Genomic DNA, 144,179 nt, shown 5'->3' with positions numbered 1-144,179 from the left:
AAAATGAAGGACGTCTCGTTAAAAATATATGCCTTAACCGCAAAATCACGGGTCTTCGAATAGAAACATCGATAATGATATCGTGTTAACCGACTATTATTGGCACATAAAGACCTACTTAAATTATAATACGGTTTGTGGGAGAATAGAAAGCAGGCGGTGGTTTGTTAGAAGAGCCAGACAGGTATTTTATGAATAGACAATAACCCAATATTGACCTATAATTTAAACACTTAATGACAACTACTTAAACCAGAAGATAAACTTATAAATATAGGTAAACTATAATAGTAATTGTTGATAATAGGTATATACCCAAAGATTTATAAATAAATCTCGTAAATATATGTTACCACAGTAATAATTCTTTGTGGTTTACGAATATTATAACCTTATTTAAAACTTATCTATATATTTTTTTGACAAGTGTGTGACAACATTGACAATCCATATTGTACATGAATTTGGTGTGTGACAAAGAATCATTAGTGAGAGCTCTTCAGATTCTAAAGCAGAAACGTCGTTCAGTAAGTGTCCACTTTCCACCATTTGTACGATTTCAAAATGAAAAAAAAATTAAAAAAAAAACAAATTTGTTATTCAGTTCTCTTAAATAAAATCACCATAATCAAACTCCTAAAAACTGAATTGAAATAATGAGGTTTAAAAAACAGGATTTAAAAAATAAAAGTCAATTTAAAGATAGTAAGTAGTACTTATGGAAGAAACTCAATCATATTCAAATCTAGAATGCCACCATATCCAAAGAATAAACATTCGACCAATGTGTACTACCAGTCATGACCTAAACATGCAAAACCTGGATACTTAAAATGGACATCATAAGGAAACTGCAAATCGCACAATGCTCAATGGAACGAAATATGCTGGGAGTAACCAAGAGAGACCATAAAATAATAGAGTCGATACGACAAAACACCCAAGTAGTAGATGTCATCCACAGAGTCAAATCCCTCAAATGGCAATGGGCAGGACACTATAAAAAGAAGATTTTTTGCTTAAATTTAAAGAACTACTGCATCTTTTCTAGGTTTTCTTCCTTTTAAATTTAATCTACTACCTATGTTATCAAGAAAATATGTTTTTTAAGAAACACCGATAACTGTATCTAATTTAATGCTCTATATTATCAATTGATCGACATATTATTGCAATGCATAATAATGTGTACATAAATCAGTGACAGTATGTAGCATATTGGGTTTATAAGAGAGACCAATAATTATTGTAATCGAAATTGTACAAAGTGTTAAAAGTGAATTCCATATTATCTGAAAATAGTAGACAATGAGAAGCAGAAATTTTCGTCATTCTACAAAGCGCTGGAGAAATCAATGGAAGAGCTTACCTACTCGTGAAAGTTCATCAACATATGTTCAGAGGGTTAAGTAACACTTAAAGCGCACATGAGCTCAAAAGTATCGTCGAAAGTCATCTGGGAATGCCTTGACAAACTTGAAACTCTAACAGAAAAGAATAGAATTTAAGTATTTAATACTCTTCTTTATGGCAGGCTTCTTCTTTTTAGGCAGGTACCTTTTCTTTATGGCAGGCCATAGCGCAAGCAGTAGTGTGTCGATCTGCGGTGCGAGGGATGGGATGGTACTGGGTTCGATCCTCAGCCAGTTCGGTCGCTTTATTTATTTAAAAAATAAAAATATTTATTTATGTAAATAGAGCGACCAGCGAGCCGCCACCTCAAGGAAGGCAATGACAAACCACCATGAGTATATTTGCCATGTACACCCTCTCAAATAGTGCCGTTCGGATTCGACGATAAACTGTAGGTCCCTGTATTTGTTAAACACTGATGACACACATCACAGGTACATGCGAGAGATAGCCGACGCTCTGTAGAGCAAGGCACTGTAAGAAGAATGTGCATGTATGTACATAGCGGCATGTACCGGCACACAAAGAAATTTCGACAAACCAGCAAAGGAAGAATCGTCGACAGCCTATCTAGGGGATAATGATACAGAACAAGTAATTTAAATACCCAAATATATGGACCATAGTGTAGTAAAATTCTGTATCAAGGAAAAGCAGATTCACTGGAGTAACAGAAAAGGGCACCGATATAGCAAACGAATTCCTGTGTCCTGTCTGTTTACCTAGTGGACGGTCACTTCATCTAAGAACCTAATTCTAAAACCACAAAAAAACTGAACATTTTTGCTGATGTTTTTTTTTTTAATAGAAAGTATATCTTGTGATCCAGAGGCCTGCAGTGATGTAAATATTATACGCCCTGCTCTTCCAGGATATTTTTCGCAGTCTGCAGACTCCTCTGATAGAAGTTGAGCCTTTTCAGGTAGCACTTGACAGCCATATTTCCTGTCAAAAGAACTGATATAATCTGCGCTTTATTTCTGCTGATCATTTCTTGCTGAACAGTTCTTTTGTGGTTTTAGAATTAGGTCTTTGAATGAAGCAGACCGTCCACTGGAGAATCAGGGCACAGGCATATGGCTTTGCTATGTCTTTGCGGAAAAAAAACCTTGAATAGCAGGGCATATATAATATTTATATTACTGCGAACTGGATTGTAAGCGATACTTCCTATTAAAGAAAAATAGAAAGATAGCTTGATTTCGAAAAAGGCCAATATCGACTCTAAAATTTAGCACAGGATTAGCAGCGCCTCAAAAGCGTTCTGGAAATTAAAGGAAAGGGTTTTCTACAATCGTGACTTGACCACAAAAACGAAACTTGCAGTGTACTGAGCAATAATACTCCCCACCATGTTATATGGAAGCGAAACTGGGTGCTGTACACATGAACGGATTAAACAGGTGGCAATAGAGACACCTTAGACAACTCTTAAGAATCAAATGGTTTGACCATGTGTCAAAGGTATTGGTCCTTGAAAAAGTTAGCTGCGAGAGAGCTGAAGTCATGATTACTAAATCCTCCTTAAGATCGGCTGGTCACCAAAATCTTTTTAGGTTAATAAAATTTGGTTACCAAAATATTCTCTTTACGATGAGCTTGTAGACGGTAAGAGGAAACCGGGTAGACAACTCAAAAGGTATAAGGATATTTTCCACAAAAACTTAAAGGGAATAAGTATATAGAATCAGTGGGAAGAAGCAGGTCTAACTTTTTAGCCAGCTAATAGCGACAACCAAAAAGTGAAGGGGCAATAAAGCAATGAGATTTTTGAAAGTCCGGAGTGCGGAAGAGAAACAACATCACGTATCGGGCTTTTCAGTCACAGAAAAGTTCATGAAAGGAAACGCCTTGCGTAACCATCTTCTGATGCGTGTCAAGCACTCGTCAGCGAGTAATAGCACTAGTAGTATTAAAAAATAGGAAAATGTTTCTGTTAGAGAAAGTAACCGAACTAAGCTCCTAATTTCTCAAGTACCTACACAAACTGGTGCGGGATACAGAATTAGGAGACTGGAAGCAGACATAGAAAAGGGGGACGAACACAATACTTAAATTCGGAAAAAAATAAAATTAAATAAAAAGAAGTTCAACTGGCAAATATAAAACGATTAATTAAATTTTGTAGCGTTTATTCTTACAAAAGAGCCATCGCTTTGTTATGAAAATACGACGAAAAGGAAAGCGGGTGTAATGTTTTAAAGTTTTCGTACGACTCGAGGGAAAATGTTCAAAGAAAAGGCCCTTTTTGATGTCAGATCCTCTGTTTATTGTGTAAATATCCATCGAACGGTCGAGAAAAACGACCGGGTTTGGTCCTAATTCCGTCCAATTATGCTCCGTTTATGGTCCTTGGACCCTTTGAAGTTTCGACGCCTTCAAAAGTCGGTCGTCATCGATCGGACGTCGTGTGGACACGCCAGTGTGTCAAAAGGTTACTCAGAAAACGTGGAGAAAACGCCCTGAAAATAATGTCACATGGCCCAGGAATTGTTCAGATATTGGAAATGAGAATAAAAAGTCTACAGTACTAAATCAAATCTATTAAATAAATTTGCATTTAATTTTTCAAAAAACTCCGAATTTTCAACTTTTTTTACGTGAAAAAAAACCTCATAGGCGTGTTTCTGGGATTGAGCTATACTACCAGTTAAAATACTTGCACTTATTTCTGGGACATCCTGTATAATTGTTTTTGGTCACTACCTGTTTCAGCGGAAATTACTACAACTTTTGAATTTGGAATGGCACGCTCGGTAAATTTTTACATTACTCTATAGAAACACACCTACATTATTCGATGCGCATATCGTATTTTTAATCACATCTCAATTTTTTCAAATAGAACAAGGATGGCTCATTAGCATATTTAGAAAAATTAATTTTTACGAATAATTTGGTACCACACACTTGGTATTTCGTTATGAACCGCATGTTACAATTTCAAATAAACCATATGCAAGAATGTCAAAAGTTGACATATGATAAATATGCTATTCAGAGTGCCATTTTATATCAATTAAGGTAAAAAAATACCGGAGGTGTGGTTTAAAAATCAAAAGTTTTATCAATTTCCGGTGAAACAGAAAGTGACCAAAAACAATTGAATACGTCAATCAATCCAAATTCATGTCATTTACTAACGTACCAAATTTCGTTTTTTATCTGATAAAATAAAAAAATTATAGGGATGAGCTACTTTTCAGACGCACCCGGTATATAATTATAAATATGATTATACCCCGTATGATCGAAGAAAACCGTGTCAGAAACGGTTGAGGTATGACAATCGATTCTAATTTGGGCGAAGTCAATTTCTAGACGTCATTTTCTAAAAATTGACAAAAAAACTTGTCAAAAATTAATACTAATTATAAAAAATTGAAAAAAGGATGGAACGTTTCTAGATACACAAATTTATTTCCAAAATATACATGTTTCTCAAAGTTTAAACTACACTATTTAAAAATTATCTCTGCTCTATCTAAAAAATAATTACAAATTTCTTAAGGTCAACTGGCAGTAAGAGACATTAAAAAATAAAGAAGAATACATGCCAAGTAAATGACGGCTAGGGCTTGCCCTCGCCAAAATGATCATCATTCTCCAGCCGTCTTTGACGTCGCTGTTTCTTTTCGATAGTATGGTATAATATGGTAGGCTCGTAATGAACACAAAAACTAATTGGTTATAATAAAAAATGTCAATAATTACTATGGTTTATTAAAGAAAACTTGGTAATCTGAAACTGAAACAGAAATATAAAAAGTAAAAACGTTGTTTTAAAGTTAGTCCAAACGGAAAGCAGATTGTCAGTGGATTTTTCACTAGTGTGAATTTAATACTCTTTTTTCGAAGAATTAACTGGAAAAAAACTCTACTCCAAACTATTAGTAATTTAAATTATTTTTCACTTAGAAAGTCTATTTTAATTAAACAGACTCAGTTTATTTTTGTTTAAAACTAGGTTAATTTTAAAGTCCTATTTTAATTAATAATCGGGACATAAATATTCTTCTAGTATATATTTTCGCCATGAAAACTATAACAGAATAAAAAGGAGCGCTACATGAAGTTGGCACCCTCCAGCGATATCTCCTGAATTTCTCAGTGCTCTCAACCGAGAAAAATCGATTTTCTTAGATTTAAGTAGGAACAATCTTAGGATTATCACGGGGTTTTATAACAGGACACTGTCTCCTCAGTGAACATCTCAGTAGATTGAAGCTAAGATAAAATGGCGAATGCAGATTCTGTGACAAAAATGGGAAAACGCCAAAACACTTCATCACTGAGTGCGCTGCGATTACAACCATTCATGCCACAAACTTTGATACGACTGATATCGGAGATGGAGAACTAACCTCTATAAAACCGTCCCAGATACTGGCTTTTGTCAAAGCCCTGAGACTGTATGATGAGTTACACCTCGTTATAACTCATGAAATGGGGACACAATAGCTCTATAAAGTCGCGGTGATTAATTCCCTCCTCCCATAAAATCCACAATCTATAATCTCCAATGTAGTGCAAAATAAAACACTAGTTCACCACAATACACCAAAATACTTTTCTCTTAACACTGGACGGGCTTTTTGCTTAGCATCGTCAGCAGACTATTAAACATTTTGAGACTTCAATTTAACAGTATCATCTGTTGATGATGCTAATAATTTTAATAAAGCTAATAATGCTAATAAAGATTGGTAAGTGCGCGATAATGTTCCAATTTTACTTTTTATAACTGAAGAAACCTCTATGATGCAAACCTTCTCTCTGGTACTATATTTAAGACATTTTTATAAAACCTCGTTAAAAAAACCGTTATATAAAGAATGAGAAAAATTATTACCTAATATATTTTTTTATAAAACATAATAAACGTTTAATGCACCACCATCATAAATCCAGGAAAGGTTTACTTGAAATATAAGTAATATTTTGGGTCATGGACGGAGATAGGCACCGACAAAATTTTCTACGGCCCTATATTAGACGCTAAAGTATTTTTAGCACAGAGTATGGTCGTAAAGAAGTGTTTCGGAAATTTATAGGGCGCAAAGGTCAGGCCGTTAGGGACATTTCCTTTGAAAGACAGAAGCGACCGTTTAGTAAAAGTAATAAGGCAATATACGTTGACAAATTTAAGATATTACCAGAAGATGATGCTTTAATTATATGTAGGTGTTGTTTCTATTTTGATTTTATTGACATATTTAGTTTTTTAGATAAAAAAGAATCAGTTAAAGTAACAACCAAGTATTAATCTGTAATATTATAGATATGGTAAAATTTCTTAAATATTAAGGTTTTATATATTGGTTCATTTAACGTCATATTACAAAAGTAATGATGATAACTGTATGGTGTCATTAAACTATTTCTGTATCCCAGAAGTAAACTATATTAAGTCACAAAACATAGTTTGTAGATGAGTTAAGTAGATTTGAGTTCTGTAGATTAGAAAAAAAAAACGTTATAGGACTTAACTTATATTAGCTTAATTTATATTAAGTCTCTATTTATTCCAAAATGAATAAAGCTAAAGTAAAGTAAGTCCAAATAAAAGTTTTTAGGAACGTTTAACAGGAAATTGAAAAACTGGTATGTAGTCATGTATGTAGCAATTTGGTACCAATTTACTATTTTTTTAAGTTTAAATTGACTACCCTATAATAGCAAAAGAGTCAAAATCAATTTTCGTCACAGTGGATCCGTGGACATAACATCCTAAACTAACCTAAATGTTTGTGCCAAACTGCGTTTACGTGACAACCTCATTTAGCGCTATGACTGACATCGGAATAAATTTTATTTTAAACAGACTTTATTTATTGGTACAGATAGTGTAATCAGGCACTCAAAAATTATTGAAACGGTTTTGTATTATGTAAATTACTCTGTTAGGAGTGTCTCCCTGGAGACATCTTTTTAGTTGATTTAAAGTTGGACATAAATTTACCTAACCATCTAAAAACACTTAACGGTTCAAAATATAACATCCCTTCAGACGGAAGTAATAAAGAAAAAATAAACGGTAGGTATATGGTGTGTGAACGATTAAACATATGTCACTATTAGGAGACGTTTAAAGTGTGCTTAAAATAGTTACCTTTTTATATCAACTCATTTTTTTTGTTTTTTTTACATTGTGAAAAAAAATTGATAAAAAATGAACACAAACTTACTCTTACTCTCTCTGAAGTAGTCTAGTGATTTTTAACAAATTAAAATTACATTTACACAGAGAATTACAACTTCTATGATATATATGGCATGAATAAGTTAGTATATTTAACAGACTTTGGTAATAATAAACACTAATATTGTCTGCTTAAGTATTCATAAACACGTTACTTCATTTTCATAGAGTCTAATATCATTAGTAATTTACGAGACATGTTACAGTAAATTATTTTCGAAAGTCTGATATTCAGGCAAAGCTTAACTGAATAATTCGGTGTAACTATCATATAAGTAAAAACCTTTTGTAATTTTAAAACGTTAATAATTTATCTGAATAGAGATAAGAGCCTATATATTAATAAGTTAAATTGAATCAAACATCTAGGATTTTATATGAATATATAAACAACAATTACACACTGACTGAAATAAGAGTGAGAATAGAACAAGCTAGGGCTGAGTTCAACACGAGTAAAGTGCTTTGTGGTAGAGAACTTTAACTGCCTCTGAGAATACGGTTATTAAAGAGTTATGTATTTTTGACCATGCTCTATGGAACTGAGTGTTGGACGTTGAATAAGAGTTGATGAAAAAATAGAAGCCTTCGAAATATGTTGTAACAGGAGAATTTTAAAAATATCATGGGTGGACAAAATTAGTAATATCAGAGTATTGGAGATGCTAAATACGAGTACGGTGGTTATAAAAAGCATAAAGGCCAGAAAACTGGAATACTTTGGACATCTTACGAGACAAGAGAAATACTATCTATTGCAGAACGTCATGCAATGCAAAATAGAAGGAAGACGCGCATCAGATGAAACAAGAAGGACGTCCTGGCTCAAGAACTAGCGGGAGTGGCACCGAGTAAATACCAACACGCTGTTTAGACGAGCCGTGAATAAAATACCTATAAAGTGTCATTGATGGTAGCCAACGTTCTCCGAGGACAGGGCACATAATACTGTCATTACTCGCTGAGGAATATTTGACACGCATCAGAAGATGGGTAAGCAAGGCGCTTTCTTTCATGAGCTTTTCTGTGACTGAAAAGCCTGATACGTAATGTTATCTCTCTTCCACACTCCGGACATTCAAAAATCTCATTACTTTGTTGCATCTTTACTTTTTGGTGGTCGCTGTTAACTCAATTTACAATTCTCCTCCATTGCGGTCTATTGTGCACCACTTCTTCCCACTCATTCTGCGTATTTATCCTCTTTAAAGACACATAAAGAAGAAAAAGGCATACTCTAGGTACATCAACTTTAGTAGCATAACAATAAAATAAAATAATAAAAGTGTACATAATAATAAATCCAATATACGTTATGGACCAAAAAGGACTACAAAATTTCTATAAGAACTCGATAGTAACAAAATTAAACAAGGGAATTAAAACCGCTAACAGCATTCCAGCTGTAAAACATTTGAGAGCCGATGCAAATCAGCCTCTGAAATCATACTTAATAGAATCTGGTAATATTGTGTTAGTAGCATGGAAATAGAATTTCAATTAGCACACTAGTATAGAACAGTATCATACGCATAATTTATTTGAACATGGTTTTGCATGAAAACAAACAATTTCTGAACGCTATATATCTGGTCTGTTTATCGAGATTATGTGGATATCCGATACTGTTTATTTAAAAACTAGCCAGAAACTCTGGAAATGGGTCTGGAAACTGACTATCAAATTTGTAATAAAATTTTAACAAGTCGAGTTTTTTATTTCAAATAACCAACTCCGCCTATTACAGGGTTGTTCACCGTATACGGCACGGGGTATTGTTGCTAAACGATTAGATTTTTACAAATTGTTTTGGGTGCGTTGAAGGACTATTAGAGCTACAATTTAAAAATATTTTTACGTAATACAGAGTGTCCCAAATAAGTAAAAACTATTATAGTTGTATGTATATTATTCTATTTTTGGATTCTACGATTGAAATAAAGGTAAATTTGATTAAGGTTTACCACATTTAAACTTTACCGTTTTTGAAATATTTTCAATTTTATGAAATTGCAGTAAAAATTTTATGGCTTCAAGGGTATCAAAGTTTTTAATACTAATACTAAATATTTACTGAAGTTTATTTATTGATCAGATATTGTGTTGAAATAATAAAAAAAATCACATCTAATCACCGTATAAGTGTAAAAAATGTGTTATAAAAAGTTTATATGATAGGTTAAAAATAATAGGTTCAGACTACATTTCATTAAACAGAAATATAAACCGCATAAAAAATACATTAATAAAAAACGACTGTCCACCATATTTTATTGACAAAACATTAAACGAAATACAAACCCCAAACCATAGACACAATGATAACAATACACAATATATACAACTCACAATTCCATACATACGAGGCGCTTCGGAAAAAATAAGGATAGGAAAACAATATAACATGAGGTGCCCGGTGGCGTAGAGGTACAGGCTCTCGTCTACCAATCTCAAGGTGTGGGTTCGATTCCCACACCCGGCATTTCATCAGCCGACTATTTTTATTAAAATAAAAATAGTTTGGGTACCTAGGTCGACTCAGCCTTAAATGAGTACTTGGGATTCACAATCCTGAGGTAATAATAGGCGGTTGAAGCGTAGTGCTAGCCACATTACCTTCCTTGTATACCGAACGGCTCTAGTATAGCAAGCTGTACCTTGCTACTCCCAAGGCGTCAAACGCTATATACGGGAGCTGTTATTATTATAAACAATATAACATACGAACATCTTTTAAAACACGAAATACACTTAAAAATAGATCCATTTTATCTTTACCTAACCTAACTAAACCAATGAATATACAGAACAAGAAACAAAAAATGTAATATATAAAATATCAGGCGAATGCGATAAATTTTACATTGGTGAAATATCTAGACCCTTAAATGTTCGAATTAAAGAACTTAAAGATTATTTAAGAAAGGGAAATTTTCACAAATCTAATATTCCTCAGCATTCATGGGACACAGGGCACAGAATAAATTTTAATAACGCCAAAATTATAATGAAAGAAGCGATAGCCTCTAAAAGAAAATTAAAAGAGGCTTTTTTACAACCTAATAAAAATAAATGTATTGCTTATGCATCTGTAGATATTAGTAATGTATGGCAATCGCTTCTTTAATTTTAAAGAACATAACATACGTAAAAATTAAAAATAATCATACAGAAAGTTTGGGAAAATTTGTATATCTGTAAACCTAACTTCTGACCAGTAGTTTCCGTTTGGATTAACGCAGAAGTGTTTACAAAAAATAACTATTTTATTTTGTAGATTTTCTTGCAGTGGCTAAATACCCATATATGATTTTTTGGAGAGATGAATCCGCCACATAGATATAGACATTTTCTAAATAATTACTTGTTTTAAACGGCAATAACTTTTTTAATTTAAACAGAACACACCCTGTATATTTTACGAGAATCAGATGCACAATTTAATTGTCTAGCAAATTGTTACCTATCTCTTCAAGTTTTCGTAGAAAATGCATTTTATTATAATTTAGCCATCAATTATCACTATACCCATGGAATATTGACATTTTAGATTTTTTTTAAAGCAACATATTATGTACAAAATGTACAAGTGGTAAAATTAACAATATTGTATTGAAAGCTAGTAATGGTATATCGAAAACAAAACGTCGGATCTGACATAGCATCAACATATAAAAAAACTGACAATGAAGTAATATTTATTTCAAAATATCCCTTCAAATAAAAAAAATATTCCTAACCAAACCAGAAAAAAACTATTTTACGATATTTCGAGTTTTCCGAATATCTTTGGAAGTACATGTTAATATTTGTTTTATATTCAAAAAGTAATTTTATTGGACATTAAATTTTGAAACTTCACTGTAATTTGATCCGAGATACCAATGGTGGTCATCTTCTAATTTAGGAGACTCTATAAGAATTTTGTCAATAACCGGATAGATAAGGCAACCGGAACATCATAAAACAATAATCTATTTCTTATAATATACCACAATAAAGCAATACACACGTTGTTTAAATCCTCTCTCAATCCAAAAATAATCATTTGTTAATTAATATTAGTTTTCCTAGATTAAAAAATCAGTTTTATTCAGATTTAAATGACAGGAGACCAGTGTAAATCAACCTAAACATTTAATTGAACTCAATAATGTTGTGTTGGTAGACTGTTTCAATTACCACATGATACAGTGCCAGCAGTGCCTAAAGTGCAAGCATAATCTATTTAAACACAGTGTTACACAGACCGTAGCATCGGACTGGTTGACTGAAACCGAATTATATTTGAACGAGAGCCGGTTCTGTTTATCAGGTGCCTATGTATTTTCAAAATTGCCTTTTCTAAACTGGACTGTTGCCTATGAAAATTTGAAAGCGATCAATGTCATCTGAACTATGGCTAGTTTTAGAACTATTCGAATATTCTAATCGAAATGTCGATGTTTGAGAAATTATTTACACTGTGGAATATCTGTTTCAAGGAAACTGTTTGAGTTTATTTATGAAATATTTTGTCGGCAATTAGGCTACAGTTTTAATTAAATCAGTGTGATATGAATTTATTTATATTAGCCAGTCCTTTGATATTTTTCTTGTGGTGCTCTTTTAGGCCCAAAAACTTAGTTTCAAAATGAATAATAAAAAAAGCAATAAAATCAAAATAAAAGAAACCGTACTATTTGGGATAGTTTTATATAAGCATATTGAATAGTTCACGCTTTAATAAAAATACCTAATATTTCCCCATATAAAAACAATAATTTATTTCAAAATTTTATTTTCATTGGACGATATACCGGGTGTTGCATCGTCGGACGGGACATAGGAAATACCATGTAATTTTTTATGGGGTCAATTATTGGCTTCCCTAATTATTTTAGAAAATAATTCTATTTAGGTTTATTGAAGAGCACTAAAACCCACATTCAAAAGAATAACTTTAGATATTTTTGATTAGCTCGTTTACGAGTTATCGCCGATTTCTTTTTAAATATTTCTTCATTCTTATGGCGCTGTATTTACTTATGAGCACCAGTCAAGGTAAAAGATAACTGTCAAATGAAGTAGTCATTTCAGAAATTTACCTATTTAGTGCTTTATTATTATTGAAAACTCATTCCTACATCGGAAATCTTAAAGATGTATTTATAAATACAAATTAATATAAATTAAAGTAAAATAAAGTAATCAATTACAAGGTTAATTATAGTATTATTACAATAATCAATAACTTATTAATTTAGGTACTATTAAATTGTTAGAACTTTAGGATTTAAGAAGATGTTCAAATATTCCTCCATCGACTGCTAGACAACAACCCAGGCGATCATAAAATTATCTCCTTACATTCGCTAGTTGGTAAACTGAAATTCTATTGCATTCAGCAGAAATAGCATCATTTTTTAACTCGTCTAGATTTGGGTAGTTTTTATCCTTGTATATCCTGTTTTTTGAATGGCCCCAGAGAAAGAAATCATTTGGCAAAATATCAGGAGACCTTGCTGACCAATTTACTGTATGATTTAGGCCAATAAAAACTAGACAATTTAGACAATAGTTTCCGTTAAAACTATTGTCTAAATATTCCCGAACAGCCAGTGTACTATGTGCCGGGCAGCCATCAATTAGGTACCAAACTTCCTGATTTTCCCTAGCGGCATCATGTAAAGCAGGTAAAATATGATTTTCGAGTAATTTCAAATAATATTCTGCATTTAAATTTCGTGTAAGAAATAATGGCCCAATAATATTGTGTCCGAATATCCCTGCCCAAACATTTACTTTCTGTGGATATTGCGTCCTAGTTTCGACAAACCTGTGTTGGTTTTCTTTGTTCCAATATCGATAATTTTGAACACTGGGTTCATTACATAAGGTAAACGTTATAAATACAAATTAATATAAATTAAAATAAAATAAAGTAATCAATTACAAGGTTAATTATAGTATTATTACAATAATCAATAACTTATTAATTTAGGTACTATTAAATTGTTAGAACTTTAGGATTTAAGAAGATGTTCAAATATTCCTCCATCGACTGCTAGACAACAACCCAGGCGATCATAAAATTATCTCCTTACATTCGCTAGTTGGTAAACTGAAATTCTATTGCATTCAGCAGAAATAGCATTTTTTAACTCGTCTAGATTTGGGTAGTTTTTATCCTTGTATATCCTGTTTTTTGAATGGCCCCAGAGAAAGAAATCATTTGGCAAAATATCAGGAGACCTTGCTGACCAATTTACTGTATGATTTAGGCCAATAAAAACTAGACAATTTAGACAATAGTTTCCGTTAAAACTATTGTCTAAATATTCCCGAACAGCCAGTGTACTATGTGCCGGGCAGCCATCAATTAGGTACCAAACTTCCTGATTTTCCCTAGCGGCATCATGTAAAGCAGGTAAAATATGATTTTCGAGTAATTTCAAATAATATTCTGCATTTAAATTTCGTGTAAGAAATAATGGCCAAATAATATTGTGTCCGAATATCCCTGCCCAAACATTTACTTTCTGTGGATATTGCGTCCTTGTTTCGACAAACCTGTGTTGGTTTTCTTTGTTCCAATATCGATAATTTTGAACACTGGGTTCATTACATAAGGTAAACGTGCATTCGTCAGTGAAACATATGTTTTTTAAAAATTCCCAATCCGTGTTTGCTCTTTCCATTATATCAAAACAAAACGCCTGCCGCCGTATTTCGTCCCCATCTCTTAGCTCTTGGTGCTTTTCATATTTGAAGAAACAGTATTTATGTCGTTTCAAAATTTGAAACACTGTTAAAAACTATTATTCCTATTTCATCCTCAAGTTTCCTTGTGCTGATCTTTCCATCGTTCTCTTCCACGCACAATAAAACTTCCAATTCGGTATCATTTCTTGCATCTTCTCTTTGTTCCTGCCTTGCTTCACATCTGCAGTTATTTATTAGGTTATATTTGTTCTCAAATCTATCGATATTCCTTGCGATTGTAGATTTTCCAGATATCGGTCTATTCGGATACAGAGCAGCAAACATGTCCGACACCTTTTGATAACTATTTCCTTTATAATACCATTTTAATCATCAATACTTTTTCTTCGGTAGTGTAATTCATGGCTAATATTTTCGATGTAGGTATGAGTTTTTAATAATTATAATAAAGCACTAAATAGATAAATTTCTGAAATGACATTGTTGCTTTAATCCTTCATTTGTTCTTCTGGTCCATATGTTGTCTATGTTCTTTCCCTACAAAAACCTTCATCAGTATTTTTCTCTACCAAATTTGTCTCTCCTCGAATTTTTCGTTGCATTGAACGTCCACGTTTCATTACCTTTCACTCACATGCATACAGCACTATTGGTCGTATCATTTTTTGGTATATTCTGATTTTTAAGCTTCTAGAGATGTTCTTACTCTTAATAATTTTCTGTAGTGCGCATCTATTTGCTGCCACACTTTCTTGCGACAATTTCCTGAGTTACATTTAGTTTCCTTCTAAATACGGTTTCTAGATATGTAAATGTATATCTACTTCCTCAAACTTGTATTATTTCCTTCTCTCAGAATCTATTTGTAGACATCTTCCTTTCTCAGCTTAACAGCTGTTGCAAAAAACTCAGCGCAACCTTATTAGAGCATTTTGAACTGGAAAGCGGTAATAATGGCCTTTTATGTCCCTTAAGTGCTGTTAAGGAAGTGAGTTCTGTTGTTGGGTTAAATAATAGCTGTTTATATCTGTATAACTAATTCATTTTTTTCCTAAAATATTTTGATTAAAAGAAACTATGTAAAAGTGGGCAACGCTATGACGCGACGGTCAAGCTTAATAACGTGACTAAAAGTTTATTATGATTGAAGCATCCATACTTGTTACCATCATGTCATATTTAATATTTAAATAAATGGCTAAAAATAGGTTTCTTTGACGAAATTTCAAAAAAATTAAAAATTAATTTTACGTAAGTTTAACTAAGGGAAATAATTATAATTCGCATTTTTTGCAAAAATAGCAGCCATTGCTCGAGGTAGAAGGAAAATAGCTGATAGTAATCCATGGCAGTAGTCAGCCAGATGTCTGTCTAGTTAAAAAAATAATTTATTGATACAGGGATAGACTTATTAATTAAATAATGGAATCAAAAATTGCTATTAATAAAAAAAATTAGAACAGATGCAAAATATGAATACATAACTTAGACATATAAATTATTCCTAAATATTTTTTAAAATAATAATAATCTTCTTTAAAAATTAGCCCTTCGATGGTAAAAATTAGTAAAAAATTAATTTAAAAATTAACCCGTTTTTACATTTCAAATTATAAAATTTGTCGAGAAACAATTTTTTAAGTTACTCATGAAATTGAGAATTGTTCAGTTATACATTCTGGAAACTTGCAATATATTAATGTCTTATTTTTGATAGCGTTCTTATCAATAATTGTATAAACATACATTCGTTTTATACGGTCATACATAGATAAAAAATGGGAGAATTATTGCATCACTTAAGTAATTTTGATAGACTAAATTTAAATTATCTCGAGAGCAAAATTATTTTATTTGAAAGGAAAAAAAACAAACGCCAAAGTCAAATTTCAACCACGTATTATTAAATATCAAATCTACTAGCAGAAACAAAGTCTCAAATATATTTTACCACCATAAATCTCGATCATTTTAAGTAATCAAACACCAATACCACCGCCTACAGAGCCACATACCAACATCAGAACCCCCCGCTAACTATAAATCACGCAATTTAAGAGCTCATTCCTGTCATCGGATTGCACCGAAAATATTAAATGTCGCCGAAGAAACGCAATCCCGAATATTTTCCAGTGGCTGCATCCTTTTCGGTAATGGGTACGTGTTTGTTTCTGTCGCCACGCATAGTGGCAACATGTGTTTGTAGATGCCGGTAGCAGATGTACGGCCGACAAGGACGGATCTTATTTTATTTGTTTCGGGAGGAGTTTTACGCCGATGGAATGTATTTAATTGGATGTTTACGAACATACGAGTAGAGAAAAATTATGTCCTCTTCGGTATGTTTTGTGTTCAGTTACACTCTTTCGCAATTCACAAGTTGATTAATGGTACACCGTAATGCCAACTTATTGAAAACTAAGCAAATTTAATTATAATCTATGTTATAATACAATCCAATAATAATAAATGAATTACTCATGCATCTGTACATGTTAGTAATGTATGGCAATCGCTTCTTTGATTTTAAAGAACATCAAATGAATAAACATAACATATGTAAAAATTTGTTTTACATTATTAAGTAATTTTTATCAGGTTTGATTCGTTGATATAATGTCATTTTAACAGAACGGTTTTTGTAGACGTATCTGTACAGAATTAGCAGCGCGCAGCGCCTCAATAGCATTCTGGAAATTAAAAGACAGGATTTTCTATAATCATGACTTGAATACAAAAACGAAACTTGCAGTGTACCAAGCAATAATAATCCCCACTAAGTCATATGGAAGCGAAACCTGGTTTCCGTAAAGCCGGTACATGAACGCATTAAACAAGTTACAACAGAGACACCTTAGACACTCTGAGACAACTCTTAAGAATCAAATTGTTCTATCATGTCTCAAACGTATCGTTTCTTTAAAAGACTATCTGCGAGAGCGCTGAAGTCATAATTACTAAATCCCCCTTAAGATAGGCTGATCAAATATGCAGTATGCAAGAAAACCGTCTACCAAAATCTCTGCTTTACGGTGAGCTTGTAGATGGTAAGAGGAAACCGGGTGGACAACTCAAAAGTTACAAGGGTATTTTCCACGAAAACTTAAAGGGGATAAATATGCAGAATGAGTGAGAAAAAGCAGCTCACATTAGAACGCAATGGAGAAGGATTGTAAACTGAGTTAGCAACGATAACCAAAAAGTAAAAAGGCATCAATGTAACAAGATATTTGAATTTTCGGAGTGAGGAAGAGAGAATCGCATATCGATGATGATTTTCAGTCTCAGAAAAGCTCATGAAAGTAAACGCCTTCCGTAACCATCTTTTGATGCGTGTAGAATACTCGTCAGGGAGTAATGGCGGTAGTAGTAATAGTAGTAATACATGTATGACCACCTGCATGCCGAAGCGTGGACATTGCTACGTATTTATTAAGTTGATTACTTACTCTAATGAAGACTCAGCGTACAGCTCCGAAGTTCGATTTGTAAACATATTTATGAAGTTTTACTTACAATAACAATAAAGGAAGACAAAGTTTTGTATTTTAAATAAACAGAGAACGCCAACACTAACTTTATATTAAAAATACATGCTACAGGTATACGCGGCATAAATTTTTGTGCGAGATATTGAAAAATGCTTGCGAGATTTTGAAAATTCACTTACACAGATTGTTGACTTTATGTCAATATGTCTTATTAGTCTTTATCAATCTGTCTTGCCTTATATAACAAAATAAAACACTAAATCACCACAATACACCTAAACACTTTTACTTTTACACTGACCGCGCGTTTCGCTAACCATGTTAGCATCATCAGCAGATGATTATAAACTGAGTTTATAATATAACTTTATAAGTTAGAAAAGAAGAAAAGTTTATAATATAACTAAATTTATAATATAATCTGAACTTGAATTTATAATCATCTGCTGATGATGTTAACATGGTTAGCGAAACGCGTGTTCAGTGTAAAAGTAAAAGTGTTTTGGTGTATTGTGGTGATTTAGTGTTTTATTTTGCTGTGTAACACCAAATGTTCCAACCCTCAACTGTAATATTTGTTTTATATACTCATTCAACGTAACAATAACATCATTGTCATCATCATCATCATGATACGTAACAATATCATCATCATTATCATCATCATACTCTCTTGTAGTTGGGCCCATTGTTGTCTATTGTTGACTATGCGGGCCCAAGCTATCTCTGCTAATTTCCTAATATCATGGTCCGATCTCAGATTCTATCTTCCTCTAAGTGTCCTCGTGGGTACCATGTTGTTATTTTTGTGGTCCATCTGTTGTACGTTCTTCTTGAAAGTGTCCTGCCTATTGCCATTTGAGGGATTTGACACTGTGGATAACATCTATTACCTGAGACTTTTGTCATATCCACTCTATTCTTTTACGGTCTCTCTTGGTTATTCCCAGCATATTTCGTTCCATTGAGCGTTGTGCGACCTGCAGTTTCCTTATGATGGGCGTTTTAAGTGTCGAGGCTTCGCATGCATAGGTCATGACTGGTAGTACACATTGGTCGAATGTTTTCTTCTTTAGGCAAAGTGGCATTCTAGATTTCAATATCATTCAGTTTCTTCCATAAGTACTCCATGCTAACTTAATTCTTCTGTTGATTTCTGGTGGTAGAGATCTCGAGCTGTGTTAGTTGTCCCAAATATATATATTCTTCTACTATTTCTAGTATTGTGTTATTTATTAGAATGTCTTTTCTTTCCACTAGTTCGTTGTACATTACTTTAGTTTTTGCTAAATACATTTTGAGGCCCAGTTTATTGCTGGCTGTATTTAGTTTATCAATTTGTGCTTGTAGTTCTTCAGGGCTATTGGCAATTAGCACTGTCATCAAACAATATACCTTTGAATTAATAGGGTTTAAACTATAACAACACTTAATCTGAAATTAATAAATTTCAAAACAAAATTAAACATAATCAATCTAACCCAGCCGAGAGTAGTAAAAACAATTTAAAGCGAGATGCACCAGCTTAATTTGTTTCAAAGTTAGCCTTACATTATTCTATTATATTGAAATAGTAAACAGTGCTAAACACACAGAACTAAAATTCCGAGACCAATTAAACAAGAATGGGATAAAACTTAGTACGTTAACAAATATCTGTTGGATATTAAGAAAGCTTGATTACAGAAATAAGAACTAAAACTCAAACTTTTCTAAGAAACTTGGGGCTTGTCAGAAATGAACAAAGACTACCGTCAAAACTAACTATAAAATCAAAGACTCCCGCAAGAAGAGCCCCAGGCTTGTTAGATTTCGCTTCGTTTAGTTATCGTTGAATTCAGAAATAATTCTTTGGTAGAAATTAAAATTCTTCTAGGTCAGATTGTTAATAATTGTCTATTATTATAATTTTATGTTAATTAAGCAGAGTTTTGTTTGGTAATTTCTAAGATAATTTCACAGAATATAATTTTGCATTTAATTCTTAAAAAAGTTAAAAACATTTTTAAACCAGGGATCTAGTTCTATATTATTTCGCCAGTAAAAAAAGTATACCCAGTGGCGCATCTAGGGATTAACTCTGGGATGGGTAGTGGTAATATTTAAGTAAATCAGTAGGTTAAATTAAATTTGCACTGAAAGATCTTGCGTCAGTGGAAATAAATTGGATTGGCATGGATTTTCTATTTTTATTGGTATTGTTAATTTCTTTGTTGCAATTTTATTTTATACGACATATTATTTAAAAAATCTTGTCTTTAATTCTAAAAAGGAGGACCATCTTATTTTGATTTAGACTGCATATAATTAAACAATGTAGAGAATGCACAAATTAGGGTCTAATTGAGTGGTTTATTTGTCCGACGCTCGAAGAATAAAAAGATCCAACTTTCTTGTTTAATTCTTTAGTTTAAAAAGTTGCAATCTTAAATAAAAACTTTTGAAGACTGAAGGAGAGTTGAAAAAACCAATTTAATATATAGTATAATTTAATTAACTCATTACGAGAAAAGAAAAAAAAAACATTAACATAAATTTTACTATCTATTATTATATGTGTTTTTTTTTAAACTAATACTACCTTATGGTTACAATAATTAATAATTGACATTCAACAAAATATATGTAAACGTTGCATATAGATTTAGTGTTTTTTATGTCCTCAAGTAGGCTATTTGGTTTCTTGTTATCCTGTTGGAGTTTGATTACAGAGGAGATATCAGTGACTTAGTAATTCTGGAAATATTGGGATTACCAAACAGTGAGAGAACGTTTTTACGCCCAATCTGTAGTTTTATCAATAGCACAATAGCAAATTATTAAATTACTTGATTGCCTTTAAATGTTTTAGAAATTTAAATTTTTGCTAGATGTGAGAAGTAAATTCGATTTGTAAATACGATTTAAAAGTTCTGATTAAAATAACGAGAAGGAAAACATTATTAGCAACCAAACCAAAACAAGGTCGCCACAACACCGAAAACGAACAAAGGACGCCCAAACTAAGTTTAAAATCCGAAAAAAGAAGCCGCAGGCTCTGTTAGCTGCATTTCTCCATCTCCCCACTTTTCTCGTTCGCTTCGTTTGGACCTTTTCAAAATCCAAATAAACCACCTTTTTCTGCGACTCCGTCGTTCGGAAGTCTATTGCATTAAAAAGTTTTCTTCTGAAATCATTAACTCTCCCTCGTTGCAGGCTAATTCAATTTAGCTGGCCGATTCGCGGAGCGGAGGGGATATGAAATTTCTTTCCGCTCTTAAAGAAAATTTCCACAAACGATTTCGAAGGAAAAAATCTTTCTACTTCGCCTTATTAGGGAATGCACAAATTAGGGTCTAATTGAGTGGTTTATTTGTCTGACGCTCGAAGTTAGATTTACACAAAAAGACCTAACTTTATTGTTTAAAAATTGTCTTTAGTTTACTTACAAATACGTTTAAAAAGTTCTGATTAAAATAACGAGAAGAAAAAAGTCTATTGCATTAAAAAAAGTTTTCTTGTGAAATCATTAACTCTCGCCCGTTGCGGGCTAATTTGATTTAACCGGCTGATTCGCGGAGTGGAGGGGGAACGAAAGTTCTCTCCGGCCTTAAAAAAATTTTCACAAATGATTTCGAAAGAAAAAATTCTTTCTTTTTCGCTTTATTAGGGAATGCACAAATTAGGTTCTAATTTACCTTTGACCGAAGTTAAGTTTACATAAAGTTCAAACTTTGTTTAATTCTTTAGTTTAAAAGTTAGAATTCTAAATAATAAGTTATGAATAGGGGTGAAAAATCTAAAAATATATATTATTATTATTTTATCACCAATTCAATCTATAGTATAAATTGACTCCTCGACTGACCCATTACTGTGGGGAAAAATGCCATATAAAGTTTACTAGCTATGATTATACATTTGTGTCCTTTTCAAAACAAATACTATTTCATGGGTAAAATTAAGAATTGACATTCAACAAAATGCGTGTAAAAGTTGCATATATATTTATAGTTTCTCATGTCGTCCTATAGGCTATTTGGTTTTTTGTTGGCCTGTTGGGGTTTGACATAAGAAGAGACATATTAATACTGGAAATGTTACCATTACTAAATGGTGAGAGAGTGTCCTTACTCCCAATCTATAGTTTTATTCATAATACCATAGCAAATTATCACATTACTTAATTGCCTTAAAAAGTTTAAGGAATTTAAATTTTTGTTGGTAGAGAAAAGCAAGTTCGACTTGAATACGTTTAAAAAGATTTGATTGAAATAACGAGAAGAAAAACATTTGCCAAAGTTTTGTCAACAAGGCCGTCACTACACTGAAAACGAACAAAGGACGCTCAAACTAAGTTTAAATTCCGAAAAAAAGAGAAGCCGCAGGCTCTGCTAGCTGCACTTCTCCATCTCCCACTTTTTCCCGTTCGCTTCGTTTGGACCTTTTGAAATCCAAATAAACCACCTTTTTCTGCGACTCCGTCGTTCGGAAGTCTATTGCATTAAAAAGCTTTCTTGTGAAATCATTAACTCTCCCTCGTTGCAGGCTAATTCATGTTTGTTGCAATTTTATTTTATACGACATATTATTTAAAAAATCTTGTCTTTAATTCTAAAAAGGAGGACCATCTTATTTTGATTTAGACTGCATATAATTAAACAATGTAGAGAATGCACAAATTAGGGTCTAATTGAGTGGTTTATTTGTCCGACGCTCGAAGAATAAAAAGATCCAACAAAGACTAAACTTTGTTGTTTAATTCTTTAGTTTAAAAAGTTGCACTTTTAATTAGAAGTTATGAATAGGGGTTTAAAAATCTAAAAATATATGTTATTATTATTTTATCTCCAATTCAATCTATAGTATAATTTGATAAACTCATTACTGTGAAGAAAAAATCATCCACATAAAGTTTACTATCTATTTTTATTTATTTGTGTCCTTTATAAACGAATACTATTTTATGGTCAAATTAATAATTGACATTCAACAAAATATATGTAAAAGTTGCATATAGATTTATAGTGTTTTTCATGTCCTTATGTAGGCTATTTGGTTTCTTGTTGGCCTATGGGGGTTTGATTACAGAGGAGATATCAGTGACATATTAATACTCCAAACCAAACCAAACAAAAAAATGAGAGAACGTTTTTTAGCCCAATCTACAATTTTATCGATAGCACAATAGCAAATTATCAAGATACTTGATTGCCTTAAAAGTTTTAAGAATTTAAATTTTTGTTAGTAGAGGAAAGCAAGTTCGACTTACAAATACGTTAAAAAAGTTCTGATTAAAATAACGAAAAGAAAAACATTTGCCAAAGTTTTGTCAACAAGGCCGTCACAAAATCGAAAACGAACAAAGAACGCTCAAACTAAGTTTAAAGTCCGAAAAAAAGAAGCCGCAGGTTCTGCTAGCTGCACTTCTCCATCTCTCCACATTTTCTCGTTCGTTTCGTTTGGACCTTTTCAAATCCAAATAAACCACCTTTTTCTGCGACTCTGCCGCGCCGCCGCCGTTCGGAAGTCTATTGCATTAAAAGTTTTTTCTTGTGAAATCATTAACTCTCCGCCGTTGCAGGCTAATTCGATTGGGCGATTCGCGGAGTGGAGAAGGTACGAAATTTCTTTCCGCTCTTAAAGAAAATTTCCACAAATGATTTCGAAAGAATTTTTTTCTCCTTCGCCTTATTAGGGAATGCACAAATTAGGGTCTAATTGAGTGGTTTATTTGTCCGATGATAGAAATTAGGTTTACAAAAAGACCCAACTTTGTTGTTTAATTCTTTAGTTTAAAAAGTTGGAGTAATAAATATGAAATTATGAATAGGGGTTTAGAAATCTAAAAATATATGTTATTATTATTTTATCTCAAATTCAATCTATGGTATAATTTGACTAACACCATAATTGTGGAAAAATAATCGATATAAAGTTTACTATCTATGATTATTCATTTGTGTCCTTTTCAAAATGATACTAACTTATAGGTAAAATTAAGAGTTGATATTCAACAAAATGCGTGTAAAAGCTGCATATAGATTTATAGTTTGTCATGTCCTCATGTAGACTATTTGGGTTCTTGTTGGCCTGTTGGGGTTTGATTACAGAAGAGATACCAATGCTATAGTAATACTGGAAATGTTGCGATTACCAAACAGTGAGAGAACGCTTTTGCTCCCAATCTATAGTTTTATCCAGAGCAAATTCTCAAGCTATTTAATTGGCTTAAAAAGTTAAGAATTTAAATTTTTGTTTGTAGAGGAAAGCAAGTTTCACTTGCAAATACGTTTAAAAAGTTCTGATAAAATAACGAGAAGAAAAACATTTGCCAAAGTTTTGTCAACAAGGCCGTCACTACACGGAAAACGAACAAAGGACGCTCAAACTAAGTTTAAATTCCGAAAAAAAAGAGAAGCCGCAGGCTCTGCTAGCTGCACTTCTCCATCTCCCACTTTTTCCCGTTCGCTTCGTTTGGACCTTTTGAAATCCAAATAAACCACCTTTTTCTGCGACTCCGCCGTTCGGAAGTCTATTGCATTAAAAAGTTTTCTTGTGAAATCATTAACTCTCCCCCGTTGCGAGCTAATTCGATTTAGCTGGGCGATTCGCGGAGTGGCGGGGGTACAAAATTTCTTTCCGCTCTTAAAGAAAATTTCCACAAATGATTTCGAAGGAAAAATTCTTTCTCCTTCGCCTTATTAGGGAATGCACAAATTAGGGTCTAATTGAGTGGTTTATTTGTCCGATGATAGAAGTTAGGTTTACAAAAAGAACCAACTTTGTTGTTTAATTCTTTAGTTTATAAAGTTGGAGTAATAAATATGAAATTATGAATAGGGGTTTAGAAATCTAAAAATATATGTTATTATTATTTTATCTCAAATTCAATCTATGGTATAATTTGACTAACACCATAATTGTGGAAAAATAATCGATATAATGTTTACTATCTATGATTATTCATTTGTGTCCTTTTCAAAATGATACTAACTTATAGGTAAAATTAAGAGTTGATATTCAACAAAATGCGTGTAAAAGCTGCATATAGATATAGATTTATAGTTTGTCATGTCCTCATGTAGACTATTTGGGTTCTTGTTGGCCTGTTGGGGTTTGATTACAGAAGAGATACCAATGCTATAGTAATACTGGAAATGTTGCGATTACCAAACAGTGAGAGAACGCTTTTGCTCCCAATCTATAGTTTTATCCAGAGCAAATTCTCAAGTTATTTAATTGCCTTAAAAAGTTAAGAATTTAAATTTTTGTTTGTAGAGGAAAGCAAGTTTGACTTGCAAATACGTTTAAAAAGATTTGATTAAAATAACGAGAAAAAAAAACATTTGCCAAAGTTTTGTCAACAAGGCCGCCACAACACCGAAAACGAACAAAGGACGCTCAAACTAAGTTTAAATTTCGAAAAAAAAAGAGAAGGCGCAGGCTCTGCTAACTGCACTTCTCCATCTCCCACTTTTTCCCGTTCGCTTCATTTGGACCATTTCAAATCCAAATAAACCACCTTTTTCTGCGACTCCGCCGTTCGGAAGTCTATTGCATTAAAAAGTTTTCTTGTGAAATCATTAACTCTCTCCCGTTGCAGGCTAATTCGATTTAGCTGGGCGATTCGCGGAGTGGAGAGGATACGAAAGTTCTTTCAGCCCTTAAAAAAAATTTTCACAAATGATTTCGAAGGAAAATTTATTTTTCCTTCGCCTTATTAGGGAATGCACAAATTAGGGTCTAATTGAGTGGTTTATTTGTCGGACGCTCCAAGTTAGGTTTACAAAAGGAATCCAACTTTTTTATTTAATTCTTTAGCTTTAAAAGTTATGAAAAAGAGTTGAAAAAAATCTAAAAATATATATTGTTATTATATTAACTCCATTTCAATCTATAGTAATTTGACTAACTTAACCTAACTCATAATATAATTTGACTACTTCATTACTGTGAAGAAGAGAAATCCATATAAAGTTTACTATCTATGATTATTCATTTGTGTCCTTTTTAAAACCTATACTACCTTATTGTTAAAATTAAGAGTTCACATTCAACAAAATGCAAGTAAAAGCTGCACATAGATTTATAGTTTGCCATGTCCTCGTGTAGGCTTATCGAAAAAAAAATAGTCAAACAAATTGTTGTGATGGTGAAATTACCAGATAAAATATCAACGAAAATTGAATTTAGTGCTATGGAGTAAGCTAATTAAATATTATTATTCAAGTAATTTATGTATTTTAACAACGGATTTTACTTTATGGATAAAATTAAGACTTGATGGTCAACAAAATGCGTGTAAAAGGTGCATGTAGATTTATAGTTTCTCATGTCCTTGTGTAGGCTATTTGGTTACTTGTTGTTATGTTGGGGCTTAATTTCAGAAGACAACTAGTTCCTTTATACAAACAAAATAGTTTTTTAATTACATATTTCTGATAAGAATTATTTGTATATTCAGATTATATCGTAATTTCAAAAATTCTTTATTTAAACACAGTGAAATAACATTAAAAATTGATAAAATTCTTATCAAAAATTCATCTTTCTGACTGTAATACTTTTCGCTAGTGACTAGTACCATATCCAAACAATTTTTCTTCCCAAAGCAATAAAATCCGTCCCTCCGGGTGAAAAATGGCGATCCCCGGCAAAGTCAATATTAATCCCATCGCAAGTCACTATAACTGACGCTATCTCTTTAAGACATTAACGGTCGACTACGGAATCCCATTAAAACACATGTTGGAAGCCGCTGCTGCTCCATAAGAAATATTTATTCCTCGGAGTCCCGATGAAAAATCGAATCTGCTTTGGTAACGTAAGCTTCTTTTCTGTACTTACTTCGAGTTTAGTAAGTGTGAAAATGATGCTTTTTAATAAAATATTTTTTGTTATTGAGTAAATAATAAAGGCTGATTGTTAAAAATTAATGATCTTTTGTCATTACGTGATATCTAGTCATATCCCAAAACAAAATAAAAAAAGAAACATAATATACAGTGTTCTAACTAACTTAAGAACTATAACTAAAGTGAATAAAAAAATTGAAGATTTACTATATTATTAAAGGAGAGGGTAAATAATAAATAAGGTAAATAATATTAAAAAGGGTTGTTTGAAATGTTGTAGTTTCGGAATAATTTTTCGTAATAAGAAATCTACTTTACTAATGAAGTAAAGAAAATGAACGTCAAATTCACGGATAGCCTTCCTTTTGATTTATCTTTTAAATTCATAAAGTTTCTCACTTGTTAAGTTAAAACTTATCACCTAGATAATGAATAGATAAAGAGAAACTAAGTTTACTGATTTGGTATTGGTTTTCTAAAATGTTAAAAAGCTATGAAAGATGTCATAGACAACAATAAAATGAGGGTTAATATGAATATATAATTTGAAGATAAATTCATTTGGAGTGATTGAAATGGATGATTAGGTAGAATGATAGTAAACTTCGAAAACACTAAAATATGATCTAAATCAAAATTATTAGAGATCAAAAAAGAACATGTACATTAGATTTAATATATCTTAACTAAAGTGAAAGAAAATACTAGAGAATTAACGAGATTATTAAAACTTGACGAGCCGAAATGTCCCAAGGAGTAACAGAATACCTGTTATGTGATTTCTTTTGGAAATTTTTAAGTACGATCGATTGAGTCTCGGCAAAGCGACGCAATGTAAGACTTAATAAAATAACTTTGGTGTAGATTGGAAAAGAATTTTAATGGGAAAGTATTTTACCTTTAAGAAGTGAAAATAGTTGCCCGAATTGTTGGCGAAACTAAATAAGATTGAAAGAATGAGTAAAATAGGATGGAACAAGTTTTGAGGAATTGTCATGGGAATGATTTTTGGAAGAAAAAATCGAATACTTTCGAATGAATTAGATGCTTTACGGCCCGATAAGAAATTGTAACTTGGTAGGGAAGTTGTTTGAGAAATTATACTTTTGCAATAATTCTTCGTACTACGAAATCGACTTTTTACTTATGAAGTAAAGGAAATAAACGTGGAATTTCTAGTTACACTTCTTTTTATTCTTTTAAATTCATTAAATTTGCTATTAGTTTGGAAGTTAAAACTTATCACCACGATAATAAATAGGTAAAGAGTATAAACTTATTAGATTACTGATTTGTAGATGTCTTATAAAAATGTGAAAGGTATTAAAGATGTATAGACTACGTTAAGATGAGTAAGTAATATGGATACATCATGCGAAGGGAAATCCATTCGGAGTGATTGAAAGGGCAGATCAGGGCGCAGATAGGGTAGAAGAATAATAAACTTCGAAAATACTGAAACATTTGTTAAATTCAAATTATTGTTATGATCTGCATGTTACAATTTCAAATAAACCATATGAGAAGATGTCAAAAGTTGACATATAATATGTCATTCTACTCAGAGTGTCATTTTCTATCGAATTAAGTTAAAAAAATGTGTTTGCATTATGTGCGCATATTTGAAGTGAAACTTCTTCTTACTTCCCACTGTCAGCAAAGTTTTGTGACATTTAGGGAACAGTTAAGTATCTTCGTTTTATTGCTTCATATTAAGCACAAGAACGGGCTGGTAACGTAACAACGACGTCACCTATAACACATTTCCCTTATTACATTCGGGTTCTTCTATCCACGTGTCGAGGTTGATTCCAATCGCCCCGTAATTAAGAGAAAAATCCTGATAATTTCGTCCATTTAGAGACATCGGTTCGAAACGTCGAGGGCGCCAACTTGTAGCCCGTCCCCAATTATGCCAAAATCGACCCACATTTTTCTTCAATATCAAATCCTTAGTCCCACCCTGATGAAGGTGTAAACGAAACGTAGGATCCAACTTTACAGAGTGGGACCGTGTGCTCCGTCACTCACATTGCCTACCCACCAAATTTGGCCTCGATCAGACGACATCCAATTTTGACGTTTCTTACATCAAAACTAACTGTCACAGTGACACGTATCGTACACGGTGAAGTTGGCCTTGGTCCAATCTATCAACATACCAAATTTTATTTAAAGCGGACGATTTTTTCTAACCTGCAGGCTGTTCTTACTACTTTTCCTCTCATGTGTCGTGTCACGGCTTTGAATTTTTACTCCCAGCACGCGTAAAAAACTTACACTTAAAAAAAACTTTAGTCCAACAAGTATTATTTAAACATGAATTCAGCTTTGTTAATTCAAATTATCTATCAACAATTAATTGATCCTTCAAAATGTCTATTTATTCTCTCCAAGCAAATATCATAAATTTAATAGAAGAATTATAAAAATAAATTTAACTCTGAATTTGAGGCTCATTTCCTTTACCTTATTAGTTAAGTAGATTTCATTTTACGAAAAATGACTGCAAAAGAATAAACTTTTCAGATAACTATCTCACCAAGTTACTATGTACGAGATAGTAGTCACAAACTGCAAAGCATCTCATTCATTCGAGATTATTCGAATTCTTTCTCTAAAAATCCATTGCCGTTAAGATTCCTCGAAACTTTTAACTTCCATTTTGATTTTCTCGTTCACTCTCATTTAGTCTCGTCAAACAATTCTAGCAACTATTTTCACTTCCGTTGGCCCTTTAAAGGTAAAATACTTTCTCATTAAAATTCTTTTACAAATCTGCACCAAAGTTATTTCATTAAGTTTTATATTGCGCCTGCTACGCCGAGACTCAACCGCTCGTACTTAAAAATTTCCACAAGAAATCACCTGAAAAGGATTTTGTTGCTTCCTTGGATGGTTTTGGCTTGTCATATTTTAATAATATAGTAAAATTCGAGGAGATTATTTTGCTTTTTGTATTAGATTTCAAACAAGTTTATTCAAAGTTTGTGTTAAGTGTTGTGACTATACCGGGTGCGTTTCAAAAGTAGCTCACCCAACCAATATAACTTTTTTATTTTTTCAGATGAAAAAACGAGATTTGGTATGTTAGTATATGACATAAATTAGGATTGATTGACATATTCAATTGTTTTCGGTCACTTCGGGTTTCACCGGAAATGACAACAACTTTTGATTTTTAACCTTTCGGAGGTCGCGCTTTATTTGTTACATGAAAGGTCGCGCGCGGACTCTGAGTCTGCATGCTAAATTCAACAGATCTTAAGCGTTGCTAGCGGTGTAAAGACATAAAATAATATGATAATCAAAATAACAATTATTTATTGACTTGCTTCATTACAAATAGCAAACATAAATATAAAATATATAACATAAAACACAAAAAAAAAACAAATTAATAAATATTATCCAAAAACAAAAATAATTAACAATAATGAAAAAATCAATCCGTATAACAGTGATTACAGAATATTTTTGTGTGCTCAAAACATACGAAATTGTGACACTGTACAAAGAATAAAGAGTTGGTCTGTTTTACCCTCGGTTTTTCCGCCTATCACAATTCTTTATAGTAGTGCCGATCCTCTGGTAATACTTTATTCAGTGCTTTAGAATCTGAAATTTATTTTTCAGTATCAGAATTCATTTTGGACCCCACTTCTCGTTCTTCCTTTTCATCGTCATGTTCATTAGTTAATTCGTCATCTTCTTTCAAACAGTCTTCCATGAGCTGTGGCAATATTTCTTGGAGAGTACATCTAAAAATAACACTTATTTGATAAAAAAGTCGATTATTCACTTTTTTATCAAAATTGCTCATTTTCAATTAAAACAAATCAGTAAAATAACTTACCTTCTTCGACATTAACACAAACGGTCGCACGCGAACTGACACTCCGCATATGAGTTTAAAAAGATACTAACTACTCTAAACGATGTGCAAACGTATACTTCTCATAAAATATGCAGACCATCTTCCTGTGAAGATACTAAGCTGCGCAGCATCTGATGTTACCAGATTTTCGAATTATCGGGAAAAATAGGTACTTGCGGACTGTGAGTCCGCGCTCGACCTCCGGAGGGTTAAATAGCACCCTAGGTATTTTTGACGTAAACTTTTCTACGCGCAATGGGAGTAAAAATTCAAGGCAGCGACACACAGCATCAGCGACACGACACACGATCTAGCGTTACGCTAAGCGTAACACCATGGTCGCCAAGAGTCAAAAAATGGTCTCGATCTTAGAGCGTCGTAACTCGAGCTCTATGTGAGCGAGAGGGCTGAAACTCGGAATGTAAAAGCTCGAAGTAGATTAATGTTTATAGCAGAATATTTAAAACTTCAATAATGGCCTATATCGTTATAAAACATTTTCATTTCGCGCGTATCCACTGCCAAACTACCCCTACGACTAAGTTAGCATGATATTTGGACATTATGCAAATAAGTGTCGTCAGATGGCGAGACAAAAACGGAGCTTAGATGTGAATTCCGCGCAAAAGGGCATTGTTAGCCTGGGAAGTTGTTCGGACGAGAAGGGTCGTAAAAACAGAGGAGCGGGTTGAAATACGGCGTCTGTCGTATGAAAATGAGGTTTTGAAAGTGACCAGATTGTGGCTGGCAAAGGGCGAACGGCTTGTTTGGCATCGGCTTAAAAATGAGGGACGATCGAATTAAATGTGTCACATAAATTAAATCATCTTTATTCTTGAAAGTGTGCAAAGAGGAATTAATATTCAGTTAGAAGATTTTTCTCTGCGTTTATTTTACTAGATGTATAAGTTGACCAAACATTTTTTGTGTATTGAAAAATTAGTTTTGAAACCAACATGGATTCTCAAAAATGTTTGTGTTAAAGTACCTATACAAATTAAAGCAAAAAATAATATCTGTGATAATCAATGTAAATGCTTTTTTATTGCGTTTATTTTACGAGATTCATAGGCTGACAAAACGTTTCTTTGCTACATTGAACAATTAGTTTTCAAACAAACATGCATACTCAGTAATATCTTTTTAATGTATACAAATTAAAACAAAAATAGTATCTGTTGTAATAAATGTAAGTTTTAAATGTGGTAGAAAATGATTCAGTATTAAAACTAAAAGTATTTCGGACTTCTATTATCTTTATTTATTTTGCTTATACAACGTTTCGGTCAGAAGTATCACTGGCCGTTATCAAGTGTGAACATAACTAAATCCTAAAACTACCCGTAAATTTGTTGGAAGCAGTCAAGCATGAGGTTTTCCACTAAGAACTATGGAGCGGTTTATGAGTGGTTGCCATATTGTTGAAATTTCCATACTTGAATTGCTAAAGATGTTCCGATGCACAACACGGTATAGATTATATATCGGAACAAAGGAACAAAAATTGAGACAATATTTTTGATATAGCCTGTTTATAGCAGAACATTTAGGCCTTCAATAATGGTCTATATCATTATAAAACATTTTCCTTCCGCGCGTATCCACTGCCAAACTACCCCTACGACTCAGTTAGCATGATATTTGGATATTATGCAAATAAGTGTCGTCAGATGGTCAGGAAAAAAACGAAGCTTAGATGTGAATTCAACGCAAAAGGGTAGCGTTAGCTTGGGAGGTTGTTGGGGCGAGAAGGGTCCGATAGAAACAGCGGAGCGGGTTAAAATACGGCGCCTGTCGTATGAAAATGAGGTTTTGAAAGTGTCCATATTGTGGTTTAGAGTAAACGGCTTGTTGGGCTTCGAATTAAAAATGAGGGATGATCGAATTAAAAGTGTCACATAAATTAATTTGCTTTTAGTCCAAAAAGTATGCAAATAAAAATTAATATTCAAAGAAAAATTTGTATGTTCGGCATATTTTATTCTAGCTTCCCTCAATGGTGAGACACGATCTGCGAAACCAGCAAAAAAATATTATTTTTTTCAATAAAAATATATTGGCAAAAGAAAAGACAGCAAGAAAGACAAAACCAGAACAAATAACAAGCAGGTACAAAATAATATGTTTATATTATAATAAATAATATAATACATTTACAACAACAGCTCATCACAGAAATATCACGGGGTTTAAAATATGTTTTTTAGTTTAAAATTACCTAAGGTTAGGTATGGCGTTTCCAGGAATATGTTCTGTACTTGGTCTGTACCCTGTAATCACAATAGGCCAAACTTTATCAAAAATGGATTTTGTCATTGATGACAGAATCGGCTAATGGTATACAAACATAGTTGAGATTGGTTAAGTTGTATTTGCAAATGGTTGTCACTTACTTTTTTTTGTCCAGTTACAATCAATTTTAATCGCAGTTAGAGTTTGAAAGCTGCTTCTAGACATCACCAAAAATGTCATTCTCGTTTCCTCACTTTGGTACTAAAATTTTCTCTTCAGCTCATTGGGTTTTCATCACAGTTCTTCTTGAAGTTTTGTTTGTGTATTATATTTAATCTTTAAAAAAGGCAGATTCAATAATAGTTAAACCGATTGCCTTATTAGCAAAAGTTGGTTTTTAACTACATTGAGTCCTTTAATCAAGCCCAACGTAGTATTATTACCACCAAAAGTCTCCATAAATGGTTGATGATATTTTGAACCCTGAATGTTTAAAACCAAATGCTTACTATTTACACAATTAAGATTATCACTTGTACTTTTAAAGATTATCATCCTATGATATGTTTCTCCAGCAACCGTGAAAAAGCCTGTCAGTTCCTCCTGAAGGATAGTTTTTATGTACATAGTGCATTTATCTTCAATTTTGAAGCTTTGTGTCGGTGAATTAATAGATAATGGTTGACAGTAGGAGAATTATTCCACCACCCCACATACGAGTATACGACAATGCGTAGACACGGTAAATAAGTTCAAATACTTGGGATCCTGGCTAACATCGGACCTTGACCCCGACTTAGAAGTTACATCGTGTATAGAACAGGCTAGATCAATGTTTAACAAAATTAGAAACTTATTATGTAACCGATCACTCAAAATCAACTTACATCTGCGTTTTGTTCATTGTTATGTATACTCAATCTTCTTATACGGCTGTGAGACATGAACGCTTAAAGTGGAAGCTTTAAGCGTTCATGTCAATATGTGACAGTTGGAAGCTTTTGAAATGTAGATCTACAGAATACTTTTGAAAATACCCTGGACAGATCATGTACGTAATGAAGAGGTTCTTGGGAGGCTTAACAAGGAAAGAGAATTACTGAAAAATATGAAAATAACGAAAGACAACTTACCTGGGCCATGTCATGCGCAATAGTAGAGCAAAGCTTCTAAAGTTAATTATAGAAGGAAACGTAGAAGGCAAAAGAGGACTTGGGAGACGCAAGTACTCTTGGTTGAAAAACTTACGAGACTGGACTGGTCAGAACTAACACGAACTGTTTCGAGTTGCACAGAACAGACAGTGTTTCGCCACAATTATTGCCAACCTTCATTAGAAGATAGTATTATAAGAAGAAGTCGGTGAATTCAATTTAAATCAGTTACAAACCTTTATAAGTGTGAATCTCGTAGGGTAAAATCCGTAAGGCAGTAAAGTAAATAAATATTAACACTTTTCCCCTTAATATCAAAAATTAAATAACTAGATGATAAGAGGCCATATATATTTGATATCAATTAAACTTGTAGTTAAGTAATCGAGGGCGCGATTTTTAAATTCATTGTTGCCAACCATTGATATTCGGTGCGTGCTGTAACAGGAATTTGAATTTCGCGCTGGGGATTCAGGTGGCAGCTTTGCTATAAAAAATGTCAAGTTGTTGCATTTATTTATTTATTTATTTCGTTACATTGTCATTCGTTTTGACACTTTAGTTTTGTATTACGAGTTTTTCTTTTAAATGAATTGTGTTGTCATACTTTAAGCTTAAAAATGTTACTAGCAGACCTTGCAGTCGACCAGTGTTCTTTTTAGAACCTCTTTTAGTGCGAGGTGTACAAGATAGCTTAATAGCCGTAAAAAGTCATTGCAATTTATTAGAATATTTCGAAAGAGAAAGCGGTAGTAATTGCACTATATGCTCCTTAAGTGCTATTAAGAAGGCGATTTTTGTTGATGTAAACAATAACTGTTTATATATTTATAATTAATTTATTTTTGTTTTCTAAAATATTTTGATTAAAAGAAAATATGTAAAAGTGGGAAACGCTTGCCGTGTGTGAAATCTGATAATTTCGCATTTGAATACATATTTTTTAATTTTACTAATACTATTTGTAATTATTAATACACATTTAACGAGAGAAACAAATTGCTAAATATCTTTATGCACTATTTAAACATGAATAACAAAAACAATACGGAAAAATTTCATGTTATAAAGTTACATACATAATTCCCCATATTTTCATGTTGCAAAATTATAGCTGATACTCATCACAGATGCATGAAATTCTCCATGCAGATCATACATACATTAACTTTCCTCTACCAAAGGTTTCTAACGGGCAATTTTATCGAATATGCATGAGCAATCAATATACTACCCTTAATTTTGAAAAAAAAACACGTTATTACGTAATGCATTACACGGCAAAAATGCGACCGGCTAGTTAGCTAAATTAAAGTGAAATATCGTAGAAAATAGGTTTAGTCATACGAGCTCGCATGATAAGCTCCCCACAAAAGAAATTTTAACCTAATACGCATATTTTAACTCTCCCCCTTTTTCCGGTATTTGTCGCGTGACCCGGCCGTTTTTGTTAGAACAAATATATTCGTTACCATCTGTCAAGCCGGCTCTATCTCTGCCCTGATAGACTAAATTGGCCTTCGGACAGTCGAGGGTGAACTTCGCTCCGAATTTATTTAGTGTATTATCCACCTTTTTTCTTTCTTGCTTGTCATGTCTGGTATATTATTCATATTTGTAGATATCTCCATTTTTTATTGACTTGACTTTTATTAATTCGTCGGCTGTCTCGTTTATCATCGTTGGGAAGAACCCTTTGTGTAAATATTAATTAAGTCAATTTTATCTCTTTGTGGGCTTCCATTTTTATCAAAGCCAACTAAAGATATTTTGCTTTATATTTTACTTTAATTTTATTGAAAGAGCTATATGAAATATAAATTTTCAAAAAGAAATATTCAGATTTTTCAGAATATTCAGAATACGCTAAGGAAAATTCGTTAGAAGTTTAGAGAAAATATTCATAAGAAAATAAACAAGAAATGCATTATGCAAAAATGTTAAACTCAATGTTGTGTTGACCGTTCAAGAAAATTCTAATAGCCAGACGACCCGACCCAATAAGTTGCAATAGAAAATAAAATTAGTTAGTACTAAGTAATACGGATACTTAAGCATATCCACATTTTCATACGTACGAATTGCAGAATATACAGGAATGAACTGAAGATGATCGCGATAGACTACAATTTTGTGTGCAAATGATGCACACATTTACTTGAAAATATTACCGTGAACCCAAAGACCATACCTTTTTCTGACAATTATTCAAAATCCAGGTAGAAAGGCCAGGTAAATCAACAAAATTATCGTTATTGAGCAGACAAAGTAAACTCTGAATAAGGATGAACTACACTCAATAACCAAAGAAATGACTTCCAACGTTTGGGCGGAAATTATTGGTTAATGATATTACTATTAATTAATTGTAATATTAATCATGAAAATGATCAAACGTACTTGCAGTATTTAGGAGGAGTTTATTCCAAATCTAGTAATTGTTGAAAAAAGTGATAGATTTTGCAGGAACCCATGTAAGACCTCTCGATTAGTAGCGGTAGGCGATAGACCATCGTCCCACAGTTGTCAAACCAGTTGTCAAAAATATATTTTCTATTGTTGTTTTTCTAATTTTTCTGCAATTGCAAATGCTTCCTATTTTCTTATCACATAAACCTTTCTTGGACTTCCAACTCCCCTTCCTTCTTGAACTCCCAAACGTAATTTTATTTTTATATATACAGATGTCTCTATAAGCTTCACTAGACCTCCATTTAGAGCAAACTACTAAAATATGAATTTGTGCATGTGTTTGTCTCAATTAGATTAAGTTTTAAGTTGCCTTTATTTTGATGTTAATATCCTTTTATTATGAAGCAATGTCCTCTAAAAGTAATATTTTTAGCAGAGCCCACATACTTTCTGAAATAAATTTAAATAACCCTCTAAACCGCTTCTAAAGTATTCGTCTTTACACATAACTTAGACTTATGCATTTATATATAAAACTTGTGGTCCTTGTAATTCGCTTTAAAAATTTTATTACACAAGCTTTAGGTACCATAAAATTGGATAAGGTTATAATAATAACACAGTCGTCTGGGAGCTTCAAATATACTCTCCTTTTATAGGGTTTTCATCAACAATTCTTAAGTAAAATGAAATAAAAAATAATAATTTTATATTTAATTAAACAGAATATAGATAAGTAAAATAATGTTTGTTATAAAAATTAAAAATTAACTTTCTCGTTATTGCAACAATGATTTTTTTTTCAGAAAATCACTTTTATTACCGTCCATCAATAAAAGAATAAACCGGTCAACATTTCTAATCCACCCATAATCAAACTCATCCTAACGGCCTTTCTTCGGCTAAGACATATTAATACCAGGTTATTAAACATACTGAAGAACTTGCGGGGTCACTTCGCGATAAACATCAATAATTCGTCTTCACAGGTCTTCTAATAAGGCGGGTTGAGTGCTATACACTTTACTTTTTCTGTGTCCCCATAGAAAAAAGTCTAAAGGAGTCAAGTCGGGTGACCGGGGAGGCCACTCAATTGCACCCCTTCGTCCTATCCACCGAACGGGAAAGTTATTGTTTAAATAATTACGCACATTTTGAGAGTAATATGGAGGTGCACCGACCTTGTCTTGTTGAAATATTAGTTCCGCTTCAACGTATCCAGGATTGTTCTCTATGATGTCAGTTAGGGCTGGGTCGATAGTATTTTCCAGTAAATCCAAATAAATATCACCTGTTAGATTTCCAGGAAGAAAAAAAGGGCCCACAATAGAACTTCTAAAATACCAGCCCACACGTTCAATTTCTGAGGGTTTTGTGTGTGCACCTCGTGAAAAACCCTGGTGTTGTCCTCAGCCCAGTACCGACAGTTGTGCCGATTAACTACACCGTTCAAAAATAAAATACACTCTACCTAACCTGATCGTTCAACCTTATCAGTTACTCTGATAAATGTTTAAATAAACTTTTCAAATTTCAATCCTTCATATTTTCTCAATGGCTCGACCGATTTTCAAAAACGAAGCGGGAAAGTATAGAGAATAGAAAGCCCTTTTCATTTTTTTGACCCCCTTTCCCATTTGAAAAAAATGGGGGGATGAAACCCCCGCTTAGAGGGTTGAAGATTTTGCAATCATTTTTGGGACAAAAATTGCCCCCCTCACAAACAAATTTGACGTGTTTTTGAATATTCTGAAAAAAATTACCCTGGCCGGTATGCCTTGCGGAACGTTTTCGATGGGCCACCCTGTATATAAATGTCTACAAACTTTACTAGATCTCCTTTTAGAGCAAACTACTGAAATATGCATTTGCCCATGTGTTTGTCTCAATTAGGTTAATGTTTATGGTCTTTATTTTGATATTAATATCCTTTTGTTTGGGAGCAATGTCTTTTGAAAGTAATATTTTTAGCATAACCACCTACTCTCTCTAAAACAAATTTAAATAAACATCTAAACCTCCCCTAAAGTATTCGTCTTTACACATAACTTAGACTAATACATTTATATATAAAACTTGTGGCCCTTGTAATTCGCTTTAAAAATTTTATTACACAAGCTTTAGGTACCATAAAATTGGATAAGGTTATAATAATAACACAGTCGTCTGGGAGCTTTAAATATAATATCGTTTTATAGAGTTTTCAGCAGCAATTATTATACAAGTAAAATGAAATAAAAATAATAATTTTATATTTAATAAAACAGAACATAGATAAATAAAATAATGTTTATAATAAAATTTAAAAATTAAAAATCTCGTTATTCCAATAATGATTTTTTTTTTCAGAAAGTCACTTTTATTACAGTCCATCAATAAAAGAATAAACCGGCCAACATTTCTAATCCACCCAAAATCAAACTGATCCTAACGGCCTTTCTTCGGCTAAGACATATTACCAGGTTATCCCCGATACCCCATTTTTCACTTCTAACAGCAGAATCTATACGTAACCGGAAGAATAAAGAAAAAAAAATGACTCGCCCTACAATAACTTATTACTTTGCAGTATATCAAACCCTCGAGCGGCCGCTGCCTGTGGGGCTTATCGTCTTTAGAAATTCCCGCGATGGAATTTCCTGAGGATTCTTGCAGTGACCTGAGCTTTCGGCCAAGTCGAGAGATCTCGGACTAGAATCTGGCAAAGGATTCCAAACATTTAGGGCAATTTGACGTGGATGTCTTGGCTAGAGAAACGCGGGGCTCTGAATCTGGATCAGGAGGTATCTACTAAGGTATGTTTCGAGTTTAGACGTGCTTGCTTTAATATATAAAGATGTTTGGAGAGATAATTGGATACGACCATTGGTATAAATAATTTTTGTGGTTAAACCTTTGAATAAAAACATTAAGGACAGAGATATAATATGGAGGACTTAAATTCCGATTTATCAGTGTTGTTCTAATTTTATTCAAAAGGTGTAAAAATATAATGGGGGGTAGATTCAATAATACGTAGTTTTATTTTACATTGTCAATAAATCTTGGTAACTATTAAAACTTTTATAAAAATATATAATTCTAATAAAAATAGATAAGTTATAATAATTATTTAATAGTACAAATATGAGATACGCTACTGAAGCACGTAAGTCAAATTGACGCATCTGAATTATTTTTGACAAGTAGTAAATAAAAGCGAAAATGCAAGAAAAAATATATATTTAGGTAATTCTAAGTGAATTTCATAAATTATAGGTTTACCACACATACCGGGCTGGCAACTGTTACTTTTAGGTCGGTATTTACAAGTGTGGAAGTAAATGCGACGGTGTACTGTGATGGCGTTGCCACATTTCTCCGGTACGCATTTCCCTATCAAGTAAAGTAAAACTACGATCGAAAACCGCTTATTTTTAAAATATTTTTTTTTCTGGAAAACATAACTAGATAATAAGAGTATAAGATAAAATCTTAAGATAATAGATAGAATCTTTAGATATGTTTCTGAGCATCTTAAATGAAATTATAAGGATATCGTTAGTATATCCATATTTTTTATAACGAGAAAACGTCAGTAATCGCGATAAGTTTTTAACATATAACATGCGATAACTCAAGAACCGCTTTAGATGTTGAAACTTTCTTTTTAATTTTGAAGTTCGGATCTTTTATACGATGTAGATTGATTCGATGAAAAAAATTCGATAGGCATTTACTATTGGTGCATAGCAATTTTCAGCAATCGTGTGAGTTTTTTATTTGTAAAGATTTTCACATACTGTCTGCGAAGAAAATATAACAGAAATATTAAGAAAGTTTTTAAAAAAATACAATAAATTATTTCTAATGGAGTTCGAGATATCGATTTTTGAATTCAGAGTTCTATCTAATAGCGCGACCACTGTCAAACACCAACTCAATTCCACTTAGTTTATCAAAAGTGCAAGTGTTTCTAACTCGCTTTAAAAATTTACAAGCTATAGGAAAAAGTACAACGACTCTTTAATAAATAAACAAATAAAGTATCACGAGACGTCCCTAACATTTTTAGTACTGATTGAGTCGACCAATAGCTTCTACGTCACGCTAGTCAACGCGCATACCCAACAATGTTGCTGTTTGCAGTCGTCTTATTTATGAACGGTGAGAAGTGACGTCCAGATATAGCTAATTTTGCAAGAGCAGCTGTGGATCCATTGGTGAGGCCGTCGTTTCGGGATCGAGAGGTCCCAGCTTCGTGTCCCACAAATATAAAACGTTTTTATTTTTTTACAGCTGTTTTTTTTCATTTACAGCTATAAAAGAATAAAAAGGGTAATAAATTAAATAAGAATAAATTCAGGTAAGCTTTGGTTAGTCTCTGGGGTAAGTTTTTTTTTTGTTTAGATTGCACACGAAATATTCGACCGATTAATTAAGGGACAACAAACGGCAACATTGTTGGGTATGCGAGTTGACTAGTGGGAGGTAAAAGCTACTGGGTCGACGGCGACGGCGACGGGTCGACCGCGACGAATCTGCTTATCCGCTTCTACATTTCATAGGAATGTGTACATATTCTCGGTTTATTTCATACGTTTGGCAACGTTTTTACTGTTCTCTCTTTGTTCAGTGCATTATAAACTTAATACGTAATATTTTTCAGTAAAGAATTTTATATAAGTTAAAAAAAAATATCTAGTATCCCAATTGTTTACTACCCGAAAAGTAAGAAAAAATTAACATTAATTATATATTAGAACAGCGTCAGCTGTTTCCAACATTTAATTATTATTATTATTCAATAACAACACCTGAAATTTGGGCTAAATTGTCTCCAAATTAAATTACCGATTAAGAGCCACCACTAAATCCAATTAATTATTTCAACAGCTTGCCAAAGCAATTAGCGGTCTGAACGTGTCAGGGTCAATATAACATTAGTACGTTGGTGACATATTTAAAACCCTAATTAGTTTAGCGCGTTGCGGCTAGGTGGAGCGCCAGACGACAGACATGAATGACAAACAAAATATTTACTCATAGCCAGTTATATTAAAAGTATAAACAGGCAAAAGTTTACCGTTAATTAGTTGTGCCTTTAAGAATATACCGGGTGCGTCTCAAACGTGGCTCATTCCTATAACTTATTTATATTTTGTCTACATTTCTAGTAGAGTGTACTTTTCTAATACCGATGGCGATTCAGCAGCAATCGATGATAATCTTAGCGAGGTCAATCTCTAGATGTCATTTACTAAAAATAAAACAGAAAACTTGTCAAAAATTAACACTAATTATACAGAGTGTCCCAAGTTCATTGGGCAAAATTTACTTGATGAGAAAAGATGATCCCTTTTTTGTAACCCATGTTAAGAGCAGCAAAAAAAACAAATGTTTGATTTATTTTTCTTTATCGACAATACAGACAGGTCTTTTCAATTACTGATATCGTGTACTAGATATAATCAAAAATTTCCTGTTTCACATACAACAATATACCAACATAATCACGACTAAAGTTTTATAGATGACATACAGATTGGTTAAAGAAGAGAAAAATTAAATTTGAAATCGAAAGTTTGTCGAGATTTAGCAAAACCCACGCACCTGCTACTTTTTAAATCTACAATGAAGTTAGTGTTTTTATGAGTAACGTATAAAAAGGTAAAAAGACTGGTATACCTACTTTGACATTTTTTGCCTCTCCTTAAATAAAAACCTAACTACGTCCATGATAAAAACTGAACTATTGACAGTTTTATTTATAGATTGTTGGAATGCAGAAAGTTATAAAGTGTAATTTTATTTATGTATTTCATAAACCCGTTCTAGATTATATAGACAGTTACGATTAAATTCACAACAGTTAATGAATCGGCAGACCATAGACATGAAATTTGGTCTGACAGACAAAAGCGCCTATGCCATCTGCCTGCTCTAAAAAAATAATAGGATAACCAACAGATCCCAACTTGAGTGTTCTTGAGGGTAAATTACCGAGAGATATTTTGATTCGATATGATACTCGAGTCTATTGGAAAGTTACCAAGCCCGAAACATAGATCTAATTCAGATACAATAGGGTCAGATAAAATCAACCCGAGCGAAATGAAGCAAGAAAAATATTGATATATCAGTTATAGAAAGTTAACCTACCTGTGGTTTTCTCAAGACCCTTTTATATTTTTTATCATATTAATTGCAATGAATGAAAATAGATTGTTTGAAAATATAAAGGCAGTTGTTTTATTTTATTATTGTAGTATCACACATTCTTTTAATCGTTGATAACAAAGTATAATCTTTTGAACAATGATAAATTATAAACTAATTGGGTTATAATTAACTGCCAAACACATTCTCACAAAGACCAAAATCAAGAGCTAAATGCCTGTTTATATTTGGCAATAAACCTATTTTGAGCTAAAGTGTATTTTTTTACAAATTTTGTTCACAAAAAAAATATTTAAGGTTAAATAATTAATTATTGAGTTAGTTAATGTAATTAAAAAAACATTACCATTACAAACCAAACCAAAACTCCCCCACTTGAAGCGCTAGTGATATACCTAAGTGCCCCAACTATTAACTGGATCTTTTCTTGGTTTTCTTTCTTGTAAAATTAATCTACTACTTATGCTGTCATATTTATGCTTGTCCGATCTTGATACCTAGAGTAAGATATCAAGATCGGCTTTTCAACTGAAAATTAAAAAAAATTCCCAAAAAATTGTCCAAAATTCCAAATTTGTGAGTGTTAAAATTTGTTCCTCAAAAACCTGAAAAACGCCTAGCACACAATACCTTCAGAAGTCAACTCGGAAGTCAATTATTTCTCATTGTCAGTGGTCTGTCAGATGACATATTATATTATTATATAGCTGTCAGTTCATAAGCTACCTTTAGATTATACCAGGATTTATTCAGTGACATCAATAATATGCGCGAAATGTTTCTTCTTCAATCCATCCTTCAAGGGACAAATTATAAAGTGAGTATTAGTGCTCTTAAATAGAAAAATAAAAAGAATATTTTTTTCAGGGGGGTATATCAAGAAAAATGGGAACATTGCAGGGCTCTATCCAGACAATATTTTACTATTTATTATTTTCGAGAGATTTTCTTATCTCAAATTTTGCCAGATATCGACTTTGGTCCCATTTCTAAAACAGTCTATACATAATAAAGAAATAAAAAATGCCATGGAAGAGCACCATCCGTCTTCTATCCAACCATACATAATTAGTTTCAGTCAATGGAAGTATATAGAAAAATTTGAAAGAAAAGTGTAAGAAACAAGATTTCAAAACAATTTTAAGGCAAAAATTGAACTTTTTGAAATACTTTGATTTTGATAATTTTCAGAATTACTAAGATTTTTTATTTCAAATATACTGTTTTGAAATCAATTGACTGTTAATCAAAAGTTATATTTTTGGTTTTATACAAAGTTTATCATGTCATATGCAGGGGATGAAAAAATAAAAAAACGTTTTTAAATTTTTCGATTCTTTTAATTATCTACATAATAATGTATAAAAATTGGAGTTAAAACACGGAAAAAGCTAGTTTCTATTATAATTCTTGAATTTCCCGTTACCAAGTGAATGTCCTTCAGTATTTTTGTTAGTGGTATTTTTCAAATTTTCCATTTTCAGTGTAACAAAAACAGCAAACAAATATTTTAGTAATTCCATAAACTTATTTATTCTACTAATAACTTTACTACTAAACATGTTTTATTATTAAAATTATAAATTTAGAGTAATATTTTGACACAAAAATAGAGCGATATATAAAGTCCAAAATAAACATTTATTTATTCGTCATTTTAAAAGTTGAATTGAAAAAATAGGATAGGTTTCCACAACTAATGTTTATTTTAAAATTTAATTATCTTGTATTGTTTGAAATATAAACACTCTGTTTAAATTGCGAAACAAAAAACAGGGCTTTTTTATTATTCCAACCAAAATATTAAATTTAACAAAAAAAAATATATGTATACAACACTATAAAGTGACATGAAAGTTTCAATGTTTAATCAATAATACTGCTCTATTATTTTATTCCCCGCGTTGATAACAATAAAAATACCATTTTTGTTGTCGGCAATACTAAATCGAATATATGTACATATTTTACTGACAAATGAATTTTTTTACAACGCATTTTTTAATAAATTGTGTAAACAGAATATTCTTAAAATTGTTCCAATACGAAATGCGATTGGATGTTATTGTTTCATTATCATCATCATGATTTTCAACTTATTCAACAAATTTCAATTATAGTGTAGCCTCCCTCACATATTTAGATACTCTCTTTGTAGTTGGGCCCATTGTTGTCTATTGTCGGCTATGCGGGTCCAAGTTATTCCTGCTAATTTTCTAATATCATGGACCCATCTCAGGTTCGGTCTTCTTCTAGGTCTCTTAATTCCTTGTGGGTACCATGCTGTAATTTTTGTGGTCCATCTGTTGTCAATTCTTCTTGCCAAGTGTTCTGCCCATTGCCATTTTATGGATATGACTCTCGGATGACATCTATTACCTGGGTCTTTTGTCGTATCCACTCTATACTTTTAAGGTATCTCTTGATTATTTCCAGCAAATATACAGGCACGGCTCAGGGTATCGATCAGAGGCCAGGAAGATAATACTGGACAAATGGCAGAACCGATGGGAGGCATACCAGGGTCGAATTAAGATATTTATCCCGGACGTGAGGATTTGGATAAACAACATGTGGACGAAAACGGACTATTACATCACCCAGGCGATGACAGGGCACGGTGCTTTTGGAGAGTACCTGTTTAAAATAACTAAGGCAGAATCCACAAAATGCTGGTATTGTGAAGCATCAGACACGGCCAATCACACATTATTCGAGTGTAGTAGGCATTTGGAGACTAGAGCATCGGCGGAACAAATATGCAAGGTTAAAATAACAAAGGGAAAATGTCGGCGAGCTTATGATGGAAAATAGAGAGAACTGTGAAGCAATCACCAGGATGATGAGAGCCATCATGCTTAAAAAACAGGAAGATGAAAAGATAAAAATTTGGCAGACACAGACATAAGTGGCGAAACAATCTCCAGTCTTGAAGTAATGCCGCAAGGCGGTTCCGAGATTGGAGAGGTAACTCTACAGATGGGTTTTTAGTGGGTATGACTCGGGTGAGAGGTGACCCCACACTCTGGCTGTAAATGGCGTTTCCCATCTATAAAAAAAAATGTTATTTCCAGCATATTTCGTTCCATTGAGCATTGCGCGCCCTGCAATTTCCTTTAGATGTCCGTTTTAAGTGTCTAGGTTCACATGCATGGGTCATGACTGGTATTACACATTGGTCGAATGTTATTATTTAATAGATCATATAGCAACAGTAATTAAGGGGTATTGTAATTCGATGTTTCATAAACGTGCTAAGCGATAATATTATTATTCTTGTGGTATTATGTTATTAGAATTGTGGAAGTTAATATCAGGTCTCAATTGAGAATCTTATGTATGAAAAGCGTTCGACTTTGAGTATTTTGATCTAATCTGATCGATGGAGGAAAGGAAGTTATACCCCCGGCCCTTATTATGTCATCGTAGCCGTAGCAACGTAAGTCTAATTTAGAAAAGATAGTCTGCAATGAGACTAAAGAGTCAAACCCAAGATGGATTCTTTAAAAAACGCCGCTCATCATTAGCCAGCAGATTGAGCAACTTGCTTGTCAACATGCTTCGCTCTCCTATGTTCTGTTGTCTTTCTGCAAATATTTTGCAAAATGGAGTGTTTCTTGTTTCCGTGTATGAAGGTTTCTGTTTTCCCAAGTAGCATAGGAAGGAGAAAAAACCATTGACCACGGAAAATTAACCACTATTTGGTTGAATTTTACTTATACTTAACTTAATAAATTTCTTGTAGGGAATAAAGTGCGAGAAATCTAAAAATGAAGTCGTAAACTAGTTAATAATAACCTAAAATTATGTTAGCTGACATTGTTAAAATCTAGTTACTGATAATCTATTGAGGGCATTAAGACTACAGGGACTTAAAGTAGGTCAAATGTTACTTTATTATAACCTCAAATTTGTCACGGGGGTCGAAGGCATTGTTTGGTTTTCAAGTTAGGTTAAAATTTAGTTGATAATAACTTTAAATGGGACCTTATTTGGAGGAGTTCAAATTAGGTTGAAAATTTAATTTATTTCGACCTCCTAAGTCGCTCTTATGCTTCAAAGGTAAATGTTACTTAGTTTTTTGACTTGGAAGAAAGACCGACATACGGCAGGTTAAAAATTAACTTTTTTAATTTTCTCGGGGTGATTTCCGTTTAAAATAGTTTTCGAGGGATTATTACGTCATAGCACATTACTTTGTTCCCACTGGTGGGGACGAAAGAATATTCAATGCGTTTCTTTTTTATTACCGACACAATCTTAAACGTGTCCATTATGTGCAATAAAAACAAAAAGTCCTCTATAATAACACTCACAATCCCCAAACACAAAACTTTTAAAAATAATAAGCAAAGGAAACTAATTTAATTTTCTAGTTAGTTAGTGTTCTAGTTTAGGCCATTTCGGTAATTGCATCGGCCAGCAAGGATAAAAATTTGACATGTCACGTGACTCTCAATAAAGATTCTCATTTTAGGAGACATGATTACTGTGAAAAGTTAATCGAATTGCTCGAAGATGTAAATACCGAACTTAGCATAAAATATTATTGTCAACTGTCATTCAAAGAAAATAAAAGTTTTCTGTTTTACCGGCAATAACAATGTAGTCAAGACTTCGAGAAATGAGCTTCGACCTAATATAGCCCACTTTTTAACTTGCACCTCGAAGGAAAAATACCTTAAGCAAGAAATCTTAACCTTTGAGGTTATTAATTTAAAGAAATCTTAACCTCATAAAAAGAAAGCAAACTTTAAGGTTTTAAAATTATGGAAAACCTAACTTCATAGACGAATAGTTAAAAGCACCATTAGCGGCCATTTTCTTATCCAATTTGTTTTCAAAAAATATTTTTTGTGATATTGTTCTAAACTATTGAGAAAAATAAACAGACGTTTATAAATAATACTACCTACCACAAGTTAAATTAACTAATTAAGAACTTTAAAAGTGTACCAAGGAAGTTAGCTGAAAAAAAGTTAGGTTAGAACCTTGAAAATAACGATTTATTCTAAAATTAATTGTTGAAAATACATAAAATTTTAATGGCGCATAATTTTTTAGGGCCTATCATATTTACATCTTACAGAAAAATTTTCTCCGCAGACATAATTATCTTGCGAATCCAGTAATCCACTTCTTACCAATAACTTATTTACATATACACTAGGAAGTGCATATACATATGTAGGTATTTCATCCATATTGGATTAATGTTCAAACGGCCATTCCAGTTATTACTACACTTGTTTGTCTTCCTGGTTCATTATTGGGAAATTCATTTACATACACATATTAGAATGAAAAATACTTTACCTTATTCTTTCACTTTCTTTCCCATCTTAAAATGTAGGTAGTATAAATTAGGACTATTTTTAGTAAAATTTACCTCTATTTTACCATGTTATGACCTCAGGTCGGTTATTTTTGACTTCATAGCCCATATTTCATACAATACATTGTAACCTGTTAACCTGTTTTTAACTTCCAAATTACTTTAGTTTTATTCCCCACTTAGGAAATATTAACGTCAATTCTTGGAAATTTCGACCAATTTCCAGTTGGTCAATAATAGTCCAGGTGGTTAATTTAACGTAATTTTACCTTCAAATGTTTGTTGGGTTTTACTTATAAAGTGTCCCAGATTCGAAAATAATCATAGTGATCTCAGAGGCTATAAAAAATATGAAAAAGATTAAATTATTGAAAAGTTTCGCATTTTTGGGCAATAAAATTCCAAGACTTCCGAAGATATTCGGAAAAAAAACGAAATATAGAAAAAATCGTTTTGTATTCGTCATGGCTTTATTAGGAGTAATATTTTCAAACAAATTCTACTTCAATATTATCACTTTTTCCGTTTTAAAGGATAGTGCAATTCTATTTAAAATTTGACGCTTTGTTTCCGAGATACCATCATCAACTTTGCTTTTTTGTAAACGGTTTTTTTTTAAACGTATTGAATGTAAAATTGGGAGCCTTTTTTATATTTTGCTAGAATACTATTCTAGTCGGTTCCGAAGAAAACAAGAAAAACTCTATACACGGTTTCCCATATAAGAAGGTACACTACAGAGGGATCTCTTAAGCCAGCAGAAATACAATGATTAAATTAGTGAAAAATTCTGCCTTGTTGAACCTTTCGACTTAATGTTTCGAAATTCAAAAGACTTCGATTACTTCCGAAGATATTTGGATAAAAACAAATTTTAACCTAACCTAACCTAATCAATTTCGTTTTTATTTTTTACGACTCTTATTTTAAAATATATGACTATACAAACCTCACGTCCCCGTTGTTACTTTTCCGGCTCTACAAAGCGATATTAGATTTTCAATCTGACCTTTCCTTTCTTGGCATCCATCATCAACTTTTTACGGACCTGAATTTTTTCTTGAATTTTTTAAAAGTTTATGACCTTCTGTTTATGACGTTTTTGTTACATTACAAACGCAATAGTGTATCACATTTATCCCGATCCGTATATCCAATCTTTCTCCAATATATTGCTTCTTATGAAATTATACTTTATTGTACGTTTTCTGGGGGTAAGTATTCTACGTAATTGTATTTGGGAGATCATAATCTTTGAAAAAATTAAAGAAATCATTATTTTTATAAATTATACGTATTAAAAAAAATTATCTCTATTTAAAAAGATAAAGTTGATTATGTTATCTCGGGAACGAAACATCCTATTCAAAATATAATACCATCAGCTTGCAGAGCAGGAAAAGTAGCTATGGAAATGTAAAATTAGTATTGTCATATTTTTTCAAACTACTTCGAGTCTTAAAAAATAAAAGCGAAGTCGGGAAATTCGATTTTTTTTATATCTTCGAAAGTAATCGGATTTTTAAAGATTTTGAAATATGAGGTTGTTGGTTTCGGCAAGGCGTAACTTTTCTGTAATTTAATCGTATTTGTATCTTGTATCTATAGTTTCCGAGATGCCCTGTGTGCATTCTTATGTGACAATGTGTATACCTACAAATCGCTCACAATAGAATGGAATGGAGAAGAATTGTAAACTCAGTTAACAGCGACAATCAAAAAGTAAAGAGGCAACAAAGCAATGAGATTTTTGAATGTCTGGAGTGCGGTAGACAGATGATCACGTATCGATATTTTCAGTCATAGAAAAGCTCATGAAAGAAAGCGCGTAACCATCTTCTGATGCGTGTCAAATACTCGTGAGCGAGTAATGGCAGTATGTATGTATGTACCTACAAATCTACCAATCATTTTTAAGTCATTAGAAATTAAAATGGCGCACTATTTTTTATTGCGTCAACTAATAGGTATTCTAAATAACATGTAATGTACATGAAAAATTAAAGGCTTGACAAGTCATTGACACATAAACAAAAACATTATTGTATATGTATTTTAGACAACTATTTTTATTTTATTTTTGAAACCTACTGATAAAATACAAAATAAATAAATTTCTATATTGTAATGATCTACATATCTTGAACTTCCATACTGACGATTTTAATTCTTCACAATTAATTACAGCAAGGCCTGAGTTTCCACGGCTTCCGCGTTAAAGTTCAACAAGCTGGATACCATAGTCAATCTAGTTTGATGGAATGGTTCATGAGCTTCAATAATATGTGGCACCACATTTTACGACATTTTATAAATTCCTTTTTCGACCAGATTTTAGATGGAAATACTCCTCTGTGCGCCGTCCGTTTTTAGTACCATGTATGTTAGCCAATCCACCAATTTTGTTGTTAGTACTTCATTCTGCTTGACATTTCATCGAGCAGAACGTGTTATGGAGACATTATCGCAAAACCGAGATTCCTAATCGACACACATTCTTGTATTCTCCTTATAGTATATTGGCACCATATCGCAAATTATCCAAGATATCAACAAGAAAATAAACCCGCCTCGAGTACCGAGCATAAATCATCTGGGAAAAATTGCACTAGGTCGGTCCTATCTGTTTCGGTCCAGGTATAAACGTGAAGTTGAGAAATCGTCCACATAAATCCTGATAAAATTGTGGCGTTTAGGTTAAGACCAAGGAGAAAGGAGGAGAGAAGGGGATCAAGCGAGGGTCAGCTTCGGTGCGCATCCTGTATATATACTGGAGATCTCGTAAATCTTGCGGAAAAACTCGAGACATAAGCCATCTTGCCCGGATAGATCGGGAAGGCGACATTCGCCGAAAGAAATATTATATTATTAATCTCCGAGAATCGTCTGGATCGCGTCTCACTTGCTGGGAACATGGATAAAAGTAACGGAGGAATGAGGGATGGTGTGATATTTAGGGCGCGTTCAAGTTGTCGTCGAGTGGAACGGGGATTACTTTTTAATCCCTCATGATTGGCGCCTACTGGACTATCTACTTAAACTGATTTATATGAACTTGTCCTGATGTTTATATTTCCTGGAACTTTCTTTATAGTTTTAGATATTGCATGGGAATGCTTTGAGCTATATAAATTTACTTAAATATACTAGATTTCTATTCACATTGACTTGATATTTACATAGAGGATTCGGAAATAATTTATCAGTTTATAAATTCCACTCGAATTTGTAAAAATCATACAAACAGGCTTTTCATAATGGAGTTGGATTTGTCTCAATTAATATATGATAGAGCAGATAAATATTATTTATTAGTTAGTTAACAATGTTAACATATTAGAAAGATTAGTTTAGTATATATGTTATTAATTTAATATTACTCAAACTAATCAAAGTCTCAAATTACAGATGCCTACGACAGGGTTACATATAAATAAATTTAAAAATAATAGTATGACCAAGATAACGGTTCATTTCTTCGCAGTTCTCTGTCCCTATTGCTCTAGTCTTAGTAATTAATTGATACACTAAAAAATTAAAAAATTTCAATAAAAACTGATAAAAAGGTACTTAAATTGAATTCTGGTTGTCTTGACTTGAGGGTAATTATATTGATTTAAGCCATTTTACTGACTTAACTTGCAGATCATCATGATTTAAATAAAAAAATATAGACTGAAGTCATAAAAACGACTTAACTAACGATATATTGATTTAAGTCTTTACAAAAATGACTTGACTTGAAATAAAATGATTTAAGTCAATGACTTAAGACTTAAATCTTTTGAACTTTATGTTGAATTTGACTTAAGATTTAAATCATTTTGATTTTAGAAATGACTTAAAAATTAAGACTTTAGTCTTTTTAAAACTGACTTGTTGCAGCTCTGGGTATAGACAATTATGAGATATGAAAGTAATTTCCAAAAATGCAATGATATACTGGCTGTTCCATTTAAAATAAGAAAGATGCTATCACTTTTCAAATAATGCAGCAATAATGTAATACTGAAAATATTTTAGAAAGATAGAGCAGTTACCTCTATGTAAAGATCCAAATTTTCAAAAAAATTCTAACACCAGTTTTCCATAAAGGTCTAACTTGCCATCGCCGTGAATCACCCTATATATATATATATATATATAAAGTCAAAAAAGAAATATAAAAACGAATTTACAATATTTCGTTTTTTTTTCCACATATCTTCTGTATTCGAAAGTCTTTAATTTTTAAAACGTTTTCTACTATCTTTAATAGGCAAGACTACTGGTATCACACTAAATATATCTGGAAACCCTGCACAATCCACCTAGAAAAGATGCGAACACTCCACTAACTGTACCAGAACCGTTCTGTTTTCCAAACGGGAACCAACTGAAAGCGGAACTGATGATTCTGGAAGACTTCATCCGTAACTTGAAATGGGTGTCCTCCAACGGTCTAAGATACTCGAAAAAGTTCCTCAGAACTTACGACCGAGAAAAAGCAAAGGTTTTCCTTGATTTAAGTAAAAACAATCTTCGGAATGTCACGGGGTTTCTTACAGGACACTGTCTCCTCAACCTCAGTAGGCCGAAGCTGAGAAACAACTGCGAATGCAGATTCTGTGGGGAAAATGGGGAAACACCAGAACACCTACTCACTGAGTGCGCCGAGACGACGACCATTCGTGCCATGAACTTTGGTACGGCTGATGTCGAGGAGGGAGAGCTTGCCTCTGTGGAGCCGCCTCAGTTACTGGCTTTTGTTAAAGCCCTGAGACTGTATGATGAACACAATAGATCTCTAAGGTCGCGGTGATTAACTCCCCTCCTAAACATTCTACATCCTACAACCCTGCACAAGTTTAATTTTTTACGACAAAATAAATCTTAAAGTTAACTCTATTAAGGAAACATGAGCAAGAAAAAGGTCAAATTAGTGGATCAATATAGCCCGCAATAACAACTTTTCCATGCTTTTCCACTCATAATACAAAGCGGCAGTTCCCGTACGTCACTACCACACCCCTCCTTTCCGTCCTAAAACCGGATTTGCCTATTATAAACTCTTTGAAAGTTCCAGAACTTTCTTGCTCAGAATTTACTTTACACCACCTTGTTAAAAGGTGTGCCAGTAATAATTTATCAAGCGGAGGCAGTGGGTTAACTTTTACGTAATGGCGAATAAAAACTCCCTTATATTAAATTTAAAGATGATAAAAGCCGAGGAAAGTATCCTTGGTCTAACACGCAAATGGCCTATGAATGTCAAAATTAACTTTTTCCAGAGTGAGACAAAAAAAATATATTTGCTACAAGGTAAATAAAATATGAATTTAATCAACGTTTTGTTATATTAAAAATGCAAGGCGTGTTTTCTGCCTTAATTATTATTTCTATTGTTGTTATGAAAAATAAAATATGTTTTATTTTATTTCCCTGAACTATACAAAGAACACATTTTTAATTAATATAAAAAAATTCTAATTATGACCTTTTTTGCCCTTTACATTAGACGGTATGCAATATAATCTATCTATGTATTTTTATGACAATAAAATATATAAAACTATTAAATATTAAACATATTACTTACTTTTTTAATATACAGTTTATGCTAAAAAATAGCAACAAAGGGGACAAAAACGTTGTACATATAATGAGTTACAACTGAATAAAAGCTTATTCAACATTATTCAATTCAACATGTCCAATACCAACAATTATTTTGATAGCTGTCAAATTTGCAAAACTCACTTTTAAATAGTTAATTTTAACAATTTTCTAGTTAAAACATAATATATTAGTAGTTTTTAAGGTTTCAAACTGCCCTATAGAAATAATATGAAATTTATTATGTATAATTGATACCAATTAAACTTTTAGTTACGTAATCGAGGGCGCGATTTTTAAATTCATTGTTGCCAGCTCTGGACATATTTGTCGCCGGGCTAACTAACTGGAATTTAAATGTCTCGCTGGAGATTCAGGTGGTAGCACTTCTGTAAAAAAATGTCAAGTTGCCACATTTATTTATTTATTTTCTGACATTGCCATTTGTTTTGACACTTTAGTTTTGTATTGCGAGTTTTTGGTTTAAACAAATTGTTTTGTGATACTTTAAGCTTAAAAATGTTTACTAGCAGACTTTGCAGTCGAACATTGTTAGTTTGCAGTTGAACCAACCGCTGTACCTTTGATTCCATATTCTCCGTCCGCCAACTACAGGAAAAAGTAAAAGAACTGCAGACTAAACTTTATGATGCATGCATTCATCGACCTAACAAAAGCCTTCGACTCTGTAAACAGAGATGCACTTTGGGCAATTATGCAAAAGTTCGGAGTACCCGACAAATTTCTTACCGGTATTAAGTCTAGAGTGTCACCATTGTGGATCACTGAGCGATCCCTTCCTAACAAATACAGGAGTTAGGCAAGGATGTGTCTTAGCGCCTCTTCTTTTCAACATATTTATGGCAGCGCTCTCTATTATAGTGGACAGTAAACAGTAGAAAAGAGAAATGGGCAGGTACTGAGCAAGGTAATGCAGTGTACTGAGCAATAATAATCCCCACCATGTTATATGGAAGTGAAACCTGGATATCTTACCGCCGCGCCGGCACACGAACGCATTAAACAAGTTGCAACAGAGACGTCTTAGACAACTGTTAAGAATGAAATGATACCACCATGTATCAAACGTATTAGTCCTTGAAAAAGCTAGTGCAAGAACGTTGAAGTTATGATCACTAAATCCCACTTAAGGGCTGACCACGTATGCAGGATGCAAGAAAACCGCTTATCGAAATATCTTCTTTACAGTGAGCTTGTAGAGGGTAAGAGGAAACCGGGTGGACTTCATAAGATAGTATAAGTGGAACTCATAAGATACAAGGATATTTTCCATGAAAACTTAATGGGGATAAGCGTGCAGAATTAGTGGGAGGAAGCCGTACACAATAGCAATGGAGAAGAATTGTAAACTCAGTCAACAACGACAAGCAAAAAGTAAAGAGTCAACAAGGTAATGAGATTTTTGAATGTCCGGAGTGCGAAAGAGTGATAACATCACGTATCGGGCTTTTCCATCACAGAAAAGCTCATGAAAGAAAAAGCTTTGCGTAACCATCTTCTGATTCGTGTCAAATACTCGTCAGCGAGTAATGGAAGTAGTAGTAATAGTAGTAAGACAATCTTGGCCTGAATGGTGATCTGGCTTCCATACTTAATGTTAATAATTAATAATCTGCAGTATTTTTCTCCAATTCATTAGACCATCTGATTTGGGTTCAGTAATAGAGTTTAATTTTACTTTAATTTGGTTAATGCCACTAAATGGCTGATCCGGCTTATACAAAATCCATCCTTCAATAATAAAATTGTTTTCATTTTAATGTGAACTTTTTAATGTGAACACATTTTAATGTGAACACATATACTGTGTACACTCGTGGTTCTATCAAATTATTGGTCCAAACTTAAAATGTATGTAATAAAGTTTTTTTTATTTTTAAATTGATATTGATGAACGAATGCCAATTATAATATAATTTATTTAATCAAAAGACTAAATTTTTAATATATTTTTAATAAAATTATGTCTCTCCTAAATAAGATATTTTCCACACTACATGCGCATAGCTTATGTTTTGATATCCTTTAAATTATGCCTTATATATAAAATATTTACCTCAAGCTGATTAATGGACCATATAAATTTCAAATTTACTAACTTCTATGCAAAACTTCGTAATATATTTTAAGCTTACAATTTAAAAATTTACGTAAACTTTTCTTAGAAATAATATATGTATAAAATTCTAGTCTAAGAAATATCTTACCATAGATCAACAAACTCCATCAATTGAATATTTATTCTTTATAATATCCCGACAACTCTTTGTGAGTATTGTTTCATACAAACTCATCAAGAAATACCTATTACTCCTGTTTCACATTAATTTAGACCTCAAGATATTTGACAGTGATTATATGTTGTCTACTTTTAATGGATCAGACTACTGTAGATTTATTTAATTAATACGATGGAAGAAACCAAACCAATTGTCTTAAAATAATAATAAAATATACAGCACTGATATTTTACTTGATTGATTGATTACTGATTTTCTTGATGATTTTTTTTTATCTTTTAGTAGTATGAGACCAACTTTGAGTCTTTTTCTTCCTTTTATTTTTTTTTTAATTATGAAAACAGCCACTGCACTCTAGATTGAAATTTAAAATATTATTTTTAAGGGATAATGTCAAAAATTGACATAGAATATGGCATTCTATTTAGAATGCTATTTTCTATTAAAGAAAGTCAAAAAATACCGAGGGATATAATAATCAAAATTTGAAGTCATTCCTGGTGAAACAGGAAGTGACCAAAAATAAAATTGAATACGTCAATCAATTCTAATTTTTGTCATATACTAACACACCAAATCTCGTTTTTTGGTCATTAAGAATAAAACAGTTATAGAACTGAACCCTTTTTGAAAAACAGCCAGTATATTTTTGGTGATAACTGATTATTGTAGTATTCTCTGTATTTATTTAACTCTTAGTTTAAATCTGCTTTCGGCGCTCCAAAAATTTATTGCCCAATTAAGTTTAAGTTTGCGCGACTAGCCATCCGCCAAAAATTATCTACTCAATTTCGAGATAGAACGAAAAGAGGAAGAAAAGCACCTATTTTGCGCTGACTAATGGACCGTATATCCTTCAAATTTAATTCCATAATAATTTTTACTTTGAAAAAAGTTGGGCGAAAATTCATTTGTTCGCGCTGCGAGGGACTTTAAAGTTAAATGCAGTTTAAAATTTGTAAAATATCGTCGCGATGAAAATTGCGAGGCGTGATTTATGTCCGGTCTGCGTTTTTACCGTTCGTTAATGATGGCGGATCTCGCGAAACTTTGAATATAAAGTGCCTTGCCCTCTTTTCAGATAATTGTTAATCTCTCGGATTGAATTTTATTGCCAGATGGTTCATTTGTTCTCCAGATCTGTGCGATTTTTCTCTCAGTTTACCGTCAACCGACTAATTTATCGACACCTAGATCTGCTTCTAACTTGGCTCTTAACAAGATTGATATTTGGCGGATTGCATCATTACTTAAACAGTGTAATATAAATTGCCATATGGTAGTAAATCATAGCAATAATCTTCTTCTTCTTCTTCTTAGGTCCTGTGAATTTTGTCAATCATTGCCTTCTTGTGATGTTGATGTCCAGCTGTCATAGCAACGTTTTTGGGGCCTACTGACTGGGTTTTTTGTTCTGGCTCTTGTGTTTTAACCCACCTGGCAATTCAGTCTGGACCCATCCTGTCCACGTTGTTCCTCCAACAGCAGCGCCTTGCTCTTATCCATCTGACAACGTCCTGCACTCCCAACTCTCTTAGCGTGTCTGTGTTGCGTATTCTGTCTAGCAATGTAATGTCTTTTATTGTTCGTAATATTTTCATCTCCATTTTTCTCATTTTCTTTTTTGTTTCTGATATTTCTGCTCTTGTTTCACCAGCGTAAATCAATATGGTCTCATAAGAAGTCTTATAGATGCGTGTCTTACTCTCTGTACTCATGTACTGGATCTTTGGATATTATCATACATTGATTTTTTTTTCGCACGAAATTTGCATGTTAAGACACTGTGCCGTTATGTTAAATTTATAGCGTCATCTGCGTAACAGAGTATTCTTAAGTAACGGTTGTTTATTTTAAATCCTGTATTAACCTTATTTACACTTCATATTCACACATAATTATTTGGTCCATTATTATGTTAGAGTACTTTAAAATTATTTTTTTTAAATGGGTATGTTTTACATAATTACTAATATGACAACCAATTTTTTTTTCTCATATTTCTTATCATAAAGTAATTTTGATTGATATATTATATCGGGTGTTTTTCAATAGTATCTTGCCTCTATAACTTTTTTATTTTTTTAGATAAATAAAACGAGATTTGGTATGTTAGTAGAGGATATAAATTGGAATTGATTGACGTTAATTTAATTGACGTAATAATTATTATTTTCGGTCACCGGAAAAAAACTACTACTTTTCATTTTTAAATACCCTCTGTTTTTTCCCTCGTTTCATAGAAAATGACATTCAGAATAAAATGACATATCATACTTACTACTTTACAACTTTTGACATTTTCGCATATGGTTTATTTTAAATTGTAACATAGCAAGTGTGTGGTATCAAATTATTCGTAAAAAATGCTTTTTGAATATGCTAATGAGCCACCCTTGTTTATAAAGCAATTTTTTTAACTGAAACTGACAAAAGTTGACATATGACACGTGTGTGTGCTAGCATATATAATAGTCGCAATCCCGTCACCAAGATTTAAGAAATACTTCTTATGGACGTCTGGGGACCAATAAGATCTCCTAAAATATATTATCTTGAAAAATTGCAAAAAGCACCAAAAATATCAAAGGAAAGTGTTATTCATGTCCCATAAATCATGAAACCCACTTAATGAATATGTAAAATCCGTCAACAATGCATGGCTTAGCAAATTTGACCAAAGCAGTTTCTGAATCCGCAAATTCATCAGGCAATAAAATTAGTATTTAGTTACAATTTACAAGTTTCTCAATATTTATAATAGTTAAAATTGAAATAAATGGGTTTGTTTTACATAATTACCAATATAACATCCAAATTATTATTATATTTTCTCAATTGAAAAAGTAATTGGGGTATTAAAATACCACACCCGAGTACTTGGAGAAAAAAGAGGCGCGAGTAACGGACTGTTTAATAATTATTTTTACAAATCAGCACAATTACTTATATATTACACAATAAAAACAGGCAACAACACATAATTTTGCATACCCAGGTGTTCGAAGCGTAAAAAATTCTATCGACGCGCAGATCCTGGAATAGAGAGCCGGATGTCGGCAGGTAAATGGGCAGAAATGCGGCCCAGACGTAGAAATGAGCGTTGAATGCGGCGTAAAGTTACACAATCGGCAGCGAACAAGGGTAGTTAGTCGCTTAGGTCGAAAGGAACACGTAAACTGATGTTTCCGGTTTGGGCCTATTCGTTCCATTCTTTTTTTCATTCTCGTGCGACAATGCGGGTAAATAAGGCGGTATTTAGGACGAAAAGTGATATTTATTTGATAGAAACGACGGAAGAAGATTCGCTTTAGTGTACCTACGAAAAATGTGAAGGTTTAGAAAACGAAAGTTGGTCATTTTTAAAAAAACGATATTGACATAATGAATTGAATATAATATAGAAGAAGACATTTTCCAATACATTACATGATATAAAAAAATTTGCTGCATATTTTTTAATGCAAATTTGCGTGTTTTTTTTTCAAAAGACTGTCCAGGAATAGTTGGATGAATTACTTTCTATGTTTAGTATAATATGATCATACTTTTAGCATTCAAAAAAATGTTGATATTTTTATACTTTACTAAATATTATAATATCAATACATTATACAGGGTGTCCCAGAAATAAGTGCAAGTATTTTCACTGGTAGTATAGTTCAACCTCCGAAAACACGCCTATAAGGTTTCTTTTCGCGAAAAAAAAATTGAAAATTCGAAATTTTTTGGATTTTTTTTAGTTTTTAGTTAAAAAACAGAATTTCTTCATAATATGGCAACCTAAGTATTAGATTAAATTTACAAGAAGGAAAATCCAGAAAAGATATATTGGTTATCAACATTTTAGCAAAAAATATTTTTTTTGGAAATTTTTAAAGTAAAATAACTACGTTATTTTGGCCTTATTTGAAAAACGATAAAGAGAAAATATGTTTCTTTTATCGAGATCTACCACCCTTTAAATACTTGCACTTATTTCTGGGACACCCTGTATAAAAAGTCGTATTATGTCTTTAGCCCCGAGATCTACCAGCCCTGAAAATATTTGTACTTATTTAAGACTCTTCCTGTATATTAATTATAATTATTCTAAATTGGAAGCGAATTGTAAACTACATTAGGAATGTGTGTTCATATCCACGATAGCTCACTGTCAATCTTTTTAGCTGGTCAAGTATATGAAATGTGCTATGTGATGTGAAAGCTCGTTGTGTATGATTATATTGTGTTTATCTTTGAAAATTTTTAGTTTTGATGGATAAATTTGTTTATATAAAAACTCTAAGCTGCCCCCCCCCCATCTCGAATATCCCTCCACTAGTAGCTCTTCTCAGCAACTTTTAGCTTCGTTTATTTTATATCTCTTTAGCTTACTTTGGGTTTTTTTATTACCGATTCTGAACCGTCCTAGAACTGTGATACTCATGCACAGATGGACATATAAAGAAATTATTAAATTTGCGCATGCGCTGCCTAGTTCTCGGACGGTTCAGAATCGGTAATGTCTACTCGGTAACTAGTACTGTAACTAATACAGTTACAGTATCTGTCTGTTGTTTTAATGCCTGCCCTTACACGATTTTAATGGGTAGAATTATTATTTTATTAAAATGATGTATTTTTCTAACATTGTTATGTATGTTACATATGTTAAAAAGTGTAATAAATACGACAAATGTAACAATCTGGAAATTTATTACATTTACTCATATTTGATGAGCACCCACGAGGTTTCATAAAAGTCGGCGCCCCTGGTTACCGGGGTCCTGTAGACCGCACGTTTGCGGTTAAAGGTTAAACTAGAGGTTAAACTAAAAGGTACTTATGAAATAACTAGTCGTGATAATGAAGAATTTATTTTATTTTAACGAGTTGAAACTCTGGAAAAATGCTCAAAATCATTCTCTAAAGTAATATGATATATCTTTACTAATCATTTTAAAATTTCACTCGATATAGTATAGAATTCTAATTAAAACAAAGATAAAATTAACTCACTAGAACTAAAAACTTCTAACGTAAATCAGAATTTACTAAGTTAACTAATAAATCCACGTAAACCTTCAACACCCTCATTAACTTTTTTCTTTTACAATAAAATTGACATCGGCACTCAAACTTAAAAACATACCGCCGAAAACCGAAAACCTTTGCTTATTCGAAAGTCCATTGCCAAACCCTTTGTCTTACTCTATCGCTATTCCATTTCCATTTTATTGGCAATGTGTTCAAATAACCGTTCGAGATCAAGGCGGTATATCAAAGGGCCACCGCGCTAAACGGGCACATTTATCCGTTGCTGAAAGCGAATGGTAATACCTTTATTCTGATCTTGATCTGCTATTTTCTTTTCACGTGTAAAAGTGTCTTAAAATTTTGTAGTAGTTAGTGTTTTGTTCTATTTTATATTTAGATATATTATATTTTTTGTTGTTTTCATAATAGTGTCAATAGTCTCACACCTATAACTTTTTTATTTTTTTAGTTAAAAAACCAGATTTGACATGTTAGTATATGACACAAATCGGGATTGAATGACGTATTCAATCATTTGCGGTTACTCCCTGTTTCACCGGAAGAACTAAACTTTTGATTTTTAAATGGTACCGTCGGTATATTTTTACTTCATTTTATAGAAAATGATATTCAAAATAGACGACAATGATATATCATCTGTCAACTTTTGTATTTGTCATTTCAATCTAGAGTGGTTGTGTTAAAACTACTAATTTTTAATCAAGGAGACTTAATATATATTAATGGACTAATGTTTTTTAAAAGTAATTTTTTTAATTGACAATGATAAAAGTTGATATATGACATGTCATTCTATTCAAAATATAATGTTCTATCAAATGCAGTAAAAACACCGAGGGACCGACACTTATAAATCAAAAGTTGTAGTTTCAAAGTAGTAATTTCCGGTGAAACAGAAATTGACCGAAAATTAAGTTGAATACGTCAATCAATCCTAATTTATGGCATATACTAGCATACCAAACCTCGTTTTTCATCTGAAAAACTAAAAGAGTTGTAGGGGTGAGCCACTTTTGAGAAACACCAGGTATGTATAGTTTGCATTAAATCAAAATACGAAGGAAAAAATAAATTGGCTAGATTGCGAAGATTAGGTTAGGTTAGGTTAGGACCTAAGGAATTCAATAGATGCAAATATAATACTATATATATAATACGAGTATAATAACAATTTTATATAAACAATTTTTTTAAATCACACATTAACTAATCATTGAGAATTGGAAATGGGGATTTTACCTAATGACATTCTATCGAGAGAAGTCGAATAGAGCTACATTACTGGACTTTACTATGAAAATAGTTATTTTTTATACTCCCGAAATTAATTCATCTTTTCGGTCGAAGATAATTTAATTTTATCGTCGTGTATAAAACAATATTTTTTTCCATAGGGAGTTACGTTTTATAAAATATTCAGAAATTATTATTTCAATGAATTTATTACGAGTAGAAAAAATATTGTGCTGGGTTGTCGTTGGTTTCTATAGTCTGTCCAACGAAAAGATCCTTGACAGTGATAGATGTTTGTCATTTTAATTTCAAAGTAGTTGATTTTATTTTACAAAGAAATAAGTTGATACAACTGGAACGCATAGCAGGAAATTAATATATGTATTTAAAATTTGAATGACAAGTAACTTCAAAATATTGTGAAAAAACTGGTATAAAACTGAAAAAATGTAATCGAGTTATTTTATTTAATAAAAAACGGTATGTGTTAATACAAAACAAATAAAAACAAGACACCACATACCAAAAAATATAAAAAAGAACTATTTCTTACTTTCAAGCTTTATGAAACTTCCCGCATTTATGATTATATTTATCAATATAACTTATGTACAAATACAAATTTGTAATATTCCGCAGGAATAAATAAAACAAACTATTTTATTAATAATAACACTTACCAAATTTTATACCTCACAAGTTGATTAATTAATTTTAATCTTAATTTTTTTAAACCAGTACCTTTTGGTATTATTTTTCTGCAGTACTAAAATCCATTATTTACCTATCGTGTGATGTCGATATTTTACAGCTACTCCAGTTTTTAGTATGTGTTTAGTATGGTGCTTCTACCATATTCGAGATGCACTTATCTACGACGAGATGGTATACGAACTTTATTGATAGTAACTTTATTGGTGTATCTGTATAAGACCTTCTCCCTGGGCAGCGAGTATTAACCATAAACTGTGCTCTGGGTTCTACAGTTAATTTTCACTCGATTTTTCCTCCACTTGACTTCAAAAGACACAAAACACACGTAATAACACGAATCAAAATGCATCATCTTCCAAAACGCAGGGTATTTGACAAAAGTTGTCACAAAATTATAACCTATAATTTGGCAAGACTTTGACAAACCTCAAAAATCTAAAGGCGAGTTCATACGCATCGGCGTCCGTTTGTCGTTCATCGTTCCGTCAAACCAATAAAATTGAAATACGATCTGTCATTTTGAAATAAACCAATAAAACTTGTTAAAAACAACAAGTGACGACGCATGACGAATTTATATTTAAACCCATCCATAGATAACTTAAAAATTATTAGAAACTTTTTTTAGTAAAATAAATAGATTGGTATGGGACGTCATCTGCTTTTCTTCTGTCATCGTCTGTCGAAATCTTACCTGAGAAAAAAACAGAGTATATGTAATTTGACAAATAAATAAAGCTGTCTCTTTAGTTCTCAGTTTGGAGCCAGAAATGGCTCAAAACGAAATAAGTAAATTAGCAACAGATATTCAGGCTGAGGCGACAAACGCCATATCCAAACTACTTCCATTTAAATCCCGAATAACTTATGAAAAGAAATACAAACATTTTCAAAAATGGAAGCAATTAAAAAACGTGCGAGAAGAAAGATCAAGTGAAAACATACTTTTAGCATATTTTTCTGAAAAATCAAAGAAAATGCAGCCGTTCAGTTTATGGTCGTACTATTCAATGCTAAAAATTACAATACTGGTCAATGAAAACATTGATATTTCAAGGTAAGGATAAGCTAAACCGTTTAAATTTCCGTAGTAGTATAGTAATATCTAAACTTTGTAGATATAGCAAGCTCATAGCTTTCATAAATACAAATAATAATGATGATTCTTTGTAATTTTGAATATTTTTAATACAGGATTGCAGAATAAAGTTTTTAACCTATCCTCCCTGTTAAAGTATCATTTAATCTACCCTTGCTGTTAAAGTACTATTTTATCTACTACTTTTGATAGATATACGGCAATTTTAACAGATGCTATGAAAAAGCTTTTTAACAAAAATGAAATACCAGTTATTAATGTATGACTACTTTAATGAATGACCTACGTTATAGTACATACGCTTTGTAGTACCTACGCTTGTGACCCCTAAATGTTTTTTGTAATTTAAAGCTGGTACGAATGAGGCATAAAAAAAAGCCTAACATTAAGAAAATACAATTTCACATAGACAAAATTATAGGATGACAACTTAAGGTACGTTAGCAATTGCCTGGTTTTGCTTTGTTACTTGTTCAGTTTCAATTTAAAACAAGATGCAATTTTTCTCAAATTACTTTAAATAGGCTTTACCAAAATTGTACAAATTTGGCATGTGTATTTAGCATACGCATACCTTTAAAAAAACTATTTAGAACTTCGCTGTAAAATTAGAAGGGGAGCAAATATTTGGGGAATTCAAAATTTGCATGCGATTTTCTATGTTTCCAACGACGATGCATCACCCGGTATGTCTTTTTTTAGAACCGAGACTGAATAAGGAAGAACTTAAGACAGAAACACACACAATTAGAAAATTTTAAATGGGAACTCACTTAAAGCAAATTAGAAATAAAAGTGAGAAGCTAGGAAACAGTCAAGATAAATATCTACAGATATTTATACGAAAAACAAGCATCATCATTTAAGTAAACCACTATACCACAACACTTCCCGTAACCATAGTAGTTTTATTTTCCGACTATAACTTAGTTCATGTCTTGCCTACTTCATACTCATGTAATTTTCCCCGCTCCTGTGTGCGCATTTCCATACGCCCTCGAGTGGCGAAATCCCTCTTTTCTTATGCAAAAACTTGCCAGTTAGACGCCTTTTACACTTACCGAGAGCGTGTAAGACAATTTCATCCCAAACTAATTTTCCAAAGTTAATTACGCGTCTGAAAGTTTCCTCTTAGGTTTCATTATTATGTCGTTTGGGAACGAAGTGTTTCCAAAGATTTGCCCATGCGTTGTAACGTGTTATCAAGCTGGAGCCCGTAATAGGGTAAGCCTAGTTTATTTGGTAGAAAATTTGTTTATTGGATTATGGTTACGTCGCTTACATAATTGTAAATAGAGGGTGCTAATAACTCTTTTAATAACCTTTTGTTACTCTGTTTTTGTTACTTTGTTGTTGTATCTTAACCCCAGTGCAAAAAATATTAAAAGAACTGGAGAAAAAAATATTGGAGCCATTGAATAAAAAGACCAAAGAAGGATTTAAATACTATTTTAATATACACAGATATAAAGCGGAAATACGTCACTGAGATATCCATGTTGTCAGTTTTTGTCAGAGGGTGGTAGGTTCTCCTTTCTATGATTATTTTATATTATATTAGGTTTATTTTATAACTGGTTTTATACGAAGTGTGTAAATCTGGAAAAACATTGTGTCAATACTTTCAGAGAAATTGTTACGAACATTAGAAAGAGCATTCAAAAATAGCCACATGTATAATGTGCCGTCCAAGATTAAAAATATGAAAACTATTTCTTCCTAATTAAGGTCTTTTTAATGATAAGTAAGTATAACTTTTACAAGTTGTCAACTAATCAATTCTTATATTTATTTATAGTTAATAAATTATGTTTTTATTGTAGTTTCGTATTTATTACTACTGTAGCTGTTAAAATAAAACAAAAAACTCCACAAGGTGGAGTAACCTCCATAGGTAACCTTCCCCCTACTGTGCAGCTTGTGGCTGCATGAACAACTAGACAAATTAACACTAGCGGGAATACACTGCATAGGATATGCAGATGACCTAGTCATGATCGCTCTGAGAAAAAGTGAAGGCACACTTATATTAACTAAAAAGGATTCCGCATCACTGAGAGATAGTGCAGGACTGTCGAGCTGAACACCAACTCAGACAAAACCGCGGTAATGCAATTCACCAGAAAGTAAAGGCTGAAAAACTTGGAAAGAATCCATCTAAATGGAAAGGAAATACTGCCATCAAAGGAAGTCAAATATCTGGAAATAACCCTCGACAGTAAACATTTATGGAATATGCAGGCATATTAAGAACATTTACAGCAAAGTCGCCAAGGCTTTCATGATATGCAGAAAACTGATAGGAAATAGATGGGGCTGCACTCTTCAAACCAAACATTTTACACTGAATGTATACCAAGATAGTAAAACCCATTATTAACTATGAAGCAGTTGCTTGGTACCCAAAACTAGAACAACATACAGCAAGGCAAAACCTGTGCAATGTACAGAAACTGGTATGCATATGCATCATAAGTGCCAGGAGAACATTCCCAACAGCAGCAATGCAGGTCACTCTAGACCTAACACCACTGCACATTATCGTCAAAGATATGTCAATGAAACAATGATTAGAGTGGGTATTGACGGAAACAGTACTGGGAAAATTGTCAGGTCAGCTTGGAAGGCCTGAAAGGAAAATTCCATTCCTCCAGCTCCTGTGGATGACATACCATGCAAAAATGTACATTTTTGAGAAAAACCACACTGTAGTATTGAGCAATAAAAAGGATTGGAAGAGAGGAAAGTTAGCTCAGCAGGTAAAAGACCATACCATAACTCGGTATACTGCTGCTTCCAAAATCAAAGCAGGGACAGAGATGGGAGTATTTGGGCCGAAAACTAAATACTCCGAAACAATGGGCACCTACCCCAGCATCCTTCGAGCAGAAATCTACGTTATCACAAGATGAGTAAAATTTATCTTAGGAACAAGGAACAATAGGAACAATCAGAAACAGGAAATAGCCATCTTATCCGATAGTCAAGCAGTACTAAAAGCGATCAACTCAGTTACCATCAATTCAAAATTGGTGAAAGAATATCTCGAGAAGTTCACCAAAGGATAGAAGACAAAGGAAAAACGAACGATCTAGCTTGAAAAGGGGCAAACACTCCACTAACTGGACCAGAACTGTTCTGTTTGCCAAGAGGAAACCAACTTAAATCGGAACTTAAGAACCTGGAAGACTCGATCCGTAACCTGGAATGGGAATCCTCCAACGGCCTAAGACACTCGAAGAAATTCCTCAGAACGTACGACCGAAAAAAATAAAAGAATTTCCTTGATTTAAGTAAAAACATCTTCGGATTGTCACGGGGTTTTAACAGGACATTGAGATTATGATGAGTTATAACTTGTTATAACTCTCGAGAGGGGGGCACAATATATCTGTAAGGTTGCGATGATTAATCTCCGTCCCAAATATTCTACATTCTACAAGCCTGTTAGAGAGAACAGTTGATAGAATAAATTGGATTCTTTATATTGCACAAAATTATTTAGTTTCCTTCCTAGTTTCTACTGTTTATAGTAATTTAAACATTTACTTTACATATAAAGCAAATTTATCATAGCAAAGTGAACTGAAAAATCTGACGGTATTGCCATATTGATAAGAAATGCCAAAATTAGATCCATAATACATTAATACCGGGATCAAATATCATACGAACAAAAATTATTTATTATTTCTGTAAAATGTAAAAAAATCATGAAATAAGCAATAATCGACTACCAAAACTCATCATTGAGTCATTAATAAGTTCTTATTTTCTGTTGCAACCATTTATATCCCTATTTTACTAAAACCAACAGCTAATACGACTTATGCTGAGCTCTCATGTAATTTGAGTATTTATGGTCAACAGCAAGTATTTTGCTTTACTTGAAGTCAAAAGTGGAGAAGTAATTTGCTAGTAAATTAGGCAGTAGACCATCCGTTTCAGCGAATTAGCCTCATGTAATTAGGAAGTTCCTAACTGCGCTTAGTAAAGCTTTCAATGTAATAACTTTTAAACTACCTCAATTAAATAAATAAATAAGACTGTATTCAGTCAGAAATAGGTGCGAATATCTGCGAGGACCGAATTTAATACAAGATATAAAACCTATATAATTTTAGAACTAATTTGTAGGTAATATAATTAGACAAATACATCATTTTTATTAATTATATTAAATAAAAACTTTTAAATAAATAACAGTACAACAATAATTATTAATGATATGTAGTTTTATATACAGGGTGGTCCAAACTGTATTCCGGAAACTTCGGCAGCATATTCTGCAGATAAAAATAAGTAAAAAACTTCGTATAAAAGTATGTTCTAAAATGCTTAGTTTTGGACATACAGGGTGTAGAAGTTCCATATTTATTTCGATTTTTTCCAAATAATTTCTAAAGTAACGTCAATATTTGGATGAAAATTGGTGTGTGGGAGGTTTTTGACATGAGAAATTTGATTTTGATTCAATATGACTCCTGATTGTAGAAGGCGCCACCTACATGTGTTTTAACTGATTTGAAGAGTAATAATTTTTTGTCCGTACCTGTATAAATCTACTGAGTAAAAAAATATACATTTTCGTAATTTTTTACGTAAAAAATGTCTCTTGGTAAAAATCTCTACCAGCAACCGTTCTCAAGATATTTAGAATAGAAATGTCAATACATGTCATTATGTACATTCAGGCTGAGAGCGTCGCATCCCGAACATCGAACTCGAACCCCGGCGCTCAGCGGACGCTAGCACAACGACAAACGCGATGCTGTCTGCCTGAACGGTGTAATTTAAGTTAAGTGAATTGATTCCATTTCGACACGCGGACGCGACTCAAACGCGACGAGACGCTCGACGCTCGACGCTCTCACACTGAATGTACCTAGTTATTTGACTGAAATGAATAATTTGTGAATTTTTAATTCTTTTAAATTAATCATAAATTTTTCTTTCAAAAAATGATGAAAAAAACTGTTTCTGTTGAACTTTTGGCACAAAACCTTTCAAATTTATGATTTCAGTATAATAACTATTTAGTCAACATGTTTAATTTATGTCAATTATGAGAGGTATTGATAATTTCGATTCCAAATATCTCGAGAACCATTACCCGTAGCCATTTTTACCAAGGAACCTTTTTTGTGATTTTTTCCAAGAGACCTTTTTTACGTAAAAAATGTCAATAATGTATATTTTGTTACTCAGTAGTTTTATACAGGTACAAACAAAAAGTTATTACTCTTAAAAGCACTTAAAAAATATGTAGGTGGCGCCCTCTACAAGTACGAGTCACATTGACATCTAAATCAAATTTCGCATGTCAAAAAACTACCAGACACCAATGTTGATCTAAATATTGACGTTACTTCAGAAATGATTTAGAAAAAATCGAAATAAAAATGAAACTTCAACACCCTGTATCTCCGAAACTAAGCATTTTAGGATATACATTTATATGAACTTTTTTACTTATTTTTATCTGCAGAATATGCTGCCGAAGTTTCCGGAATATAGTTCGGACCACCCTGTATATATTTCATTTATGTTATACTATGCAAAATAAAACACTAATTTACTAAAACTCACTAAAAAACTATACTTTTAACACACTGGACATGCGTTTTGCTTCCCATATTAGTAGGGTTACCAGATCACTCTTTCTAAAATTTGGGAAACTTAAAACAATAATATTTTGTGGAGTTACTATTTTACAATCAGTTAACTCAGTCAACAGACACATTATATAAAAATGCCTAACCTAACCTTTTGATGCCTAATTTTTTAAATTAGTATATATAGTTCAACCACAGATTAGGTAAACTATATGTATACAGATAAAAATCTTATCCCTAATTCGTGGTACGAAAATTGTTTTTTATGACGATGTGTAAAGGAGTAAAATTTCCTGTGCGCAAAAATAAACTCGCGTAAAATAACAATAAACAACGTAATAGAGACATATCGCTAAACCGAATAGCGTGCATGGACATTATTAAGACCAGGTGTTATTTCCTTTACGTGAGGTGGTATTAACTCTCTTCATTTATAGTTATCGGATCGGAAAGAATTCTGTTCACGTCGCGTCAGCTATTTAAATTTAACCTAACTTTGAATTTAAAACTTTGAAATTGTTTTGTTTACTAGTTATTTTAAAACTAAAGGGCTAAAGTGCTTATTTCCAGTGCTTCATTGTTCAACGTCTGCCAGTGGGTTTAGGGCAACAAACAAATTCTCTTAGAAGGGCTAAGTCGTCACCTGCTGTAAACCTAAGCCTCTTTATAGGTTCTTTAATATTGGAAGAGGTGGAATCCATATTTTGGGCCATATTTATTTAATTAAAAGTAATCCCAGCTACTTAAATATCAAATTACCTAATAAAACTAAAGTAATAATTCAAAACAATTCAAACATAACCTAAAATAAAAGATCTCGCCGCTCGCCGGCCGGCCCCGGTTGTCAAATGTACCCGCACATGCCCATTTAAGCAATTTTTAAACGTTATTTAGAAATAGCGCTTGGTGTAATTCATCCGCAAATTACGTCAGGCGGTAAGGTTATTAGCGGGTGTTGCGTTAAAAATTGACTCACGCATATCGTAACCATGATAAGGTACGCGTAAATACTGCATGACGCTATTCGGTTTTCCGATATCTCTCTAATAACTGTGCCGGTCAGGCGCTGTGCACAATTTTAGAGGCCATAAGTGGGCGCGCTATGTGCGCAAACTAGGAACCTAACTAGTGCCCGATTCCGAAAATTGGAACCACGAAAAACTATAAAGAAAAAACAAAGTTTATAATCTGTATAATCTGTGCTTCAACTATAGTAACATCGAAAAAACGACGTCCAGTTGCCTTAGAAATGACGATCGATGACAATGCCAATATAATTTTATATATAAATTGAGAGTGATTTTCAGCTTCAAGCCATCGCCGACGCTGTTTTTTTTATCATATAATATTTAATAGGCAACGGGCAACTCTAGAATATTTTTATAAAAACAAAGAATCAACTCTTATAATACAAAATAGATGTCACAGAGAATGAATTACAAAATAGCACAACATTTACAAAAAGTTATTATCATTATTTTTTTAGTCTGTTTTTCTCATCAATTCATTGGTTAGTTATTAAGGGTAAACTTAAGATACCCATAGAGAACAAGACAGAAAAATCACCTCTATAATAATAAGACTTTTTTCTTCTATGTTTTCAAAACTCTTTAATGCACTGTATGTGTTCTTGATAAAGATTATAAACTATGTGTTAAAATTTAACGACTTCAACCTAAGTGAGATATTTTCACTGCTTTAATTTCAGCGGTTTTGCAGCAGCTGCTTCTCGCTGAAATCTACGTCGTCGTCACCAACTTTCGATAATCTAAATTCCATTCCTTTGACCACTACTGTTACACTGCTCGGAAGTTTGAAACACATTCCTTTCCCCTTTGCGTCCGGCTGCGGCTACTCTGGAAGGTGAGAACAACGGGATAAACAACTGAAAATCCAAGGACTATAACAGTAGCCGATATATGGTGTTACAAACTATGTAGAGAATATACATATGGCTAGACTAGGACCGAAATTCTATTACATTTACTCCTTATACCACCTTTACTGCTCCCCCCCCAGATTTAATTTAATTAATTGTTTGATAGTCTTTATAAGTTTGTCGAAAGTTGAAGTTGTTAGATGTTTTTGTTGTTATTTTTTCTTTACTTTTTTTCTGCATTGCGTTCTATTGTGCACAGATACTTCCCACTGATTCTGCTGAGCTAGTATACCTGGGCATTACCACACCTGTACTTATCTAGTACTTGTATATACCTGTACTTATACCGGGTGCATCTCAAAAGTGGCTCAGACCTATAATTTTTTTATTTTTTTTAGATAAAAAAACGAGATTTGGTATGTTTGTATATGATATGACCAAAATCAAAACGACTCTATAGGGAAGCTGCTCCTGATAAATGTTTCTTTAAATAGTGACTATGTACTTTATACTTAAAACAATACATCCATTTCTAATAAATAGTATACGTAAGCCATACTCTTTGATATCTAACTTTTCAACATCAAAAACGACAGTGATGTTTTACAAAATACAATTGCAAAATACAGTTTCATTCCCCTCATATGCTCTTCTCTTTCTAAAACACCCCGCATTCAGAAACTAAAAGCCCACAAAACAATCAAAGTCGACAACGCATGGAGTAGAAGACATATATGTATACAAGACAAAGCACTGTCAATCGATTAAATTGTTAGAATAGACACGAATATTCTAGTCGCCAGATTAAATTAATTGTCCGAAAGGCCACACAACTTCGTCCAAGGCGGCGGCGTCTGTGGTACGCTCCTGCGGTTCCTGCACTTATCTCTTTGTTTATGCATGAGCTGGCGCTCGATCCTGCCGTATGCAAGCGACCGTCTAATTGGGGCATCTGTGGCCTAACATCGAGCCTTTTGCTGCGACTCCAAACTAAAGAGGAAGGTAATTTGTTAAAGGAGCAAAGTAGGGGTCGTTGGCGTTGTCCAGTAAGTTTTTGGTAAAAACAATGTTCTAAGTTTGATTTAGGAATTATTGTGATTAGCGATTTGGACTTGTTTTTATAGATAATTATTCAAAATATTTGTTTCTGTTAATTCAATGTATTCAAATTAATATAATACAAATTTCGTAAATAAACGTACCTATATTTAATTTCTCCAATATTTTTTTGTGACCGGCCCTAGAGCAAGGAGTAGTGTGTCGATCTGCGGTGCGAGAGATGGAATAGTAGTGAAATGAGTAGTAAAAATTCGTATAAATGTATGTCCTAAAATACTAGTAGTTTCAGAATAATGACATGTATTGACTATTTCCATTCTAAATATCTGGAGAACGGTTGCCCTTAGCGATTTTTACCAAGAGACATTTTTTACATGAAACATCACGGAAATTTATATTTTTCACTCAGTAGTTTTATACAGGTAGGGACGAAAAGTTATTACTCTTCAAAATAATTAAAGCATATGTAGGTGGCGCCCCTACAAATAGGGGTCATATCAAAATCAAATTTCTCATGTCAAAAAATCTCAGCTTTCCAACCAATTTTCATCGAAATATTGATGTTACTTCACAAATTATTTGGAAAAATCGAAATAAAAAATAAACTTCTACACCCTGTATCTCCGAAACTAAGCATTTTAGGCCATACATTTATATGAACTTTTTACTTATTTTTATCTGCAGATATTGTGCCGAAGTTTCCGGAATACAGTTCAAACCACCCTGTAATTTATATACAGTTTGATAAAAAATTCATGAAAATAGGGCTAAAAATAAAAAAAATATATAACACTTTGACTATATTTTTTAGGGATGGTTTCGTTTGGTTTGGTTACATCATTGCATGTGTGTGCGTGTGTATTCATCTCCTTATTTAGTAAAGCATTTAATATAATATTTGTCTAGCAAAACCGATTTTGGTCTATTCGTACCGTTTCTAGATTCTATTATTTTTCGTAGACAACTACGTTTAGAGGAATCAGGAAAATGATACGAACTTTTACCATTTCCCGAACAAAATAACGTATTCCGTTGTTTCAAATGGACCGAAAGATAGGAAAATGTGGGAGTTGTAGATCGGAGTAATGAAGTAGGTCAAATAATCGAGTAGACATGCAGTTTTGCAGGGAAAGGCCCAATTTCGGGAATAGGCGTTGTAGCAGCAGCAAACGTGTAGCGACGGAATTCGTTCTAGCTCTAAAAACTGACGCCATTTATCAAAATCTTGTACGTTTGACCTAGTTCTCTTGCACGCTGCGCACGACAATCTAGATATTTATTTCCAAACGAGGAAAAATACACGTACGACCGTTTTAAATGTTGTAGCCATTTTTATCTGTTCCCCGAGGCCCTTTTTACTGAGATATGAACTGTTTCGCGCTCTAAGTTTTGGAAATAAACTGCTACGCGAGAGTTTTGAACGCTGGCGATTGCGGCGTGAATAAGTAGAAATAGTTGATCACTTTTATGCGACGAATAATAGCGTACGATGACATCCGTACATAACGTATCATTTTATGGATACATTAGAACTATAATATTTAATGATAGTTTATATTTCAAAATTTTACATAGAGATATTGAATGTGTTCCACAGATATAGTCTGTAAAATAAATAACTTTGAATTTTGACCGTTATTTTTTACCAACATGGCAAATATAAAATTCCTCTGTCAAAAAAAAAGTTACTGATATTCTTTAAATTGAGTGCCTGAACGAATCAGATAGGTAACTTTTTTTACTTTCGTGAAATAGAAAAGGAAAATAATAAAATAAGTGACAGTTCTTCCTCTTCTTGCAAAAATTAACACGAAATGTCATAATTGTCAAAAGAGACCAATGCCGTCTCTAATAGAACAGCCTCGGAGAAAGATTTATGGCGTCACACTAGTTAGATACTACGGATTAATAAATATATGGCTGAAATCGTACTCCATAGTCAATGTAGATAATTTTAGTGTTAAGAATAATAATTTTAAAATATGTGGTCATCTTTTGACAAGTTTATATTAGTTTATTAATTGCAGTAAACATTATGTGGTGTGTGGTGTGAATATTTAATATGTAATTTTTTGGATTATATTCGACATTATTTTTTTCATATGATACAACACTGATGAAGGCTATAATGTTAGCCGAAACGTTTTTTTAAACCAAATAAAAATAATGAAAAACCAAATGAAAACTTAATCAGCGTTTTTTTCGAACCTAAATCCCAAGAAAATCAAAAATTTTAGAGCCAGTCCAGATCCACCTCTAACATACTGTGTTCGATGCGTCAGAATGGATGCAAACCATTCCAAGACAACACCCCTGATACAATAGGACTCCATTTTGCCTAGAAGAGTATCATTCCTGGCTCAGTCAAACGCTCTGCTGAGATCGAACTATTCACGAACAGCCCGTGAACTTGGTTTGTACCCTGAGTTAGGATTTACATTATTTTATTAAATCAATAGTGCATCGACCCAAAATGTGTCGTAAAATTTCAAAATTAACGAAAATATCACTCGTATAAGATATTTTATATAACATTTTGGGAGAATCTTTACAATTTTCTGTGATTTTTCTAAGGCGTTCGACTGTGTAACTCATAAGATCCTAATTAATAAACTGCAGCACTATGGGTTCAGGGGAACATCTCTCGAATGGTTTAAGTCGTATCTGAGCAACATAAGTCAACTTGTGAGGGTGTATGGATATGTCCTTCCATTCTGGGGTGCGTGTTGAAGGCCTGTTCCAAACACCGTTTGAACACCGGTGTTGGGATGACACCGGTGGCCAAATATGGTCTATTCGGTGTTCCGGTGTCGACACCGACACCGGTGTTGGCACCGACACCGGTGTTCATCTACAACACCGGTGTTCATCTCGACACCGGTGTTGGTCTGAACACCGATGTTCATCTCGATACCGGTTTTAACTACGACACCGGTTTTGATATCGACACCGGTGTTTGGTAAAGGGGTTAAAGAAGAAATAATGTTAATTAGTAAGTTCAAAATAAACCTGATAATAATGTAGTATCGGTGCTTATTTTTATCGTTTATTAAAGCACACGGACTTTAACTTAAAGCTTTCAAATTTAAATATTTTTTTTTGCCAGACTAATCCCTAAAATAAAGTGGAAGCGTCAGATAAACAACTATAAAGTAAAAAATTGTTTAATCATAAACAAACAGAAAAAAAACATAACATAAAGAAAAATTAGTAGCTGTAACATAAACTAAAAGATATTACATTAAAACAAACAAACGGCACCATCGACATCGACACCGACACCGGTCTTCATCGCGATGCCGGTATTGAGATAAACACCGGTGTTGTTGAGATAAACACACACTGAAATGAACACCGGTGTTGAGATAAACACCGGTGTCGGTGTTGACACCGGTACACCGACTGAAACACCGGTGGTCATCAACACCTAACACCGGTGTTCAAATCTCAACACCGAATAGGTCTAGCGTGTTGTGTAGCGTGTTGTGCGACTCAATTTGACCGCATTTTCAAGCTCCAGAAGGGAGCTTTTCGATATTTACAGGGACTAAACAGCAGAACTCATTGCCAGGACTTTTTCAAAAAATTAAAAATATTAACTTTTCTTTAAAATATTAACCCTTCCCTCAAGATAGTGGGTTCGAATCCCACACCCGGTATTGCATCAGCCGTCTATTTTTATTAAAATATAAATAGTTTGGGTACCTAGGTCGACTCAGCCTTAAATGAGTACTTAAGATTCACAATCCTGAGGTAATAATAGGCGGTTGAAGCGTAATGCTAGCCACATTACCTTCCTTGTATACCGAACATCTCTAGTATAGCAAGCTATACCTTGCTACTCCCAAGGCGTCAAACGCTATATACGGGAGCTATTATTATTATCGACTTGCCCGACGATTATCGACTTATTATTATTATTATTATATAACTCTTCCTTCCTTATTTATATTTGAATCCGTTTGCCAATACGTAAGCAAGTATCAGCTTTTCAAGAAAGGCCATCTCACAAGGCTTATCCGCTCAGGAACGCGGAGCAAGATCTTTATCTGCCTACCTCACGCTCAGAGTTAGTTAAAAGTTCAATATTATACAACTCAAAAAAAATGCACAATCCTATCAATAAATCATAAATAATGAAAATAACCTGTCATTTGAAATCAAATCCATCATTTTCTTCATTTTGCAAAGCATTGAAATCTTATTTACTAGACAAGGCTTTCTACGCCGTAAATGACATATTTTGATAATCGAATTTGATCTTGTAAACACTGATCTAATATTTTCTATTACTATATTTACTATAAACTTTCAAAATATTTTTAAATTTTATTTTTATTTTTTTTTATTCTTTGACATTGTAAACATTTATAAATGTTTATTTTAAACAATAAGACTGACAATGTAATTTGTATACTTGTTTTGTATTCTCTTTTATTTGTTTACTTTACATTTGTCTACAAATTGTAAAATTTTTTGACAATAAAGGCATTTATTTATTAAAAACATTGCAGCTATCAAAAATTAACACCATTATTGCACCAAATTTAATACCGTATGGCGTTCAGGGAGATCATAAAACAAAGGAAGCTCTAATAAAATCCATTGAGCTATGGCTATTAATGGAAGAAACTTTTTGTTGACAAGTTTGTTGTGTTAATTTCCATTCTATACATAAGAAGACAATAGAAAAAATCTTGAAATCAATAGCTATAGTAAAAAAAGTTCTCGTGAGCGTATTAAAACTGGGTAACCTGATATTTTCCAGGTTTCTATGCGCCTGACCTCGTCCACCGATTGTCCCCTGTTTTGCGTTTGAAAGCTCTATAAATTTTATCGGCAAAAATCAATTAAGCGACGTCCAGATTTATGGCCGTGTGACGGCTAAGGATATATGCGATGCGACCGACTGGATTAAACTTTTAAAAAAATAAACGGAAGCGTACTAGATTCGGAGAGATAGAGGAAAATAATTCATATTTGGAATTTATACAGTCTGAAGCAAATATTTACTTAGAAAATTGGTATATACGCTAAAATGATAAACTAGTTCTTGAAAATGCATTCGAACTTAAATAAAAAAAGACCAATGTTATATCAAAAAATACGTATAAAATCTAACCAGAAATTTTAAACAGTAGGAGTCTGAATTTAAAGGCGTTATCAGATGTAAAATTCTTGGGTCTTTGTTTAGACAAAAATGTTTTTTTGGACCTACCATATCAATCTCATAAGAACAAAAATTTCTGTCAACTTACAGCCTATAAGGGAACTAAATGAGAGGCAGCTGGCACTAGCGCGAGACCAGATTCCACAAGTGGCACACAAGCTACCACTTCCTCTATTAAGGCCCGCCGCAAATTGAACCCAGCCCACGCAAAGCACACGCTCAACCCATGCGTGGAGAATTTTGTAAAACACAGGAATGAAGGGACCACCGCAAATTAAACACACCCCACGTCTAGCACAGTCTTTTCGTGGATCTAGTTGCGTTCAGACACAGTTTTTGTGGGTCGTGGGTTCCTTCCCCTTCTACTTTTGCGACTACTACTGCTAGTTTTTCTTCACTTCCAATAGGTTTTTGGGCATTGCACTCCTTACCGTACTGTCTGTTTTTATTAGTCCAAACACTTCAAAAAACTATCTCCTGTTTAATCGAAAAGACTCTTTAAATAGGCTGTCTGGAACTTCACTAGACAATCTAAACTCTCCATGGCTTGCTCTTTTTCGCAAATATGCGCTTATTTTACTTTTTTTCTCTATTTATTAAGCAAATAAAGTAAAACAAGTCCTTCTTCGTTCTCGGATTCTGATTCTAAATCAAGGAGTTGCTCGTATTTAGTCATGATGGAAACTAAAAACTTGGGTCTGGGCTGTGTTCAATATTCAGTGCTAAGGAATACGTGTGCGTGGAATCAAAAATGGGTTGGGCGTGTGCTGAACGTGGGCTGGGTTCAATTTGCGGCGAGCCTAAGGATCGGGAGCCTACCTCTCTCCAACCCGACAGGCTACACAAGCTACCGTTTCCTCTACCCGGCCTGGGTCAACCAGCAAACCAAGCAGACAATACGCCCAGCTGAGAGTAGATCTCAGCAGAGCAGGAGATATTAGACCAAAAAAGGCCGTCAAGTACCTACATGGGTGTATTGCTGGACACGGCAATGAGGATGACTGACGAGGATTACACCTTACGTTGGTGAGTCTCAAGCTGGCAAGAGAAAGGACCTGGCCACGGTCGTGCAGCACTCCACCATATTATACGCGTCCCCAATTTGAGATAGAGCCATTAAATATAAACATTATGAAGCAATGCTGAAAAGAACAAATAGACGTATGGCCCTGCGTATCACTCTCATTTGCATTGCACTTGTCCAATCCAAGCGGTACTATTGCTCACCAAAATCCTACCGATTGCTCTTCTGGTAGAAGAAAAAAACTTGATTTATAAAAATGGGAAAGACTTCCGTGCGGCAGCCAGAAGAGTTATCATGAATAAATGGCAAACAAGATGGACAGAATACAATGGATGGACTAAGACGGCTGGGCTGAAATATAATAGGAATATACATAAATAAAGTGCAATATTTTTAGACAATCACTGAAAAAAATACAGAGCATAGGCCCTATACTACTTTTACATCCTCCTTGAGATGATGAGCATCGTCCAAGTCATCAGCCAAGTTAGTTTGTAAGTACGATATGTTCTGTCTTTTTTACGATCCAAGCCACCGACTTTGTAAAACCGACCAATTTCTAAATGAAAAGTACAATTAAATAAATTGAAATAAAATGCAGATATTTACAAATTCGTTCATAACGTTTTTTGCCGTAAAATACAAAAAGCACGCAAATCACACTTCCTATATGAAATATGTGGAAAACGCTATGATTTTATCATTTACCTACTTGTCAAATAGGAACTAATTGTTTCAAAACTTTAATAATAAATAAATAATAGGTAATTGTTGATTGTTATATTTTATATTTATCGCTTTTATATGAGTATCTTTCTATCTAAAGCAGTAAACAAGACTCTGGTTTTATATGCCCAAAAATCAATACATCATTGTACCTTAGGACTAACCAAACCGCTATCAAAAGGACAATAAAGCACATAATGGGGGTTTTATAAGGACAATAACAGTAAAATGATCTTAGGAGATGGGAAGATGGCTAGAGAATTGGCACAATGTGAATATTTAGCTTTATAAATGGGTCGTCACCTCACAGTATCTGAAATTTATTAGGATTGTTTAATGCCGTTTTATGCCTACACGTGCGATAGCGAAAGGATGGAAATACAGTTTAGTGCTGAAAAAAATACCTAAGTTGTTTAATAATTGTCTTAAAACTAAAAAAAGCAATATTTTCAATATCAACTAACAACTTCTATTTCTCCCTCTATTTCTTTTAAATGATCAACATTCCTTCTATAATATTATTTAATAACTTCTTACTATTCTTACTGATTCACAGGCTTTAAGTGGCTGCAGAGTGGATTTCAAAGTAAACGGGAAATCTTGAACAACATAAGAATAGAGTTGAATAGAGTTACAATAGAAGAGATCGAATACGAAACGAACACCAGTGTTCTTAAAACCAAAAAGTCATGGTCATTTACAAAAAGGACGTCACTCAACGAACGTAAAATTAAACCACAATGGCTTAGAACAAGTAGTTAAATTCAGGTATCTTGGATGTTAGGTCACTGGGGATTTGGATCAGGATGTAGAGTTTATTGGTGACAATAATAAATATACACACACGTCAATAATATAAAAATACAAAATTTAGACACAATCATTACACATTTGTCATTTAAACATAGATATATTGATAATAAAAGGTAAATTTATATAAAAAAATAAAAACTTATAAATTAAACATTGAAATCACTCAGAGATACATTATCAGATAAAAACGATTTAAAATCATAAAAGGCCTTTCCCACTAGGTAATTTTTTATCACTGTTTTGAATACGTTAGCCGGTAGAATTCTAACCTGAAGTGGTAGTTTGTTATAGAAGGCTGGCGCATAGTGCAGTGTCGCATTAAAAGATCTATTCAGTCTGAGATAATCTGCACGCAAATCATTCCGAACCCTCGTGTCATGACAGCGCACCTCCTTGGCCACAACAAATTTTTCACTGGCATGAACGTATATAAGAGAGTCAAAGATGTACTGCGAAGGTAAGGTTAGTATCTTTAGACTCTGAAAGTAGGGTTTCGCGTCGTCACGATTAACCGGCACGAGCAACAATTCTAATAGCCCGTCTTTGTAGCGCAAAAACTCTGGATGCATGAGCCGAGTGCTCCCAAACAAGTATACCATATGCACATACTGAATGTATGAGTGCATGGTAGGCCATCATACAGACCTCCTTCTCCACCAATTTTGCCAGACTTCGCAAAACAAAAGTTCCTGAAGTCAATTTCCTAGCTATGAGGTTTACGTTTGAAAAAAAAATTGAACACCCCATATCGTATGGTTAAGTGCTACTATAAGTGCATATAATGCCTGTAATTTTTTTATGTATTACTTTTGATAATAAATAATTTTTGAGAAAGCCTGAAATGCATGGCGAAACGTCAAACAGGATGTACTAATTTTATTATATATCAGAAAAAAATCTCAAATACCAAGGAATGAAACACTTATTTAAGAATGGTTTACGAAAAGAAAAACTATATTAGTTCTTAATATGATATCCTCTTAGGAAGATATTAAAATTTGGAACTTATTTCGGTCTTAGGCTCTTCATCACTCACATTTTTTTTATTCTGTTTTACTCTTTTAAAAAAGTACTGAGAGTACTGTTTTACTCTTTTAAAAAAGTACTAAAAAATACAAAAGCTACTGCACGCGAATGGGAAAACGAAAACCGATTTAACTCTCAGCCATTGTTTGATAGTCAGACTCAATTTTTGCGCGTTTTCCGGCCTTGCGATCGCAAAACGACTTAAATTAGTTATGCGCCGCGCGCTTCCACTAACCAAATTACCACTGTAATCTCATTCGATCGGATCATACTACCCATAGACGGGTAATAATTACTAATTCCTATTAGCACGGTGGCGTAGCTTTAATTGCAACCAAACCAGAAACGATATTACGGCTTTGTGTCTCTAAACGCAGAGACAGAACAAGTTAAAAACGAGAACATAATAGTCAATAATTATTTTTATGCCAGTTCTTCTCAAAATATGTAACAAAGTGAAAAACCAAAACATGTTATTTTTATTTTTACAGATATATCTATATAATTATGAAGATTTTCTTATCCCTCTATTTAAACCATCTAAACGAACTGGAATTAGTTTATTATACGTCGTTTTAATTACACTAAATATTTGGACTAAAGTTTCTGAACATTTAAACTATAGTGATGGGATCACTGGAGTGAAAAATACTTGGTCACTAAAAATTACTTTAAGATAGATGTTTTAAGTTAACTTAGATAGATGTTTTAAGAGACTTTGGTTGGAAATAAAAAAAGTGGGTTTCCTTTTAAAAAAAAATGATGATAATTTTTTAATCATTCAATTCCATGACAGCTACCGCCTATTGTATGACATTTGAACAATTAAATTTTTGAAATAGATCTTTATGTCACAGTGGCTGTGGTAATCTTAGGTGGTAATCACTAAATTTGACTTTTGGGCTATACACATTTTTTTGACAGGTAATTTTTCGTCCAAAAATTTTAAATCTTTTTTTTCTCAAAAACGGTTTATGTTAGGTATAGGGTGTTTAACATCAATATTCCTAGAATTTTATAGAGAATTTAAGTATGTAATAAAAAATGGGAGTACCCCTTTAAAATAAGAAAGTTGCTGTCAACTTCTGGTATTTCCGGAAGTGCCGCCATATTGAAAATATTTTTAATCGATAGATCTCGTTGTAAAACAATAATGTGCAAAAAATTTCCGATCTAGATATTGTGGTTCTTTAGAAACTTCTAATGCACGCTCAGCCTGGCACACCCTGTGTATTATTTTGGATCGACAACACTAGAAATTAGATTTGTTATCAATTGTTTTCTAATCAGTTACCTATCACCATTTATAGTGACCGTTTATAAGACTTCTGAATTTCTATATTATAATTATAATTCTAGTTCTAGTAAGACAACTATATTGAAATAAAAAAATGTTTGAAAAGAACGTATTAAAGAACGTAAGTTATACAAATGTTTTTAGTTTACTCAATATTTGTTTTAATTAATATCTTTTTTTATAGACAACTGGAGTTATGTAACTGATACCAACATAAACAACAGGTTATTATTCAATTATTGTTCATCTCTGCATCCATCTTCTCTAAATTCTCCAATGAGTTTACCGAAAAGCAACCCAGATACGACTCTGTACTCTAATCCTGTGTTTCCCTAGGAAACAAGTTGCGTGTTCGGCGAATCCGTGTTCTATGGACCGCGCTATCCAAACCAAACACCACAGATCCGACTAGTAAACAAAGACTTTCCAGGTGAAGCCAGAGATTTTCTCTAATCTCGAATAGATTGGATTCTGGTCTATTTTGTTTGGAAGGAAAACAACAATTAGATAAGCTGCTGCAACTGTACAGATTCATGGCTGTATTGAACAGTGTTGATGTTTATAAATCAGTTTCCATTAAGTAAACAACAACATGGATATACGATAAATGCATTCAATTATAATTTAAGATTGAACTTTGAAATATATTTATTTCTCTTAATTTATATTTTGAAAAGAAAATTGGGTTTATACGATATATTACTTTTTAAACCTATGTGCAAAAATGCCAAATACACTTATATCCATTTTATCAGACACTAAACCAATGAATACTGAAGAACAAACAAAAAATGTAATATACAAAATACCATGTAAATGCGATAAATTTTATATTGGCGAAACATCTAGACCCTTAAATCTTCGAATTAAAGAACAAAGATTATTTAAGAAAGAGCGACTTTCTCAAATATAAGATTTGTCAGCATTCATGGGACACAGGGTACAGGGTAGATTTTAACAATGCAAAAATTATAATGAAAAAAGCGACAGCCTCTAAAAGAAAAATAAAAGAGGTTTTTTAATACAATCTAATAAAAATAAATGTATTGCTCATGCATCTGTAGATGATAGTAATGTACGGCAATAGCTTTTTTGATTTTAAAGAACATAACATAAATAAATATAACCTACGTGAAAATTAAAAATAAACATACGTCAGAAAGTTTGAAGTCTTTTGGTTTTACCTTATTAAGTAATTGTTATCAGGTAGTATTTGTTAATTTTGAAGTTTAACTTGGATATAATGTAATGTTTGTCAGAACCGTTGATGTTCTGACATCAACGGTTCTGACAAACTCTCGTTGATGTTCTGACATCAACAGTTCTGTTTAAAAAAAAATAATGTCCTCGAATAGTTGCATTTAGATATTTTAAATAGTCTTTTTCTTTGTATTTTTTTTTCGCTTCTGACGACGGAAAGAGATATACTTTTCGAAATCTTAAGCATTTTTTTGTCCGTTAGTCAAATTTCTTTATTAGTACGCCACTGCTGACAATTAGTCTCTAATTAGATTAACGCAGCAGTGTTTACAAGAAATAACTACTTTATTTTGTAGATTTTCCTACAGTAGCGAACTATCCATAGGACTTTTTTGGAGAGATGAATTTGCCACTCAGAGGTATAGACATTTTTTATCATATACTCAACCAAGCAACCTTTAGACTTAAATATTTCAATTTGTATAATTCTGCATATCCTCTCTTTCATGAAATTATAGTATTATTATGTTTACAGGAACACAGTTTCAACTCTAATTAGTAGCTTTGTGTTACGATTTTTACGGGTGTTATTGTTCTATAGCTGAAAACCTCTCCTCTATTGTTCCTTTTAACATCTTTATTCTCAATAAACAGTCAGTAAATCCGCCGAGGACGGTCTTTAAATGGTTTATTGGGCGTAAAAAGAAAACTTTTAGGTCACAACTTAGTCTTCATTCCTTTGATTGTGTCTCGTGAAATTTCGGCTGTTCGTTAAACATTTATTTTAGGGTGCTTTGTAGGACATTACGGATGATATAAATAAATATAGAGCAGTTTTATTACTGTTTGGATGCCTTCCATGTTATTTGTCGTTAGGCATCGAGAATTTAGATTGGTAGCTAGTTAGTAATTCTGTTGATATATTTGGCCGGTGGATGCAGAAGTTTGATTTTTATTTATAGATTATTATTAGTGATGGGAAAAATCGATTAATTTCAATAATCGAGTACTCGAGTTCCAAGCGATTTTAATAATCGAGCGATCGCTCGAGCGAAACTTCGCTCGTATTAAACGTACGGTTTTTTGCCCGTCGCTTGTACTTGCAACTCGTAACGCCGAGCAGTAAGTTGCGTGTAGCACATATCCTTTCGATGATGAATGGCAAGTAGCAAGCGACGAGCGAAATTTCAATAATTGAATACTCGAGTTCCAAGCGATTTCTATAATCGAGCGATCGCTCGAGAAAAATTTCGCTCGTATTAAACGTACGGTTTTTTGCCCGTCGCTTGTACTTGCAACTCGTAATGCCGAGCAGTAAGTTGCGTGTAGCACATATTCTTTTGGTGACGAATGGCAAGTAGCAAGCGACGAGCGAAATTTCAATAATCGGGTACTCGAGTTCCAAGCGATTTCAATAATCGACCGAAATTTCGCTCGTATTAAACGTACAGTTTTTTGCCCGTCGCTTGTACTTGCAACTCGTAATGCCGAGCAGTAAGTTGCGTGTAGCACATATTCTTTTGGTGACGAATGGCAAGTAGCAAGCGACGAGCGAAATTTCAATAATCGGGTACTCGAGTTCCAAGCGATTTCAATAATCGACCGAAATTTCGCTCGTATTAAACGTACAGTTTTTTGCCCGTCGCTTGTACTTACAACTCGTAACGCCAAGCAGTAAGTTGCGTGTAGCACATATTCTTTTGGTGACGAATGGCAAGTAGCAAGCGACGAGTAATCGCTTGATTTAGTTTTCTTTCAAGTATTGTCGATGTAGGTCGTTACATTTTGTAACGCAATGGATAACGTCGTATAAATTTGCTACCTGCAATGTATGTAGAAAAGTCGCTCGGCTTGGTATCGAGTATGTCACATTTAAATCGAATTTCAATTTATTTCATTCTAGGATAACTTGCGTTCGTCGCTCGTAACTCGTCACTTGCAACTTCTAGCGAAAGTGTACCATTTACATTTATTGATAAAATATTGTAAAATAAAGCAAGATTTGAAAAGTACTCGGCAATTGAAATTCGTAAACAAACGCGTTTTAGCTTACAGCGTGTTTTGATTGCTTTGGTTAGGTTTGTTTTGGTTTGCTGGTTAATTTTTGTTTATTTTAGTTTTTTTCTCGGTACGGTATTGATGTCTAAATTACAGTATCTACTAAGTTAAGTTCCAACCTACACAAGGAATGTGTTTAAAATGTAAAGCCAGAACACGTTTGCATGTAACTGATTTCAGTTATTCTAAGTCGGAAAAAAGAGAATGACGCATTTCCGCAGAGAAATTTTTATTATTTTGTGATTGGGGAGGTAATTTAGTATATGACATAAATTAGGATTGATTGACGTATTCAATTGTTTTCGGTCATTTCCGGCTTTGATTTTTAAATGGCACCTTCGGTATTTTTTACTTTATTTGATAGAAAATAACACTCTGAATAGAATGACATATCACATGTCAACTTTTGACATTTTGGCATATGGTTTATTTGCAATTATAACTTGCGGTTCGTAACGAAATTTTGACTCGAAATACCAAGTGTGTGGTATCATCATGTGTGGATACCACAGTGTGTGGTATCAAACTATTCATCAAAAAATGTTTTTTCCAAATATGCTAATGAGCCATCCTCGTTCCATTTGAAAAAATTGAGATATGATTAAAAATACGATTTGAGCATTTTCTAACTGGCCAGGACATGACACTAAAAACATTAGACGATCCAATGTATTTTTCCAAGGCTCCTTGATTAAGAATTGGTGTTTTTAACATAACCATGGCGCCCTAGACTGAAATTTAAAATACATTTTTTTATTAAGCGAGAATGTCAAAAGTTGACATATGATATGTCATTCTATTAAGAATGTCATTTTCTATCCAATAAAGTAAAAATATACCGAGGGTGCCATTTAAAAATCAAAAGTTGTAGTCATTTCTGGTGAAACAGGAAGTGACCAAAAACAATTGAATACGTCAGTCAATCCTAATTTATGTCATATACTAACGTACCAAGTCTCGATATTTTATCTGAAAAAAATAAAAAAAGTTATAGGGGTGAGCCACTTTTGAGACGCACTCGGTATACTGGATATTTTTTATAAGTGATCTCAAGTAAAAAAAACTTTACCCATGAAATGGTTAGCATCATCAGCAGATGATTTAAAATTTTAAATGCAAAAAGTTTAAAGCAACCTACTGATGATACTGATATAGTAAGACTAACATGCATTCATAGTTTAAAATAAAATGTTTAAATGTGTTAGTATAGAGTATTTTGAATAGTATAACAAATGATAAAAAAATTATCGATTTTATTACTAAAATGTAATCAAAAACATTCTTAAACTACTAATAGGAAAAGTTAGAATATATTAAATTAAATTGGCTCTCTCGCAAGCCAAACTTTTATGAACAAAATCGAAAACAAATAAAAAAGAGCGTTCGAGAGGAGCCAACTAGCATCCGGTCCTATTACTTAACTAAATTGCCGCGGCTGATGGTCCAGGTACGACAACGAAATATAAACAAATAACAGCGATGCGCTCCATTTAACCCTTTTAAAATAATGAGCGCGGGTGTTTATAGTCTAAATGTAATTTATTATATAGTTAGTCGTTAAAAGCTAAAACATGTAGCGCTCACCTTATTCCCGCGCGTATCTTCGCGCGCGTTACAATAATTGGGAACTAATGTGAATTAATTGCTCTGACTAGAAAATTCGCCTATGTTTCGTGCCAGATTTCCCTAACTTTTATTTGTCCTAATAAGCGCATTCGGTATTAAGCATGATATTTTGCATTTACACAATTTATGTTGATTCTTTGATTTTTAGTTGTCGAGAATGTATCCTTATGATTAAGATTTTTGAAAAAAAACTTATCTAGAACGTTACCTATATCAGAGATGAACGGTATAGTGGTTTTTAAATCGCAGTGTTAACTGATACCTTCATTTTTTAATGTCAGAGATTTCAATTGAAAAGCGTGAAGTGATCACGACTTTCTTTTAAGTGTTACATAACTATACTAATACAGCCAATTCATTTATTTACTAATTAGCAGTTACTTCCAATATGTTGAGGTTTGCGTTGTTATAGGGTAAGTTTAAGTACCAGATTTCAAGTGTCAGGTTACTAGAAACATATTTTAGGATGTACCCAGATAAAACAAGTTAATACAATTATTAAAATTTATATATTACACAATTGTATATAGTTTAGTTAATAAATTAATATTATTATTATTAATTGAGAAATACAGAAAATAATAATGTGGTATTTTTGCCGATATTATTTATTTCGTTATTATTACCAATATCGAAACAAATATTAATAATCATGTTAAACAAATACTAATAATAACATTTCATGTTACGGTTAAAGATAAACCTACACTTGAAATATTAAATGGAAAATATTTGTAAAATTATTCAAGATAATTCTTTAAAAAAAAATTGCACTGCAAATTTACTTATTTTACAAAACAATACCCTAAAATCTAATTATTTTTGTATTGTATTTACGGATCTGATTTAATAATGTAGTGCATATGTTACAGGAAAACCCAGAAATCAGTAAATGTCAACAGTTACTAGTAAAAGCTGACATTCACGGATTTGCTAACAGCACGAAAGTAAAATTTCTACAACTATCTACTGGAGCTTACACATGTAAATGCTAGTCATCAAATTTGTTTTGCTTTTTAACTATCTTCTAGCTCCAGATTAAAATTGACATTCAAAGCAATCAGAGTCGGATTAAAATTAAAAAAAAAACGAATCACGAAGAAAAGGTTGAAACCAAAGCAAAACCAATGAAAACTCATTTGTGTATTTTTGTGTTGATTAATAGTTACCCGGTAGCAGCTAGGCGTGTTGAGATTACGTATAAAGGCAAATATTTTAATTTTGGTGATTCTGTTTTGTTGTCGTTTTCCTGTAAGGTTAAGAAGAGTGGATCAGCTTAAATATGGAGGTGATTCAAAAGTTTTATTTATTCCATATTCCAATAACTCGCTCCCTATTGTACAACAGGAACTTCAGACTTTTGCTGAAAATTTTTAGCTCTAACTAGCGTCTAGCGACTGCTAACAATTACTAATAGAAGTCGCGACAAATTTCTCTAAAATACGACATTCACTGCTCCAATGCGTAATTGTTAGCATTTTCTAGTGATTGACATATACATCATGTGATAAGATACCATGAAATACAGTAAATAGTCCAAAAAAATAATCCAAAAAAATAATCCAATAAAATATCTTATTTATATAACGAATTACTTTGATTGTTGTAAAAGCCTTAATTGCAATTAGTTTGAGAATATTCTTTTGTGCAGACATAGAAAAATGACTAAAAGACTAAAATCTGAAAAGAAAAAAAAAGTAAGATAGTAAAATATTAAAAAAAAATAACTCTAAAGTAATATTTTGATTTAATATGAAAGAATCGGTCATAAATTTCATACAATATTTTGCCAAATTAGACTAGATGTTATGGTATATTCTATGTAAAAATATGTTTGCCAGTCCAGAGGCTTACCGATTTTTAGCACTTTAGTAGCATGATTTTTGTAGACTTCTTACACCTTGACGTGCTTCTCAAATTTTATAAAAACTTATTTTTTAATTAAAAAAAGATTAAGACTAAAACAATACTAAAAAACTACTTGTTATTAAATTAAATTATAAAACAGAATAGACTATGGAAAAGATTCTAATTTTTTTTCTACGCTAAAGAAAACAAACTTTTCTGAAGTTATTTACGTTGGTCCCTTCTTTATCGATTATATCCATTCTTTCTCCCCTATTATTTTTGGCTCTCTCTTATTTCATCTTAATTTCCTTCGAGACACTGTCACTTTTTCGCCTTTTAATGAAATAAAGCTACACCTCCACTTTCCCCTTATTTGTCTCCCTTTATCCTTGTCGGCTGCTGCTGTTTTATTTTGCCGCCAGCAGGTTTATTGAGACGACAGTCGGCACTTGCGTGTGCTCTCGATTATTGTTATTTACACAGCTTCACGTACTCTGGAATAATCCGAGTGCTTTTATGTATAAGATCGACTTTGAGTTGAAACTTATTGCGTAACTAAGGATAGAATGTAACAGACATTTTTGTTAGTTGTTTATTTCATATATTTTTATAAAATAAAAGCCAGAGAGCCTCAACAGCATTCTGGAAATTAGAAGACAGGGTTTTCTACAACCATGACTTGAGCACAAAAACGAAACTTGCTGTGTACCCAGCAAAATAATCGCCACCATTATATGGAAGTGAAACCTAGGTACTCTATCGCCTGCACATAAATGCATCAAACTGCAACAGAGACATCTTAGACAACTTTTGACATATTTCTCTACCCTGTCCTTCATTTCTATTCCCCACCACCTTCTAAGGTTCTCATCGACATCCCTTTTCCATCTCGTTCTCGATCTACCCCTCCTTCTCTTTCCACATATTTCACGTCTTATTATCATTCTAGGAACACATGTTCCAGCCATCTCAGTCCTTATGCTCTTGCTTCTTCCGTTATAATCTATAGCAAAGTGTACGGTATTAGTTGTGTATTTCCTATATTCTGCGTTTGTTCGTCATGTCCACCATGGTGTCTATCTTCTTTCCTCCAAAAATCTTCATCAGTATTTTCCTTTCCCAAATCTTTAGCGTCAAATTTTTTAATTCAATATTCCAATATATTTCCGATAATTATTTGTACATTTTCATAATTCTAAGCGTCTGACGTCTAAGCCAGACGGAAACTAGCTTGTCAGTAACTTTTTTTAACTTGTAATGCAAATTTGCCTAACGAAATTTTGTATGTGTCTGGCAAATTTGTTTTACGAGTAAAAAGCAATACAAGCTAGTTTGCGTTTGCATTCTACACAGCGTTGTTTTACCAAAAATTATTTTTTTAGATTACTCTTCCAAAGATTATGGCATATTCATATTCTTGCAAATACGCTTTGAAATCGAGGGCACATAGTGGGCCACACTTGGCTCACGAATCTGTTACAATAACAAGTCAGGTTCGGACTTGTTAGTGTTTGACATTTTGGCAGGGATCGTGATATCATCTTCTCCGTATTCTGTAACGTAAAAACAGAATTGCGCCTTACTGAGTAGGTATATGAAGCAATTGTAATATAGACCTGAGTGATCTAAATCTTAATTGAACAACTGCACGTAACCTTCGTTAACGAAGACATGGCGAAATATCATCATCATCGGGCGCATTTGAGCATGAATGTCCTTTACATTCAAAGCACATCGCCGAACATTTCATTCCTGCTTTCTGACAACTTCAGCTACCCCAGCATCTCGTAGAGCACTTGCAGGACACGCTGTTTAGTACTTCTGGAGGTGCTACTTCCTTCATGGTGGGTATGGTTTGGCCTTCAGATTCAGTGGAAAGGGCTAAGGGAATCATTGAGGAAATTCTATTGTTGATACTGCTGATAGCTGTTATATCTCAACATTTCCTAATATTATGGGGTCAACAGCGTTATTGCCCGGACAATGGCCGCCAAAATCTAATAGAAAAGTACCATTTTCAACATTGTCCATAATTCGTGGTCATTTTCGTAAATATTCGGGCTATGATAATATTATCCTATGAAATTGGGCACTTACGTTATTGACAGTGCATTATCGTAAATGCCCTGTATACAACACAGACCGTAACATATCTAAATTTGGTACAGCAATATTAATTATTTTCAATCATATATGTATTTATACACTTATTATACATATTTAAAGATCCATAATTTCTCCATCTCAATAATATAGTCTGAAACATCTCTATCCACTTAGATATATTTCCTTGTATAATATAATATGTACTGACATGTATTATTGTTACCGGATAATATCTCAATTTAACTTTCTGAAATATTCATAAAATTATACAAGTCGCTCTATCTCTATAAGTAAGAAATAGCATAACTTAAGGTAAATGTGGTTATCTTAATAGGATTAAGAAGTTCTTGGGCTAATGACCTACTAATAATCCTCGTAATATAAAGTCGTTAAACTTATTATCTTTTAACTAGCCCGAAGGAGCAGTATTTTCTTTCAAAGTTAGTTCATGAATATTAGAAAAATTATAGTATATTTTTTCCGAGGGTAATTTTCAAAGAAAAGTTTCAGTTATCCATATATATAATTAAAATTATAAGTAGGCTGGTCGATAATAATCAGAATATGTAATTTTATTGTTTGAATGCCTGATTACTTAATTTTGATCTTCTGTTTTTAATCCATAAGGTAATAAAAAAGTGTTCAAATTGTTTAATTTAACTTCAATTTGATCAATGCCCCTAAATGGCCCAGCAGCTGATGCGGCTTATATAAAATCCTTCCTTCCTTTTCACTAATAAAGCTTTAGGTAATGTGAAGTTATTTTAAATTATTTTAAGTTAAAGTTTTTTTTTGTTATGTTGATGCTGTCTAAGAATTCCATAACTTTATTAATCTTCGAAATGTTAAAAGGCGCGAAAATATTCTCATAGGTAACAGCATTAAAGAATCTAGATCTATGGGAAGAAACAGGTAAGCATTCGAAAAGAATGTGTCTCATTGACATTAAGTTATTGTATAAGGTGCATTTCGGAGGGGGTTTATTTCTGATGATATAGGATTTGGTAAGATATGAGTGTCTTGTGAGGGTTCTAACAACTTTACAGAAAGATCCGTGTTTAAGAGAATATATATTTTGATACAGATGAAGGAGTGGCCTATGTGATCTAAGTTTATTAGTTCCCTCGAGGATGTCCCCCATTTTGAAGTATACTGAAAAACACATTTTTGTGAAATTTTTGAAATCAACAACGGATGGAGTGCCTTCAATATTCTGTAAAAGCGTTGCCTCGTTAGCCAGTTTGTCTGCTTGGTCGTTACCGGCAATGTCAGAGTGTTCAGGAATCCACATAAAGTTAATATTGTAGTTTCTTTTGAGTAAGTTTATATACTAGATCTCGAATGCTGCAGGTTAGATAATTTTTGGAGTTTAAAGAAGCAATACCGTTGAGGGAACTAAGTGAATCGGACAGTATTAATATTTCAATCTCCGAATATGGATAAGAGCCTGATAAATAGCTGTGAGTTCGGCTGTTAAAATGCCAGAGAAATTAGGTAATCCAATTTTTATTACCAATCGAAAAAAGTGTTCAAATAATTTCTCTAATATAACAGTTGGAACTTTTCATGTTAAATAGCATAATTAACACTAAATCACCACAATAGACTAAAACATTTTTACTTTTGCACTGGATGCGCGTTTCGCTAACGATGTTAGCATTATCAGCTGATGATTAAAACTAATTTATCTATACCGGGTGCGTCTCAAAGGTGGCTCACCCCCTATAACTTTTTTATTTTTTCAGATAAAATAACGAGACTTGGTACGTTAGTATATGACATAAATCAGGATTGATTGACGTATTCAGTTGTTTTTGGTCACTTCCTATTTCACCGGAAATGACTACAACTTTTGATTTTTAAATGGCACTCTCGGTATTTTTTTACTTTATTCGATAGAAAATGTCATTCTGAATATATACCATATGTTAACATACAATATGTCAACTTTTGACATTCTTGCCTAATAAAAAATTGTATTTTAAATTTCAATCTAGAGTGCCATGGCTATGTTAAAAACTCTAATTCTTAATCAAGGCGCCTTGGAAAAATAGATTGGATCGTCTAATGTTTGTAGTGTTTTGTCCTGGCTAGTTAGAAAATTCCCAAATCGTATTTTTAATTATATCTCAATTTTTTCAAATAGCATGAGGATGGCTCATTAACATATTTAGAAAGAGCATTTTTTTACGAATAATTTGATATCACACACTTGGTATTTCGACTCAAATTTTCGTTACGAACCGCAAGTTATAATTTCAAATAAACCATATGCGAAAATGTCAAAAGTTGGACTGGAAAAAATATGTCATTCTATTCAGAGTATCATTTTCTATGGAATGAAGTAAAAATATACCGAGGGTGCCATATAAAAAAAAAGTTGTAGCCATTTCCGGTGAAACAGGAAGTGACCAAAAACAATTGAATACGTCAATCAATCCTAATTTATGTCATATACTATAACATACCAAATCTCCTTTTTGTTAACTGAAAAAATAAAAAAGTTATAGGGGTTAGTCACTTTTGAGACGCACCCGGTATAATAGATAAAACCTGTTTTAATAAAATGTTAATATTGATAATTTTATAAAAAAATTATGGGTGCACTATTTGCGCATATCTGAAGTGAAGCTTCTTATTAACAGCTATTAAATTGAAAAATTTGAAAGACATGTTTGAAAAAGCGTAGTTTGAAAAAGCGTAGTTCGAAAAAGCGTAGTTTGAAAAAGCGTACTTTGAAATGTTGAAAATGTATAAATTAAAAGGAAGTATAAAATTATAAATTAGAAATATAATTTTCCCGCGTAATTTTTTTTTAACGTGTAACAAATATGTTTTACTTGTAACAAATAGTTTTTTACGTGTACCAAATTGTTTTTTACGCGTAAAAAATAGTTTTTTACGTGACTATATTTTCTGTTCTTTTTTTATTTTCTCCAAAACTGTACGGAATTTTGGAAAAGTGTAAACGGAATTAACCATTATGCAAATTTTTTTGTCAAGAATGCGTTTTTCTCAAACTGTCAATAATAAAAAAGTTTTTTCTCTTGTAAAGATAATCCGTGAACACACTATACATTGAAGTATTAATACTCAAATTAGTAGCATGCACACATCCAAGTTATAGCTGCATAAAAAATGATCACTGCAGTTGATGCAATGATCACTTATATCACGGCAGTTGTCTCAATTTGACCCTACAGAAAACTATTTTGAAGTCAAAGTACACCATGCTTTAACAGAATTACCTCTACCCAACAAGCTTAAATTATCTTAAAGCCTGCCAGCAACTCTTATCCTGTCCCGAATAACAAGCCCTCTATCCAGCCGCAACAAATTTATTTGACTGTAACTTTGGAATATCAACAATTCAATTTGCCTAAACCGCTCCCCAATCGAAAGCAACACAACGGCAACTGCGGAGGTCGAATTTACATATCGGTATGTATATTAGCACTGCCTGCTTTTCTGCAATGAAGAGATGGGTAGATGGAACAGATATCACATATTATGTAGTATTTGTTACGTAGCAAATTAAATTACTACATACTTATCAATTTTTGTAATTTATTACTAATTTACAAAAGAAATAATTTATGTCACAAAACTTAATATTAATACGCAAATATAAAATTGATTTATCACACAAGGAAACACAATTTCTACAAAGCTGCATAGTAACTTTAGGTGAGATCTTCAACAAGGTGATCCAAGTCGGTAACACAGTTCTGAAGAGCTGCAAGAATAACTGAAAAAGCTTAAATAGAGTCATCAGTGAAGTAGACCTAAAGATGAAACTAACTAACGCGAAAGTCAGTTAAAATGAATTTAAAACTCAGGATATTACAAAAGAAAAGTAGTAAATAAATATATATGTTTGGGTTAATTGATACACCGCTCTAGATTGGTATTTCACTACAAAATTTTTAATATATTTTATTGATATATGTTATACAGTAGTGTATCTAGATTACTTTTACTTCTGTTTCCAAGTTGACATTTATTTTACATTAATTGTGTAACTTTAATCACAATTAATTTTCATGAGTAGTTATTCATTAAACTTAAAAAAGATACATTAAATTGGTACTTCACCACAAAAAAAAAGAGTCATCAATTTTGCTATAAAGTACGCATCTGTCAGCATTTATTAAGATCATTTAGAACCAATGCAATTAGTGGTTTCAATTAGCGTAGAAGTTTGTTCCTCTAATTTGAATGTAAGCATTCAGAACGTCAAAATTAGTGGTAGGATTTTTTACTTTTTTTGAAGTATAATAATTGGAAAAGCCAAAAGTTTGTTAACTTTTTCTACTAATTGAAAACGACCAACACTAATTTAGACGTTCGGAATGCTTACATAGAAATTAAAGGAGCAAACTTCTACGCTAATTGAAACCACTAATTTATTCCATTAATTGCGAGATTCTGAATTAAGCTATATGATTTGGCCTTTGATTCTCATCCTTATTCTCCAATAGTATCATCCGTCAAGAGGAAATGTGGTTAGAAATCAAAAGTTTATTGTTTTATAAGCTAAATATTAGGCTTTCTCTATGGATACAACTGATCATCCCAAGTTATTGCTAGGATATTCTATTAATTTTAATTGTGTTTTTTAGATATTGTGAATGATCGTAAACTAAAAAGTATAAAGTGTAATTGATACTACTAATTTATTCCACTAATTGCGAGGTTCTAAATGAAGTTTAAGACTTATAAAACTTAGACTTGAAAATTTTTTTTACTTCCAAACTCTTTGTCTTGATAGTATTAAATACATGTTTTTATATGTTTTAAATTTGGCGGCGAGTATTATAGATATTTATATTATTGTTAAACGCTTTACTTATCGAAAACGATTTATTTATAGAAATTTTGTTACATTTTTTAGGTAGAAAGAAAATATATAGCATTTTAAACACACGTAACAAATTTAAGACTTACCAGATTTACCCATCCCTTCTTGCAGGTTCGCCGCGGCATCTATGAATGAGCGTACGACCCAAAATGATAAATGACAGTTGATACCGTTGCAGGAGATTAGTATTACTTACGGTCTTATCGCCATGCTCTCGACGTAACATTACTGCTGTTACTGGTAATAGTCGTTCTGTAAATCCCCCGTATTTATATTCATACCGGCTTCATAACTTAAACAGAGACAAAATTATATTTGGCAGAATGGGAGGTATATTGTTGTTTTAGAAGATAACTGATATTAAATGATGGTATCCAGCGTACTGCTGTTTAAAAAGCTGCGATTGGTGAAAGTCGGGTATCTAAAAATCTAAGTTACCCAAATGATGTTATATTAATTTAGCAAGATGATATTATATCAACTTATAGAACATGGTTAAATTGGGACAAAGTTACGCCTTGGGATATTCACAAACATTCCAGTAAAAAGAAAAATGTTAACAAAATGGCCAATTTATGTTGTTATTATAAATGACCGTGGATGGATAAATTGCTAAAGGAAGCCCAGGTCAACCGACAATATGGTACCAAGATCGACCAGGTAGATTGAAAATATGACTAGTACTGACTAGCGAGCAACAGATCAGAAAAATGAAGAACGCCTATTTCCATCATTATGACAATTTGTATATCACTAAATATTTGTAGGTATGCCGCTCTTAAATTATTTGTATAAAACTTTTTTTCATAGCTTCGACAACGACGACATTGTTGGACTTCCTTATACTTATGGGCCACCCTGTATATGTTTTGAGGACCGCATGCTGCTCATCCCTGCTTTAAGTGTTATGATATTCGGTCAACAAATTGATAATTGGTCATATCTGAAGACATTAGCTGTCCAAAATTATTTTTATGTTTCTGCAATATAAGAAAGAAATCTGCTGCTTTTAAATATCCTTCTTTTGAAGGAGCATAAAAATAGATTTTCTGGAATTTGTTTATCACTAATGAGAAACTAGATAAGATGAACTAATTAAGGATATAAAATAAAGCCCTCCTACTCTGGGTGCCTACCCACCAAGATATATTATGAGTTATGAAAAAGCAATCGATCTAGCTAGAAACGGAGCAAACACTCCACTAACTTGTCCAGAATCTTTCTGCTTTCCAAGTGGAAACCAACTTAAAGCTGAACTCACGACCCTGGAAGCAAACTCCATCTATAACCTGGAATGGTAATCCTCGAACGGTCTAAGATACTCGAAGAAATTTCTCAAAACTTACGACAAAGAAAAATCAAACATTTCAGATTGATTGTAAGAACAATCTTTGGATTGTCACAGGGTTTTTAACTATAATACTGTCTTCTTAATGAGCACCTTAGTAGACTGAATCTAAGAAACAGCGGCGAAAGCAGATTCTGTGAAAAAAATGGGGAAACACCACAACACTTCATGACTGAATGCGACGAGACGACCACCACCAGTGCAATAAGCTTTTCTACGACTGATATCGAAGATGAAACACTAACCTCTCTAAAACCGTCTGAGATACTAGGTTTTGTCAAAACATGTATGATGAGTTATAACTCAAGAAAGGTAGACACATCTGTAAGGTCTATAAGGGTCATTAAATTTCCCCCTCCCATACAATATACAATCTAGTCCAGATTTGTAGTAGCCTCTTAGTAGATTGTAGAGTAGTGATGAAGAATGAGGAGTAAGGAAACTATTATATATAATTACATTTTCTAATGTCCTTTTTGTTGCAGGCTCTCATTCAAATATTGTGCTTATTCAAATATTATTTACTAGCACGTCTACTCCCTCTTACCTCACCATCCTCTCACCGCTTAAGGTTTCGGAAATATTACGTTTTAATCCGGGGGGCTTCCGTCTTGCAGGTTGCTCAGACGCATTAAAATTCAGGTACAGACTTGACTCGATTCGCCGTTTGCCTCGGGGGCATAAACAGTCAATATTCTAGGATACGGCCGGGACCCGGAGCACGTTTCCAGGCCTCTTCCAGATAAAAATAAAGCGAATAAATGGCTAAATCCTTCGGGATAAAATACAGCGTCGAGAACGAACATTCTAACAGAAGCAACGACGCTTGCACTTAGTTTGATGACGGTGGCATTTTTGAATTTCATTAAGTCGCGTCTATTTATTACATCTGTTAGAGAAATATTCCGTGTTTCTCACTTTTATTTTGTATTTGAAATCTTCTAAGAAAATATTATTTAAATGTATGGAAAATTCTTGAATTTAACACAAAATAGTGCTAAATAAAAGAGCATATATTGCGCTTCTGGAAAATAGCAGGTTATTTTACCATTTTACCACGTGAAACAGATATACAAATAATAATTTTTTTTTTCTAAAATGTCTTTTATATGGTTTATGCTCATATTTTGGAAATTTTGTGCTCTATTTAACTAAGCAAAAAGAAACAAAACCTGCTATTTAAAATTTTTATGAAAAAGCGCAATATCGCTTATGATGTCAAACAGCGCACTCTAGCTACCACAAAAAAAAATATGGAAACAATATTTATACTGCAGATCGTTAAGGGAGAAAAGCTCTTTTAAACGAGCCCCAGTTTGTTTAAATCGGCTAACCCAAACCAGAGTTATGCTTATTTTAGTAAAAGCAGGTTTAACCTTCCCCCACCACTTTATTTTATGAGATAGAGCAAAATACGTTATATCAAAAAAATGGCAAATTTCTCGATAATTACAATAGCAATATTTAAAATAATTGTTCACTTGCATATTTTTGAGAAAAATCCTCGGAAAAATCCTGTTTTCTGATTGGCTATCAGAGAGATGAACCCACTAGCGGACATTTTTGAAACATGAAAATAATTTCCAATGATTTCTCTTGGCTGGTTTACTTTATTACAATTTTTTTCCCAAAATTATACGATAAGTAGTTTCTGAGATACAGCCGGCGTCCATTCTTGGTAATGGCCACCCGGTACATTATTGTGTATTACGATTATTGCTTAAAATTGAAGGAAGAATTGAAAAATGCAATAATAAACAGAGGATTTCATTAAAAAAAATAAAGTTTGATGTGCCATAACTTTATGACCGACTCTGTATACTTAAATTTACTAGTAGCTAATAAGCATATAAAAACCCATTACAGTTTCGGCAGAATGGCATCATTAAATGAAACTGGCCATATCGAAATTAATTAAATCAAATTGTTTAAGTGATGTTCAAAAGTCAATAACTCGGAAACGGTTGGTTTGAGGTACATTGTGTGTATTTCGATTAAGATTAGAATTGAAGGAGGAATTGAAATATGCAATAATATACAGGGGGTTCTATTTAAAAAAATTAAACCTTTGATGTGCCATGATTTTATGACCGACTCTGTATACATGAATTTATTACTCGCCAATAGACATTTAAAAACCCTATAATTTTTGTATTCAACTTTTTGTGGTACCTTGTATATTTTACCTAATAATCGACCGTTTCCATACATAACAGCGTATTAACTTTACAAAAGTAGTTTTGTATTTTTTGTAATCTGTTAAACGTCAAACGTTCAAGATGTGGATAGTAGAGAACATTATAATATACCTAGTTTTACAAAGCAGATAATTTCATCCTTATTTTTACTTCTTCGTAAATATTCCCTTCGCTGGAAACACAGAAAATAAGCGAAATAAAAATAGAAACGTTTACTTTAAACGGAGAAATATGAGGCAAAGGCCGTCCGTTTATATCGTTGCAGCAACGAACGTCGCCGTTTTCGGCAGTCGTCGCAGTCGTTTTTCTTTAGAATACACCGTCAACTTGGGCCATAGATCAAACATCCGAGTAGCAAAGTGAATTCGTTCGTCTGCAATATCGGCAAAAATATTAACGAAGTCCCAAATCATCAATCACGAACTGAGGCGACTTATAATAGTCTAGGAAACGGTTTCGCTAAACGATCGAGCCGACAACTCGTCACGATTTTGTTTTATTTCGTTCCGAGTTGTCGGATCTACTGAAAAGTTAACCGGAAAAGGAGTTTGATGGAATTTATCTCGAAGGGGATTAACTAGAGTAGATTTGTTTAAACGACTGAATATTTTTTTTAATAACAGATATTTGATGTTCGTTTTCTTTAATCTAAAGTTATTAATTTAGAGACATTATGCAAAACAGACAAGAAAACACAATCTACCTATACATGGATAGTAAATAGCTATTGTGGTTATGCATGCATAGTAAATAGCTATTGCTATTGGTATTAATTTATCTAAATCAGCTACTATCAAGCCCCCGTCCCAAGAAAAGCAATGACTGACTAACAACTTTGAGTATATTTACCTAGTATACCCTTTCAAATCGTGCCGTTCGTATTTGGCGTTTAACCCCAAGATTTGTATACCGGGTGCGATTTTTTTACCAAAAGTGGCTCACACCTATAACTCGGTATGTTAGGTATATGACATAAATTAGGATTGATTGACGTTTTCAATTGTTTTTGGTCACTTTCTGTTTCACCGGAAATAACTACAACTTTTGATTTTTAAATGACACCCCAGGTATATTTTTACTTTTTTCGATAGAAAATGACACTCTGAATAGAATGACTTATCATATGTTAACTTTTGACATTTAGAGTCACTTTTGACATCTAGAGTCCCATGGCTGTGTTAAAAAGACGAATTTTTAATCAAGGAGCCTTGGAAAAATAGATTTGATCGTCTAGTGTTTTTCATGTCTTGTCCTGGTGTCTTGTTTTTCATGTCTTGTCCCTTAGCGATCTCCATGGCAATTTCGTTGAATATGTGTCTATCTTTTGCTGCATGAAACAGCCTCTCCACCCCAGACCGGTTCAGTTCAGTATGTTTCTCAGTCATGACAGTTTCTTTCGACCTATCCATATTATACCTGTATGATCAAACGAGGAACATAGTATTTGGTGCCTCGCATTATTTGTCCGAAGTAGCTAACCTTTCTGGCTTGATGATGGTTAAGTGCCATTTCAATGTTTGCCTTTACCTCTTTGTCACATGTATGGTCACTATTTCGCCAGCATCGGATTAATTTGTATTTTACATAAACATCCATTTCGTCTTCTTGATATTTATATTAATCCCTCATTTGGAACTATAGCTTCATGTATTCTGTACAATCAGGTCTAGTCAAGTGAATTCAGTCATTTCGAAGACCACTGAGATTCCGATTTTTTTTTATTTTACTGTACTTGGAACATATTCAAATACTACCAGTTTTAAAATATTGGATAATACTAATAATTGAGGTAAAGCCTGACACTTTCTTAAATACAGAGCCAATAGACGTAATAAATCTGATTTAATATTACTCAATGTTTCACAATTGTAAAAACCCTGATACGTCATATTTTAAAACGACTGAATTAAAAATCTACTGGTCTACGTAATTGATATAAAGGACAAACAATATTTATATTAAAAGAGTTATGCTGGTTTCTCTTAATGAAAAACAGAGTTGAATTAAAAGCAAGAACTGCATGTCTGGTTTTTCATTTCAAACAAAGAAACGAAACATTAATTTACGTTTCCTCACGCTGGGTCACAATGAATTTATGGCCACATCACGGTTATTTGAATTAGTAAAAGTTTTAAACGAATTTCCGAGTCTGGCAAATGAGTCATCACCACGAAGGCCCCCTCCTCTGTCACCCTGACGCAATTTTCACGTAGTTCGGCCACTACGGCCGCATAAAATTAATAAAATGCAATCCGGCAGCGTCATAAATATGAACATAGACCAAGGATGCGTAGTTAGAACAGACAGCGTAGGGAATTATGTAGAAAATTTCAAATTTACCTGAATATACGCTTATAACTAAAATATACACTGAAAAAAATATAAGTAATTTTACAAAAAAAAATATTGATACATTATAGCTAGAATTTTTAATAAGAAACTTGTAAAAATAAGATATTTTTTCATAGTTTCACAAAAAATGTAATTTTGCAAAACAGTTTATTAATATTAAATGATTATTACTATACGACATTATTTTACAATGAGTTTTGTGAGATTAAAAATTAAATTTAAATCAGAAATACAATCTTGCAGTAAAATTGCAAGTCTTGAGACATTCACAAAATTTACTACAAAGATTTCTTTGTAGTAAAGACACAATATATTTTGTAAAAAATGACGCCACGTTTCAAATTACGTACTTTCTGTAAATATAAAGCTAGCTCTCTTAAAAAAAAACAATCTCCATTTATTATAATTATTTGCATTTTAATTTTAGTGATTTTTTTATGTAAACATAATTAATTGTATTATTTATTCTTTCAGACTGTGTTTCGGAGGATAAATTTAATAGAAGACCGAAGTAGAGGACTTTATATATCTATAGTCTCTAAAGTGGTAAATTGACTGTTTTGATTAAATATCTTTTTCTTGTATGTTTTTTTTTTATCTTTATTTTGTACCTAATGTCAATTTTGTTCCTATTTTGGTTAGGCGGAGTTCCGGTAAGGTTCCTCTAGACGAGAAAAGATGCAATGAGTATCTTACATACATAAGTTCTGTTTAGCTACTTTTTATTAATCTTTATAATAAACATTATAATTATAAACAGGTATTTTATTAAAATTTGTTAATATTTAGCAACGCTTTGTGAATCTATACAAGTAATTGTAAATTCACTATAATAAAATCTTTTAATTTGTTGTTACTTTATAGTATTAGTACAAGAAGTTGGTGATTTTAAAAGATAAATTTACAATGAATAAGTAAATTTATTATGAGATACACATTTTTTAAATAAACTCAAAAATAATATTGGTGAGTTGTAAAACTAAAAAACGGATGGTAAATTTACTACAATAATCTGTGGCAAGAAATATCCTTCAATATTGTTATTAAATTTAGAAATCATTTTTTTTCAGTGTGACTGAAGATTTTTTGCCTAATGGCATTTATTGTAAAGTGAATTATTATTTAATAATAAATTTAGTTCACGAAATAAGATCTCTATGGGCTCATAAAACTAAGGAGGATAAAACATACAGAAAGAGGGCAAGAAGAAAGTTGAAGTGAAAGTGTTTAGAAACTTCAAAAAAATTGCATAAACAAATACAATAATGGCCCGCCTATTGAAGTGTTAAGAAAGTTAATATTACTTAAGGAAAATTTATGAAAAAGAAATAATAGACCAAGAAATTTAATTCCAATTTATTTTTAAATAAAAAATATTTCTTATTTCTATTATTTTTTCGGGAAACTATACTAGCAAAAAAGTTTAGTACCTAACGAGGTACCTAATGAAAATATAGATATAAGGTTATACAGGGTCCAGCCAGTGCTTCGTGCATCTTAATTTCCTATAATAAAAAACTTAAGAATTTTGTATAAGTGCCAAACTAAAGTATATACTAGGATGTCGTTCAGGAAAATATTTTAACTTCTACAAGGTGGCTCAATATGACTTTTTTTAAATGTTATATAAATATAAAAATACTTGAATATTGCAGGCTACAATTCCACAGAAAGAAATGCTGATTAAATATAAAAATAAAATTTTCATCAAGCACAAATATTCTAATAATCTATTTTGTTAAAGTTTTATATGCATTAAATTACTAAAAATACTCTTTATTTAAAAATTTCCTATGTAGAAAATGCGTCTAGCAAAAATATATAAAAAATGCAAAACTTGCAAGAAGCTTGTATTTTGCTTGCAGGAAGACAACACCAAGCATGCAAGACTCCTGCGGTTTTGCATTTTTTTTTTTCATGCGTATATGATGTAAGGAGTTATTTATTTGTTCATAATTATTGTTCTAATTAATTATAAATAGAGTTTTCCCGACTTTTACATACAAATTTAAACAAAGAAATGCTGATTAATAATAAATAAGGAAGTCTTGCAAGACATTTGATCCCCAATATCAATATATCCTAATCCATATCACGTAATGGTAATTGCTAATATTAAATTAATGGATCTGATGAAAGAAAATAACGAAATTAAAAAAAAATCACAATAAAACAACAAAACAACAAATTTTACATAACAAATTTTTGAACAGATTCTTATACAATATTATCTCCTCCTTTATTTCCTTTAGAAAATCCATAGTTACGTTTCGTAGCGAATTAATTTAGAATTCACTTCGACGATCCCAACCCTGATACAAAACTCAAAATGGTCTCCTGCTGAAAGTCCAGATTAAGATTTCTTTGTGAGGGGCTATGGAAAACGCGTAGGGTGCGAATTATGGTGGTAAATATGGTTCTAGAATGATTTATTGATTAGGGGAGCAACCACTTGGGGTAGTGTCGTAGGGATAATTGCGCGGTTTTATTACAGGAAAACATTTTTCATTTACTTATGTATTACTTTTAGCAGAAAGTGCGAAAATAATTTTTGAATAAACTAGAAATTTTAATAATTTACCGATGGTCAATATGTACAGCGTTTTCACAGATAGGTACTTGGTGCCATACTTGCTGACTTACCTATCGGAAATAGCAAAAACCTTTAAATACAGGAGCTATAAGTTTCATCTGAACTGCCACAAATTGAAATGAAAATAAACAAAAGACAATCAAAAAGTTGAGAAAAAAATATTTTTTAGCGGAATACCTTGTGTATTTTAAGTTTTTTTTTTGAAAGATCGATTTCCTACGAGTTCAATAAATAAGTTTGTGTATATTTGAGTGCACAGTTTGTGAATTATTTTTGCTTAATCCAGTGATTCCCAAACTGGTCCACGTGGACCCAGAGAGGTTCACGGGCGCGACACAAACTTCTATCGTGAGGGGGTCCACCGAAGCCAGTAAAATTTTGAAAGTGGGTTACGAGAAAAAAAAATTGGGAACCTCTTGATCAATGTGATTGATAATACAAATATAGATATATTGTATTATTTACTGCGCACTAATAACACACATCACCAATAATAGGTAGATGCGAGTAATAGAAACATGGAATTACAAGAATATAAAACCTCTAATACAAAAAATTAATATTAGTATGAGAATGAATTGTACTAAATTAATAATAAGCGATATTTACGGACCACTACACCACTTAACAAATTCCGTTACCAAAATAACTGAAAAATCATAACATTTTTCAGATAAAAGATTTTATTTAAAAATAAATGTCTTTCTTATTTCATAATACTAATCCCTAACAGCTAACGTGGAGCCTTTGGAACCCCGGTAACTATAGGGTAAATACATGTGATGTCAAAGTTTCTTAGACAGTTGAAAACAGCATCTTGCTAAATGCAATGTGGTAGTATAGCAGAAATCCCTATATCATTGAAGGTCTTTCAGACCTCACATTTAATGGTTATGTAAATATATTATTTCCGATATTTTTCTCCAGCTGGTAGTTATTATGAGCAGTTTTCGAGTCGGAATGCCCACTAATGACCCGAGAATTGAAGAGTGGGCCTAAAATCTTCTAGGTTAAAAAAGCAAAATAAGCTTTAGCAAAAATATTACCAATTAGAATCTTGAGACTGGAAGTTATTAATGGAGAATATTCTGATTCAGACCAAATTTTTTAAAACGGTTGCACAACATTTGACTGTAGATCTTCGTTTGCAAACGAAGAACGACAATGAATAGAACACAAAGCTCACTAGAATTGCGTAAATCAATTGAAAAAATATATATGGCACTAATCAATATGATCGACCGGGCAATAACGGCATAGAAAATTATCATAAAATTGAACAGTCTACTTTAAATTTCCAACAAGGTTATGAGGTTATATGGACATGAGCTAAAAAAGTAAAAAAGGGGGCAGAATGTATCCAGTGTTCTATGCGACCTTATAGTGTGTATCAGATAGGCAATATGTTTAAATACGTTAAAATATGTTTCTTGTGATATGCTATTATTTATTCTAGTGTATTTTGTTTTTTTACCCTTAAATTAATAATAATTATAATTTGTGAATAAACGCTGCTGATAAATGCTGATAAAAGTATTTGTTTTTATTTCCTCATCACCATCATCATTCTCAGCTTATTAAACAATTTCCAATTATGCTGTAGCTTCCCTCACATGTTTATGTTTAGATACTCTCTTTGAAGTTGGGTCCATTGTTGTCTATTGTTGGCTATGCAGGTCCAAGTTACCCTTGCTAATTTCCTAATACAATGGACCCATCTCAGGTTTGGTCTTCTTCTAGATCTCTTAATTACTTGTGGGTACCATGCTGTAATTTTTGTGGTTCATCTGTTTGTCCATCCTGTCCATTGCCACTTGACCGATTTGATTCTGTGGATGACATATCCAATTACCTGGGTCTTTTTTCGTATCCACTCACTATTCTTTTACAGTCTTTCTTGGTTATTTCCAGCATATTTCTTTCCATTGAGCGTTGGGCGACCTGCAGTTTCCTTATAATCCGTTAGTCCGTAAACAGCTTGTTTTTGTTCTATACTGTCATATAGGTATATAAAAATTGCATAGCGGACTGTACGTTAGAGTCTATGTTCAACTTCCACATGTTAGCGGTTAAAGGTTAAAATAAATGAGAAATAATTTCGTCATCCCTGCGAAAACTGTTTAAAAACAATGTCCCACCAAATAAAATAAAAGCAAAATGTCAAAAACTTACCGATACATTCCGAAAAAACGCCATTTCCCTTTACAAAAGAACTAAATATAGTCACATCGAAACGAAAATTTATGGCAGAAAATTAAATGCGTGAAACTCGTCACTGGACGGGATTCCAATCCAGCTGAATAATTTACGGGCCTGCGGTCGACGTACAAAAAAACTCTTTTAACCGGAGCCGGAATTCGCTTGTTCCGCCATTTTCACCGATTTGCCGGCTTTTTAATAGGGGAACTATTTCAGCAAAGTTGTTTTTTTAATAGAGAACGATCGGTGATTGGAAATAAGATGCAAATCATTGGAAAAAAATGTTTCGATGGAAAAAATGGCGTACGTATGATGGATGATCCATTTTTAATACTACTTTTTGTTTTGTTTTTCTAATATTTCTCTATCTATTGGTCATTGTGAATTCTATTTTATCGTTAAATGTAATACAAATAAAATAGATCGGGACTTAGCAAAAGATGACTGTATTACTTGAGTTTTGTTAAACAGCCTCTACACTATCACCGAAATGTTTCATAAAATATTTCCAGAAATATTTCGTAAAACATGTCATTTTCTTATTTTTATAACACGGGCTTATATTTATCCTACTATTTTGTGAAATAGCACGAGGCAATCAAGGTCAAACGTTGTGCTGGCTTCAAAAAAAAAGTAAACATGGAAAAACTGATATGAACACAGTTACCGATGGTAAATTAAATTGGCTATTCCTCAAAGGTTGCACAAGAATATTTACTTTCAATCATTGTCTAATATTATTAATTACAATATATTAAAAGAAATACAAAACAGTGACTAACTAGCGGTCTACCATTTATCGGCTTATAATCCACGGTATTGGGCCTTATGAACAAAATATACACAAAATTGTTTAAAAAATCGTCTAATTATTTATTATTCCTTGTTATGGTAAAGTAACACTTATACTAAAAAGAAAAATATACTAAAGTCTGTAGCAAAGTTTAGTTTACGAATTTGGTTTTGTTTTTCTAGTTTTAATTGTCTAAATCCCTGCATAATAAATACTAATTGAATGAATTTGTATCAACCATGCTGGGTGCTAATAAAAGTATCGTTTACAGATTTCTCTTAAGAACAATAAAAGAATATTGCTTAAATAATATCCGTGCACAATACTTTTAATTAATAATTTTCTGCAGCTGATATATTGATAATGTTACTAGTATTATTGATCAATTCATAAATTAATGAACGAATTAATGATTCGCCACTGTTTCATGACAAAATTGAAGAAACTAAACTAAAACTAGTTTTAGTGAACCCTAATCGACATTTGATTTCCGAAAATCGGCTATACAGGGTGAGTTTCCTACGATGTTCTCTATGGGTATCTCGGAAACTACTGGAGATAGAGAGTCGGTTAAATGGGGAAAGAATTGCAGTTTTGTGGGCCATAAATATGCGCCTTCCAGATTTTTGAAAAAGTTCATGGCTTACTAGATATTTCGAAAAAAACAAATTTCGGCTATTTTAAAAATTGTCCCTAATTCCATTATAAGCTATTTTAGACAAAAAGTTTTCAGATAAAAGTTGTAGATAATCACGTCCTTAATGAGACTGTGTCCTCCATATTTTTCTAAAGCCTGTCGTTTTTGACATATGACACAAACATATGTTTTTTTAAATGGAAACCATAGTTGGCCATGACTTCATAAAAAGCGCCATTTTTTAAGCTTTTCAGCGATATAAGCTATAATATGTTTTCTGCGAAAAATTGCTGAGTTATAGCCAATTCTTATCATTTCTAAACAATTTCACTTATGTAGTTAGTCATGGAAACAAGTTTTTATCGTCTTTGCTCTCATAAATGTGAAGCTCTCACATCCAAACTTGTAAATTAAAATAAACAAAAATTGTAAATATGCATTTTTCAAATGAAGAAAAGCGTGTGGATTATTCGTTCAACTTTTCTTGACCATACATTTTCGAGGATACGTTGACCGGTGAATGTTACGTTTTTTAGAGAACGGTTTTCAAGACATGACAAATTAAATTTAGATACTCGCGCATCAATCGAGTTTCAACATAACTTTCACTACGACACACCAAATTTACTTATAGCTAATTCTTATCTTTCTTGACTAATTTCACTTAGATTGCATGGTATTCTTATTCAGTTATGATTTATAACTTATAAAAAGTCAGAATAAATTACTAAACGGTTCTTTACAATTTACATTACACAAACTAAAACTTAAAAAAATAATATCACTACATACACTTGAGTTGCATCTTTTTAAAACTGAATTACTACCTATTCTCACAGAAGGACCGGTCGACTTAATTAAAGTTATTTTGTAAACCTTATTGTTAACTATACCGCATAAAAAATTCTAAAATGGATAGGTCAGGTGATCGAGGAGACCCATGCAATTAGTTCACCTCTTCCTATCCCTGCGTTTGTATAATTATTATGATATAAATAATTTTAACATTTCTTTCATTATGGGGGTGGGGGGGGGGTGGTGTGTCATAATGAAAGTCATGTTGGAACCACTCTATTGATGTGCGAGATCACCACGCTTTTCTTCATTTGAAAAATACATATTTACAATTTTTGTTTATTTTAATTTACAAAATTTGAATGTGACGGCTTCACATTTCTGAGAGCAACGGCGATTGAACTTGTTTCCATGGCTAACTAAGTGAAATTGTTTAAAAATGATAAGAATCGGCTATAACTCAGTAATTTTTCAAAGAAAAGATATTATAGCTTATATCACTAAAAAGCTTAAAAAATGGCGGTTTTTATGAAGTCATGGCCAACTATGGTTTCCATTTAAAAAAACATATGTTTGTGTCATATGTCAAAAATGGCAGGCTTTAGAAAAAAACGGAGAACGCAGAGTCATTAAGGATGTGATTATCTTCAACTTTTATCTGAAAACGTTTTGTCTAAAATAGCTTATAATGGAATTAGGAACAATTTTTAAAATAGCCAAAATTTGTTTTTTTCGAAATATCTAGTAAGCCATGAACTTTTTTAAAAATCTGGAAGGCGCATATTTATGATACTACAAAACTGCAATTCTTTCCCTATTTAACCGACTCTCTATCTCCAGTAGTTTCCGAGATACCCATAGAGAACATTGTAGGAAACTCACCCTGTATATAATATATCATATTTTACGCAAAATTCTAAAATTTCCAGGGATTTTGTGCCTAAACGGTTGACTTTAGCGAAAATTTTCATAAAACCTTTTTTATAGGAAATTTTATTCTCTTTAATTTTGCTCTCTTCAAATTTTCGCGAAAAACGCATAGATTTCGAGATATTCACAAAATACCGATTTGGGCGCCATCTTGACAAGATGGCGGCGCCGGCGGCAAGTCTGGAAATGTGCATTTTGTGGATTTTAGTTAGGGACCCCAAAACCGATAAACCTGCAAAGTTTCCAAACTTTTTTTCAAGCAGGCCCCTTTTTGATCCCCAATGACTGAACTATTAGGCGTATGAGTGCTTTACTTTTATGCCTAGGTGTGAAAATTATTTTTATATTATTACGTGGCAAAAATGAATATTTTTGAAAAAAAGTTTGAAAAGAGAATATTACAATTTTCACAAACACCCTATCTTATATGCTATGTATTAAAATGTGTTTCTTATTTCCTATAAAACAAAGATATGAACCGAGGACTTTTGAAATGAAGGTCATACTTTAAGAATATTACAGCTCCATTTTTTGTCTTACTTTATCTAGACCTATAACCCCCAATTTACTGCAAATTAAGCAAAATTAACACATTTATACTCGCATAGAGTGGTACTGAGGCCAACGGCAATTAAAATGATATATGGAGATCCCGCAGAGGGTCTCTGTAACATCTGGCAGTTCTCTGTCTATAAAAATAATTAATTTCATTTAGCTACTGTAGCCGGAGCGTGTTTACGAGAGGGTTTTTACGATTATTTTACGAGAATTCCATGTTAAGGGTGTAAAAGAAAGGGTAGAATGTTCGCTGAAAAAACTTTTATGTTCTAAAAAATCTGACATGCAAAAGATTTTTTCGTGGATTAAAAACTTCGCGAATTGAGTCATAACAGCAATGTGGCGAAACCTTTAGGAGTACGATAGAAATATATACACGGCGGAGATTCACCCCATTTATTTGATAAAGTTTAAAACATGTCACGTAGTCGTATAGCATAAATGGGGGTAAATATTCCCAAGCGCTTAACTAGTGTTTTGAACATATATTGTTGCGTTAAATTATTAATTTAGAATAATACTGCTTCTAAAAGTACGTTTAATAATCTAAAGAGAATATAGTAATGAATCGTAAATTATGATCAGCTAATCAACAGAAATACATAAATAAAAAATTGTCACCAAATAAGAAATTGTCACCACCCTATATACCTATGTGGAGGTTTTATTTTTCTAAAACAACTCTTCTGTTCTTCACCACTAGAAGAAAATCTAGAAAATAAAATAAAATAGTTAGCTTTAGTACAATACGTCGATAGGGTCTGTAGCTACATCAGGGGGGAAACGAAATCCTCTGTTAACCGACAATTCATGGATATTCCATAAATATTTTAGATAACATTACTTACTTAACCAAAAATTACAAAAATACCCAATCAGTTTTATTTTTTCAATATTTCTCCATGACAATAAAACATAATATTTATAAAAATTAAAAAATTAACAAGAAAAATTATAAAAAATCAATAAAATCATGCAACTATTTTATTGATAACGACTGCACTGTTCTCCAAGCTAGGTCTGCTACCACTTTAATCGATGTTTCAAGTAAAAAATTAGATGACGCATCCCGTCAATAAAAATTCAACAAATATGCAGGTACCCAATATAGTGAGTGGGCGGATTGTATTTCGCGATGACATACTCCATCAAATCCACGTGGACTCTCTGCCGATATTCGCTTGGTCCTGGATGAATGGGAAAACATAACACAATATATTTGCAGCCTCATTAACAGTATGAACCGACGTCTACAGACAGTTATAGTAGCTGGAGGAGGTAATACAAAGTATTAGAGTATTAGAGTATAAAGTTTTTTGTTTGTTTGTTCATTTAATTATTACAGTTATTATTTTTTAATATCCATAGATCACATGGGCACGCGACATGAACATAAATATATATGCCTGCTTCATAGACTTCCGTAAGGCTTTTGACTGCGTGCAACAATAGAAAATGGCTGAGATCCTGAGAGCCACGGGTGTGGACGAGGGAGATCTGAGAATTGTAACCGAGCTCTACAGGCATCAAACGGCCCAAGTAAGGGTGGAGGACCGCCTGTCGGAAGAGATGGTTATAGGGAAAGGCGTCCGACAGGGTTGCATATTATCACCCCTGTTCTTCAATTTATATTCGGAGGTAATCTTCATGGAAGCCCTTAAAGATATGCACGGTGGAGTCAAAATCAATGGAACCATAATTAATAACATCAGATATGCCGACGATACTGTCATCATTGCTAGCAGCTTACCTGAACTCCAACAGTTATTGGACAGTGTCAAAGACATGGACAGTGTCGTGGAACATAGCGCACGTTATGGGTTGCTTATGAACAGTGCAAAGACGAAACTTATGGTTTACTCAAAAACACCAATACAAGCCACTCTTCAAATAAACAATAACATGATTGAACAAGTGTCATCCTTTAGATATCTGGGTGCACTTGTAAATGAAGGGTGTGATCCGACAAAGGAGATCCTCTCACGGATTGAACAAGCTAGGAGTGCTTTTTTCAGTATGAGGAACCTTTTCATCAGGCGGGACCTCGACCTACAACTCCGACTGCGAATGCTTCGATGTTATATATTCCCAATTCTACTCTATGGCTGTGAGAGCTGGACTCTCAGTCCGCTCATAGAAGCCCGCAGCGAGGCTTTTGAGATGTATTTGTACAGGGGAATACTACGAATATCCTGGGTGGATAGAAAAACCAACACTGAAGTACTCAGAGCTATGCAGAAGGGCAAAGAACTCTTTACAACTATCAAGGAAAGAAAAATCCAATATATTGGGCATATCATGAGAGGAGATAAATACGAAATGCTACGTCTGATAATTGAGGAGAAAATCGAAGGAAAGAAGTCAGTCGGAAGAAGACAGAACTCCCGGCTTAAAGACCTGCGTCGATGGCTTGATCGAACATCAGTCCAAATTTTCAGAGATGCCATCTCCCGAGTCAAAATTGCCAATTGGATCGCCAACCTCCGAAGGGAAAGGGCGTGCTAAGAAGAAGATCCATAGATCTGTTAGTGTTACTAATATTTAATAAAATCAAGACAGTATCATTACTTTTTTAAATTTTTTAATTTTAAGGTTTTTTAAATTTTAATATAGGGTTCTAACCAGTTCAAAATTTTTATTAAAAAATATCGTCATAAAGTAATGATAGTTGTAAAATTTTAAATGTTGGTGGCAAGTTCATTTCGCTCTTAAAAATTAACCAAGCCATGTGTTGACATAAGTCAAAAAACAAAATGGTCAGGAGACATGGTTCTGATCGAAAAATAATGTTTTAAGAAAACTACTCACGAAATTATTGCACAGGGTGTTTTATGGTTAAGGTAAAAAAGGAACTGAAGAACCTGGAAGACTCCATCCGTAACCTGGAATGGGAGTCCTCCAACGCTAGAAAAAGTCCTCCGAGAAAAATCAGTTTCAATCAAGTTTTTTCTTGATTTAAGTAAAAACAATCTTCTTCATAGGGCACTGTCTCCTCAAAGAACACCTCAGTAGGCTGAAGTTGAGAAAAAACGGCGAATGCAGATTCTGTGGGGACAATAGGAAAACGCCAGAATACCTTATCACTGAGTGCGCCGAGAGGGCGACCGTTCGTGCCATGAACGGCTGATGTCGAGGATGGAGAGCTGACCTCTGAGAAGCCGTTTCAGATACTGGCTTTTGTTAAAGCCCTGAGACTGTATGATATGTTATAACTCGTTATAACTCAAGAAAGGGGAGCACACAATAGCTCTGTAACGTCGCGGTGAGTTTATGAATTAAAGTTGACAGATTTATATACAGTTTGCTAAAAAAAAAATCATGAAAATAGAGCTAAAAGTTAGAAAAATAAAACACTTTAAACTTGAGGAAAAAAATCTCCGTTGCGTTTCTTTCCATCTGCGTGTACAAGTTCTCATCCATTGGCATATATTATTTAAAGATAATATTAATAGAATATTGTTTCTTATAAAAAGTATATTCCTAAATTACCCCAACAAAACGGCTTAGAAGACACCTTAAAAACTGAATTTCCTACTCTAAAATACTTGCACAATAATAAAAGACAATACCCAGCAGCTGTTTTGTATTAAGAATTCAACAGATACAATTTTCCAAAACCTGAAGCAGCCCTGCAACTATTAAAAATTTATCCAGAAAAGCGTGGAGTTTCCTTTGAATACGAGTTTAATTCGACTCGAGAAACAATCTGGAAAACGGGCTCAAAGGAAGAACTGAATTCGTAAAAACGCAATTATTGTTTTTATCTGCTTTTAATTTGGCGAGGAGCTGACAGAATGATGATAAAAACGACGTATTTCATGCATATTTTCACGATATCTTTATAAAACTCTTCTCAGTTTATTTCTTTATTACAGTCAGATTAAATACGGAAACCGTATTTTCAGAATTTTCCCTTGGAATGGTCTTTTAAACGTCGGAAAATCTCATAAAGATAAATTTACTGACATAACTAATGATATATAATTTCCTTACCATTCTTCAGACTATTTTTTTAACTATTTATATCTTTATTTGTTCTAGAAAATGTTATATACTTATAAGTAGATTTTAAATAAATTTGTAATTAAATACATTTTAGAGTAATTGTACTATTTTTATGTGTCGATATGGTAATAGTGCCAGATTGGTAATATTGTCAATTCTACTAAGGTGGGTGTAGTCAAGCGTGGGGTAGTCCACTATGAATGGCCGAACTGGTGTGTTTTATTAACTGGTTGCTATAACGTGGAGTTTACATACTTAAAATACTAAATATATTATTATTGTTTGTTATAAACATGGCTTCATTAAATTTACGCTTTTTACAATTATTATGTTCCTTGATATACCCGATCAGTCAGGTCATTTTATGTTATAATACTAATACTTGTACTTCATTGCTTCACTTCTTTGCGTAAGTTTTTTATAGTCGTTAAGTCGTACTTTTAGATTACTTCTTGTCTCTCCACTAAATCACACCGCATTCACAGCGTACCTGATATATACACTTTTTTTTTCGATATTACCGGTTTTGTTTTTGTTAAAAGGCTTCTTAGGGTAATTCCAGACTTAAAAACAATTTTCATTAGATAAGATTATATTCTTCCAGATGGCTATCGGCCTGATCCACTGCGACCTTTCCATATCTATTGTAGTCCTTAGCTCCAGTCCTATTATTTTCACATAATCTAGCAACTTAGAGACTGAACTCTCTATGTAGCTCTCTTGCAATGGCCTAGCATTTACTATTACCGAGAATTGCACATTTGACAGACTGTCGACATAAAATGTGTTTGGTTTGGTTGTTAAAATTTTACAGAGAATTTTAGAATGTAATAAAAAATATGGGTACTCATTTAAAATAAGAAAGTTGCTGCCAAATTCCGGCTTCTTCGGAAGTGCCACAATACTGAAAATATTTTGCTGTAATTTTTTTGGTCCATCTGTTGTCCGTCCTTCTTCATTGCCATTTGCAACGATTTTGTGGATATAGTACCTGGGTACGACACGGATACGAGTATTGAAGTCATGATTACAAAATCCCGCTTAAGATGGGCTGGTCACTATGTAGAATGCAGTAAAACGGTAAGACGAGGCCGGGTGGACAACTCAAAAGGTCAAAATGTCTTACTTAAGAGTTCTTAAATGTACATTTTCAACGAAAACTTAAAGAGGATTAACATGCAGAATGAGTGGGAAGAAGCAGCTCACAATAGAGCGCAATAGAGAAGGAATGTAAATTCAGTTAACAGCGACAACCACAACGTAAAGAGGTAACAAAGCAGTGAGATTTTTGAATTACCGAAGTGCGGTAGATACATAACATCATCACGTATCGGGCTTTTCAGCCACAGAAAACCTCATGAAGGAAAACGCTTTGCGTGACCATCTTCTGATGCGTTTCAAATACTCGTCAGTGAGTAATGGCAGTATGTATGCATGTACTGTGCTGGCAACTGTTACTTTTGGGTCGGTATTTACATGTGTGGAAGTAAATCGCATAGAGAGAATCGCAGGTATGCCTTTCCTTATCAAGTTAAGTAAAATCACGATCACAAACCGCTTATTTTTAAAAGACTTTTTTTTTCGAAAAGATAACTAGATGAAATCATTAGATATGTTTCTGAGCATCTGAAATGGAATTATAAGGATTCGTTAGGTCGTCCATTTTTTTATAACGAGAAAAAGTCAGTAATCGCGATAATTGAAAAACTCAACTTTTTAACACATAACACGCCTTAACTTAAGAACCACTTTAGAAACGTTTTTTTTATTTTGAAGATCGGATCTTTTACAATATGTTTAAATAAGAAAAATTCGACCAGGATGCCTCTTTTCCATTCAAAAATGTTAAATATCCCATCCCTTTACTTTTAGTGTATAGCAATTTTCAGCAATCGTGTAACTTTTTTATTTATAAAGATTTTCACATACTGTCTGCGAAGAAAATATAGCAGAAATACTAAGAAAGTTTTTGAAAAAAAGTACGATCAATTATTTCTGATAGATTTCGAGATATTGATTTTTGAGTTCTAATAGCACAATCACTGTCAAACACTAACTCAAGTCCACTTATTTTTACCAAAATGCAAGTGCTTCTAACTTGCACTTAAAAGTTTTTAAGCTATAAAGAAAATTACAATGACTCGTTAATAAATAAACAAATAATATAATATCACGAGACGTAATTAAATTGTGTGTGTCTCACCTCTTCCTAGAACTTTAAGTACTGACACAGGTACTGATTGGGTCGACCGGTCAACTGCGACAAATCTGCTTATCCCCTTCCACATCTCTTAGCAATGTGTACAGTTAGGTTTATTTCAGACGTTAATTAGGTTTATTTCAAACGTTTGGCAACGTGTTTACTGTTCTCTCTTTGTTCAGTACATTATAAACCCATTATACTCTTCTTACATACGGAAATCTCGACCCAAGACTAACCTTTGCCAGCCCTTAGTATATGAATGGATACGACACGGATACGACAAAAGTAAAAATGTATTAAAAAATCTATAATGCTAAATTATAGTTTACATGTAAACAAAAACTGCGAGAGAAAAAAGGAAAAACACGTTTCCAAACGGAACAGTGATGACGTCTTCATTTCCAAGATAAAACCTCGCCCACGTTGCCAATTTCAATTTGCGAAAACTTTATTATAGACAAATATAAAAGCGGTCGGTGTGCGCCATCTTTTTCCGTGCACGTCGCGTCCACCGACCGACAAAATACGACCGCGACTTCCTGCTGAAAATGTTGTTCAGGTCGGGTCGCCGAAAATTTATGACGGCTCTATTATTGTTTCGGTTCTGATTGGCCAAGCGGACGTATGTCGTTTTCGAAAAAGTTCCGTTTTATTTGTCCAATTTCACTTAAATTTACCTTGCAGTGGTTCGGTATGTAGGGTAGGGATGCTTGAAATCCATGTACTAATAATACAAAAAGGGATGCTTTTTGTTTCGTTTCATATAGTGACACAGATAAAGTCAACATTATATGGGACTTATTTCTAGATTTCGGATTACAGTTGAGGGTTGGAACCTTTGGTGTTACGACGGCAAAATAAAACACTATTATAGTTTACCACATTACACCAAAACACTTTACTTTTGCACTAGACGCGCGTTTTGCTAACCATGTTAGAATCATCAGCAGATGATTAATACTAATTTAGTTTGTGTTTTGATGTATCGTGGAGTGTTTTATTTTGCTATTAACTTAAGCTTCATTGAGATCCTCGAAATTAGCATAATAAATTAGTTGTTTCAATTGGTGTAGCAGTTTGTCCCTTTAATTTCATTCTACGCATTCAGAACGTCGAAATTAGTGGTAGTAATTTTCAGTTAGTGGAAGAAGCAAAAACTTTTTAACTTTTGTCACTAATTTTACTTCAAAATTTGCAAGTAATATCGTTTTGACCTTTGATTATCATCCGTCAAAAGAAATTGTGTTTAGAAATGGAAAATTAATTATTTTACAAGCTAATTATTAGGATTTCTCTATGGATACAACTCACTACCCCAAGCTGTTGCTAGGATATTCTATTATATTTAATTAACTTTTAATGAACTATTAAGCCTCATTCAGAACCTCGAAATTAGTATAATATATCAGTGGTTTCAAGTACCGTAGAAGTTCGTTTCTCTAATTTCAATGTAAGCAGTAAAAATAAGTAGTAGAAATTTTCAATTAGTAAAAAAAGTTTTAACATTTTCCGCTAATTATAGGTACCTCAAAATTAACGAGTAATGGATAAATGTAGAATGTAGAATGAGTGAGAGGGAGCTTAATCACTGTGACCTTAAAGATCTATTGTGCCCCTCTTCCTTGAGTTATAACTCGTCACAAAGTCTATAACCCATCATAGCCCTGTTGTAGAGGGGACAGGGTATTTCCCATCCTCCTCTGACAACAGATGTCCTTCCTCCGAGGGTACACACCCTTCCACGGTTGTATTTGGCCATCCGTGCCCTTCACAGTCGAGAAACCCAGTCGGGAAACACCTGAGATACCCGTGAGGTGTAAGCTGGAGGATCTGTCTCCATTTTCTCCACCTCTTTAACTTGGTCTCTCCTTAGACCTGATACCGGTGTTGTCCCGTATCTATAATAGAGGATATGCCCCTCTTTCTTTATTTCTTCCTTGGATTTGAGGTCAATTCACAACCGTACATTTAAGTTCTAGCCCTGGATAAGGCTCATCAGGTAGGTGGTGTATTTTCCTCCTGTCTGCCCCTCGGCAGAAAGACCGTGATGGCCGCCCCTTTATAAATGTTTTCTCCCTTCACTGCAACCAGTTCCGGCCCTTGCCAATTTTTAAGCTTAGGTGCGATTTCCACCAACCAATTCGCCGATTCTTGAGAAACCCAATCTATGAAAATCATGCCTACCCAAAAGTGTATCCCCGCAAAAGGCAGCTGACCCACATTTTGTTGATCGTTGTGTTGCGATCCGATCGCCACTACTTCGTTCAGTATAGCCTCTTCTAGAGACGTTTCCTGGTCGGTGGTCATAGCAACCTCTGGGAAATTTTTTGGCAACACCGCCATTTTCACTTGTCCAGCAATAGCGGCAAAGCTGGTGATACGGCCCTGCTTGTCTCCCGGTGTTGGACGGCTTTCCATCCTGGCTTTTTTCTCTCCGTGTTGGAGAAAGGTGAGAGGTTCTCGCTCCCTCTCTTGCCCTTTGATGGAGATGAGTCACGCTGTTTCTTGGTTACTTTGCTCTCCGCTTTACGGAGGAGTGTTTCCGCTTTTGTCTCCTCTGGAGCAAGTCCTTCGTGGAGCAGTCGGAGATATCACTAGGTAGTATAAAACTACTAAGTAAAAAAATATACATTTACGACGTTTTTTACGTAAAAAAGTCTCTAGTAAAAATCGCTCAAGCAACCGTTCTCAAAATATTTAGATTGAAAATAGTTATTTGACTGAAATGTGATAAAGAGAACTTTTAATTTTTTTAAATTACTCATAAATTTTTCTTCCAAAAAATGATAATAAAACAGTTTCTGTTGAACTTGTGACACAAAAACATTTCAAATTTATGATTTCAGTCAAATAACTATTTAGTCAACATGTTTAATTTATGTCAATGATGCCAGAATGGAAAAATATTAAATGAATGAAAAATTAAAAACTATATAATTGATCGTCGGCGTGTGTTTCTTTTCCTGTATCTATTATAAATTTGTCAATCCGCATTGTATGTAACGCTTGCGTCTACAAAACATCAAAAACTTTTTTTTTGTTGGAAACTTTACCTGTACAAAAATGCACCCTAGACGTCACGTCTTCCGGATAGATTTCAGAACTTCAATTCCCTGGAAATTGTTTAAAGTTGCGAGCTTGGACTTTTTACACGACATTTACCTGTTTTCTTTTGGAATTTTCACAACAGTTTCCCAACTTGCCAACTCGCACTAAACTTGACGCGATACAAATACACATGTTATAAAACATGCTTTTTTAAAGCCGAATAGAAATTATTGAAGCAAGAAAATCTATATAAACAGTTTTTTACGAGATGGGAGCGATGTCAATGCTTTTTATTAAATAAATATAAATCCTCTGACTTCAATTCGAATCTCCTATTCCGTGATAAGAGCCTTAGAATCCCGTACGGTGATGCGTGCGTGGGGTAAATTGGTATAAGGGATGTCTAGACCCAGACGAGCTCGAGCCCCTATATTTTTTTGCTTTTCTATCACCCCAACCTTTTGTCGACTGTCTACAGTGAGGCAGATAAAAAAATGAACCATACAAACCTAATATTGTGTAGTTATAAGACGTTATAATATTTCTTACTTTTTCGAAAAAGTATTCCACTTTTTCAGAACAGCTTCAAGTAACAACTAAACTAATATTTACACTTTTTGGATATAGAGTTTTTAACCAAAGTTTTAGTAAATATGACATAGAATAGCAACGCTGCATAGTGCTTCAAATAAAAATAATGCACTACAAGCGATACCAATTAAACTTTTAGTTACGTAATTGAGGACGCGATTTTTAAATTCATTGTTGCTAAATTCTTGATTCTTCTTCTTCTTGATTCTTGATTTAAATGATTTGTGTTGTGATAATTTAAGCTTAAAAATGTTTACTAACAGATCTTGCAGTCGAACATTGTTCTTTTTAGAACCTCTTTTAGTGCAAAATGTACAAGATAGCTTAATAGTGAATGTAAAAACTCATATGTACCTTTGTACTATATATTTTGAACGGGAATGCGATAGTAATGGCCCTTTAAGTGCTGTTAAGTAGGCGAGATTTGTTGATGTAAATAATAACTGTTTATATATTCAAAATTATTTTATTTTTTTCCTCAAATATTTTGATTAAAAAAAAATATGTAAAAAGGGGCAAAGCTGTGCCGGTCAAGCTTAATCACCTGACTAATAGCGGGTTTATACAACATAGTCGTAATCATAATCATTTTAGTTTTAAGCATAAGCATAGTCACAATCACAATTTTAATATGCATTTATATAAAATAGTCGTAGTCATATCTTTGAATGTAAATATAGTTGAAAAGTAACCTAATTTTCTTATTTTTCTATTTCATAATCATTTTAGAAATGTATTTTTGTTTTGTTTAAATTTTAAATTTGTTAATTATTAAACATTAAAATTTAAAAAAAAATAAATAATGTCCCTTAACCCTAAAAATTAACGCCGCGCAGGCGATCTTCGATTTTTGCCGTAATCACAATCATAAAAGTTAAAATTTATGAACGTCAAGGTTATTAAGTTATGCTTATGATTACGGGACTGCGATGTATAAACGCTTGTATCCAAAATAATTGTTTTAACTTTTATGATTGTGACAAAATTATGATGATGATTACGACAATATTGTAAAACCCGACATAAAAGTTTAATTGGTATGAACTATACCGGGTGCGTCTCAAAAGTGGCTCACTCCCATAACTTCTTTATTTTTTCGGATAAAAAAACGAGATTTGGTATGTTAGTATATGATTATATTATTATTATTTTAAATTAGGATTGATTGACATATTCAATTGTTTTCGGTCACTTCCGGTTTCCCCGGAAATGAATACAACTTCTGATTTTTATTCGATAGAAAATGACATTCTGAATAGAATGACATATGATATGTCAACTTTTGACATTTTCACATATGGTTTATTTGAAATCATAACATGCGGTTCATAACGACAATTTGACTCGAAATACCAAGTGTGTGGTATCAAATTAGTCGTAAAAAAATGCTTTTTTCAAATATGCTAATGAGCTACCCTTGTTCCATTTGAAAAAATCGAGATATGATTAAAAATACCACTTGGGCATTTTTTAACCGGCCAGGACAAGACACTAAAAACATTAAACGATCAAATCTATTTTTCCAAGGCTCCTTGATTAAGAATTAGTTTTTTTTAATAGCCATGGCACTCCAGATTGAAATTTAAAATACGATTTTTTATTAAGCGAGAATGTCAAAAGTTGACATATGATATGTCATTTTATTCAGAATGTAATTTTCTCGAATAAAGTAAAAAAATACCGAGGGTGCCAAATCAAAAGTTGTAGTCATTTCCGGTGAAACCGGAAGTGAATAAAAACAATTACAAATATGCCAATCCTAATTTATGTCAATCCTAACTTATGTTAACCAAATCTCTTTTTGTTATCCGAAAAAATATAAAAGTTATAGGAGTGAGCCACTTTTGAGACGCACCCGGTATATGCATAATTTTATACTGAATCCAACTATCTACAGAAAAATGGGGGGTGCAATTTAAAAATCTTGAATCTTTATCATAAGTTTTTTTTATGACACTACATGCTCAGGGATTCGAGACTTTACGGGATTGTCTATTGATTTTTGAATCGCATTCTTAAGGGTTTTTTAGTCTTGCCAAGATAAACTGCATGCACCGTATTCGTATAAGTTCCATATACTTTGTAAATGCATTTATGCTTGTCTGTACTATACGCTTGACTAATTTCTCTAGTCGCTGTTTTATAATATTTTACTTAAATCACATTAAAATTTAATAGGACTTTTAAAATATATACACCACAATAAAACAAGATAATAAACTTATACCAAAACACTTTACTTTTAAACACTGAACGCGCTTTTCGCTAACCATGCTCCGCATCAGAAGGTGATTAAAACTAAATGTTTTGGTGTATTGTGGTGGTAAGGTAGTGTTTTACTTTGCTATTGTAACACCTAGGTTCCTAACCAAAACACCAAAGGTTCCAACACCCAACTATAATCACAAGTTAGGAGTTATAAATTATTAATGGTACAAAGAATACCATAACCGAATCTTCTAACAATTTGACACTTAATATTAACCGCCTCAACCTCAAATTACGGCCATATCGAACCACCCCTTTTCTATTCACTATTACCAGATGATGGAGCATTTCAATCCACTGTACGACTTCCACTACAATTAAAAAAGAACTTCGGTTCGGAGGGCAAGTATTCATAAAATATTTAAGAGACTAGGGGAGCGACTGGGATAAGGGCCTTTAAGGGCAAACCCTGTGGGCTTTTTACGTCGCCGATTTTACCCCCTACGGATATCGGGCCGCCGCAATGTCAATATTAATAATAATTTAATTGCGCGTTGCCTGAATTATTTTTTCGGAGAGTCGAATTATTTTAACGACTTCATCCGGCATTTTTCGTACTATTGAAAGAAAAGTTTATTGAGTTATGCGAGTTGGTCATGGGAACAAAATAGAAACGGGTGAATAGTTATAGGGGTGATAATTGTTGGGTTAAACTTTTGTTGAATTTATTACGCAAGCAATTCTCCGAAGTGTTTATTTCTTGAAGAACTGTACTCCAAAATCTAGTGGTAAACTAAGAAAATTATTATTATTTATTGATTTTTCTCTAAATTCAACCGGATTAGAAAAAAAAACATAGTGGCATCGAAATGATTTAAATAATTATTTATATGTATTTACAACAACATAATATATGTAATTACTAGATATTTTGAATGGAAGTCAAATGTAATTTATTAATTACTTAATAATTAATAAATTATATAAATTTAACTAGCGTGTACCCGCGACTTTGTTCGCGTCGAATTTATCATTTGTAATGGTGACGATAAAGCAAAGCAAGGATTTCCATTAACATACAAACTGGATACAATTTTCTCTCGTTTATGTTGTTAGCATGAGAAAAAACAACATGGCTATATTATTATATAACTTGGTAATATTTGAGGGGTAGTTTGACATCGTTGGAATTTGACTTTCGAAAAATCCGTTTGCCAAAAATAAGCTTTTTACGTCAAGCAGTTTAAGCAGAATCGTGGTTAATCAATTACCCAACTTTTTGAAACACCCTATATATGTATGATTTTTAAAAAAATTTCATAATATGAAAAAAAAACAAAATAAATTATGCGTGTCCAAGCGTTTTCCCGAAAGACTAACCATTTTTTAAATAACAAATATTGTAATATTTGGGGGGCGTTTTCACCCTCTTGGAATTTGAGATTCGAGGAACCCCTCCTTATCGAACCTTTACACCACACAGTCAATCCGTTTGCTAAAAATCAGCTTTAAATGTCAAGCAGTTTAAGCAGAATCGTGATTACTGAATTGTCATATTTTATGAAACACCCTGAATAAATTTTTAAAAAATCTTAAAATATGTAAAACAACAAAATAAAATACACGTGTTTAAGAGTTTTTCCGAAAAACTCACCGGTTTTTGAATAAAAAATATTTTAATATTTGAGGGGTGATTTCATCCACTTAGAATTTGAGTTTCGAAAAATCCCTTCTTATCGAACCTCTACACCATAAAGTCAATCCGTTTTCCAAAAATTAGCTTTTTACATCAAGCGCTTTAAGCAGGATCGTGATTAATTAATGACCAGATTTTTCGAAACACCCTGTACACATTTTTAAAAAATCTTAAAATATGTAAAAAACAAAATAAAATATACGTGTTTAAGCGTTTTTTCGAAAACTTGACCGTTTTTTAAATAAAAAATATTGTAATATTTGAGGGGTGGTTTCACCCCCTTGGAACTCGAATTTCGAAAATCCCTTCTTATCGAAACTCCGTAGTAAAACCTCTACACCGTAGAATCAACCTGTATGCCAAAATTGAGCTTCTTACGTTGAGTGGTTTGAGCAGGATCGTGATTAATCAGTGAGTCAGTCATTTAAGGATTTTATGTATTAGTATAGATTAAATTATCTTACTCATCAATAAGTAGTAATAGTAATACTGCTGCTTCGAATCCAGTGATGGGGATGATAAAAAATTGTTAGTGGAGAGTCAGTATTACCGACTTTTCATAATTGTGAGTGTGTCAGATTATCTACATTTTCTCAGTAGTTTTAACCATACGCTTATGATGCTCAAGTGGATAGGGAAATGCGCGACCAGTGTTAAATTTAAACTGTTTCGGTGTATAGTGCTAAAATAGTGTTTTATTTTGTTACTTTTTATTCTCTTTTTGGTTTCTTTCACCCATTTCCCTTACACGTTGCCATCATTCGTCTTTCTTTTCCATTTTTCTTGCTGCTGTTCCTTCTTCAACTTCTTTAAGTTCTAGGAGATAACATCACGTATCGGTTTCAGCATCAACATCGTTTTACACTCACAGAAAAGCTCATGAAAGAAAACGCCTAGTGTAACCATCTTCTGATGCATGTCAAATACGCGTTAGCGAGTAATGGCAGTAGTAGTTCTGGCGGGATACCAATATTAAAACAGATATTGTTATTTTTCTGATAGAAATTTAATTAGAAGATGGAGGTTTCTACGCCAGCCTCACGGAGGTGGCGCATGGCGGTGGATATGACGTAAAACAGGTAAGAATGTGTAAAATAAGCTAAAGAATAAATAGGTTTAAACAATAAACGTCGGCTTTAAAATAGAAATAAATCGGTTTACACAAAAAAACAAGTCTGTTTAATTCTGCATGAAAAATTATTTTAATTGCATTCGCTTTGTTGTAAAAAACTCTGGACCAACTAAATATATTACCTGTACAGGGTGTCTCATTTTCGTGTGTTTTGTAGGGTTTCGTGATTATGAGTAGACTTACAAAGATGCTTTTTCCACATCACTACCCTACTATTTTACTAAAGAAGCTACACACAGATTTCCCTGTGTGTAGCTACACACCTACACACCCTGAAATACTGGGCATTTTTCGATCCTCTTATTATCTCGGTTATATTATAACTTATCAAAAAGGTGAAAACTGAGTTGGCATAGTTGGCAGAGTATGACATACCCTGAATAATATATTTCTACTTTATTTCCCTTGTTATGAGTTTACTAAAAATTCAACATACTCTATACTTATATTTTTATCAATAAGGTAAAAAAAATACATTATTTAAAATTTTATTTAACATAGGCGGCTGGTTTAAAATAGATAATATGTAATCCGGTTAAAATGAATTAAATAAAACAATAACAATAATAGCTCCCGTATATAGCGTTTAACGCCTTGGGAGTAGCAAGGTACAGCCTGCTATACTAGAGCCGTTTGGTTTACAAGGAAGGTAATGTGGCTAGCACTACGCTTCAACCGCCTATTATTACCTCAGGATTGTGAATCCCAAGTACTCATTTAAGGCTGAGTCTACCTAGGTACCCAAACTATTTTTATTTATTTATAAAAATAACTATAGAGTATAGTATATGTTTAGAAAGCCCATAACCACAAGTAAAATAAAGAAACAATATACAAGGTCTCCTTTTTAAACAATTTTTAACAAAGTTTGACTTGGTCCCACCTAAAAATATGATTTAATTAATGGCAACCAAAAACTAAACTTTGTGCCATACAATATTATGCATTTCGTTAGCGTGCTTCAATATAAGACTTCGTATAAACGCAACTCGATATTACTTCGCGAAAGAGCCTTCCGAATGCTGACAGCGTTGTCATGAGAGAGGCAAATCTTAAAGCTTGCACCGGGAAACGCTGCGGGATGACGAAGATGCCGCCAGCTCTCAGGGTAAATATTTTCGAAGAGCTTCAGCCACAACTATTAATTGCCACCGGAGTGGATTTTACGGGTTAGTCGTCTGCAGAAGTCAAAGGAGTTTTGCTAGTAACTTTATCAAAGGGATTTAAATTTGAAACATAGAAGTGTACCTAACTAAGATATTCTTCGCCCTAATAGTTTTTTAAGAAAATTCAGTTTATTTAGAATATTAAGGCAGACTAAAATACATTTGTATGTATTCAATAGTTGCATACAACAGTAGTTATGTTTCTCTAATATACTTTACTAAAGCTTGTAAATGAAACGCTTACTGAAACGTCTAAGTCAAATTGACACGTCATTATTATCTTTGACAAGTAAATAAAAGCGAAAATGCAAGAGAAAATATAAAATTAGTTAATTCTTAGTGAATTTTAATAGATTGATTTATTTCTCGTAATGTATATTACGAGATGTGTATGCAGAGTAATTGAAATGTTCTGTCTAGTTGTTCTTTTTTGATACGTTTGTAATAAGATTTCTTAAGTTCTTTAGAAATGTAGATAATTACAATTAGTGATGTTTCTCTCAAATTTGCAATAAATATGCAATTGATATGCAATAAATATGCAATAAATTTGGAATGACACGGTCCAAGTATCTTTGAACCAAGTATGTAATTTCTATCCAAGTCAAGATGGAAGGCTTTGTAACATCCAAATAAGTAGGCTGCCTGCCAACTTACTTGGATGCTAAGAAACCTTCCAAATCGACTTGGATAAAACTGTTAATACGATATAAGCAGCTCACAAGTAAGTCGCGCACAGAATCAATGTGACTAAAAATCTTGGAGTCTATTTTGATGCGAAGCTTTCTTTTCAGGCACATATAACTACTAAATTAAAGGCTGCTTATATGCGTTTGAAGAATTTTTCGTCTCTTAAGAAATATGTACCATCAAAGACTAAGTATCAATTATATGACACACTTATTTTATCTTTATTTGATTACGGCGATGTTGTTTATGGTACCTCCATAAACGCTGGATTCTCTAGAAAAATCCTAATACTTCAAAACTCGTGTCTACGGTTTTCTTTTAACATTCCTTTTAGAGATCATATAACGCCACATCTTAAAAATTTATCTATTTTATTCATGACTAACAGACGACAATTTTATTTAATGACATTCATTTATCGAATTTTAACTACAGAGCAGCCTCGCTATTTGTTCTCATTGTTTCACTACATTGACCATGATCATTCGACTAGGCAAGTGCATTATTTTAAAATTCCTCAACACCGAACAGTTAACTTCCAAAAATCTTTCAGTTTCATAGCGCCACATTTGTGGAATAATATTTCTAATAGCTTTAAATTTCAATCCTTTACAGATTATAAAAAACAAATTAAAAATCATTTACTAAATTCGTAAAAATTATAATTTCGTCGACTGATTTGTGAGGTTCTTGTTCTTCTGATATGCCCGTCATTGGTTGCTGTTGCTGTTTTTACACTGTTTCGTTATGCCTCTCTGCTTTTCTCCGCTCATCCCTGATAAAATTTTATTTCCACTTTTTTTAATCTAATTTTAATTTTTTTAATTCTGTTTATTTTTATAATTTAATTTATTTCTATTTTGTTTTTGGGGTCGCACCACTCTGGCCCTTTGTGTCATTGTATCGGTTTTTTAATCGCGGTGCGATCCCCTTAGACACACATTTATTAATAATAATATTATTCTGTAAAACTTAATGGGGGACTTAAGGTCTAATAAAGAAATTTGAATCAATGTAAGATTGATGAATAAAAGATTTTCTTTGGTTTAAGTATGAACAATTTTTGCATTGTCTCGGGATTGCAGATTAATCAGTAGATTGAAGTTAATAAATAACAACGCAGTTAATAACAACAATGCAGATTCTGTGGGGAAAATGGGGAAACACCAGAACACCTCATCACTGAGTGCGCCCAGTCGACAACCATTTCTGCCGTAAAATGGTACGATTGATATCGGATATGGAGAACTACCCTCTATAAAACCGTTTCAGGTACTGGTTTTTGTCAAAACCCTGGGACTGTATGATGAGTTTCGCTTGTATGATGAGCTTAGCTTCAATCTACTGAGGTATTCGTTGATGAATAAAACGTGTCCCGTTAAAACCCTATGACAATCCGAAGACTGATCTTACTTAAATCGAGGAAAATCTTCGATTTATCTCGGTCGCAAAATTCTAAGAAATTTCTTCGAGAGTCTTAGATCATTGAAGAACTCCTATTCCAGGTTACGGATGGAGTCTTCCAGGCTCTTGAGTTCTGCGTTAAGTTGGTTTCCACTTCGAAAACCGATTGGTTCTGATCTAGTTAGTGGAGTTTTCTAGTTAGGTATGTTTTCATTGACTTCTATCTCAGAGAGGGAGTACAATAAACTTGTAAAGTCGCGGTGATTAACCCCCATCCCAGTCATTCTACATTTACCTGTGATTCTACATTCTACCTGTGATTCGACATATGGCAGCATCTAAGTATACTTGGTTGAACTACACTTGGGCCGTGTCAACCGGTTTAAACTTTTAACATGTAGCGTTTGTCCTTCAAAAAAACCTAATTAGCGCTTCTAAGAAATCTCGTATGACAAATATGAAAATGCTATTGTGTAGTTGTAAAAAAGTGACAATAAAACTGTACTTTTATAGTATGCCAATGGTGATGTGATGTCGATACCGTCTACTATGCATGAATACATCGATAGCATTTACTAACATAATTCAAATTCTCCAATGAACATAAGGCCCCACCAATAATTTTCGAAAAATCACTAGATTATAAAATACCCTAGAGTGAAAAGGAAAACTCCCCGAAGACCTGGAGACGTAAGCTCTCCTGATTCTAGCATCAGGAATTTAATATTGGGAGCCAGACAAGAGCCATTATGTTAAGTAAATAATACAGACTCATTTTTCTATAAACTAGCGGTGGGGCTGTTGTCGCGAGATATTGCTTATGGGATTCCTGCGGCCATTGTGCACTAGGAATTTGAAAAAGGGGACCGATATTTCGCAGCCGACGGCACTTTACACTGCAAATAAAGGATAAAAAATTATTGAGGGGAAGTAAAGTAAGCAAAATATGATTTATATTTTCTTAAAGATCGATTAAGATGTTTTGAGTACCTAAGTGATTCATCTAGTTATTACCAAGATAAATATTAGTGACAGTTTTCTTTTCAAATTTGTCGAATTTATTTAATAGATTGGTCAAGAGAATATAGAATTCAATTCAATTCCAGAAATTTAAACTCCAGTTTGTCAACCCTGCGCCGAATATTCCATGGTTGGCAGCAATGCATTTAAAAATCGCGCCCTCGATTACGTAACTAAAAGTTTAATTGGTATCAAATATATGTATATAGTTTCCTAATATGGTTTATTTAAAATAGCTGGAAATGTATAGTGCTAAGTAAAATCATAATTCAACAGTATTATTAGTATTTACAATTACAGGATCGGCTAGAGAGTTGGAAGATGGACAAATTGAACTATATTTGTCTCTAAAAAAGTCCTATGTTTTGTCGCCACTTGCACTGTAAGAAAATCTACAAAATAAAATAGATATTTTTTGTAAATAAGATACAAAAATAATTATTATATTTTGTAGATTTTTTTATAGTGCAGCACCCATAGGACTTTTTTGAAGATACCGGCCACAGAGGTGTAGACTTTTTTATATATATTTTGTATTGACATCTTTTAAAAATAATTTTTGTAAGCATATAAATATCTACTATCATTCAGAATTAATCAATTATTTATTATAATTTATCATTTGATTTAACTTACAATCATCATCATCATCGTCATCATTTTCAGCTTATTCAACAATTTCCAATTATACTGTAGCTTCCTTCAGATATTTAGATACTCTCTTTGTAGTTGGCCCCATTGTTGTCTATTGTTGGCTATGCGGGCTCAAGTTATCATCGTCCCATCCCAGGTTCGATCTTCTTCTAGGTCTCATAATTCCTCGTGGGTAACATGTTGTAATTTTTGTGGTCCATCAAAAAGAGAAGTAACGTCATCTTTGATATTCTAAATGGAACACTCTCTATCTATTATTATATGAATTATATTTCATTTTACTAAAATATTGAAACGCTTTTTTGGATGATGTACTTAACTAAAATTTAGCCCCTAAGTATTTTCATTTTTATGTTAAAAATATTTATAATTTTTATGTCAATAACATTTAAACAGTGGGAAATAAACGTTCAGCGTGAATGTTTTAATTGAAGTTATGTTGCTTTTTTTAAAGAGGGTTAAATTTTGATAATAATTTGATAAAATATTATAATATGCCTACGTTTAGAAACCCTTTTAGATACAGGGGTATATCTTGGCTTACAAATCTCAGAAAATTGACAGGTGTACATCAATTAAACTATTCCGAGCTGTAATGAACAAGAAAAATGGACAAACGTGGTCATCAACATCATAAGAAGATAAGTGTTTTTAAAGGAACATGTTAAAGCAATTTCAAATTTCTAGGCATTCTTTTGAGTGCTTAGAAATATTTTGTACTCATTATTTAATACTATCCTTTCGACAATGCCTCTCTCTACCCAATGGCAACATACCTTGTTGCCTAATATTAAATCCATACCGTTTTCATTAAGTCTTTATTGAAAACGAATTGAAAAAAGTGTCGTGAAAGTGTGAGCTAAATTAGTGAAATACCATTATCCATATAGTATTAAAGGACACTAACAATGCAGTCAAAGAAAAATAATTTAATTTTCGATATATTTAATTCGAAATAACTATAGTATATGAAGGTTCCAGGGAAAAACTTGATAAACGCTAATCCTAAAATTTCTTAATTTTAGAATTTTACAATATTATAGTACGTCTAACCGGTCCCTACAAAATATATAAACTCTGCAGGGCAATAAGTTGTTAAATCTTATGATATGCCTAGCAAAAATATAGAATATACGGCAAGAATCTGATAACTACTAGCCGTCCACTGTTTTACTGTAAAATCAGTAAAATAACGCTTATATGTTTTCCCCTGGACTCTTCATATGTAATATCCATAGCTAAATCACGCGACAGCAAGACGATACAACAAATAAATACAGAGAATGTTATTTTTATAAAATTAATCTAAAACGGAAAAATTGCTCTTATGTCAAAAACTCAATTTTTGTCCAACTTTATTCAATATTAGATGTGATTAAATTTCAAATATTTCAATTTTCCCAGTATTTTATAAATTTATTTTTTGCCGTTTCGCAGCTGCTGTAAAAACTAGAGAATTTCCTCGCGAGTTTGCAAAGAAACAAACGACAAAAAATGACTCGAAACAGAAATTGGAAAGAGGGAAACAAAACATTTTGTACGGCATCAATATTTAATTTGCCTTTAGAGGTACAAGAAAAGGGAACGAGAATAAGAAAATGTTCTCTATTAATAATTCAAATAATAAAGAATACAAAGTAGGGTCGCTGCTATCGGCGTCTGTTCGACGTTTCCAAATGCCACAAAAAGCGACACCGAACGAAAATATTTTGAATACTAACTTCTCATAAATTTATTTCAATCAAGATATCGGATTTAAAAAAATATTTAAGATCCAAATACGGTTATATAGTATTTAAAGTATGAACAAACTTTTACAAAATTCTTTAATTTGAATTACTTTATATGTCATTAGCTTATAATTATTTATTTTCAATGATATGATAGATTGCCTAAGCATAATATAGCATGATACCTACATATATAAAATCCATAGATAAATCTTCATAATTTGTGAATCCATGATACACCATTATTATTAGTTTGAGTTTGGAATAAAATATTGTATTTTGTTAAATGAAATTATCTATTATATAGACTCTAGCTGATAATAGGTAATCTGAAGTAACATTTTATTTATATTTAAAGGTATTTTTCATTTATTTTATTGCGATTCTAGAATTTGGTAGCATCTTCTTCGGGTGCCATGTGCACGTTGGCGATCATTCGTCTGTTTTATGGCTATAAGATGACTAGGGTGCCCTCGTAGGGTGCCCTTCGGCTCGTCGAAATATGGTTGCGGCGTCAGGTATGCCACTCCAGTTTCTTATGTTGTGAAGCCAAGAATGCTGTTTTCGACCCGGTCCCCGTCGGCCTTCAATTTTCCCCTGCAGTATCAACCTGTTGGTAGCATAAATGTCATAAATAATTATAAATTATTTTGTTTCTATTTTATCGCTATACAAAGTGATAATCATTTAACAATCCTCTAGTCCTGTATACACAAGAATAAATAAGTGATGGTTATTTCGGGTTTAGTATTTACCTTAATTAGATTCTAAGAATGACAGATATTTTTTACTAAGGACATGATGTAATTAAATCTAATTCACATAGAAGATTGTCATTTTGATACTTAATCGATACTTGATTCCAGGATTACAGTAAACTGAATTCATAATGCCATCCCGACAGATGAAGTATATACAGCGTGTCCCAGAAATATATGCAAATATTTTAACTAGTAATATAGATCGACCTAAGAAACAAACCGATGATTTTTGCAAAAAAAAATGTTGAAAATTTTATATTTTCCTTGACATTTTGTGGAAGGGAAGTTTGTTTATAGTGTTTTGAGAGAATACAATGTTGCCACCTCCTATATTATCCACATTTTGTAAGTTGACATAAGGTGACATTTTTAAATTTTGACAAAAAAATACTTATTTAATAAAAAAAATACTTAATGAAACTCCGAGTGAAACTCTAAATAATGAACAATTACATCAGCTTCTTTTCGCCATATTACGAAATATTTTCAATTCTTTCCCTCAACAGTTATAACGTATAACATATTTTAATAGTGCTTACTCTTTGGATGAGAATTTAACAATATTTTGTCCAGCATATTACAGCATACCAACTCGGTGCACACCCACAAATCTATTAAACTGAACATCACATAATATTATAAGTTTTAGCAGAATATTATTTTAATTTTTACACATCAAACGATATTCTAGATAAATATATTAAAAACATTATTTACACAATTTTGAACCGTATTAACATTATGATATAAATATTCCAGAGATTCCAATATTCCAGAGCATTCCACCAAGACGCATAGTCTCCCACCGATGAGTCCAATGATACTAATTAAACCAAATATTATTCACCTTTCTTTGGCTTCTTGTCGAATTATTCGAAACAGCGCCCTCTATTAGATAAGTAAATATTAGTTACAACGTTAGACCTACATTTAAACAGATCAGCTGATTAATTATAGTTTATCCAATTCATTTGAGATTTCACTCAAAACAGTAAACCAAAAAAAAAGACAAAACTAAATAAAATATGCAGGTAATGTAAGAAATGTCAATTATTTTGGTGTTGACTCACAAAAACAAGAGTGTGAGATAGAAAAACAGAGGAACTAATTCTCAAAAATTGTAGTGTGCGACTGATTATCGATTGCTGGCGGCGCGGCGGCTCTCAAAATGTTAGCATTATTTTTTTAATTTTCAAAACTCAGTTATTATCAATTTATTTTAAAAATAGTAAAGAGAAAATATATTTATTTTGGCCAGATCTACCATCCCTTAAAATATTTGCACTTATTTCTGGAACATCCTGTATAAAAACTTCATACTTTTTCATTAAAACTAAATTTAGTATTGCTTTAAAAACTATTAATTAATCTAATAAATTTAACTAGAATATGACTATTAGATAGTTGACTGACAAAAGATCTATAATCAGATAATTTTGGTTCTATCTCGAGAAACGTCTGCTATTGTTTCAAGAAAGACAAAAAACAATATTTCATCTAGATGTCTGAAAATTGGTACACTTATGTAATATTAGTATTTTAATAAAGCACGCTTTTAGATGTTTCAAAAAACTTTTAATAAGAGTAACTTTAACTCTACATATATGTTTCGGCTTGTTAGGCCTTTTTCAAGAGTTTTTTAAGAACTAATCGTCTAACTACACTGTAACTATATATATATATATTTGCTATGGGGGTGGGTTCAGAGAGTTTACAATAGGGACAATAAAAAATGTAGAGAGAATTTAGAAATCCTTGTTGGTCGTTAACATTATTTTCGTTTTTAACAGATTTTAGTATTTCTAACTGTTCAATGTAATTTAAGCGTCTACCTTTTGTTTCTCTGTGTAGTAACTTAATTGAGTTTTCATTAATTTTGTGATTATTTACTATACAATGAGTTGCAAGACCAGAACTTTGCTGGAGATTATTAATAGACTTTACATGTTCTTTAATCCTTATATCTAAATTTCTACCTGTTTGGCCTATGTACACGGCATCACAATCATTGCAATCCACTCTATATACACCCGACTTATTTTTGACATTAGTTTTGTCTTTATTATTTAATAAAATTTGACCTAAATTTCTTTTATTTACGTTAATAATTTTACATCCTATTTTATTGAGATTATTTAATATTTTGTTAGTTAAATTAGGAATGTAGTTTAAAAGTCGATAATTGTTATTGTCTTTAGAATTAGCGGAATAAAATTTTTTCATTAATATTTTCTTTTGTTTTTTCTTTAGCATATTATCAATAAGGGAACACTTATATCCTTTGTTGATGGCGATTTGTTTAATAATATTTAACTCTTTTTTAAAATTCTCTGGGCTCAGTGGAAACATTACCAATCTATGAATTAAACTATGAAAGGGTGACATTTTGATTTGCCAGGATTGGTGTGATTGACTATGTATTACAGTGTCTGTGGTAGTGGGTTTTCTGTAAATATCAAATTGTAATCTATTAGACTGTTTTATAATTGTAACATCAAGAAAATTGATGGTATTAATACCTTTTTCAATAGTAAATTGTATTCTCGGGTTAATTGAATTTAATAATGTTAAAAAACTGTTTAAATTTCTCTCGGTGCCTGACCAAATACAAAAAATGTCATCTACATATCTTGCCCAATAATTTATTTTTGATATTAAACTACTCTTGTTTTTAAATAGCTTCTTTTCAAAATCTGCCATAAATATTTCTGCGAATAACGGTGAAATTGGGGAACCCATCGGTAACCCATCTTTCTGTTTAAATATTTCATTGTTATACTGAAAATAGTTTTGTTCTAAACAAGTTTCAATTATTGTTATTAAATCTGATTTTACTATTATATTAAGATTAGATTTATCAATTAGTTCATAAATAATAGAGGACAATTCATGGGTTGGGATAGAAGTGAACAGGCTTTTGACATCGAAAGAAACGAGTGTTGCATTATGTGGAACTTCAATATTTTTCAAATTATCTAGCAACTCAAAAGAATTCTTTATGGCAAATTTTGATTGAAAATTGATCATGGAAGGAAGTGTTTTAGCTAGTATTTGACATAATTTATAAGAGGGAGCATTTATGTACGAGACGACTGGTCTAACTGGATTATTGTCTTTATGTAATTTTAGTAAACCATAGAGTAATGGGGGTGAAGGATTCATTATTTTGGCATAGTATTCATTGTTATTAGGTAATATAGATTTGTTATTTTTTAAAATAGAAAGAATTTGTTTTTGAAAATTACATGTTGGATCAGAAATTTTAGTAAAATCTCCACAATTTAAAATATCAGCTATTTTCTTATCATATTCTGTTTTTGTAAGAATTGTTATGTAATTATGTAATATTAAAAAACAAATAACTTTTTCAAATAGAATTTTTCAATATTTTTACGGTAAACTAATTTTCTAGTTATTATCATTTGCAATGGTTTGCAAAGAAAAAACTAAGAGAGAGAGAGGTCGTACTAAATTTTAGTTTTTTCAGTAACACTGCATATTTATATTTTTTTTTCTGGAATAGAGAACCTTCATATAAATAATTTTCAAACTAATATCATTTTATTTTTTTTTTAAATATTGAATCAAAACAATACATAAAAGGACAAAAGAAAACATATCCCAGTCTTCCAAAATATGGCACTAACACTCTAAACGATCACGAAAATACGCTTCTTAATCTTCTAGTAAGTGTTCAATCGAAAACCGGAATATATAAAAGTGAGGCCGAGTTGATATTGGCGCATCAATCACCGTAATTACGTTCGCATGCTCCTTAAAGGCACTCGAACCGCCGCAGAATTCAAATTCCTTTCCATCGATCTTTTCGAAGGCGCCACGGACGGCGTTATTTTTCGCCTCCGAAAATCGGTTTTATGGCTGTTTATGCTCGGCAAATGACGTTCCGACGTTAGATTGTATCATTTTGTTGCCAAAGCGCCTTCCTGCGACGGTCGTTCGAGCCATTTTACAAGACCGAAGCTAATAGTCGAAGCGTCAGAGCTGACGACTTGACGGCTGGATATTGTTGCGAAAGAAAATTGCTGAACGAAGCTGTTGTAATGCTTCCAGAGGTGAAATGTTGCCTTATCTACATGAGAGTATAAAAAGTTTATGGGATAAGGGGCTTTTATATTGTCTTAAAAAGTATCACTGCAAAAATATCACAGGAAACAATTTTAATTATAAACTCACTTCTTTATTATTATAAAAAATAAGTTAATGAAAGAGATGAAAATCTATGGGCCAGTTGTCTGAAAATGTATGGGAATCTAGAAAAAATTGTGTGTGCACTACGTGCGCATATATGCCTCAATTTTTTTTTAATTATTTGAAAATTAGTTCAAAATTTTAAAAAAGTAAAAAATAAAAAATTCATAAATAATTTGATTCACTTCCTCATAATTAGTATTAAAAAGGCCGTCAGTCTCTCTGTCTGAGAAGACTCTATCCGGGTTGGTTGTTTTGAGGCATTTATTCGATAAAAAAATGGTTAAGATGGTTGGAAATGTTTCGATGCGGAATGAAAACTTTTAGAGGAAATGTTTCGAAACATTTTCTGCAAGTTATGTCCAAGATGTTCCGTTTTCAGCAGCCACTGTTTCTAAATGTGAAGAAACAAAATACCAAATTAAATAGTATATGTCTGTGTGTGGATTTCAAAATGAAAACAACCATCAACAATGTCGGCCTCCGCCACAATTTTTTTCTCTTAAAATATTTGTTTTCAGGTTTTCTCGCACAAAAAATGTCTGGCAAAAGCAAATTCATTGTTTAATTTAATAATGCACTTTCATATTTTTAATGCTCCTTCTATATATCAGTATGAAATATAGATTTTTATTTTTATTTCTATATCATGGTTCTGAAAATAAAAATATATAAATCAATGCAAGTAGAACCCGTTCTTATGCGTTTAAAAGTTCATCAGAAGATAAAAATATATATTTTTTGTTAAAAACGCACTAATCACTAGCCAACATGGCGGAACTTTATTCATTGTTGACATGAAATTGACATGGAGTCGGACACGAATCATCTACATTATATCATATTTGTGTCTAAAAAGAGAGAAACTTGTTTTTCGAAAATGAATCGGTAATAAATGAAAACCTTGTTTCCAAAATGTTTCGATTTAGCGATATCTGTGTAGAAATTTCAAACTAGTCACCTGTCAACAACGCCAATCAAAACTTCTGGACAAAATAATTAAAAAATATATTTACTTATTATAACACAATTAAAACATAAAAACGTGTATTCCATTGTGGAAAAAAGAGAAAAAAACGTTTCCTGGTAACATTTTTCTTCGTTCTCCTGTTGGTTATGGGTAGTGACTGTTATTACATTTATTCCTAAAACAAACCATCTCTGTAATGCGTATAATAAATGATTATAAAATCGCATAAGAAAAATATCTGTATTTGTACTCCCCATATGTCCTTCCTTAATTATAGTACTATAAAAAACTTAATATAATAATGATTAAATGCAAGGTTATTCTCATATTTGAGTCTCATATTTGACAGAATATGAAATAAATTATGGAAACTTTTCAGGCAAAAAACGGGTACGAAACCTGTAATTGTGAGCTACATATGTTTCTTAAAAAATTCGAAAAATTTGTGACACATTAAGATCTTTATTGTTATAGCTTATGTAGCAAAACCGTATTTTGGTAAAATGTTTCGAAAGGAAAAGCGATTTATGTTACTAAATATATGTATCAAAAATGTGACGAAACTGTTTCGCAATGTTTCTCAGCAGAGATTTTGTTTCGATTTTGTGTCTAAAAATACTACTTGGGGAAGCAACCTAAATAAACCGCTAAAGGCATATGTGAGCTTATTTGATCATATAATCGCCTTTATTATAATTTTTCTTTTTACTCTATTTAACTTAAAATGCATATTTTCCTTCATTCCACTCTATTTAACACACTCAATTTTTGGCCCATTGTCGCTATTAAGGTTATGCGGAACTATTTCAAAGAGCTAAAGTTTTGGCGTCAAACAAATTACCAAAAAGATATGATAACGATGGAGACAAGGCAGTAAGAGAAAAGAACTAATAATGTAAAGTATCATAACATAATTTTGGATCATATTATTGTAGTTATTAAACAGAAAAAATAAAGCTAAAAATAAGCTAATAGAACGAAAAATAAACTGTAATAAAAAAAGAATTCATGGGATGTATACCAGAATTGGTTGACCGTTTTTCCGTTATTTTGTAGCTATTATGCTGCTTTTCACAGCTACTATTTTTTATTTACCAATTATTGATTGTTTATCACAATTTGTCTGCATATAAGTAATAAACTATCGTTGGTGTAAGTTCAAATTATTATCATATCTACTACCATCCGTAACAAACGACCACGCACATACATCAAGCAGCGAATGTCTCGTTTGTATAAACCAGCAATAACCGATAACGGACTAGCTCCGCATCATCATAAAATCCAAATTGGCTTTAGACAAATGTCCGTCAATTTTTAACGCGCAGTTTCCATCCAGTTCTGGGAAAAATGGAAGGGATCGATCACGTGGTCGAATATGTATAATTACGTAATTTTTCCGGAGGACGATATGCATCGGAAAATCGGCGAAGTCATTTTGAGTGGTCGGGTGCGGGTTTTATCTGAAAGAAATGGTCTGATAAATTTGCTGGTTTAAGAAAGAAATGATGTGGTGATACATTAAAGGATAGACTACCCAAACCGTTATTTGGATCGATCAAAAGGACTCTCAGAGTTAAACTTTCCTTCCAGAAGTTTTTTTATACATATGTAATATCACAGTTTAAGAGCTGTTAGGATAATATAAATATTTTAGTTTCTGGTTTTTAATATCTTAGGTTTTAAAATTATTGTGGTATGGATTATAACAGTGATCTTAACAGATTATAACAGTGAACTCTTCTAGAAAGAATTTTCGATTATACATCTCCTATAATACATTTCATGTAGTATCCATCCTATACAGGGTGAGTCTTAAATAAGTGCAACTATTTATAGGGGTAGTATATTCCAACCCTAGAAACACGATTATGAGGGTTTTTTTGGCAATTTTATTTTCTAAATATGGAATTTTTTGATAACATATTTTGATTTTTTTTTAGTTTTTAGTTAAAAAACATAATTTGTTGATAATATGGCAACATAGGTAGTAGATTAAATTTACAAGGAAAAAAGATTTTGGAAATTTTCAAGATAAAATAATCGTTTATATTGGATTTATTTGAAAACAGTATAGAGAAAATATGATTCTTTTATCGAGATCTTTAACACTCACCCTGTATACTAATATCATATGATTGAAAAAAATGGCGTGTAGTTGGTTTGACGACTGTTTTTACGATTGATGTTACATTTGAAATAATAGCGATCTTAATTTTCCGGCCGTCTCTGACGCATTTTTTTCGATTGTATATTATACCCCCCCCTCCCCATATTCCTTCGAGCTTCCTTAGGCGTATATACTGTAACTATTATTGCACAGTTAATCTAATGCAACCTGCTATAAATATCCACCAAAGTTCAAAACTTATTTGAATGTGTGTTGTGCAAAAGTTTAATCTGTGCTTTGACTTGAAACCCAGCTTGTTCGAAGGTCCACATGTTTCCCCTGTTAATTTGATATTTTATTCACTAACGCAAATACTCTATAGCATAAGGGACCCTTTCTCTGGGAAAAACAAAATATTTTTCTGTTAGACTTAAATCCCACCGCTGCCACCAAACTTATTTGATGATTTTTTTTCTCTGGTAGTAGCATGTCCTTGACTCTAATTATTATAGCATAATATTTATTTAAACTAATAATATTTCTCTTTAATTTTTAACATTGTGTATTACTCTATTTAATTTTTTAGTGTGTAATAAAGTAGGTTGTGTGTAAAATCAGTATTTTATTTCCACACCGACACCTTAAACATAAAATCTGAAAGAATATTAGGAAGGTTGGTCGATTATCTCTAACCCAAAGAGGGAAGAGCCGAAGCACTGATAGCATAAAGCCGCATGTCCACAGGTTCCTGCTAACCAGATAAAGAGGTTGTAGTTCCCAGGACTTTTAGTCTTGGTAGAGGTCACTAACTTTACAGGAGTATCCACGCCGAGGCTTGTTGAGTTATAATTATTATTATAACGTAATAAATAATGAAATTTAACTTTTATCTTGGCAATTTAATGGAACAATTTACAAGTACTTTCCGAAGATTGGTTGCACTCAAAATCCATGTGCCCTGCTCATTAATATTTAAAAAAAAATATTATGCTACAATAATTAAAGTCAAGGACACGCTACCACCAGAAAAAAAAATAATTACACTGTCTTATACATAAAAAATAGCATTGCGATATACCAGACCGTACGTTAGCGATTATGTTTCACTTCGTGTTTCACTTAGAAAACGTACATGTCAGAAAACGTTATTGTTCTGGACGAGTGTCAAAAAAGTAAAAAACTTGATTTATTATAGAAAATGGAAATAACTAGAGCTAAAAAAGTCCTGTTCTTGTGTGCGTAAATGATGTTTTTAATCAAACCAACCTTAATTTTTAATAATCTGAAAGATTAATTCTGCCGGGTATTGTGATTTCGAAATCATTATTTCAATAGCCTGGTAGCTTAGGGGTTTTACTCTCTAGTTCCTACCCGCAAGACACGTGTAACTGTTTAACTTAATATAAACGTTGAGACCGAGACTTTTAGTCTTTTTTCGTCTTCTTTTTAATTTAAACCAGGTGTCTTTAAAAAGAATGGATGCATTCATTAAATTTTATCATACAGTGGTGCAAAAAATATGTTTTTAAGATATGCGTTTAAAGTCAATATAATTTCTGGTTTGTCCATATCTCTTATTAAATTTATCCACCAAAAAGTTGAAGATACATATTTTTACATTAAAATAAAAACTATCTAAAAAAATACATTCACTACACTTAGTAGTACTTGAGTAGGAACATGGACATTGTCACCTGCTGATAATTTGTCAGTTTCTCGAAAATAAAGGCAAAAATAAATTTGTTACATATGTTTAACATCTAATAGTTTGTTACATTGCACAGAACTAAACTTAGTAAAATAAATATAAAGGTTTGTTTATCTAAAAATATAAATCCAATTAAAATATGTCTTTTTCAGTTTTTAACACATTTCGACCTAGTTTAGTGCGAAAAGCCTAAATATTTTCCTAAAATTGACATTTCCCACCAAAGAAAGCAATCCAATTGAATTTGTTCCGAAGCACCCCATAAAAAAGCCATTGTTCGCCAGCACAACTGTTCAAAAACACTTTTAACTCAATTTTCCAGCGTCCGCCCGCCCCGAATAGAAAACAAGTTCGCGGAAAACTATTTTCCGTCTCCGGGCGTGAAAAATTGAATTTAAATGGAAAGACACTCCTTTGAATAAATTCCTATTTAGCGAAGAGGGCTCCAGTAACTCCCCCGCGCACTAAATAAGATTAATGTCCCTCGGCATCCCTATCGAGTATCCGTCTTCATTTTTAAACTTTCCAGCTAAATAGAATAACTTCCCGAATAGGGACATCATAATAAAATCTTACTTACCTCTCACCTCGGCGTCGAATATTTACTGCAATATTTAATTTTGAGGAATGGTCAACCTTTGTTTTCAAAAAAAAAAATGACCAATAAATAAATAAATGCCTTTATTGTCAAAATAATTTACAATTTGTAGACAAAGATAAAGTAAACAAACAAAAGAGAACACAAAACAAGACTGTAGAATGATGGTTATTTAGGCTGAAGTAAACTTTATTAAGGAGGGAAAACATAGCGTCATTTGTGGACTTGTTGCTTAGAAATCCAAATTGATGTTTAATAAGTATTTTGTACTTAAACAGAAAAGATACCAGCCTTCTCTTAACCAACCTTTCTATGATCTTAGATAGCGTTGGAAGGAGTGCAATTGGGCGATAGTTAGAAGCTTGATCTTTGTCTCCTCCTTTATGCAGAGGAAGGATTACTGCGGTCTTAAGGCATTTTGGAATGACATGTTTATTAAAGTAGTTAAGTGATTCAGAGTGCCTTCTGGTAGATTCGAAAATAATTTGAAAGTAAGCCCAAGTCGGTCCCAGATGAGGATTTATTTTTGATGGTATTAATTGTACTGCGAAGCTCTTCTAAAACTACGGGCGAAAAAAAACTTACAATAAAGAATAAATAGAAATTTTTTCATACATTTCTATTTATTAACCAAAAAAAAATAAATTTTCAACTCCAATACGAGTTTTTCCAAAATTGAGTGGCGCCCAAAATATTATAAAGTCAATCACCCTTGCTGAAAGGCGAACAGCGCGGTCGCATAGTATTAGCTGTTTATCACATATTTCTCAAAGAAAACTCTCAAAAAACATTCCATCTATTTGTATAACTACTAGTGCTACAATCTTACTGTATAACGCATTGTTGCAAACAAAGAAAATGGTCAACATATAAAGATCTAACTGAAACAACAACCAACATTATTTTTACAGTCACTTCTATATTACCACTGACATGGCATTTCGATAGATCAAATTTTGTTATTAAGGTTGTATTCCGTTGCTTACCTTGGTTATGGTTTTATGTTCCGTTTCTATCGGTTTCCTGAAAGTTTTCTTATTACGGAACACGCCGGTTCCTGAAAAATTCAGTTATAACTGTCACCAAACTGACCAGCGCGAGAAGACTGGTTTTTCCGGTTTTGTTTGTTAATCAGTGTCATTTATGTGACAGAAATCAAGCAAATATTGGAAGTTTGAGTGAAATGCTCATTTAATTTCTATAATTTGTAATAATATTTTGTATTTACATCCAAAAGTAATGGAGGTAGGCAGTAAAGGTAAATAAATTTAATTAACTAAATAGAATTACTTTTTAGGACCATTTAAACTTATCATGCAGCCATTGTTTCTTAAAGTCAGGAACATTTAAAGAAAAACAAGACAACAAGTAATCGTGAATGTTTTCTAAGCTATAAAAATATAAATATTGATTAGATTTGTTGTTTATTTATTATTGATTTGTTATAATACTGGACCTGCAAATCTTCACTTGAGCTGTCTAACGAGTGTAACAGTTTATTAATAAAGTACTTTTCAATATTAAACTCCATTGAAAAGAAGAAGCAAACGTAAAAGCAGAAAATAGGTACATTAAAAATGCATAAAAGATAAATTTTATAATAGAGGTATTGAAATTTAGAAAACATCAACATTTGACGTTTCCAATATTTTACCAAATCGTTCCGTATCAAACCGATGTTTTTCAGAAACCGCTCTTTACCGTAGTTTACCGGTCTGGTTCGCCTGATTTTGCAACGGAATACAGCCTAAAAGTAATCATAATCATTATTATCATCATTTTCAGCTTATTCAACCATTTCCAATT

Source organism: Sitophilus oryzae, unplaced genomic scaffold (assembly GCF_002938485.1).
Source record: "Sitophilus oryzae breed Bouriz unplaced genomic scaffold, Soryzae_2.0 scaffold_1351_pilon_pilon, whole genome shotgun sequence".
NCBI lineage: Eukaryota > Metazoa > Arthropoda > Insecta > Coleoptera > Curculionidae > Sitophilus > Sitophilus oryzae.
The sequence above is the reverse complement of the archived record's forward strand: the minus strand, read 5'-3'. Positions refer to the sequence as shown.